The following is a 144,179-nucleotide window of genomic DNA, read 5'->3' on the forward strand; positions in this document are numbered from 1 at the left end:
ATTCCTCTTGATGACATGTGAATAGATTGGCATAGGACGGTGCCACAGCCATACCCTGTATTTGTTTGTCGGCAATGCCTTCAAAGGGGAAGTAATTGTGAGTGAGGGTACAGTTGGTCATGGCAACTATGAACGAGGTTATGGATTTGGGACCTGTTGGGCGATGGTAAAGGTAGTGTTCAAATGCAGTAATACCATAGGCATTGGAGATGCTTCAGCAGTGATGAGCATAGCATTATGTGGTTTAAGGAACATGAACCAAAGTGAGTGGGTGGAAGACTTCAATGACTTCTCTACAGCCTGTGCCATGTGGATCCTTCCCACTGACAACAGCTTTTCTGAATTACACAAGTGGGAACTCTCCCTGCGATAGAGCCTATGTTCCTGTAACCCTTCTGGAATCAACATTCGTTAGTCATTGTCCTTACCCATCTAGCCACTTCCCTGTTCCCAATTCAGAACTACACAGCCCTCTGTTCCACCAGTGCATCCAGTCTTTATACTTCTCTTCTTTTCTGCTACTCCCCTCCCCCCCCCCCCCCCCCCCTCTCTCTCTCTCTCTCTCTCTCTCCCGCCACCATCTAACTTCCTGACTGTGCCAATTATGGTTGCCTGGTCTCGTGAACTTGTGAAGAACTGCATTTCATCACTGAACACAATGTGATGCCATTCATTAGCAGTCCACAAATCCCAGCCACAGTACCACTCCAGACAAAGCCATCCACGTTGTGGCATTAACAGCAACCTTTGCACGAGACGGCATTCGTTTAGTCTGTCTGCTGCTGGTTTCCAACCAATGGCGCAATCTGGCACAGATGTTGCAAGGAGTGCTCTACTTGTTCTCGGATGGCGGGTGCAGATGTGAAGGGATTATGATGCTTAGTGCACAATATGGTGACAACAAATAATATGTTCAGTTGCAGTAATCCCCCACATTTTAATAATTGTTTCCAAATTATTTTTTATTTACATTATCAGAAGGATTTAACCTTAAAAATGTTTATTAGTAATAGAAGCAATTTCAGATTACTCACTTACATAGTCATTCAGAACACAATTAGGGCCTAGGCTCAGATTCTTTACTACAATGACCAGTCTACAATCGTGCTCATGCAAACTACTTTATACTGCATTAATTTGACCTATCAGCTGATACATATTAGACTCCACCACAGTCGGTCAGATATATTCTGTTCAAACTGTACACATGTTTCACTGTAACATTAATCTACATCTGCATGACTAGTCTACAATTCACTTTTAAGTGCCTGCAAGAGGGTTCATCGAACCACTTTCACACTATTTCTCAACTAGCCCAATCTTGAAAAGTATGTGGGAAAAACAAACAAATAAATCTCTCTGTGCAGGCTCTGGTTTCACTTGTTTTGTTATGATGATTTTTTCTCTCCATGTAGATGGGTGTTGACAAAATATTTTCACATTTGGAGGAGAAAGTTGGTGATTGAAATTTTGTGTAAAGGTCTTGCTACACTGAAAAACACCAACATTTAAATTGTTACCACCCCTGTTCCTGTATGATATCTGTAACATTCTCTCCCCTGCAGCACAAAATGAGCTGCCCTTCTTTGAGTTCTTTTGAGATCCTCCATCAATCCTATCTAGTGTGGATCCCATACCACACAGCAATACTCTAGCAAAGGACAGACAAATATAATGTAGGCAGTCTCTTTAGTGGTTTGTTGCATGTTCTAATTGTTCTACGAATAAAATTCAATCTTGGTTTGCCTTTGCATGGCATTATATATATAATCATTTTACGTTACATTGTTCGTAATCATTATCCCTAGGAATTTTTACTCTGATTACAGTTACTTTTTGGTTGACACATTGCAGTGGTCATGGTATGGGGAGAGGGTTGCTGGAATGCAGCCAGCCACACTTCACTAGGTACAAAAACCAGTGACACAGTGAACACCTAGTCTTACGACTGGATGGAAGTCGGCCCCTAACATTAGACTTGCTGAAAGGTCAATTGCAAAGTAATTTTAATTGGAGTGTAGTTGAACTGACAGCATTTAGATTTATGTGATTTACTGTGTAAACAAAATTTAACAGTGTCCTTTTAGACCCTATGTGGATGACCTATCAGTTTTCATGATTTAGAGCCAATTGTCACTTTTTGCACCATATTGATCTCTTGTCCAAATCATTTTGCAATTTGTTTTCGATCACATGATGACTTTACTAGATGGTCAATGAAAGCATCACCCACAAACAATACAAGAGGATTCTCTCCTAAATCATTTAAATAGATTTAGAATAGCAATGAGATATAACACTTCCTTGGGACTGCCCAACTGTGAACTTCCTGACAGAAAATTGTGGATCCAGTCACACAATTGAGATGATTCTCCATGGCTTGCAATTTGATTGGAAGCCACTTGTGAGGAAGCATATGAAAAGCCTTCTGGAAATCCATAAATATGGACTCAATTTCAGATCCTCTGTTGATAGAACTCATTACTTCCTGAGAATAAAGATCTAGTTGTGTTGCACAAGAACAATATTTTCTGTTTAATGATTTTTCCAAATTAATGCTGACTGTGTGTCAATAGATGATACACAATGATCAACAACTCCGTGCATCCCAAAATCTTGCAGCAATTTGACATCAGTGATATGGTCTGTAATTTGGTGGGTAATTATAGTTTCCTTTCTTGAGTACTTGTGTGATCTGTGCAACTTACCAGTTTTTTTGTATGAATCTTTTATTCGGCAAGCAGTTGTGTACAGCTGATAGATAAGGAGTTATTATGTCAGCATAATCTGAAAGAAATCTGACTGGCTTACAGTCTTGATGGAAGATTAAGCGATCCAAGTTGCTTCCCTACAATGAGGATATCTACTTCTAAGTTACTGTACTCACATTAATAGCAGTTTTTGACTTGAAGTCTGAAAAATTTACTTTGTCTTTCTTTGGTGAAGGAATTTCAGAATATTGTGCTTGGCAACCCCATTTTAGTTGCACTGTCATCAGTAAAATTACCATAAGCTGGGATTACTTTGGCCTTTTGTGGGAAACTTTGGCCCACTGGTTGGCAAAAGTTTAAAATTTTTCTCACTACAATTAAATCATTAACATGGAGTAAACAAGGCAGTAGGCATTTACAATGTATGAATAATGCGTTAGAAGGTTGTGAGTTCCATGAAGTAATATTGTGTTGGCAGCACTAGACTCTTAAGCTGATGACAAACCTGGTTAAAAAACAACGAATTCTATACAGATTAAAACTGTGTGCTCGAATGAGACTTGAACTCGGGACCTTTGCCTTTCAAGGGCAAGTGCTCTACCATCTGAGCTACAGAAGCACGACTCATGCCCGATACTCACAGTTTTACTTCTGGCAGAAGTAAAGCTGTGAGTACCGGGTGTGAGTCGTGCTTCGGTAGCTCAGATGGTAGAGCACTTGCCCGCTAAAGGCAAAGGTTCCGAGTTCGAGTCTCGGTCGGGCAGAAGTAAAGCTGTGAGGACCGGGCATGAGTCGTGCTTCGGTAGCTCAGATGGTAGAGCACTTGCCCGCGAAAGGCAAAGGTCCTGAGTTCGAGTCTCGGTCAGGCACACAGTTTTAATCTGCCAGGAAGTTTCATATCAGTGCACACTCTGCTACAGAGTGAAAATCTCATTCTGGAATTCTATACAACTGAAGAATTCTTAGAAACTAATCATCAAAATATATGTTTTACCTAAGTTATGAAGAAAATGGTTTGATATTATATAAGCTAGTTATTTACTGTGATTCTTTTCTTATGTGTGTATTTAATTACTGTATAAAACATTGCTTTACATAATGCTGAAGAAAAGGTGTTTAGTTCCTTTTCTCCCCTTTCTGTAACTATTTGAATATCGTACTGAAACTAAAACCTTATGTAAACTTTGACGAAGCCAATTGTGTGAAAAATACTGAAAGGATAATAAAAACATTCTATTCTATTCTATTCTAAATATTTGACCACTGTTACAGCCCAATAACTTCTGTCTGGAGGGGTCACATCTGTTCAGGTCAAAACACAGTGAGAGCAATTTTGCACTCTACCAGTATTAGGCAATAAGGTGACAAAATGTCAAATGTGTAAAATTCAGTTTAGGTAATACATTTAGCACTTCTATAAAATGCTGAACTTTCTTTGCAAAATATGGGCTTTCTTTAACCCAGGCCAGAGTGACCCTAAAATGAAGATGAAGTGGTTCTAGAACCTAATGGTGATTTTGATAGTTTCTGTGATGTGCAAGATGACTTCCAGCACTGCAAAATGTTGGAAATAAATTAGCAGTCGACCAATAGGCTACAGTTTTACACAACAAAGAAGAATATTCCTGAGCTGTGGTTCGCGTGACTGATTAAGGTGCTAAGGTAAACTATATAGGAAACATGAAGTCATACTGCAAATGGTCAGAACAAAAAGATAAACTATTTTATCCTTGGGAGGATTTGATAAGAATTATCAGTACAATCTGAATAATAACTCACAGTCATCCACAGATACATATTCAAAAAGCTTAGAATACTTACTACACCATCATTATACATACACAAATGTGTATTGTACGTCAGGACCCACATTGCAGATTTTCAGACAAATGCCGACTTTCATAACTACAATACCCATAATAGCACAGCACTCTATACTCAGCGAACAAAAAGAATGAATACACAAAGGCATGGAGGCCATATCAGTGCAAAACTGTACAATGCACTGCCAGTCAACATCAGGCTGTTAGAAGATAATAACAAATTTAAAACAGAATTTAAAAAATTTCTAGGAGAAGAATGTTTTTATTCTGTAAATGACTATGTAAGTCAATAAATTTTTTCTGGTGATATTTGTAAAGACAAAATGGAAAATACTCTATCTGTACCTAATCATTCATTACATTTACATACTTAAAGGATAGCTGTTGTGTGATGTAAATATATACTTAAGCAGTGTTGTGTATATAAGGACTTGCCGTTTAGGGAGGGCAAAACTAAAGCCTTATGAAAAACAGACCTTGCATTTAAAATAACAAGCAGGGATGTATATAGGCTATATTAATTTCATTGTATTATTATTAACTTCATTGTATTATTTTGTTTTGTACTTTTTACATATATATTGTTTGTGTCCCATAAATAAATACAACAAGGCTAACAAAACATGGCTACTTTCAAGAATCAGTGCTTTAGTACTATGTTTAACAAAGCTCATATCCATAATGTACAGCATTTTTAATATAGTATGTGTTCACTTTGGACATAGTTAACATACTGTAATTTGAAATGATCTACAGTTGTATATTTACTGTGTCATTTTCTAAGTAAAGTTCAATATTCCCTATCCTTGCCTTCAAAATTTAGTATTGTATTTGTTCCTCAGGCTTCTGGACATCTACTTTAGAGGTATTAATTGCATTTCTTTTGTCCCAATAATACAGTAGCATTTTCTCATGAAGAAACAACTCCATGGATCAAAGGATTTGGTGGATCAAAGAAGCCCCAAGTGCAGGTAACATTCGCCCACTTTTTTTATGTTACCACCATGACATATTTGATGCATTTTGTTTACTTTCTTTCTTAATTGATGGAAAAATTCTTTGACGATACTAGAAAAACTATTCAAAATTTGATGCTTTTTGTTTACTTTCTTTCTTAACTGATGAAAAAATTCTTTGACAATTCTAGAAAAACTATTCGAAATTTTCTATCTGCTACTGTCTTTTCTTGCCTCATATAAAAGGACAGAGAAGAATTGGGCCAAAGCAACCCAAATTTGCAGTACCATCGCTATCATGCAGTCAAAAAGTATTGAATGTGCCTTGCCATTGGTGTACTTTACATATGATCAGAATCTCTCCAGATTTTCTACCAGATTTTGAGAAAAGATTTCATTGTGAAAATTATTAAAATCAGCTCATATTGAAATTCATGCTAAATTATTAGCTTCTGTAAAGCTTTGTCAATATTAGGAAATTTGTTTTCTTTTAATTCCGGTATGCATTTATCATTGCTTCTGCAAACAATGTTCTGATCTGTTTTGTGTACCATGGGGGATAAGTTCCTTCTCTTTTTAATTTATATGGTATAAATCTCTCAACTGCTACCAATACCATTTTTTGAAGTTGAACTACATCTGGTGTATGTTTAGGCCTACATAGTTTGGAAGGAATGGAGACTGTCTCTTACATGGGCATCAGGCAAATTTTTATCTGATTTTTTAAAATAGATATATTTTAATATACTTTTGATGGATTTGGATGTTGTTAGGTCAGTTTCACTGCAATGACTTTGTGGTTGGGGCTTTGAACATGTATTTTCATTGACATATTGAGGGTAGATTGAGGTCATTACTAACTACAATTTTATGAGTGACACACAAGTTTGTTTAGCCTTTCAGTGAATGGAATGGATCATGTGATTGGTGAAAGGAATATTTTATTAACTAGTTCCAGTTGTCAAGCATAATCTCTAGTCATACTAGCTCACAGGAACATCTTTTTATGTTTGCTACAAGATAAACTACTATTAAAAGCAACAAACACACAGCCACCAACTGTATTTAAGCTATGCTATCCTTACAGAACAGTGTTAAACCCTTTGCAAGAATTTCAGCTGAACTTATCATAAGCTTCAGTACCTGTCTTGATTTTTGCACTCTAAAAAGTTTTTTTTTTTATATATATAAACACATTGGACAGCACTAATCATTTGTCCTACTTTTTTGTGGTTTCTGATTCAGTTTATCTACCCACTGTATCTTTTCATGAGCTAACCATTTAATTTCCTCTGTTCATTAAATTTTTACATCTGCTGAGGAATTTTTACATTTTATTTCAACTTCAGAACTTTTTCTAGACATTTTTGTCAAGCAGGTGCAAATTCTTGTCCCACATTTGCTTTAAATCAGAAGCCTATTGTTCAATTTTTTCATTTATTTTAATTTTACAATCTAATCTGCTTGTGTCTTCCAAACATAAGTCAGCATTACTATAGAGATCACTACCTGACTGTTCTTATATAAGCTCATTAGACAAAATACAAATGTTACCAGACTGTTGACTTCAGAAATTGTTTCCAGAATAGTGTCTTACCGGTACCAGGCACTCACTAAAAATGTACCTCATCACCTTCCTTCACTCCCATACCGTCCATTCTTTTAACACCAGCATACTCCAATCCATATAAATTGAACACATCTTTTGTTGTCTGCAACACATGTGACTTGTTGTCACAGAAAGAATGCAGAATGATAGATGAAAACGAATCCCTGGTAAGGTCTGAAGGGTATTTGCTGGTCCAGTTAAATATGGCATCTGGAAAGTAGCAGATCCAGTTTCTGATTTAGTAAACACAATCATTGTTTTTCTTCACTTAAATATTACAGGTAAAAAACGTCATACCAGTCTAATATTTCTGCTTCTCCTTCACTGCACTGTAAGTCCAAATTAACTGAATATTCTGGAAAGAAGACGTAACTTGACAGTCCAAGAATATTTCAAAACTGGTTGCATTTACATGGGAGTGAAAATTGACTGCGGAATTGGAAAACCGGTACTAGAAATGGATTTACAGAATCGATTATGAAGTGTTTAGATGACCACCCAGAAACGGTATTGGGAAATCAGTGTACAAAACTTGTTTAAGGGAGCCCCATGTAAATTGGGTGATAGTAATGAACTTAATATGACATTTGGATATACTAATCTTCTCACTGTACTTCAGTGTCACTCCCTCACTGTTTCTTATCCATCACTCTCTTTCTGTTGTTGTGACTCGCCAATCACTCAAAGCGCCACCGAGCAGTTATGCGCGTCCTCCATGTTCGGGGCTGTCTGCCAGCCATGCAGCAGCTCCGGCACCTGAGCGGCCAGCCAAGCAGCGGCCGCTAGACTGGGAGTCAGTGCTCATTCGAATGCTAATGTGTACACATGTCTTGCTTGTCAACTTACTCTGTGACTTATAAGTGTTGTGTCATTTTGAAATATATGTGTTAAACTTCACGTTAAAACAATTGGCGATGAGGTAGTGGATTTTTCCTTTTCACCGTTGACCCACAGGGTTCCATGGCTACTGTCAAGCAACTATTGCAAAATCTCCTTGAACAGCAAACACTTCTAACAGCGGCGAATCGCCATTTCGTTGGCTATACCTCCTTTTCCTCCTTATGATGAGATGGCGGAAGACTGGTCTGATTATGAAAAACGTCTTCAACAGCACTTCTTGGCATTTCATGTCATGGACAAACAACCATGTAAGTCTCTGTCCCTTTCTTGGATTTCACCTCAAATGTATTGGATGTTGTCGCAATTGGCTCCTTTGAAGGATCCTGCATCTTTGTCCTTTGCTGAAACGTGCTCACTTCTGTCTGTCTATTTTCAAAAGCAAACGCATGTGGTAGCCTCTCAAAAACAGCTACATCAATCCTATCACACTTGGGCTGCTGAACTTCACGGCCTCAGTCGAAAGTGTCAATTTTTTACTGACGTTCACAAAGAATCCTATGCCGATTCTATGGTACAGGATGTTATTATCCAGTCGGCGCCCGACAAAGAAGTTCGGCAACGTGCCCTTCAGTTGGCAAATATGACTCTAGATGAAGTTCTCTCCATTACACAGTCTTTTGAAATTTCTCGCACTGCTGGGTCGCAAATAGAAGTGTGGGGTGATGTTGGGGAAATACAACCTCTGTGCGCAGTTGACGAAACATATGGTGCGTCCCCGCTGGCCGACGTGGCTGCAGTGTGCTCCCATGCTCAGCCTTGGCCTAACCGTAAACAACTCACTAAGAAACTGCAGCAAAACCCCCAGCAACTTCCTTCATGTCCACGGTGTTTTACGAAACATTCACATGAGGATTGTCCCCAACGTTGCCTGTGTGTCACAATTGCTAAAAGAAAGGTCATGTGTCTTCCGTTTGCAAATCCCACCGCATACATGATGTTCATGAACATGACGCTGATTCTGATTCTGTGTTGTCTGTCAATCGTCCTTCTTCCCTTTCAGGGAAGTTATTCCTCACTGTCCACATCCTTGGTCGAGATGTTCGCATGCAGGTGGATACCAGCTCTACGGCCACTGTAATTAATTCTCAGGCGTATCTTCAGTTGGGTTCTCCACTCCTGTCACCTGTCACTCGGCAATTACAGATGTACAACTAACAGAAGATTTCTCTCTTGGGACAGTTTAATGCTGAGGTATCTTACAAATCTGTCATTTGCACTGTTCCCATATTTGTGGTCGACCAGAGCAACGCAGAAAATCTTTTTGGTTTTGATGCCTTTCACGTTTTTGGGTTCTCCATAGATGACTCTGTCAATATTGTCTCTGAGGCTATTCCTTATGCTCAACTGGATTCCTTGTCGATGACATTTTCGTCCCTTTTTTCTCCTGGGTTAGGCCATGCAAACGACTTTGAAGCTCATATCATGCTTAAACCCACTGTTCCGCCTAAGTTTTTTCGGGATTGGCCCATTCCTGTGGCCCTTCGTGATTGGGTAAAACGGGAGTTGGATCGTCTCACTACTTCACGGGTCTTGCTTCCTGTCACTTCCAGCGACTGGTCCCCTCCTGTCATTGTCGTTGCTAAGCCAAATGGTGATATTCATCTCTGTGGCGATTTCAAAGCCACTGTAAATGCTCAGTGCCTCATTGAAACTTACCCTATGCCCCGTCCTGAAAAACTGTTCACTAAACTTGCTGGAGGCCAGTATTTTTCTAAAATTGACCTGCCAGAAGCTTATCATCAAATTCCTCTCGACACTGCTTCCCAGCAGTTTCTGGTCCTTAACACGCCTTGCGGCCTCTATTAATACCAACGCTTGACGTTCGGGTTTGCTAGCGCCCTTGCTCTCTTTCAGTGATTCTTGGAACAATTATAGCTCCCTGCCCTGGGTGTATCAATTACATGGACATCGTTGTTGTCACTGGCTCCACCACTGAAGAACATTTTCAAAAATCTCTGCACAATTTTTCATGTCTTACAGACTGCCGGTCTTAAGTGTAATCTTCAGAAATCACAATTTTTTCAGGCATCTATCATGTACTTGGGGTTTCAACTCTCTTGGGATGGTATTTGTGTGCTTCAGTAAACTGTTGCTGCAATCGATGCCCTTCCTCGCCCTACATCTGTTAAGGAACTGCAGGCCTTCTTGGGGAAAATAGCATACTATCACAAGTTTTTACCATCTGCGGCTTCGGTGGCCCAGCCGTTGCATCGCCTGTTGCATAAAAACGTGCCTTTTCACTGGTCCGCGTCATGCGATGTGGCTTTCCAGCAATTGAAGACTATGCTGAAACAGGCCCCTTGCCTGGCTACTTATCAACCTGGCCAACATCTTATTTTTGCCATGGACGGCTCTCAATACGGGGTCGGTGCAGTCCGTGTGCACCGTTTTTCTGACAGTTCTGAACAGCCCATTGCTTATGCCTCCAAAACGCTCACGGATGCCCAACGAAAGTATTCTCAGATTGAAAAAGAAGCTTTGGCCATTATTTATGCTCTTCATAAGTTTGGTGTTTTTCTCTATGGATCCAAATTTCAACTTGTTATGGATCACAAACCACTTGTTTCCTTGTTTCATCCATCAACGTCACTTCCCGACAAGGCTGCACACCGCCTCCAGTGTTAGGCCCTTTACTTGTCTCATTTCAATTAACAAGATTCATTTCCGGCCAACTGCTCAACATGCAAATGCTGATGCTCTGTCTCGACTTCCCATGGGTCCTGATCAGGCACTCGATAGGGACGAACTCTTGTGTTTCCACCTGGATGTTGCCGAGCAGTGGGTTGTGGACAGGTTCCCCATCACTGGGGACAGGCTGGCGGCTGCTACGGGTTCTCACCCTACCCTCTCCCGGGTTTTACGCTGTATTCAGAACGGTTGGCCTGATCGGCCATCCACTAAGACTTCTGATCCATTGCGGAACAACTACGCTTTGCGCTACCACCTCACAGCTAGGGATGGTGTAATCCTCCTTTCCACTGACAATGCTTCGCCGCGTGTTGTGGTACCTGCGTCTTTGCATGCTTTGGTCTTGCGCCTCCTTCACCAAGGGCACTGGGGTGTGTCTCTCATGTGCGCCGTCATGGGTACTGACCTGGCATCGACTCTGAAATAGCACACATGGTCGCTACCTGCGGCCCTTGTGCGTCACAGGACACTGCCCCGAAGTCATCTTTGTCACCGTGGCCTTCGCCTGAGAATCCCTGGGAGCGCATTCATGCTGACTTTGAGGGACCCTTTTTAGGTACTTATTGGCTCCTCGTAATTGACGCCTACTCTAACTTTCCTTTCATTGTCTGTTGCAAGTCGCCTACCACCGCAGCAACCACCAGTGCTCTCGCCCGCATTTTTTCTTTGGAAGGCCTCCCCTCTGCTCCTGATAATGGTCTGCAGTTTCGCTCTTCTGAATTTGCAGATTTTTGTTCTCATCACAGCGTTATGCATGTCATGGCCCCGCCGTTCCATCCACAATCCAACAGTGAGGCTGAACAACTGGTACACACATTTAAGGCTCAGATGCGGAAACTTCTGACTTCTTCTTCTGCTGCTGATGATGCACTTTTCCAGTTTCTGGCGTCTTACCGTTTCACCCCCACAGGCGATCACAGCCCGGCTGAACTCTTACATGGCCGACAGCCCCGCATGTTACTTCATCTTCTGCGGCTTTCCACCTCACGGATGCAGGTGCCTTCACTTGGCCGGTTCACTGCCGACAACCTCGTCTGGGTACGGGGATATGGCAGGTGGCTAAAATCGAGCCCGGGCCGCATCTTACGACACCATATCAGATGCCTGTATGACATCCAGACGGACACGGGTGTTGCAGTGGGTCATTCGGAACAGCTTCGGCCTCGTGTGCCGGCAACGCCTGTTCCAAATGCCACTACACCACCTTAGGCTCTACCTGAAGCTCGGGATCTTGGCATCTCAATGCTCACAACGCAGCCCTCTCACCATCATCGCGATGCCAGCACGAGAACGGACGCCACCAGGAGACGTGCCCATGCAGGAACCTGATGACCAACCTCTGTCAGAGCAAATCTACACGCTTCCTCCTCCAACAGATGCCGACACATTGCCCATGTCTGCTGTTATATCAACTGGACTTGCTGCATCGGGCAGATTGGTGCATGGGGCCCCAGCAGATTCGACCCCTACGTCTCCTGTCATCTCAACCCGTTATCATCGAGGACATTTCTGCCCATACGGGAAGCCTCCTCCTCGAGACTTTACAGCTAGTCAAACAATGCATGGACATTAGACATCTCCAGGACACCTCCATCAAGACCAGTGCAACAATTTAAAAGCGGGGAAAAGTGTTGTGATTCGCCGATCATTCAAAGCGCCTCCGCGCAATTACACGCGTCCTCTACGTGCGGAGCTGTCTGCCAGCCATGCAGCAGCTGCGCCACCTAAGCAGCCAGCCGAGCAGCGGCCACTAGACTGGAACTCAGTGCTCATTCAAATGCTAACGTGTACACATGTCTTGCTTGTCAACTTACTCTGTGACTTATATGTGTTGTGTCATTCTGAAATATATGTGTTAAACTTGATGTTAAAACACCTGTAGTTCTGAACTGTTTAACAGCACTTCTCACTTCCCAATTTGGTATAACTTCACTTTCCAGACCAAGAAGACCAGGAAGAAGACCAGAAGTACCATATATGCTGTCACAGTTTATTTTTTGCTTTCCTGATAACTTCTAAAGTGTTCTACATGGCGGGTTCTGCAGAAATACCATAAGGCCTGGCCTGATGTGGTACACGATGTTCCTGAGCTAAAAATTCAGTAAAAAATTTAGATGCAATACACATGTCAACAGCATGCATAGATATGTTTAAGTGAATGATACTGATGAACTGAATTAGAGTTACCAGCACCTGTCTGAACAATAAAGTGCATAAATGGCTCTGAATTAAAATACTGATTCTGCATTGTCACTTTCTCTATGCAGATTTACTACAAATTTCATCTTAGCATACAGTTCCAGAAATGAATGACTTCAACACTTACAGTACAGTCTCTCTATATGTAGAAGCAAGTTTAAGGATTTCACTCAGACCTGAAACTGAATGAACCATGAGCAGTTTGTGAAGTCAGATTGTGTTTGTAGTTATTTGAATGCCCACACAGATTTGCCAAAAAATCACATTCTCTGAACATTCACTATAACTAATTCTTGATGAAAAGGGGTATACTCTTGTCCATAGGATACCTTATCCCAACAGCTGATGATGAACTTTTTACTCACACATGAACTTTCCCTCCCAGTACCTAGGCACACATAAGATCTCGTCTCTACTTGGCAAAATACCACTGGAGCCAATCAGCTTTCTATTTCATTTCACATAAACCAGTACACTCCCATCTTGGACCAGTACCCCTTCTGAAACCAAGTTAGTTGAAATTACATAATAATATGTTTCCAAAAGGTGACTAACAGCAAATTAACACCATATTTAATTGTGTGACAGACTGAAGTAAGCTTTACGTTTCTACTATAGCAAAAAATGGCTTCTTTACAATTAGCATTTTATCTACGAATGTAACTCACATCAAGACTGCACAATCAAATTCATACATGTTCACACACAAAGTAAGTGGCAACTTGAGGAGTTTTCTTCAGTGGGGTTTACTGGGAGATGGACTAGAAAGTACCAAATAATTAACATAAAAATGTTAAAACTGACAAACCATATAATTTGTACACAGAAATAAGATCACCTTTCAATGAATGCTTGTATGAAAAATTTATTCACCTTTTCTTAAGAGCATAGAATCTGTCAATGAAGCATTCATTAAAGTATGCAATGCTGTGTATGAAGTCTTTCTTGATGAGGAGTTCCACTAGTGCTGTTAGCAGCTTTTGACTACTATACAATACTTCTCAGAGAAGTTTTTATCTTCTTTGGCACAAAGATAGCTCTGCCTCAGATGCTGACACTAGTATGGTAAAAATCACTTTCAGGTGTTTCATTATTTCACCAAATGGCTCCTGCAAATTATTTTCACGCTGGAATTCCAGAAACTGAACGGCACTTGTGAGAATTCTAAACTCATCCCTAATGTATTGTATCTAATGCTCCATCCTCAGCTTATTGTATTCAAGGAAAGGACATATTTCACAAGCACTCTACAGCGACTGCAGAAATTAACTCGCATATGTGACAAAATTTTCAGAATTAAATGAAGCTGCAGTTACAAGATGACCTATTGAATCAAAGTGTTCAACAACCTGAATGATAATTCTATCATACACTCCTTTTTTTCAACAGTTTCTGGGATTTCATTTGCCTGTCTCTATCCTTTCACAGATTGCAGCAGCTCTCTGCATGTGGGCATTGTGTCAATGATACTATCCCAGACATGTCTGTATTGCTCTTTTGAAATTTTCTACCCCATGTTGTAGAGTCATTGGGACAACTGCTCATTTTTGTACTTGACTCTACAGTATGTCAACATGTGTAATAATGCAAATGAACACAGACAACCAAAACTGAAATGCTGTGTGCCAATAATCTGATTTCAGGTGGAGCTGTCTTGATTGGATAATTATAGTTGTTTGCCAAGCTGTAAGCTCCATTTGCTCCAGGCATTCTGCAAGTGATTATCTTTTTTCATATATGACTTGTACAGTTCCTGTTTTAAAATACCATCTTGTGTTGGGAACATGAGGAACTTTTCTGTTTACCATGTCAACAATGTCAGTGAATGGAATGGGCATTGTCTTAAAGGAAGATATAAGATGAACATCAACAAAAGCAAAATGAGGATAATGCAATGTAGTTGAATTAAATTGGGTCATGTTGAGGGAATTGGATTAGGAAATGAGACACTTAAGGTAGTAGTTGAGTTCTGCTATTTGGGGAGCAAAATAACTGGTGATGGTTGAAGTAGAGAGGATATAAAATGTAGACTGGCAATGGCAAGGAAAGCGTTTCTGAAGAAGAGAAATTTGTTAACATCTAGTATAGATTTAATTGTCAGAAGGTCATTTATGAAAGTATTTGTGTGGAGTATTTCCATATACGGAAGTCAAACATGGAAAATAAATAGTTTAGATAAGAAGAGAATAGAAGCTTTTGAAATGTGGTGCTCGAGAAGTATGCTGAAGAGTAGATGGGTAGATCACATAATTAATGAAGAGGAACTGAATAAAATTGGGGAGAAGAGAAATTTATGGCACAACTTGACTGGAGGAAGGGATCGGTTGGTAGGACATGTTCTGAGGCATCAAGGGATCACAAATTTAGTATTGGAGGGCTGTGTGGAGGATAAAAATTGATGAATACACTAAGCAGATTCAGCAGGATATAGGTGGATGTAGGTACTTGGAGATAAAGAAGCTTGCACAAGATAGAGTAGCATGGAGAGCTGCATCAAACCAGTCTCTGGACTGAAGACCACAACAAAAACAACAGGTCAATTAGCACTGCTGTTCTTAGTGAGAACTAAGGAAAAAACTAGGACTCTTACTAAGACAGAAAAACAATCTGACATCCTTATTCTGACTCATTGTTTGGGTTAAAATCAGATTCAGCTTATGGGAATAAGGATAAATGAACAAAACAGGCATGTTTAACAGTCTATTTCAGGAGAATATGCACACCTGAACTGTGACCAGTCACAACAGCTGCACCATCATAGTTCTCAAAAATCTGAATTAGCCTCAATGTCTAGTAAAGTGTGCTGGTACTGCGAATGGCTGAAAGCAAGGGAAAACTACAGCCGTAATTTTTCCCGAGGACATGCAGCCTTACTGTATGATTAAATGACACTAAGCAGATTCAGAAGGATGTAGGTTGCAGTAGGTACTGGGAGATGAAGAAGCTAGCACAGGACAGAGTAGCATGGAGAGCTGCATCAAACCAGTCTCAGGACTGAAGACAACAACAGCACTAACAACAAAAACATCTATAAAGTTCCTTTAAGTGATTCTGCTAACTTTTTGCAAGGTGTTCATGAGGAATGAAAAAATGCACAACCTTTATACATGTTTACTCAAGCAAAACATATCTGGAAGCCATGACAAAGTGTGAAATTGCTGAAATATCAGTTGTTTCACCTGTGATAACTGTTACAAAATCGGTGGAAGCAATTTTCTTTCCTACTCAGTCATGATGAACTTCAAACACACAAGAAAGTAAATCATTTTGAATATGTTTAGAAGTACCTTTGAAAACAGCAGCCTTCAAAAGCTAATTGCTAAGTGCATAAAGTTCAGCAGTGGCATTTATAAGACTGCAGAAAATTCCAGGATTTGGTGAGTTAAATTTATACAAAACACAATTTTAAAGAGTACATAACAGTTTTGCAGATCTGATCATTGTATCTTTCAGCTGACTGTATAAGAGCTGTCCTATTGTTGTCTAATATCATGTTTCTGTAAAAGACTATATCTAGCTGTGCAGTTAAAAAAGATTTAGACAGCTTTGTTTTTTTATCTTCTGTGATAAATGCCCAAGATCATCAAATACTCTTAGTGTCAAAGCTGTTTTGCACTCAACATTTTCTTTTACAAACAATGAACACTGATAGCAGTGCAGTTTGTTTGTGATATTACAACCACATACTTAATTTACTTACCCATAAATGTCTGGTCTGAAAATTCTTATATTTTTTTCCATTATTGGACTCCCTAGGTTCTTGATATGGAGCTTATCTCCAAGTGAGACACCTGACTACTCACATATTCAAACTTACATCATCTATACTTACACCACTACTTGATAATTCACATTCAAGTGCCTAGCAGAGGTTCACCAAACCACTTTAACCATTTCTCAACAGCCCCATCTTGAACAGAATGAGGGGAAAGTGAACAACAAAATAGTTGCATGCAAGCTTTGATTTTATTACAATACCCATTTCTACCTTCGTAGTTAGGAGTCAACAAAATATTTTCACAGTCAGAAAATTGGAGGTTGAAATTATGTGAAAAGATCTTGCCACAACAAGAAACACCTTTGTATTAATGCCTGCCACACCAGTTCAAGTATCATATCTGAAACACTCTCTCCCCTACAATACAAAATGTGCTGCCCTTATTTTAACTTTTTTCAGTATTATCCATGGATCCTATCTGGGGAAGATCCCATATTGGGCAGCAATACATTAGCACAAAAGGCAAGTGTAGTGTAGGCAGTCTCCTTAGTGGATTTGTTGCATATCTTCTACATGTTCTGCCAATAAAATGCAGTCTTTGAATCCCCTTTCCCATAATTTCTATGTGCAGGTCCTGATTTAAATTGTCTGTCACTGTACATGGATTCTTTTTAGTACTCATATGGAGAACTTTAACATTATTTATTGCTCAAGCTCAGCTACCACTTCTTGCACCACACAAATACCTTGACTAAACCATTTAGTAATTTGTATTGCCCTTCTGGCGACTTTACTAGATGATAAATGGCAGTGTATCAAATACTACTGTGCTTCAAACAGTAAAATCTGGTCACAGTATTGGTAACTTAACTGCAACAAATAACTTCTGCCTAGTTTTGCTAACTAGACTCTTGTTATTGCAGTTACAGAAATTTAATAGCTCATGGTTATCAGTGACACAAAAGATATTATAATTTACAGAACACTACTGATATAATTTAGAATTGAAATCTACTATTATGTGTCACATTGGTGGAATGACTGAGAAAAAATAAGTGTGCTTCACTGAGGAGAGGAAGCAGAGGCTCTGGCAGATACACGCTGGTGCACTGCTCCAGTGACATAAGATTATTGTTCCCAAAGAGTCAATTATAACAACATTAAACATTTTTAAATTTGGACAATAGCTCTACAAAACACTGAAAATCTAGGTAGTCCCTGGAAGCCATTAGGTAGGCAACCTGCAGATGAGCTCGGGCCTCAGGCTAGCTGATTAATAATGCAGATGTTATGGCAGCTGTGTACCACCTGGCAAAATACCTGAACACATTCCTGGTGAAAATGTGAGAAGTGTGAACACCACATTTGCAATGCCACTCATTTTGTGTGCCTGCTGATTCAACTGTGGCTCCAGGATATGGATATTATGGCCAGTTTCAATGTAGTCACCCACTTTATAAGCATCTCACCTTGGAAATAATTATGTTAAGTTTGAATATTGTTTCACTGAAATTTTTACATTCTACCATCAGCTTATTTCCTGTTCAATGGAAAATGCTATGAGTAAGCTGACAACATGGTGGTGGGAAGTCCATTATCATGTGCCAAGGTGAGCCTATGCATAGAAAACTTTGAAGTAAGGGCAGTAGAATCTGCCAAGTTCCAACCAATGTGATTCTGTCCATATGAGGACAACATGTCTGTGGTGTGGACCCACAGAATAAAAAGCTTTAAAAGTTCTTGGAACATTTAAGTTCTATCTTTCCTAATGTAAAGTTCACAAGGGAACTGAAAAAAAAAGTTTATGCTACCTTTCCTCGACACTTTATTTAAGAGACAAGTGATGAATCCAAAAAATATTTTCTTTGTAGTGTTAAAGACAATCTATGTCTGTGGAAGCCAGGTGTGTACCACATTACATGTGAAAATGGCATATCTAATGTGGGGCAGCCTACACAAAGAGTTGAGAGATGCAAACAGCATCAGGGACACAGCCGATTAAACAACCAAGGAAATCAGCCATTGCAAAGCACTTCCGTGGGGCAAACACAAGGTTTCTTGGATGTCGTAAATATGTCTGCTTGTGTCTGTGCATGTGCGGATGGATATGTGTGTGTGTGTGTGTGTGTGTGTGTGTGTGTGTGTATGTGTGTGTGTGTGTGCGCGAGTGTACACCTGTCCTTTTTTTCCCCTAAGGGAAGTCTTTCCGCTCCTGGGATTGGAATGACTCCTTACCCTCTCCCTTAAAACCCACATCCTTCCGTCTTTCCCTCTCCTTCCTGAAGAAGCAACCATCGGTTGTGTTTTGTTCATGTGCCTGTCTGCCGGCGCTTTCCCGCTTGGTAAGTCTTGGAATCTTTGTTTTTAATATATATAAAATAGAAAGAAACTTCCACATGGGAAAAATATATTAAAAACAAAGATTCCAAGACTTACCAAGCGGGAAAGCTACAATGGGGTGGCCAGGATGATTGGATTTGTGAATTTTAGGAAGAAGGTATAAGGTAGGGGTGCGGGGTGTCGGTGGTGTCAGGAGGTTGATGGAGTCAGGTGAATGGTTTTGTAGGGGGCCTAAGGTTCTGAGGATTCCTTGAAGTCTGCCTGGACATCAAGAATGGGATTACCTTGGCAAACTTTGTATGTAGTGTTGTCTGAAAGTTTGACGCAGTTCAAAATGGTTCAAATGGCTCTGAGCACTATGGGACTTAACATCTATGGTCATCAGTCCCCTAGAACTTAGAACTACTTAAGCCTAACTAACCTGAGGACAACACACAACACCCAGCCATCACGAGGCAGAGAAAATCCCTGACCCCGCCAGGAATCGAAACCGGGAACCCAGGCGCGGGAAGCGAGAACGCTACCGCACGACCATGAGATGCGGGCTTGATGCAGTCCCTCAGGCACATACTTCTGATGATCAAGTACCACGGTCATGGAACCCTTGTCCACCAGAAGAATGACAATGGATCGGTCAGACCTTCAGATCACAGATAGCTGGGCTTCAGCAGTGGTGATGTTGGAAGTAGGATTAAGGTTTTTTAAGAAGGATTGAGAGGCAAGGCTGGAAGTGAGAAATTCCTGGAAGGTTTGGAGAGGGTGATTTTGAGGAAGAGGAGGTGGGTCCCACTGTGACGGAGGATGAAACTGTTCCAGGCGGGGTTCAATTTGGATAGTGTCTTGGGGAGTTGGATCATTAGGAGTAGGATTAGGATCATTTTTCTTCATGGCAAAGTGATATTTCCAGCAGAGAGTAAGAGTGTAGGACAGTAAATCTTTGATGAGGGCTGTTTGGTTGAATCTGGGAGTAGGGCTGAAGGTGAGGCCTTTGGATAGGACAGAGGTTTCAGATTGGGAGAGAGGTTTGGAGGAAAGGCTATCTATTAAATCAGGGTGTTGTGGTTCCAGATTGTATTGATTATAATTCTGAGGTTTTGGGGGAGGGGAGGGGGGTGGGGAATGGAGCTGGAAGTGGGAGATTGAGTAGATGAGAGAGACTGGCTCTGTGTGCAATGAGAGGAGGTTGAGGTTTGCTGTGAAGGTTGTGAAGTGTGAGCGAGTTGGCTTTCCAGAGGTGGGAAACCAGGAGATTGGATAGTTTTTTGAGGTGGAGGGTGGCATGTTGTTCTAATTTGCAGTTGGCCTGCAGGAGACTCTGAACAGCCAGTGTGGATGTGGGAGAGGAAAGATTGAGGACTTTTATTAATGATAGGAGTTGACGGGTGTGTTCATTGGCTGAGTTGCAACACATGCCAAAGAAGCGAAACTGTTTTGGCACAAATGGTCATTTGTGTCTACCTCATTTACATATATAACATGACAGGCTATAATTCATGAAGTACCATTATCAAATGCCTATTAGACCTTCTAAAACCAAAAGTTTTATATTAGGAAATTTAAATTTCATTTATGTGCTCTAGATTCTCAAGCATGAGATCAAAAAGTAGTAGCATAAAATTTTTATATAAATTTTAAATCATCACGTTGTTGTTGATGTGGTCTTCAGTCCTGAGACTGGTTTGATGCAGCTCTCTATGCTACTCTATCCTGTGCAAGCTTCTTCATCTCCCAGTACCTACTGCGACCTACATCCTTCTGAATCTGCTTAGTGTATTCATCTCTTGGTCTCCCTCTATGATTTTTAACCTCCACACTGCTCTCCAATGCTATATTTGTGATCCCTTGATGCCTCAGAACATGTCCTACCAAACGGTCCCTTCTCCTCGTCAATTGTGCCACAAACTCCTCTTCTCCCCAATTCTATTCAATACCTCCTCATTAGTTATGTGATCTACCCATCTAATCTGCATTCTTCTGTAGCGCCACATTTTGAAAGCTTCTATTCTCTTCCTGTCCAAACTATTTGTTTTCCAAGTTTCACTTCCGTACATGGGTACACGCCATACAAATACTTTCAGAAACGACTTCCTGACACTTAAATCTATACTCGATGTTAACAAATTTCTCTTCTTCAGAAACACTTTCCTTGCCATTACTAGTCTACATTTTATCTCCTCTCTACTTCAACCACCATCAGTTATTTTGCTCCCCAGATAGCAGAACTCCTTTACTACTTTAAGTGTCTTATTTGCTAATCTAATTCCCTCAGCATTGCTCGACTTAATTCGACTATATTCCTTCATTCTCGTTTTGCTTTTGTTGATGTTCATCTTATATCCTCCTTTCAAGACACTATCCATTCCATTCAACTGCTCTTCCAAGTCTTTTGTTGTCTCTGACAGAATTACAATGTCATTGGCGAACCTCAAAGTTTTTATTTCTTCTCCATGGATTTTAATACCTACTCTGAATTTTTCTTTTGTTTCCTTTACTGCTTGCTCAACATACAGATTGAACAAGAGGCTACAACTCTGTCTCACTCCCTGACCAACCAGTGCTTCCCTTTCATGTCCCTCGACTCTTACAACTGCCATCTGGTTTCTGTACAAATTGTAAATAGCCTTTCGCTCCCTGTATTTTACCCCTGCCACCTTCAGAATTTGAAAGAGACTATTCCAGTCAACATTGCCAAAAGCTTTCTCTAAGTCTACAAATGCTAAAAATGTAGGTTTGCCTTTCCTTAATCTAGATTCTAAGATATGTCTTAGGGTCAGTATTGCCTTGTGTGTTCCAATATTTCTACAGAACCCAAACTGATCTTCCCCGAGGTCGGCTTCTACCACTTTTTCCATTTTTCTGTAAAGAATTCGTGTTAGTATTTTGCATCTGTGACGTATTAAACTGATTGTTTGGATTTTTCACATCTGTCAGCACCTGCTTTCTTTGGGATTGGAATTATTATATTCTTCTTGAAGTCTGAGGTTATTTCGCCTGTCTCATACATCTTGCTCACCAGATGGTAGAATTTTGTCAGGGCTGGCTCTCCCAAGGCCATCAGTAGTTCTAAGGGAATGTTGTCTACTCCCAGGGCCTTGTTTTGACTGAGGTCTTTCATTGCTCTGTCAAACTCTTCACGCAGTATCGTATCTCCCATTTCATCTTCATCTACACCCTCTTCCATTTCCATAATATTGTCCTCAAGTACACTGCCTTTGTGTAGAGCCTCTATATACTCCTTCTGCCTTTCTGCTTTCCCTTCTTTGCTTAGAACTGGGTTTCCATCTGAGCTCTTGATATTCATACAAGTGGTTCTCTTTTCTCCAAAAGTGTCTTTAATTTTCCTGTAGGCAGTATCTATCTCACCCCTAGTGAGATAAGCCTCTACATCCTTACATTTGTCCTCTAGCCATCCCTGCTTAGATCTCATTTTTGTGACGTTTGTATTCGTTTTTGCCTGCTTCGTTTACTGCATTTATATGTTTTATCCTTTCATCAATTAAATTCAATATTTCTCCTATTACCCAAGGATTTCTACTAGCCCTCAACTTTTTACCTACTAGATCCTCTGCTGTCTTCACTCTAATTAGTAAATCTGTAAATACTGAAGTGGCATAAAATTAGTATTTGCAGATTAGACTAAAACAGCTTTTGGAAAGTTCAACTGGTGAGATGTGTTTTCTCAATACTTAACATCTATATTGGTTAGGTACAGTAATATTAATATTTACATAGCTTCCAATGTTCTAACATTAAAGATTTACAGCTATGAACTTGCAATCAAGAGATTCAGAATGATTAATTTAATCAATTTTAGCATCATCATGAAATAAAATTGTTTTAAAGCACACAGTCAACAGAAATTTTTTTACAAAAGTGTGTCATTAGACTATGGCATACTCATTATGAGAGACTTAGAGACAAGTGTTTCAAAAGCTAAAATCAAACAACAGAAAATCTGGGATGGAATAACAAAAATATAAAAAGGATAGACAGCACTTACCATATAGAGTGACAGACAGGCACATTGGAGTAAGATTGCTAGATATTGTTAGCTTTCAGATTTTCATCAAACATAGACAAAACAAAACACACACACACATTCACAGATGCATAACTAACACTGAAATGCCCAATGTCATCTCCGGGTGCTGGTGCCCAACAGCGACTGTGTTTGAGGTGAGCAGTGATCTGTGGTGGGTGTACAGAAGAGGCATGTGTGTACATGCATGTGGTAGGAGAGGGATAGCAGGGTAGGGGTGGAGGAAGATGCTAGTGTGGTGGTGTGTAGTGATAGGACAGTGAGCTGCAAATTCAGCATATGTCTTAGTGGGTGGAGTCGTGGTTGAAGGGGGGGGGGGGGGCGGTGGAGGGAGGGGGAAGTAAAGTAGTGAAAAGGGCTATGCAGGTGTGGTGGTCAGAGTATGGTAAGATAGGGAGTAGGGAAGAGAATAATCAAATGGAGGACAAGAACTAGCAAAGGTTGAGGACAGAGGGTAATGGAAGCAATGGATATATTGCGTGGAGAGTTCCCGCGTGAGCAGTTCAGAAAAGTTGGTGTTCATGTGAAGGTGGGAAGAATCAAGATTGCACAGGCTGAGAAGCAGTCATTAAAGTGAAGTACATTGTGTTTGGTGGCCTACTCAGCCAATGGGCTCTCTAGCTTTCGCTTGGCGACAGTTTGGCAGTAATCATTCATGCGGGCAAACAGCTTCTTAGTTGTCGTGTTCATGAAGAAATTGGCACTGTTACACCTAAATTAGTATATCACATGACTGCTGTCGCAGGTGGCCCTGCCTCTGATAGAGTAGGAAATGTCTGTGACATGAATGGAGTAAGTGGTAAAGGGAAGAGTTATGAAGCTCTTGCATGCATGTAGATCTAGGGACATAAGCTGTGAGCAAGGGGTTGGGAGCAGTCATGGAATTGAAGAGGACAAAGATATTGTGCAGGTTGGGTGGGTGGCAGAACCACATTGTGAGAGCATGGGGAGGATATTTCTCATTCCAGAGCTCGATGAGATGTAGTTGAAAAGATAGGGGAGAATGTGATTTAGTTGTTCCAGTTATGGATGGTACTGAGTCATGACAGAAGTTCTCCTTTGCAGCCAGACAGTAGGTATATGGGAGATGATAGGTGACTGGGGAGACAAGGCATGGGAGATCTGTTTTTTCACAAGGTGTGGGAAGGGAATTTCAGTCTTCAAAGACCACAGTGAGGCAGTTGGCATATTTGGAGAGGGGCTGCTTGTCACTACAGATATGACAACCATGGATGGCTAGGCTGTATGGAAGGGCCTTCTCGGTATGGAATGGGTGGCAGCTGTTGAAGTGGAAGTATTGTTGCTGGCTGGTAGTTTTGACATGGACAGAGGTGTTGATGTAGCCATCTCTGAAGTGGAGGTCTACACAGAGGAAGCTGGCTTGTTGGGCTGAGGTCATATGAAGCAAATGGGGGAAGAGGTGTTATAATTCTAGGGGAATGTGGATATGTTGTCCTCATCCTCAGTTCAGATCATTATGGTTTTGTCAGTGAATCTGAACCAAGAGAGAGGAATGTAGGATTCTGGGTGGTTAGAAAGGTTTCCTGTAGATGGCTGATGAATAGCTTGGGATAGGATAGTGCTATGTGGATGTCTGTTGATATACAAGAGATTTGTTTCTAGGTGACATTTTCAAAGGAGAAGTACCTGTGGTTGGGGATACAGGTGGTCATGGTGACCGGGGTCACTCTCCATTGGAGTCAGGTTCAACTCCTGGTGACTCACAGTTTTACTCCGGCAGGAAGTTTCAGATCAGTGCACACTCTGCTGCAGAGTGAAAATTTAACCTGGAAACAATCCTCCAGGCTGTGGCTAAGCCACATCTCCACATTTTCCTTTCTTCCAGCAGTGCTAGTTGCATAAGGTACGCAGAAAAATTTCTTTGAAGTTTGGAAATGAAATACTGACAGAAATGAAACTACAAGGGCAGGTTGTGAGTCAAGCTTTGATAGCTCAGTCAGTGGAGTAGTTGTCCACAAAAGGCAAAGGTCCCTAGTTCAAATACCAGTCTAGAAGTTTTAATGTGCCAGGAATTTTCAAACCACCTCACACTCTACAACAGAGTGAAAATTCATTCTGGACTCCAACAATTTGTCTGTATGAAGGAATGGTGACTGCCAAATAATGGCCAAGAGACAGGTGAACCACCCATTTGCTGCCCATACCATCCAACATGTTAGAAGTAGTCACAATCTAGCTACAGTAGCCCATTATAAATAGGTGATTAAAAATGTTATTAGGAAGGCAAAGAGTATGTGGTATGCAAATAGAATACCTAATTCACAGGATAAAATTAAAACCATGTGGTCAGTTGTGAACAAAGTGCCTGGTCAGCAGCACAAGGTTGACGATATAAAGTCAATTCACAGTAAAAATATTTCTGTTACTGATAAATCAGATATATGTACAGTACTTAACAATCATTTTCTGAGCATTGCTGGTGAATTAAATTAAATTTTAGTTTCTATAGGAAATCATATAACTTTCTAGGCAAATGCCTTCCTGAGATTGGTGTCTGAAATAGTCCTCTGTGATACAAAAGAGTGAGATTGAGTTAATAATTAAATCACTGAAGACTAATGACTCTCATGGTTATGATGGAGTACAGTGCTGCATACATTAGCCCTGTATTTAGCCATATTAGTAATTTTTCCTTTAGGAATGGTCAGTTTTCTGAGTGATTAAAGAACTCAGTAGTAAAGCCATTTTATGAAAAGTGAGAAAAGGATGATGTAGATAATTTTAGACCTATTTCTATGCCATCAGTGTTTGAAAAAGTTATATCGAAAAAGCTGAGTATGTAAGGATAATTGATCATTTTATATCACACGATTTGTTATCAAATGTACAGTTCGGCTTTAGTAATCATTTAACAACTGAAAATGCCATATTCTACTTTCTCTGTGAGGTACTGGATGGGCTAAACAAAAGGTTTCGAATGCTTGGCATATTTTTTGATCTAACTAAGGCATTTGATTGTGTTGATCACAAAATATTGCTCCAGAAGTTGGACCATTACAGAATATGGGTAGTAGCTCACAACTGATTCACCTCTTACTTTAGCAACAGGCAGCAAAAAGTTATTATTCACGATGTTGATAATGGCTGTAATTTGGGGTCTGAGTGGGGTACTGTCAAATCAGGGGTGACCCAGGGATCAGTGCTGGGGCCACTCCTGTTCCTTATTTATATAAATGATATGTCCTCTAGTATTATGGGTAACTCTAAAATATTTCTGTTTGCTGATGACACAAGCTTGGTAGTAAAGGATGTTGTGTGCAACATTGGCTTGGTTTCAAATAGTGCAGTACATGACCTAAGTTCATGGCTTTTAGAAAATAAATTAACATTAAATCACAGTTTCTAATGCACAAGTCAACAAAACCTGACGTTTTAAATTCACGGAACAGACATATGATTAGTGAAACTGAACAGTTAAAATTTCTAGGTGTTCAGATATATAGTAAGCTGTCATGGATAGCCCACATTCAGGAACTTGTTCAAAGACTTAATACTGCCAATTTTACTATTCGAAAGGTATCAGAAGTGAGTGACCATTCAACACAAAAATTAGTCTACTTTGCTTATTATCATTCACTTATGTCATATGGTATTATATTTTGGGATAACTCTTCCCATTCTAAAAGGATATTTTTGGCTCAGAAATGGGTGATTCGGCAATATGTGGTTTAAGTTCACGAACCTCTTGTCGACCTCTGTTCACCAGTCTGGATATTTTCACATTGGCCTCTCAATATGTATATTCCTTATTGTCATTTATTGTTACCAATATTAGCTTATTCCAAAGAATAAGCAGCTTTCACTTCGATAATTCTCAGCAGAAATCAAACCTACATTTTGAATGGACTTCTTAACTCTTGTGCAAGAAGGTGTGCATTATACTGCTGCATCCATTTTCAATAAGCTGCCACTTGAATTCTAAAATCTTAGCAGTAATCCACATGCTTTCAAATCAAAACTGAAGAGTTTCCTCATGAGTCAATCCTTCTACTTTGTTGACGAGTTCCTTGAAAAATTAAGCTGATTCTTATTGTATTGCAGATAGAACTTACTTCAACTTATGGACTGACATTTTTCAGGTTTATGAACATTTATTTTTGTCTGTTATTACTTTTATGTTGTAATTTCATGGACTGACACGTTCCATAACCTTGGAGATTTGCTCCTCAATTTGGTCCTATGGAACTTGATATATATATATATATATATATATATATATATATATATATATAAAAACAAAGATTCCAAGACTTACCAAGCGGGAAAGCGCCGGCAGACAGGCACATGAACAAAACACACAAACACACACACAGAATTACAAGCTTTCGCAACTGGCAGTTGCTTCGTCAGGAAAGAGGGAAGGAGAGGGAAAAATGAAAGGATGTGGGTTTTAAGGGAGAGGGTAAGGAGTCATTCCAATCCCGGGAGCGGAAAGACTTCCCTTAGGGGAAAAAAAGGACAGGTGTACACTCGCACACACACACACATATCCATCCGCACATACACAGACACAAGCAGACATATATATGTCTGCTTGTGTCTGTGTTTTTAATATATTGTTTTTAATATATATATATATATATATATATATATATATATATATATATATATATATGTTTAATATATTTTTCCCATGTGGAAGTTTCTTTCTGTTTTATATATATATATATATATATATATATATATATATATATATATATATATATATATATATATATATAAACAGAAAGAAACTTCCACATGGGAAAAATATATTAAAAATAAAGATTCCAAGACTTACCAAGCGGGAAAGCGCCGGCAGACAGGCACATGAACAAAACACACAAACACACACACAGAATTACAAGCTTTCGCAACTGGCAGTTGCTTCGTCAGGAAAGAGGGAAGGAGAGGGAAAAATGAAAGGATGTGGGTTTTAAGGGAGAGGGTAAGGAGTCATTCCAATCCCGGGAGCGGAAAGACTTCCCTTAGGGGAAAAAAAGGACAGGTGTACACTCGCACACACACACACACACACATATCCATCCGCACATACACAGACACAAGCAGACATATTTAAAGGCAAAGAGTTAAGGGCAGAGATGTCAGTCGAGGCGGAAGTACAGAGGCAAAGAAGTTGTTGAAAGACAGGTGAGGTATGAGCGGCGGCAACTTGAAATTAGCGGAGGTTGAGGCCTGGCGGATATCGAGAAGAGAGGATATACTGAAGGGCGAGTTCCCATCTCCGGAGTTCGGATAGGTTGGTGTTGGTGGGAAGTATCCAGATAACTCGGACGGTGTAACACTGTGCCAAGATGTGCTGGCCGTGCATCAAGGCATGTTTAGCCACAGGGTGATCCTCATTACCAACAAACACTGTCTGCCTGTGTCCATTCATGCGAATGGACAGTTTGTTGCTGTCATTCCCACATAGAAAGCATCACAGTGCAGGCAGGTCAGTTGGTAAATCACGTGGGTGCTTTCACATGTGGCTCTCCCTTTGATCGTGTACACCTTCCGCGTTACAGGACTGGAGTAGGTGGTGGTGGGAGGGTGCATAGGACAGGTTTTACACCGGGGGCGGTTGCAAGGGTAGGAGCCAGAGGGTAGGGGAGGTGGTTTGGGGATTTCATAGGGATGAACCAAGAGGTTACGAAGGTTAGGTGGACGGCGGAAAGACACTCTTGGTGGAGTGGGGAGGATTTCATGAAGGATGGATCTCATTTCGGGGCAGGATTTTAGGAAGTCGTATCCCTGCTGGAGAGCCACATTCAAGGTCTGATCCAGTCCCGGGAAGTATTCTGTTACAAGTGGGGCACTTTTGGGGTTCTTCTGTGAGAGGTTCTGGGTTTGAGGGGATGAGGAAGTGGCTCTGGTTATCTGCTTCTGTACCAGGTTGGGAGGGTAGTTGCGGGATGCGAAAGCTGTTTTCAGGTTGTTGGTGTAATGGTCGAGGGATTCAGGACTGGAGCAGATTCGTTTGCCACGAAGGCCTAGGCTGTAGGGAAGGGACCGTTTGATATGGAATGGGTGGCAGCTGTCATAATGGAGGTACTGTTGCTTGTTGGTGGGTTTGATGTGGACGGATGTGTGCAGCTGGCCATTGGACAGATGGAGGTCAACATCTAGGAAAGTGGCATGGGATTTGGAGTAGGACCAGGTGAATCTGATGGAACCAAAGGAGTTGAGGTTGGAGAGGAAATTCTGGAGTTGTTCTTCACTGTGAGTCCAGATCATGAAGATGTCATCAATAAATCTGTACCAAACTTTGGGTTGGCAGGCTTGGGTAACCAAGAAGGCTTCCTCTAAGCAACCCATAAATAGGTTGGCATACGAGGGGGCCATCCTGGTACCCATGGCTGTTCCCTTTAATTGTTGGTATGTCTGGCCTTCAAAAGTGAAGAAGTTGTGGGTCAGGATGAAGCTGGCTAAGGTGACGAGGAAAGAGGTTTTAGGTAGGGTGGCAGGTGATCGGCGTGAAAGGAAGTGCTCCATTGCAGCGAGGCCCTGGACGTGCGGGATATTTGTGTATAGGGAAGTGGCATCAATGGTTACCAGGATGGTTTCTGGGGGTAACAGACTGGGTACGGATTCCAGGCGTTTGAGAAAGTGGTTGGTGTCTTTGATGAAGGATGGGAGACTGCATGTAATGGGTTGAAGGTGTTGATCTACGTAGGCAGAGATACGTTCTGTGGGGGCTTGGTAACCAGCTACAATGGGGCGGCCAGGATGTTTGGGTTTGTGAATTTTAGGAAGTAGGTAGAAGGTAGGAGTGCGAGGTGACGGTGGGGTGAGGAGTTTGATGGAGTCAGGTGAAAGGTTTTGTAGGGGGCCTAAGGTTCTGAGGATTCCTTGAAGCTCCGCCTGGACATCAGGAATGGGATTACTTCGGCAAACTTTGTACGTAGAGTTGTCTGAAAGCTGACGCAGTCCCTCAGCCACATACTCCCGACGATCAAGTACCACAGTCGTGGAACCCTTGTCAGCCGGAAGAATGATGATGGATCGGTCAGCTTTCAGATCACGGATAGCCTGGGATTCGGCTGTGGTGATGTTGGGAGTCTTCATCAAAGACACCAACCACTTTCTCGAACGCCTGGAATCCGTACCCAGTCTGTTACCCCCAGAAACCATCCTGGTAACCATTGATGCCACTTCCCTATACACAAATATCCCGCACGTCCAGGGCCTCGCTGCAATGGAGCACTTCCTTTCACGCCGATCACCTGCCACCCTACCTAAAACCTCTTTCCTCGTCACCTTAGCCAGCTTCATCCTGACCCACAACTTCTTCACTTTTGAAGGCCAGACATACCAACAATTAAAGGGAACAGCCATGGGTACCAGGATGGCCCCCTCATATGCCAACCTATTTATGGGTTGCTTAGAGGAAGCCTTCTTGGTTACCCAAGCCTGCCAACCCAAAGTTTGGTACAGATTTATTGATGACATCTTCATGATCTGGACTCACAGTGAAGAACAACTCCAGAATTTCCTCTCCAACCTCAACTCCTTTGGTTCCATCAGATTCACCTGGTCCTACTCCAAATCCCATGCCACTTTCCTAGATGTTGACCTCCATCTGTCCAATGGCCAGCTGCACACATCCGTCCACATCAAACCCACCAACAAGCAACAGTACCTCCATTATGACAGCTGCCACCCATTCCATATCAAACGGTCCCTTCCCTACAGCCTAGGCCTTCGTGGCAAACGAATCTGCTCCAGTCCTGAATCCCTCGACCATTACACCAACAACCTGAAAACAGCTTTCGCATCCCGCAACTACCCTCCCAACCTGGTACAGAAGCAGATAACCAGAGCCACTTCCTCATCCCCTCAAACCCAGAACCTCTCACAGAAGAACCCCAAAAGTGCCCCACTTGTAACAGAATACTTCCCGGGACTGGATCAGACCTTGAATGTGGCTCTCCAGCAGGGATACGACTTCCTAAAATCCTGCCCCGAAATGAGATCCATCCTTCATGAAATCCTCCCCACTCCACCAAGAGTGTCTTTCCGCCGTCCACCTAACCTTCGTAACCTCTTGGTTCATCCCTATGAAATCCCCAAACCACCTCCCCTACCCTCTGGCTCCTACCCTTGCAACTGCCCCCGGTGTAAAACCTGTCCTATGCACCCTCCCACCACCACCTACTCCAGTCCTGTAACCCGGAAGGTGTACACAATCAAAGGGAGAGCCACATGTGAAAGCACCCATGTGATCTACCAACTGACCTGCCTGCACTGTGATGCTTTCTATGTGGGAATGACCAGCAACAAACTGTCCATTCGCATGAATGGACACAGGCAGACAGTGTTTGTTGGTAATGAGGATCACCCTGTGGCTAAACATGCCTTGATGCACGGCCAGCACATCTTGGCACAGTGTTACACCGTCCGAGTTATCTGGATACTTCCCACCAACACCAACCTATCCGAACTCCGGAGATGGGAACTCGCCCTTCAGTATATCCTCTCTTCTCGATATCCGCCAGGCCTCAACCTCCGCTAATTTCAAGTTGCCGCCGCTCATACCTCACCTGTCTTTCAACAACTTCTTTGCCTCTGTACTTCCGCCTCGACTGACATCTCTGCCCTTAACTCTTTGCCTTTAAATATGTCTGCTTGTGTCTGTGTATGTGCGGATGGATATGTGTGTGTGTGTGTGTGTGCGAGTGTACACCTGTCCTTTTTTTTTCCCTAAGGGAAGTCTTTCCGCTCCCGGGATTGGAATGACTCCTTACCCTCTCCCTTAAAACCCACACCCTTTCATTTTTCCCTCTCCTTCCTTCCTTCCTGACGAAGCAACTGCTAGTTGCGAAAGCTCGTAATTTTGTGTGTGTGTTTGTGTGTTTTGTTCATGTGTCTGTCTGCCGGCGCTTTCCCGCTTGGTAAGTCTTGGAATCTTTATTATATATATATATCTGTCCTTTTTTTCCCCTAAGGGAAGTCTTTCCGCTCCCGGGATTGGAATGACTCCTTACCCTCTCCCTTAAAACCCACATCCTTTCGTCTTTCCCTCTCCTTCCTGAAGAAGCAACCATCGGTTGAGAAAGCTAGCAATTCTGTGTGTGTGTTTGTGTGTTTTGTTCATGTGTCTGTCTGCCGGCGCTTTCCCGCTTGGTAAGTCTTGGAATCTTTGTTTTTAATATATTTTTCCCATGTGGAAGTTTCTTTCTATTTTATATATATATATATATATATATATATATATATATATATATATATATATATATACTTCACTTTAATGGGTACTTTACAGACTGTGCTATCTGAATTCTTCCCATCAACACCAGCTTTTTTTAAATGTGCAGGTGGGAACTCTTCCTGTAACATATCTTTCATTCCCATAACTACCCTGGCCTCAACCTTTGTTACTCCTCTTTATCCACACACCGGTCCTCTTACTTGCTCCCACTCCGGTATTACACACACTTTCTGTCTCCCCCCACAAGCACCACTATTCATCCCTCACACCTCCCCAAGCACAGATCCCAATGCTGCATCTACCAGCCCTGTCCTATCACCATCACAATCCTACAGGCTGCACTAGCATCTCCCCCAACCCTACCCTGTTAAATCCCGCCGTACACCTCATCTGTACTCCACAGTCCACCTTAGCAAAGAGTGACACATGTGATGACAACAATGGCCATGTGTGTTTGAGTTGCACTTGTGAACATGTGTGTTTTTTCTACATCTGATGAAGGTCTTTATTGGAGATCTTAATGTATATTAGCATTATTTTGGACTGTGCTGGTCTGCAGCTCAACATCTGCTCTGTATGATGCATACAAGTTTATGCTTTCAGTATTATTGCAACATATGTATATCTTAATATAATATTAAATGCATTCAGTTTTGGTTACGTTGCCTAAATTTTGAGACACTTCCAATAAGCTAAGTTGGAAGTTATCACCTACAGTCCACAAACAAAGAGTACATGAAAATATGTACGTTTTGTGACACTATTTGCTTGAAAGGTGATTTGCAGCCTTAGCACTCATTCACTATATGTATAGCAGAGGTGTCAGACATAACATCAATAAAGCAAATAAAAATCTAATCAGATTGTCAGGAAATGGGCAAGGGAATATTTTGGTGTTACTGTGGCAGCACACAGTCACAGTCTCATTCCACATATGTAAAATTTCTAGTATTTCCTTTAGTTAGACAAGTACCACAATACAATTATTACAAGCATCTATAATGGTAAACAGATGTTGCAATTTCAGAGAACAGCCACAAAAGGAAATATAATTTCACTACAGTGTTTTTGTATTACTGGGCATATTATGGATAACTTCTGTGAAAACCAATCATGTGTTCTGAGAGATGATACCTATATGTGAAATTTTTTCCACATAGATTACAAACAAACTGACGAACAACACCACACTCATACCGCTGATGTCTGCAGAGATTACGTTTCAGAGAGTATGAACGACCACAGCGAGTGCATAAGAATGGACCTGAAAAACCAGTAAATCAATTATTACGAACTGTTAATAAGTAAGAATACAATTACATATATTAGAATTCAACTGCATCTACAGCTGTAAGACGATGGAAATTAAAAATATCATTTATGGAAATTTCCATTGTATAGTACTTATGTTTACTAGTAATAATAGACAGTAGAAATTTGCACACATATCCTTGTTGTTACTATGGCAGATTTGTACTCTTAGTGTCTTGTAAATTGTAATAGGGATACAGTCTTCAAGGGTGTGGTCTACATAGCTCATCACAAATATCATTTCCACATAGCTTAGGATTATCATTTCTAAAGAGATATAATTGTTTTATGCTAAGCTAGCCACATTTCCTGCAAGAAGGGCATTACTGTCATATGTTTAATAGTGTTTGTGCATTGTACAGAAACTCATTTTGGACTCATGTTGGATGCTTTCTTATCCACATTGTATGAGTTCAATGAAAGAAATGTGTCACCTGTCAGTAATTTCAAATTAGTTTTGTACATGTGTCTACAATTGTATAGGGCTGATTTCAGTGTGTATGGTTTTATGAAGTACTATTAGACTATCATAGTAAACAGATGGAATTGACTGAGAGCTGGGTGGGGGGGGGGGGGGGGGGGGGACTCACTGCAGACAGTGTTGTAAGTTTCAGTGTGCTGCTCTCTGTAGTAGGTGTATTACGGGTAACACAAAAGGTTAACTGATTTTTAATTGATAATACTGATAAGATACTTGAAACCCCTGTTTTAGTTTTATCTGTGGATAAGCTAGTTGTGTTAATCCCATACTCTGTGGTTCAGAAGCACTCATGTCAGGGCTGAGACTGTGGTGAGCAAAGTTCTGCCAGAGTTCAATTTATTATCATTTCTACGTCATTCACTAGCCATGGAAAACACACTGCATCCAGATTACAGTATATTATCACAACAAAATGAATACAATATTGCAATTGAAACTATAATACTAAAATGGATACTATAAACCATATTAAAGCTAAGAATTAGATTACAATATATTTTACAATAATAACAAAGCTATTGTTGTTGTTATGTCCTTCAGTCCAAAGATTGGTTTTTATGCAGCTCTCCATGCTACTTTATTCTGTTCAAGCCTCTTCATCTACAGAGAACTATTGCAACCTACACTCATTTCAACCAGGTTACTGCATTTATCTTTTGTTTCCCCTCTACAGTTTTTTGACATGTAAATACATACACCTACATACACACTCTGCAAGCCACCATACAGTACATTCTAGAGGCTACCCTGCACCACTACTAGTTATTTCCTTTCTTGTTCCATTCACAGATAGAGTGAGCGAAAAATTATTGTGTACATACCTCTATATGAGCCCTAATTTCTCATAACTTATCTTTGTGGTCCTTAGGTGAAATGTATGTTGGTGGCAGTAGAATCATTCTGTAAATCAGCTTCAAATTCCTGTACTATCAATTTTATCAATTGTTTTCCTCCTATCATTTAAAACTGCGTGCTCACACTCCTCAGTATATAGACATGAAAGTCCACAACTAATAAAAGGATGTGATGTAATGAATATGAAGATAAATATTTTAAATAGCAAGTTACATGATTTTCTAACTGAATGATGCTACTACTCTGTGGAAGATTTTATGAAGGACAAAGTGATACTTTAAGCTGGATTCCTAGAATTGAATAAAAATTTAAGATAGTTATAGTAGATTTAAATACTGTAAGTTTGACAAATTTTAAGTAAGCAAATTCATCGCAAAGTATTATTGTAAGTGTGGCAAAATTTTAAATAAGCAGGCTGTAACCTAGACATGTCTCCTGTACATCAGACATATGTTCTGAAATTGTGTACATTATGAGATGAATAAAACACATTTCACACATCACCTTCCCTCTAAGGATTCCCATTTGCATTACTGGAGCATCCCCACAATACTTGTGTGTTGTTTGAACCTACCAGTAACAAATATAGTAGCCCACCACTGATCTAGTTCAATATCTTCCTTCAATCTGACTTGATGCAGATCCTATAAACACCAACAGTACTTGAGAATAGGTCTCACTAGTGTCCTGTACGCAGCCTCCTTTACAAATGAATCAAGTTTACCCATAATTCTCCCAATAAACCAAAGTCAACCATTTTCCTTCTCCAACACAACTGTCACATGCTTGTTCCATTTCATATTGCTTTGCAACATTATGTTCAGATATTTATATGAGATGATAGGACACTACTAATGCTGTGTCCAAACATTAGGGATTTGTTATTTCTCCTTATTTGCGTTAACTTCTATTTTTCTACATTTAGACCCAGCTGTCATTCATCACACCAACTTCCCTCTAATATTAAACTGATGGTTCTTTGATGTTTTGGAATGTATCCTATCAACTGACACCACTTTTAGTCAAATTATGCCACAGTTTTTTCCTCCCCACTTCTATTCAGTACTTCCTCATTAGTTAGGTGATCTACCCATCTAATCTTCAGGTTTTTTTCTGAAGCATAAAATTTACAAGGCTTCTATTCTCTTCTTGTCTGCACTGCATATCGTCCATGTTTCACTACAGTACAAGACTTCTCTCCTGAGAAATACCTTTAGAAAAGACATCGCAACACTTAAATTTATATTCGATGTTAACAAATTTCTATTCCTTAGAAATACTCTTCTTGCTGTTCATAGTTTACATTTTATAGGCTCTCTACATGGGCAGTCACTATTGTTTCACTGCCCAAACAGCAAAACTATCAACTACTTTTACAAATTCCCTCAACATCACCTGATTTAATTTAATACGTTCCATGACCCTTGTTTTGCTTTTGTTAACATTCACCTTACAATCTCATTTTAAGACACTGTTCATTTTGTTCAAATGCCCTCCCACTCCTTTGCTGTCACTGACAGAATTACAATGTCATCGACAAACTTCAAAGTTTTTATTTCTTCTCTCTGAGCTTGATTGCTTTCTCCACAAATTTCTTTGGTTTCCTTTACTGCCTGCTCAATGTACAGGTTGAATAACATCATGAATATGCTAAAACTCTGTTCCACTTCCTTCTCAACCACTGCTTCCCCTTCATGCCATTCACCTCTTAAAACTCACATTTGATTTCTGTATAAGTTGTATATAAACTTTTGCGCCCTTTATATTACCACCCAACACATACAGTATTATACAGCTATAAAATCAATGCTACAATGTAGTGCAGTTGCATAGCAGAACTGCTGCTGTTGCCACGGCACTGAATTGCAGATCAGGTGATAGCCAGAGGAAAATTCTTCCAAACTACAAAGGTCATTCCCTTAAATTATACAAAATTTTAGTTGTAAATTGTTCCATTGGTAATGACTGAATACTCTTAGGTATTGCAGTAAACAATTTTAGGGCCACCATTGAAAAACTGTTTTGGGTTTTAGTTAATTGGCATCTCGGACTGTCTATACCACCTGTATTGTGTGGCTGTGTTCATGAACTTCATTTCTTTTTTTTTCTGTAGGTCTCATGATTTACCTTTGTATTAATGAGGAAGTTGAAAATATATTGTCTTGAGGAAGGCGCAAGGGTGGGAAGGTAATAACCACGTCTCTCGCTTCCTATCACAGTAATTTATTCACAATCAACTGTACAGCACGGGGTACAGGTGGGAACTGATTCCCGGAAGTCAACCTACAAAGAACATCGATCCAAGATACTATACACGTATCATGTTTTGGCGTATCGATCCGTGTGTCGACGCCACAGTCTGAATACTGCCAGAACTCCTAATCTGGAAAAGTAGGTTTATAATGGTAGGTTTTCTCACTTGAGATAATGATCCTGAATGAGATGATCCTCACTGATTTCTTTTGCAACAAAAGCACATTATTGTAGCATACACAGTGGCCACACTGTTAATGTGTCCTGCGAAACTCTTCTAGAACTTGCAGGCCAGTGTACTATGGACAGAGTTGTCAGAGTCCCTATGAGCACAAGGAAGTTCCTTTCACATTGGTGTTCTGTCCTTGGTGAATATTGTGAGTGGTGATCTGAGGGAGTCAGGCAGTAGCTCCAGAAACTGGTCACTCTCAGCTACTCCTACACCCACAAATTGTCACGGAAAGCTTCCCTAAATCAGTACTAGCATGAACCTTAGAACCCCAGATGCTTCTACTACTTTTTATGTAAGGACAATAAATTGTAGAACTCTAGGATCTGGAGACAAGCCATTAGAGTTGAAAGAGGGATTAAATAATGTTGTATTGGAAATAACAGGATTATTAGAAGTGTGATGAAAAACCAAAAAGAAAATAGAATTAAAATGAAGAGTGCAGAGTGCAGAGCTGGGAGAAAATTCAGGTATAGGCTTTATTGCAAACAAGGGAATTAAAAACAATATTACAGATATTGAAGAAATAAGGGACAATAAGACTGATTTTAAACATAAATAAAAGATACGTTGTGAAAATAATTCAGGTCTATGCACCAGCATGTTCACATTCTGATGAGGAGATGGAGTACCTCTATGAAGAGCTACAGAAACTTATAAATGACAGCAAATCCCACTGAAAGACAATGATGAGGGATGCATTTTTTTAGTGAAACACATCAGACATGATACAACAAATTATAGCAGTTATATGTTAGTAGAATTTGCTGATAAAAATGAAATATATGGTGTCGATATACATTCTCAGAAGAAATGAAACAAAAAATTGTTACAGCAGGCAACAAATTAAACTGACTATATTTCATCTAACAAAACAGAAATTGAACAGATTGTGAAAGCCCTAAGCCACCACAGTATTTCAAGTAATCATAGACCCGTAAGAAGCAGATTAATAATACATACAACAGTAGGATATGAGAATTTATATATGGATACCTAGGTAAGTCAGATTTAAGAAATATGAGTTTGCCATCTTGGAAGTGAATGCTATGCAAACATAAATGAAAGGGCAACTTGTGGAAACAGCTAAAGATGTTTCAGGAATGAGAGGAATGAAAGAAAAGAAAATATCAAACTGGGGCAGTCTGCTCTTAAAGAGAAATTGAGAGTTATAAGCAAATGGTCCCAGTGTCATGATAAAATACACTACATTAAACAAAATTATTTGAAAATGTCTTTGAGAGGATATAAGAATATATAGTAAAAACACAGAAAGAGAAAAAAACTTGAAACAATAAGAGTATGAAGAAAATAGCTCAGAAATTTATTTTGGGTAGACACCATACTTTAGCAGTTAAGATGACAAATGGCACAAAAACAAACAGAGAGAAAATTGAACAAGAATTACCAATGTTGTATAGTTTAAGAGAAGAATCAGAAATACTGATAGTCAATAATGAAAATAATGACATTCTGGAAGTAAAACCTGATGATCTGTGAAGCCTTTTGAGGCATGAAGAAAGGAAGTGTGCCTGCTGGGTGATGGTGTGTCAATGGAAAGATTAAAGCTGGAGGAAAATTGGCAAAAAACAACTTACAGAATTGTTTGCAGAATAACTGAGGGATGCTGTTATAATTATTCTGATGCATGTAGCCATTTTTAATAGATATTACCTACAAGCACTACATCTACATCTACATCTACATGACTACTCTGCAATTCACATTTAAGTGCTTGGCAGAGGGTTCATCAAACCACAATCATACTATCTCTCTACTATTCCACTCCCGAACAGCGAGCGGGAAAAACGAACACCTAAACCTTTCTGTTCGAGCTCTGATTTCTATTATTTTATTTTGATGATCATTCCTACCTATGTAGGTTGGGCTCAACAAAATATTTTCGCATTCGGAAGAGAAAGTTGGCGACTGAAATTTCGTAAAAAGGTCTCGCCGCGACGAAAAACGTCTATGCTGTAATGACTTCCATCACAACTCGTGTATCATATCTGCCACACTCTCTCCCCTATAACATGATAATACAAAACGAATTGCCTTTTTTTGCACCCTTTCGATGTTCTCCATCAATCCCACCTGGTAAGGATCCCACACCGCGCAGCAATATTCTAACAGAGGACGAACGAGTGTAGTGTAAGCTGTCTCTTTAGTGGACTTGTTGCATCTTCTAAGTGTCCTGCCAATGAAACGCAACCTTTGGCTCGCCTTCCCAACAATATTATCTATGTGGTCCTTCCAACTGAAGTTGTTCATAATTTTAACACCCAGGTTGAATTGACAGCCTTGAGAATTGTACTATTTATCGAGTAACCGAATTCCAACGGATTTCTTTTGGAACTCATGTGGATCATCTCACACTTTTCGTTATTTAGCGTCAACTGCCACCTGATACTCCATACAGCAATCTTTTCTAAATCGCTTTGCAACTGATACTGGTCTTCGGATGACCTTACTAGACGGTAAATTATAGCATCATCTGCGAACAATCTAAGAGAACTGCTCAGATTGTCACCCAGGTCATTTATATAGATCAGGAACAGCAGAGGTCCCAGGACGCTTCCCTGGGGAACACCTGATATCACTTCAGTTTTACTCGATGATTTGCCGTCTATTACTATGAACTGCGACCTTCCTGACAGGAAATTACGAATCCAGTTGCACAACTAAGACGATACCCCATAGCTCCGCAGCTTGATTAGAAGTCGCTTGTGAGGAATGGTGTCAAAAGCTTTCCAGAAATCTAGAAATACGGAATCAACTTGAGATCCCCTGTCGATAGTGGCCATTACTTCGTGCGAATAAAGAGTTAGCTGCGTTGCACAAGAGCAATGTTTTCTGAAGCCATGCTGATTACGTGTCAATAGATCGTTCCCTTCGAGGTGATTCATAATGTTTGAATACAGTATATGCTCCAAAACCCTACTGCAAACCGACGTCAATGATATAGGTCTGTAGTTAAATGGATTACTCCTACTGCCCTTCTTGAACACTGGTGCGACCTGCGCAATTTTCCAATCTGTAGGTACAGATCTATCGGTGCGCGAGCGGTTGTATATGAGTGCTAAGTAGGGAGCTATAGTATCAGCATAATCTGAAAGGAACCTAATCGGTATACAATCTGGGCCTGAAGACTTGCCCGTATCAAGCGATTTGAGTTGCTTCACAACCCCTAAGGTATCTACTTCTAAGAAACACATGCTGGCAGATGTTCGTGTTTCAAATTCTGGAATATTCCATTCGTCTTCCCTGGTGAAGGAATTTCGGAAAAATGCGTTCAATAACTCTGCTTTAGCGGCACAGTCGTCGATAACAATACCATCGGCACTGCGCAGCGAAGGTATTGACTGCGTCTTGCCGCTTGTGTACTTTACATACGACCAGAATTTCTTTGGATTTTCTACCAAATTTCGAGACAATGTTTCATTGTGTAACCTATTAAAGGCATCTCGCATCGAAGTACGTGCCAAATTTCGCGCGTCTGTTAATTTTAGCCCATCTTCGGGATTTCGCATTCTTCTCAACTTCGCATGCTTTTTCCATTGCTTCTGCAACAGTGTTCAGACCTTTTTTGTGTACCACGGGGGATCCATTCCATCTCTTACCAATTTATGAGGTATGAATATCTCAATTGCTGTTGCTACTATATCTTTGAATTTGAGCCACATCTCGTCTACATTCACATAGTCAGTTCGGAAGGAATGGAAATTGTCTTTTAGGAAGGCTTCTAGTGACACATTATCCGCTTTTTTAAATAAAATTATTTTGCGTTTGTTTCTGATGGATTTGGAAGAAATGATATTGAGCCTAGCTACAATGACCTTGTGATCACTAATCCCTGTATCAGTCATGATGCTCTCTATCAGCTCTGGATTGTTTGTGGGTAAGAGGTCAAGTGTGTTTTCGCAACCATTTACAATTTGCTTGGGTTCGTGGACTAACTGCTCGAAATAATTTTCGGAGAAAGCATTTAGGACAATTTCGGAAGACGTTTTCTGCCTACCACCGGTTTTGAACAAGTATTTTTGCCAACATACCGAGGGTAGGTTGAAGTCCCCACCAACTATAACCGTATGAGTGGGGTATTTATTTGTTACGAGACTCAAACTTTCTCTGAACTGTTCCGCAACTGTATCATCGGAGTCTGGGGGTCGGTAGAAGGAGCCAATTATTAACTTAATTTGGCTGTTAAGTATAACCTCCACCCATACCAATTCGCACGGAGTATCTACTTCGACTTCACTACAAGATAAACCACTACTGACAGACACAAACACTCCACCACCAATTCTGCCTAATCCATCTTTCCTGAACACCGCCTGAGACTTCGTAAAAATTTCTGCAGAACTTATTTCAGGCTTTAGCCAGCTTTCTGTACCTATAACAATATCAGCTTCTGTGCTTTCTATTAGTGCTTGAAGCTCAGGGACTTTTCCAGCGCAACTACAACAATTTACAACTATAATTCCAACTGTTCCTTGATCCAAGCACGTCCTGTAATTGCCAAGCACCCTTTGACATTGCAGCCCATCCCGCACTTTCCCGAGGCCTTCTAACCTAAAAAACCGCCCAGTCCACACCACACAGCCTCCGCTACCTGTGTAGCCGCCAGCTGAGTGTAGTGAACTCCTGACCTATTCAGCGGAACCCGAAACCCCACCACCCTATGGCGCAAGTCAAGGAATCTGCAGCCAATACGGTTGCAAAACCGGCTGAGCCTCTGATTCAGACCCTCCACCCAGCTCTGCACCAAAGGTCCGCAGTCAGTTCTGATCTCATAAGCAAGACCGGCAGCCTTCACCAAATCAGATAGCCGCTGGAATCCAGAGAGAATTTCCTCAGATCCAAAGCGACACACGTCTTTAGTGCCGACATGTGCCACCACCTGCAGCTGGCTGCACCCTGTGCTCTTCATGGCATCTGGAAGGACCCTTTCCACATCAGGAATGACTCCTCCCAGAATGCACACGGAGTGCACACTGGATTTCTTCCCCTCCTTAGCCGCCGTATCCCTAAGGGGCCCCATTACGCACCTAACATTGGAGCTCCCAACTACCAGTAAGCCCACCCTCTGCGATTGCCTGGACCTTGAAGGCTGAGAATGATCCTCTGAAACAGGGCAGGCAGCTGCATCTGGCTCAGCCAGAGACAGTGCCTGAAATCGGTTTGTCAGACGCACCGGGGAGGCTTTCTGATCAGCCTCCGGGGACACCTTTCGCTGCCTGCCACGCCTTGGAACGACCTCCCAATCAACCACAGGCGAGGGCTCAGCCCCACTGCGGGCAGCAACCGGGACAACCACAGCGGCAGACCGATCTGGGGACAGACGGGACGAGGTTGACATCCCCGTGATACCCAAGTCCGGCTCCCCACAGTGGTGCCCATTGGCAACAGCCTCAAGCTTCGCGACCGAAGTCAGTGCCGATTGCAGCTGTGAGCGAAAGGATGCCAAGTCAGCCCTCATCCGAGCGCAACAATCGCAGTCCCTGTCCATTCTAATCGATGTTGAACAACAGTTACTGAAACATGAGACCGTGCCTAGATAACGCAAGCAAAACACAGAAAGAATGTATCAACTAACCTGTACAAATGCCTAACGACTGCGCTACAATCTGCTGAATTTACGATTACAGTAACTAAAACTCGAAATTGCACCTCCTATACGAAACTCACACGCAATTTAAATAAGAATCTACCAAGTAAACACTAAAGCGCGATGCTACAACTGTCAAATACTATAATACGCCCGAAATATATGAATTAAACAATGCAAGTACTCAAAAACACGCAAAGAAATTAATTAAACTATCTAACAAATAAGTAAGTAAGTAAGTAAGTAATATGGATCTGAAGTATAGTTTATATTTGGCTCCTAATAAGTTGACATTAAATATTCAACTTTTATGCTTTTACCTCATTAAATATATATTTTAAGTATATAGGACAACTGCATATCAAATTTATGTATATGCTGTGTTTATTAGTAATTAACATCCTAGTAACATTGTTGACAATTACTTGCAGCTGATGTTGTAATAATATTCAGACAACTGAAGTTGGAGGATGATGGCTTTGAAATTATTTGCATTTAGGTTAGAAAGCAATAAAAACAGCTCTTTTGACACAGAAATAAAAAAAAATATTTTATAGAATTACTTTTCACTGTGAAAATGTTAACAGCTGACAACCAAACCACTTCCATCCCTGTGGAAGCTACAAGGTTCAACAAAATCTGTACAAACAGCCACAGAGGAACATGGCACTGATTCTATTTGAAGGCACTGGAGAAGGTGTTCATTAATGCTACAGTTTTGTTTAGAGTCTAGGACAGCAATAAATTGATAATTGAAAGAGAAGTCAGCAAGCCTATATCATAGAACGAAGAATGTGGAATGTAGAATGTAGTTTATTTGTCTCATAACATACAGTTACAAATGAAAGACTTTTATTCTGGAGAGAAAGGTTATAAAAATTAACATATTTCAGCAGGCATTCTGCATTTTTACACATGAACAATTTAACAAGAACATATATAACATTTATGGTCATTTTGCAGCTTGCAATACAATTTATACAATATATTAACAATTTATTATACAATACATAATCTTTATTGTTTCTTTTCTTTTCAAATTGCCACACTGTCCTGCATGAATTGTTCAATTGAATAATAACATTTTTCCACTAGTGTATAAAATAAGAATCTTTTTAGTGGGTCAAACTCCATGTTTAACTGATTTGTGTTATTAGTTTATTGTAAATTTTTAATCCCAAATGGTGTTTAAGCATAAAGTTTTCAGTTATGAGAGTGAAGTTTGAAACTGTCTTTGTGACGAGTACTGTAATTGTATTTGAAATGAAAATTGTCAAGTGAGTTTTGATTTTTAAAGATGAAAATAAAAATTTTGTAGATATACAGAGAAGGAATGGTTGGTATTTTTAATTTCTTAAATAATGGGCGACATGATGTTCTTTTTTGGACTAAACACATGATTCTTACTGTTCTCTTTTGAAGTGTAAGAAATCTTGAGCTGTTTGTAGAGTTTCCCCAGAAAATTATTCTGTATCAAATTATAGTCTCAATGTAGCTGTGGTAGACTATCTTCCTGGTGTCCATAATGGTGGAACCAGAGAAGACATTCATCACATAAGCCAGGCTGTTTAGTTTGTTTTGTCAAGATTTAGCCCTAGAAATTTTACTTAACTTGCTTCAGTCATTTCCTGATCACTGTGCACTATTTTTATGGGACATACTGATGATGTTTTAGCACTGAACTGCACTAATTGTGTTTTTGTGACATTGAGTTTTAATCCATTTTGCTGAAACCATAATTCAAGGTTTCCCATTATATCTACATCTACATCTACATGGTTACTCTGCAATTCTATTCACACTTAAGTGCCTTGCAGAGGGTTCATCGAACCTTTTCATACTACTTTTCTACCATTCCACTCTTGAATGGTGCATGAGAGAAAGGAACACCTAAATCTTTCTTTTCGAGCTCTGATTTCTCTACTATGATGATCATTTCTCCCTATGTAGGTGGGTGCCAACAAAATATTTTAGCATTCGGAAGAGAAAGTTCGTGATTGAAATTTTATAAATAGATCTCGCTGCAAGGAAAACTGTTTTTGTTTCAGTGACTGCCACCCCAACGTGTGTATCATATCAGTGACACTCTCACCCCTGTTGCGCAATAACATGAAACGAGCTGCCCTTCTTTGCACTTTTTCGATGTCCTCCACCAATCTCACCTGGTGAGGATCCCACACCATGCAGCAATATTCCAGCAGAGGACAGACAAGTGTTACGTGGGCTGTATCTTTAGTGGGTTTGTTGCATCTTCTAGGTGTTCTGGCAACAAATCACAGTCTTTGTTTTGCCTTCCCCACAATATTGTCTATGTGGTCTTTCCAATTTAAGTTGCTCGTAATTATAATTCCAAGTATTTCGTTGAACTGACAGCCCTTAGATTTGTGCGATTTATTGTGTACCCGAAATGTATCAGATTTATTTCAGTATCCATGTGGATTACCTTGCACTTTTCTTTTTTTAGTACCAATTGCCACTTTCTGCGCCGTACAAAAAACTCTCTCTAGATCATTTTGTAATTGGAATTGATAGTCTGATGATTTTAACTAGATGGTAAATTACAGTGTCACCTGCAAACAATCTAAGGAGGCTGCTCAGATTATTACCTAGATCATTTATGTAAATCAGAAATAGCAGATGGCCTATGACACTACCTTGCAGAACACCAGACATCACTTCTGTTCTACTCAATGATTTACCATCTGTCACTACGAACTGTGACCTCTCAAATCATGAATACAGTCACACAACTGAGACAATACTCCATACACACACAATTTGATTAATAGTTGCTTGTGAGGAACAATATCAAAAGCCTTCTGGAAATCTAGGAATATGGTATCGATCTGAGGTCCCTTGTTGACACCACTCATTACTTCATGGGAATAAAGAGCTAGCTGTGTTGCACAAGAATGATATTTTCTGAATCTTTGTTGGTTATGTATCAATAAGTCTTTTTCTTCAAGGTGATTCATAATGTTTGAGTACAGTATATGCTCCAAAATCCTACTGCAAATTGAGGTCAGCAATATTGGTCTGTAATTCAAAGGGTTACTCCTATTTCCTTTATTGAATATTGGTGTGACCTGTGCTAGTTTCCAGTCTTTAGGAACAGATCTTTCATCAAGTGAGTGGTTGTATATGATTGCTAAGATAGGCACTATTGTGTCTGCATACTTGAAAGAAACATGATTGGTATACCATCTGGACAAGAAGACTTGCCTTTCTCAAGTGATTTGAGTTGTTTTGCAACACCTAAGGTATCTACTCTAATGTCCATTAAGGAAAACTGTATTTAGTAACTCTGCTTTAATGGCACCATCAGTGGTAACATTTCCATTGCTATCGTGCAGTGACAGTATTGACTGTTTTTTGCCACTGGTATATTTTACATACAACCAGAATCTCTTTGGGCTTTCTATCATATTTTGAGACAATGTATCATTGGAAAAACTATTAAAAGCATCTCACATTGATGTCCACATTAAATTTCGAGGTTCCATGAGACTTAGCCAGTATTGGTGATTTTGGGTTCTTCTGAATTTGGCATGCTTTTTTCGTTGTTTCTGCAAGAGTGTTCTGACGTGTACCATAGTGGATCAGTCCTGTCTCTTATTAACTTATGCAGTATGAATCTATCTGTTGCTGTCAATACTGTATCTCTGAATTTGAGCCATATCTGGTCTACACTTACATAATTAGCTTGAAAGGAATGGTGAGTCTCTCGTAGGAAGGCATCAAGTGAATTTTTATCTGCTCTTTTAAATAGATATATTTTGAGTTTATTTTTAGTGGTTTTAGTTGATACAGTTTTGAGCCTCACTACAAGGACCTTGGGTTCACTAATCCTGGTATCCATCATCACGCTCTATTAGATCAGGATTATTTATGCCTAAGAGGTCAAGTGTGCTTTTGCAGCCATTTACAATTCATGTGGGCTTATGAACTAATTGTTCAAAGTAATTCTCAGAGAAAGCATTTAGTACAATTTCTGAAGATGTTTTCTGTGTACCACCACCTTTGAACATGTATTTTCGCCAACAAATTGAGGGTACATTGAAGTCTCCACCAATTATAACTGTATGAGTGGGGTACTTATTTGTAATGAGATTCAAGTTTTCTTTGAACTGTTCAGCTATTATAACATCTGAGTCAGGAGGGTGGGGGGGGGGGGGGGGGGGGGGGAGCAGTAGAAGGAGCCAATTATTATTTTGGAACTCACAGGAATTCGCAGGAACTATCTATTTCAACTTCACTACAAGATAAACTACTACCAACAACCACAAACATACCACCACCTACTTCATTTAATCTATCCTTTCTGAACATGGTTTGCACCTCCGAAAAATTTCAGCAGAATTTATCTCTGGCTTTAGCCAGCTCTCTGTGCTTTCTATTAGCACTTGAAGCTCTGGTACTTTTCCAACACAGCTACAACAATTTACAACTACAATACCGACTGTTGCTTGGTCAATTCTCGTCGTTTCTTTGCCCTGTACCCTTTAAGACTGGAGCCCTGTTTTATCTTTCCCAAGACTGTCTAACCTAAAAAACTGCCCAGTCAATACCACACAGCCCCCGTTACCCATGTAGCCGCCTCCTGTGTGTATTGGACACCTGTCCTATTTAGCAGAAACTGAAACCACACCACCCTACGGCACAAGTTGAGGAATCTGCAGCCTACACAGTCGCAGAACCATCTAAGCCTCTGATCCAGACCCTCCCCTCAGCTCTGCACCAAATGTCCACAGTCTGTCCTGTCAACGATGCTGCAGATGGTGAGCTCTGCCTTCATCTCGCTAGCAAGACTGGCAGTCTTCACCACCTCAGACAGCCGCTGGAAACCAGAGAGAATCTCTTCCAATTCATAGCGACACATGTCATTAGTGCTGGCATTAGCAACCACCTGCAGTTGGCTGTACCCTGTACCTTTCATGACATCCGGAAGGACCCTTTCCACATCTTGGATGACTCCCCATGGTATGCACACAGTGTGCACATTGGCTTTCTTCATGTCCTTAGCTACCATATCCCTAATGGGCTCCATCACCTGCCTAACATTGGAGCTCCCAATGACAAGCAGTCCCACCCTCTGTGCTTGTCCAGACATCTCAGGAAGACCAGCCACTGACGAACAGGCAGTATCATGAATTTGTTCTAAACTGTAATTTTCAATTAAAACTGAGGTCATCTGCAAATAAAATTAAGTGAACATCAGTGTTTAAAGGTAAATCATTTATGTACAGCAGAAAGAGGTAAGGCCCTAAAATTGAGCCCTGTACAAACCTTTTTCTAGTCCAAGAATGATTTTTTTCCATTTGAATTTAGAATAACTCTGTGTTTTCTTTCTGACAAATAAGATCTGAACCACTGAAATGCCCTGTCCATGATCCCATACCTCTCTAGCTTGTGTAGAAGTAGTAAGTGATTGACCGAGTCAAAAGCTTTGGTTAAATCACAGAAAATACCTGTGACCTTTTTACCCTTGACTAAAGCATGGTAGCATTTATTGTATTTTTCCCCTTTGGAAATCACAGTGATTTTTTACTATAATATTGTTTCTATAAGAAAGTTTTCAAGACATTTTGCAACAATCCTTTCTATCACCTTAGCAAAAACTGGCAGCAGGGAATATTGTTTTCTATAAGAAAGTTTTCAAGATGTTTTGCAATAATACTTTCCATTACCTTAGCAAACACTGGCAGCAGGGAAATAGGGCAGTAATTTCCCATGTCAACTGGTGAGCCCTTTTTGTACAACAGTCTTATTTCAGCATATTTTTAACACATCTGGGAAATATTCTTCCTCAAATGACTGATTAATAATTTTAGCCAATGGATGAGAAATGATGTTATAAACAGCCTTGACTACAGTGGTTGGAATTTCATCCCACCCAGCAGACTTCTTGTTTTTTTTAAGACACTATAGCATCTTCTACGTCTTTTGGGATAATTCTTTTGAATGTTTTAAGGCTTGCATTTTGTTTTATATTAATTTTATAGGCCACTTTCTCTCACCTGGCTTGAGGCAGAAAAGTTTCATTGAAAACATCTAGGATACAGTTTTGAAATTTTTTTCACTTGACACACACTGTTATCTAGAGGCTAGTTTATAGTTCCCAGTTTGTTAGAAAATATATTTACATTCCCTTTGCTAAATTTCCTTTTAAAACAAGTCTTCACATATTCTGGTTTCCATATTTTTGGAAGCTATATGAGCAGTGCTAAAAGATCTGATATGCCTAAATCTAAATTTGCTTCCATCCTCAAACTGATAATTTGTCAGAATATTGTCAATACATGTTTCAGAATGGCTATTTCTTCTAGTACATTTGGTGAAATTTAAATGAAAAGCATTTTCTGAATTAAGTCCCAAAAATTTACAGTGTCATTATTATTATTTAATACATTTATATTAAAGTCTGCTGTAATTACATTTTTCTCTGTCTTTCTGTAGTCTTTCTAATAAACAATGAAATTTGGATAAAAAGAATTTTGTTCCAGCACTTCCAGGAAGTGTACAGAGATACAATTACAGTATTTAAATCAATTAGCTCCACACCACAACTTTCAAAATTACCTTCCTCATTCAAACAACTGAACTCAGTTCTCTCTTTAAAATTTATTGAGTCATTTAGAAGGATGCAGCAGCCCCCAAGAGATCTGTTAGCTCTACAGGCATCTTTAAAATGTTCGGTTTTGTTTAGAATCCCTATACTTCCTTTTGTCAGCCAATGTTTGTTTAAACATACAATTTTTAAAATTGAACATTCTAAAGTAAAAGTTGAAGTTCATCAATTTTTGAATAACTTGGGTTACAAAAATCTGCGGCTATACCATTTATGTTCCAACACATTAGAAAATGTTTATCAGTGTTTTGAATGCTTTGAAGTAAATCATTTGTTGGAATATACCTATATATTTTATTTTCAGTTGATTCTTTCGTTTTAACATGTGTTCCACACTTTGTCAATCTCCCTGATTATTGATGATTTTACAAACGCCCAAAAACATTTTACTCAGAATCACTGAGCCTAGCATATTTAGATGTATGCCTTCTGTACCCAGACATTTGCTACTTATAAATTTGTTTGGGTTTATAAATACCATGCCAAGTTTATCATGCTGGTTCCTAATTCCATTGTTTATTTTATCTATGTAAGAATCACTCACCAATCTCCTGCACAAAATACCACTTACTAGCAGCCTTGAGTTACTATACAAAGATTTGGCAGTATGAATCAAATTTAGAGATTCACTAATGATTTCAGCGTCACTGCTGTGTCGAACAGAGTTTGTCCCATTGAGCATGAATACACCCTTGAAACTTGATTTCACTTTGACACCATTTTTGTTAGTAGCAATGTTTTTTAAATGGTTGTTTAGTTGATCCAGACTAATGCCTGGATGCACATCAACTTTTGAATTTGGCACAATGATATTTTTAAGTAAGGAGTCTCCTATAATGAGAAATTCTTCTTTTCCATTTACAGAAACCTTACTTTGAGGCTTAATTTTCTTTTTCTTGCAAGTAACACTGCACCACTTGTATTTATTTTCCGAGTTTGTGCTGTTTAACTGCAGGCCTACATAATTACAAATTGATTGAGACACATTTGTGGAATCTTGTGAAACATCACTAAGTTTGCCAAAATTTTTGTTTTTACGTTGGACATGCTCTAAACATGCTATAGATGCATTTGTTACTTTGTCTCTTTGTGAATTGGACTGATGTGGATTATTTATAGACCTATCACTACACGTGGTCTTGAGGTTATGTTTTTGACTTTCACGATTCACACAACTGCATATTTTGAAATTCTTCGTATCAGTATTTTCTTTCTTGAGTAATAATAGTTCTGATTTTTGAGTGTTAATTTTGTTTTGCAAAAATATTGTCAGGAGTCCAAAATGAAATGTTCCAATCCTTTAATGGTAAAAATCAAGACATAATATGTGTTAATGGACATTAATTGGGTCATCTTTGCTTCACTGACGATGCTAAACTGTTATTCTCTATTGCTGATAACTTCACCTGCTAATGAGGTAACTTAATAAAGTCACCTTGAAAATCAATTACAATAAGACTAACATCATACATAATCAATATATTGCAAAGAAAATAGTACAAATTAACAATGAAATCATAGACTTAGTTGATGAGTTTTGTATTTAGGGCACTTGATAACAGCGACTACACAGAGACACCAAAACAACAATTGGATATGGGGATACCACAAGAAAATAACAGAAGAGTACAAATGTCCTGGATTTGTTTGATCAGGGTTTTCAAATTTAAACTCTCAGTGTGTCTGGAAAGGAAAGTTTACTTTGAATGTAAAAAACATCCAAAAACAGAGGATCAGTCATCAAGCAACTGAGAGATGTATGTAGGAAACAAACAAACAGATGAGGGAGAAAACAGTAGTGAATTACTAAATTATGTCTGTAATCAAAACCAAATAGAGGCAGGTATAGAAGGAACAAGTAAGTTTTTTGCATTCCAACAGATAAGAAAAGACTGATATAGAGACCTTATGGAAAGAGGTTGTAGTACAAAAAACATACAAGAGCAACATGGATCTGTGTAGTTGAAGACTATAAGGCACAGAAAAGTTTAGCTCAGGCCTTTTCCCAGCATCACATCAGTTCTTGTTGAAAAAGTTATTAGTTGTGTGTGTGTGTGTGTGTGTGTGTGTGTGTGTGCTGGAAGATATGAGGGAAAATATCAAGATTCCTGATCATTTCTTACAAAGTGTTATTTGAACAGATTTAGAAAAAAAAACATTAAATTTCTTCCAAATATTATGCCCCAAGTTTCCCAATAGTTGCACACAGCACTTTACATTATCAAGAAAATATTAATTAGTGTCTGTGGTGTAAGACATCTCTTCTTCACTAGCTGCACCTTCAGCAACAAAAAAGTCATTACAGTGTGGAGACATAAACCATATACCACAGAAGTTGAATGTAAGCAATCTTAATCTTTTGTAAAGGGTTTCATCTTTCTTTCAGTTGTTAAAATTTTAACAGCCAAATTCAAGATGAAATCCTCTAAAAATTTGTAGAAGCTGTTGACCCATTCTACCAGAAAATAATTAATGTTTTGCATTCAGCATTAGTCTCTGAGTGACAATAAGATTTATAAAGATTTATAAAAGAATAACTGGACCTCATGGCTTCCTGATAACTATTGTTTCTTGGGTAGCTAAATGGGGGAAAAATGCTTTGATGTCCAACAGCAAATTTCACAGAAGACCATAATGCTATCATAAATCTGAACGAGTCTGATTCATTCATACGTACATTGTATTGTGAAGAGCCCATAATTAAAACACCAATAATGCATTTGGAACAACTCAGTGCATATATCAACACAGAGAACAAACTATGAGAAACTGCTTTTGAGGCTATATTAAAAATTAAATATAAATAATCTGCTACTCTCCATTTGTGCTTAAAAAGCTATAAAAGAACATAATCCAATAAAAAATAAGGAGCCACTTAAAAAAAGAAAAACATAATTGCTGCTTTGTCAGTTGTACTAAGTTTCCAACTTCTATTTGTTTAATATTTATGTAAGCCAGATTCATAAATGCCAACAAATAACAGCTGAAGGAAAAATCTTCTAGGATGTTAGGGTGTGTCATGTTCCTCTTCAATTTCTTCTACCCAACTGATGTTTTGACCCCACTGCTGGAGATATTCTTCAGGATCTTCTTGTGTTCATGGTTTGCTGAATAACGCCTAGGACCAGTGTCATGCTCAATTATAAAAGGCAGATTTCCTTTAGTTATGCTGCAGAATTGGGGTTATTGTATAAAATTCTTTTGGTTACTATTGGAGGACCATTGTTACTAAATAGAAAGCAAAATAAGCAGAACATGATAGGTAGCATGTTTATCAAAATATTATTGTCATGCTGCAGAGATGGCTTGCTGGTCACTGAGTTCCTCAAGCACCGTGGCTGTGTATTTACTTTCTTGGTGGTGGGAAGCTACAAAGCAAAAGCCTGTGTCATTTCTATTGAAGTTACATTTATTCTTGGAAGTCTTAATCACTTCTTAGATGTGAAATGTTGGCTTTCTTGGCCAGCACATGAACATTACTGAAATCAGTGTCTTGCCCATAGCATTCGTGATGTTCCAATACCACAGATTTTACACTATGTTTTAACTGGAAACGGTGTCCATGTTCTTTAATATGTTCTTTTACAATCCTTCCCAATTTGTCACAGCCACATGCCACTTCCCAGACTTCTGCAGGTTAGAGGTGTCAGGAATGTCCCTTTTGCATTGAAAAAAAGTCTTTTATTTTGTTCTGACTGAAAATTGTGGTCTGTATACCATTTTTCTGTACAGTACTGCTGAAGAGGAACATGATGTGGTCTAACATCCTAGAATATTTTATCTTCATCAACAATGGCCACAAAAACTTGTAAACTTATACGAAAAAAAATATCATTTTCAAGATAATATTCCAGATAACTGAAACCTTCATCTCGATCTGCTCCCATATTTTGCAAACTATAATGACAAACATGGGAGAAGGTACTTTCCACTGTATGACATTTAGCCCTTCTTCCCTTTTCATTTGCACATTGCATGCAGGAATAATGACTGTTTAAAGTCTATGTACATGCTGTAGTTAGTCTTTGCTGTAGTTGTCTTTGCAGTTCCTGTGGTGGCAAACAGAGAGAGCTGAAACATATTCTAAATTTCTCACTTGATTCTTGTTCTTGAAACATTATAAGTAAGCTTTGGCGTGGTAGCTGACTTCTGCCTTCAAGTGCCTGCCACATCAGAATTTTTGTTCCCATAGCATTCCCTTGTGGGTCAACCAACCTATGACTGTTCATGCTGCCCTTCTTTGTTTATATTCACTACCCCATGTAAGTAGACTGACTGCATTTTCCCAGTATCCTTCCACATTCCCACAAATTGTTAAACCCATTTATTTGAATTGGTAGGCTGTTTCCAACTGTGACTCATTGCTGTTGTAGCCACAGGGTATTCAAATTTTGCAGTTTGTGAAGTGCATGTTATTAAATCCCTGAACATTTAAAGCAACCTACCACTAATTTGCACCACTTTGAAATCCTATCAAAACATGAAAGAATATTTGTAGATTTCTTCAGATAGCACTTCATTATAGATAGCTATAGCATCTGCAAAAATTATGAGGTTACTATTGATGTTATCTACAACATCATTAATATATAATATGAACAGCAAGGCTCCAAATACACACTCCTGGGTATGTCTAAAGTTACTTTTACCTCTGATGTGGATCTTGAAATTTTCCTGGTGTAATGAATACTAGATGATGTTTCAGGAGTGCAGTTGATTGTCATTATCTACCCAGATGAACCATCAAGGAATGAGATTGGCTACCCAGATGAAATATGACACTTGGCAAAAAATTAAAACAAGCTTTACTCCTGAATCATCTTCCATTACTTCTGCTTCTGTCTATGATTCTCCATGCAAGACAGTATGTGACATCCTCCCTAACAAGAAATCACAATCCAGTCACAAATTTCATACTCCAGATGATCAAACTTTTGTTGCCAAACACTGGTATGGCACTGACTCAAATGCTTTTCAGAAGTAAAGAAGTACTGCAGCTAGAAATACTGCAGCTACCTGACTACTTTGATGTATGGCTTTGAGGTTGTCATGTGAGAAATATGCAAGTTGGGTTTCTTATGACCAATGTTTTTGGAATCCATGCTGGTTGACATAGAGGAGATCTTTCTGTTTGAGGTACCTCATTATAATGGAGCTCAGAATATGTTAAACAGTCTACAACAGATGGATATCAGTGATGTTGGATGGTAGTTTTGTGGATTGCTCTGTTTCCCTACATGGGTGTGACTTGGATTTTCTTCCAAATGCTGCGTTGGTCCTCCCCTGCATTTCCACTTTTCATTTGCTACTCTTGTTTTTATTTCCTGTGTCATCCACAAGTGTCTGAACACTAACTTAAGTGCCACTGACAGTCTGACTTTACTAGAATATCTCTGAATTTTCTGAGAGACCTTTAGATAAGATTCTTCTATGGTAGACAAAGCGCTTTTGACAGGCAAACATGTTTCACTTAGTATCCTTCTAACTGGAATCTTATATTTTGTTTTACACCTATAACGCAGAAGTTGCTGTTTCTTAGGATGTTTCTTTACACAGATTGCATAACACTGAGAGCTGCTCCCATCATGAAATGTTGTACCAGGTATATACATATCCAGTGTGTGGTCAACTATTCTTCTAAACTTGTCTGAAATTTACTCTGTGCCTCAGTCCAGAGTTAAATGTTTGAGTGTGTCCTTGACATACAACACTGCTGCATCTTTATCTAATTTACTGAAGACATAAATCTTTTCACTTGTTTTAGTTGCTCTTTGTACTTCGTTAATCATTGTTAAAACTGCCTCATTGTCACTGAGACCAGCTTCAGTCTGAATATCATCAAAGGCATCGAATTTATTTGTTGCCATTAGATCTAATAAATTTCTGTCATGAATAGGCTTCCAAACTATCCGTTCTAAGTAGTTTTCCAAGAAAGCATTAAGTATTATTATACAGGATGCCTTTTCTCCCCCACTGTAACTGTATTTATCCCAGCTGAGTGTCACATGATAAAACCATATCAAACTATGAAATTAAATCTGAGCGTGAGTTTTATGGCCAATAGAATGTTCCAACAATAAGTTTATGCCCATGTTGCTTGAGGCTTTCCCGATGAACATGTTGTATATATGGTTCGCGGGCAAGACGTCGGATGTCATAGTGTAGACTCCACAATATTTCGTCAGCGGAACTGGCCGACACCTTCAGGTGTGACAAACACACTGCTAAGGTAGGACCAGGGCCCTCTTTTTATGCCACTCTTAGGCAGGAAGTGCGCGTTCTTGGAGGCGCCAAATTCGATGGCCAATAGAGACGATATCAACCGATAGCAGTGGATACCTAACAGATCAAAACAAAAATTTCTGTTCTGACACTGACAATGTTGAGTGTTTAAGGAAAAAGTTTAAGGCAATTGTAAAATGCATTTTAGACAGGTACGTGCCGAGTAAAACTGTGAGGGGACGGGAAAAACCCACCGTGGTTCAACAACAAAGTTAGGAAACTACTGCGGAAGCAAAGAGAGCTTCACTCCAAGTTTAAACGTAGCGAAAACCTCTCAGACAAACAGAACCTAAACGATGTCAAAGTTAGTGTAAGGAGGGCTATGCGTGAAGCATTCGGTGAATTCGAAAGTAAAATTCTATGTACCGACTTGACAGAAAATCCTAAGAAGTTCTGGTCTTATGTTAAATCAGTAAGTGGCTCAAAACAGCATATCCAGACACTCCGGGATGATGATGGCTTTGAAACAGAGGATGACATGCATAAAGCTGAAATACTAAACACCTTTTTCCAAAGCTGTTTCACAGAGGAAGACCACACTGATGTTCCTTCTCTAAATCCTCGCACAAACGAAAAAATGGCTGACATCGAAATAAGTGTCCAAGGAATAGAAAAGCAACTGGAATCACTCAACAGAGCAAAGTCCACTGGACCTGATGGGATACCAATTCGATTCTACACAAAGTACGCGAAAGAACTTGCCCCCCTTCTAACAGCCGTGTACCACAAGTCTCTAGAGGAATGGAAGGTTCCAAATGATTGGAAAAGAGTACAGGTAGTCCCAGTCTTCAAAAAAGGGTCGTCGAGCAGATGCGCAAAACTATAGACTCTGACGTCAATCTGTTGTAAAATTTTAGAACATGTTTTTTGCTCGAGTATCATGTCGTTTTTGGAAACCCAGAATCTACTCTGTAGGAATCAACACGGATTCCGGAAAAAGCGATCGTGTGAGACCCAACTCGCTTTATTTGTTCATGAGACCCAAAAATTATTAGATACAGGCTCCCAGGTAGACGCTATTTTCCTAGACTTCCAGAAGGCGTTCGATACAGTTCCGCACTGTCGCCTGATAAACAAAGTAAGAGCCTATGGAATATCAGCCCAGCTGTGTGGCTGGATTGAAGAGTTTTCAGCAAACAGAACACAGCATGTTGTTATCAATGGAGAGACGTCTACAGACGTTAAAGTAACCTGTGGCATGCCACAGGGGAGTGTTATGGGACCATTTCTTTTCACAATATATATAAATGACCTAGTAGATAGTGTCAGAAGTTCCAAGCAGCTTTTCGCGGATGATGCTGTAGTATACAGAGAAGTTGCAGCATTAGAAAATTGTAGCAAAATGCAGGAAGATCTGCAGCGGATAGGCACTTGGTGTAGGGAGTGGCAACTGACCCTTAACATAGACAAATGTAATGTATTGCGAATACATAGAAAGAAGGATCCTTTATTGTATGATTATATGATAGTGGAACAAACACTGGTAGCAGTTACTTCTGTTAAATATCTGGGAGTATGTTTGCGGAACGATTTGAAATGGAATGATCATATAAAATTAATTGTTGGTAAGGCGGGTACCAGGTTGAGATTCATTGGGAGAGTCCTTAGAAAATGTAGTCCATGAACAAGGGAGCTGGCTTACAAAACACTCGTTTGACCTATACTTGAGTATTGCTCATCAGTGTGGGATCCGTACCAGATTGGGTTGACGGAGGAGATAGAGAAGATCCAAAGAAGAGCGGCGCGTTTCGTCACAGGGTTATTTGGTAACTGTGATAGCATTACGGAGATGTTTAGCAAACTCAAGTGGCAGACTCTGCGAGAGAGGTGCTCTGCATCGCGGTGTAGCTTGCTCTCCAGGTTTCGAGAGGGTGCGTTTCTGGATGAGGTATCGAATATACTGCTTCCCCCTACTTATACCTCTCGTGGAGATCACGAATGTAAAATTAGAGAGATTCGAGCGCGAAAAGGGAGGTAATGACAGTGGCATAAAGTGCCCTCCGCCACACACCGTTGGGGGGCTTCCGGAGTATGAATGTAGATGTAGATGTAGATGTAGATGTAGAAATACGTAGCTCGACGAATCTTGTAAACAGAGACATGGGCTTTCAGCTTAGTACAGCTTGGGATCCAGTACTGGCCACATTGAAGTCACTTCGAGCAGAGAGGAATACTATTGGTCATAAGACGGACGACGATTCGCCACAATTCAACATTCTGTTGACAATGGGAGGATAATCAAGGCACCTACGTGGATGCAAATTTTTCTTTGCGGCTTCTGACAGAGTTCGCTGGGGCAGCTGATGGCAGCGCAGAGCAGTGGCGGTGGCCTCCGCGCGTGTGCTGAAGTCTTTGGTTCTTCATTCCGTAGGTGATGTTACTGTCCTTCCAGCTATCGGTTGATATCGTCACTATTGGCCATCGAATTTGGCGCATCCACGCATGTGCACTTCCTGCCTAAGATTGGCATAAATAGTGGGCCCTGGTCCTGCCTTAGCAGTGTGTTCATCGCACCTGAAGATGTCGGCCAGTTGCACTGACAAATTATTGTGGAGTTTTCACTATGACATCCGACATCTCGCCCGAGAACCATATATACAACATGTCCACCGGGAAAGCCTCAAGCAACACATCTGATACCTGTACGGGGAGGAGATGGTAAAAGAAGTTAACAGTTTTGATAAACTACAGAATAAGAAGAGCAGACTGCTATGTGCCCTTACGTTTTTATTAAGATGCCGAGATCACTGAGTTATTCCAATGTTCGCTAAGGTGATGCACTTCATAACCTCTGCAGCCGCTAAAAGGATAAAAAATCGAGCAAGCCACGCACTGGTAACAGAAAGGATTCACCATACTTGGTGAGAACTGGACTTCGTATCCAGAGAGCTCTTGGGACTTCATTTGAAGATATCGTCAAGACTGTCTGCTGATTCTTGGACGTGGGTTGACAGCGCTACGTGGGCGTTCTCAGACTAGAAATGAAAACAAGACGCATCGTGTTAAATTGATAAGTTTCATCACTTCAGAGATCGTTTACCACAAGAAGAGAACAATGAAGTTCGTAGACAAACTGAATACAATCTAGCGGACAAACCTTTGCCTGACGCAGCAGTATTGGTCTTGGAGAAAGAATTGAACTTCGCAGCCACTCTGAGGACACCACCTGTTCTAGACATCATTAGCTCCGTCGAACAAGGCATCCTAAAACTTCCCAGGGAATCTGACGAGGAGATCCGGCGGGTGACTTGCCGTGCTCTGAAACGGGCTCAAGTGCCTAAGAACAATATAACAGCTGCAGAGAGGTCAGTGATTCGATCCCTACAAGAAGATCCTGATATTGTGATTTTACCAGCGGATAAGGGAAAGGCAACTGTTATCCTCTCCACGTCAATGTATCTGAGCAAGATGCACCTGCTTCTGGACGACTCTGCATATCGCACACTAAATAAGGACCCCACAGCAAAAATTCAGCGAAAAACTTTGGAGCTCCTCAAAAACAGCACAATCTCTGATGTGGTTGCTAAGAGACTATGTACACAGGCACCCATACCTCCCAGGCTATACGGATTGCCCAAAAGTCACAAGGATAATGTGCCACTGCGGCCTATTGTGAGTAATATCGGGGCACCGACATATAATTTTGCGAAACACCTGGCAGTGCACCTGAGTCCTTTAGTACGAAAGTGTGAGCATCATATACATAACTCACAAGACTTTATTCATTGGTTCAAGAACTTACGACTCACACCATCAGATATACTCTTGAATTTTGACGTAGTCTCACTTTTTACTCAAGTACCATTGCAGGAATCGTTGTTACTCATTAGAGAGAAGCTGGATGAGGAGCTTTCAGACTTATTCTGACATGTGCTCATCTCAACATACTTTTTATTTAATGGACAATACTTTGAACAGACTGACAGCGTTGTAATGGGTAGTCCCCTGTCACCCATTGTGGCTAATCTTTTCATGGAAGACTTCGAGGAGAGAGCACTCCAGACATCGGATTTGAAACCTACTTGTTTTTGGCGATATGTGGATGACACCTTTGTTATCTGGCCTCATGGCATTGCAATGCTGAATATTTTTCTTGAGCATCTTAACTCGCTTCATCCTGACACCAAGTTCACGATGGAGATGGAGAAAAACAGCGAACTTCCATTCCTGGATGTGGTGGTACGGAGGAAAGAAGATGGCACATTAGGTCATGCAGTGTACTGTAAACCGACGCACACAGACTTATACTTACAGGCCACCAACAGTCACCATCCTTCATAAGGAAGTGGCGTACTGAGGATGTTGGTCCACAGAGCACGAAACATATCAGACTCACACAGCGTATCCAATGAGCTACGCCATCTGCGTACCACTTTCCAACAAAATGGATACTCTGAACGGGAGATTCGCCGTGCCTTACAACTGAATCGGGTTACCCAATGTGAGGAAGTGGAAGAAGGTGAAGAACAAAGGGGAATTGTCATCTTGCCATACATCGGATTTGTCTCTTCAAAAATAGGAAAATTATTGAAGAGGCATAAAGTTAAATGTGTCTTTTGTCCACCGGCAAAACTCAGAGCTCTCTTGGGCTCATCTAAGGACAGCCTTGGCCTAAGAAGATCCGGTGTTTACAAGATTCCTTGTAGCTGCAGCAAGTCGTACATCGGACAAACTTGTCGCACTGTAGAAGAGAGATGCACTGAACACCGCCGCTACACTCGTCTGGAGCAACCAGAAAAGTCTGCAGTGGCCGAGCATTGTCTCAGTACAGGCAGTTCTATGAATTATCAACATACAAAAATTCTCGCATTGATGAGTTTGTACTGGGACAGTGTTATTACGAAAGCAGTGGAAATACGTAGCTCAACGAATCTTGTAAACAGAGACATGGGCTTTCAGCTTAGTACAGCTTGGGATCCAGCACTGGCCATATTGAAGTCACTTTGACCAGAGAGGAGTACTATTGGTCATAAGATGGAAGACGATTTGCCACCAACATAAATATTCTGTTGACAATGGGAGCATAATCAAGGCCCTTACGTGGACATGCATTTTTTGCTTGTGGCTTCCGCTGTGGCGGCCAATGACAGCACAGAGCAGCAGCGGCGGCCTCCGTCCATGCGCTGAAGTCTTTGGTACTTCATCCTGTAGGTGGCATTACTGTCCTTCCAGCTATCGGTTGATATCATCATTATTGGCCATCAAATTTGGCACTTCCATGCATACGCACTTCCTGCCTAAGACTGGCATAAATAGGGGGCCCTGGTCCTGCCTTAGCAGTGTGTTCGTCACACCTGAAGATGTCGGCCAGTTGCGCTGATGAAATATTGTGGAGTATTCACTACGACATCTGACGTCTCGCCCGAGAAACATATATACAAGTTTATGCCCACCCTCGATACTGAGTCTTGCCCGAACACTTACAGGGAACTTCAGTTTCTATTTAAATGGTTTTGTGGCATCGATAGGTCACATTGACCACACAAATTACAATATTTGGAATATTAACTGCTCTGACGAGCCGCCATGTTTAATTCTGCCTGCCTTTGCACTTCATGCAGTGTTCATGTGTATCAGTCTTCAAGGTAAAATATATGTGTATATAGAAAACTTGGGAACTGTTTCTTACGTATATTACAATCCATATCCAGAATCCCAGTCTACTGCAAGGAATACACCACTTCAGTTTCTGTATTCGTTAATATACACTTAAATTTACTTCAACAATATCACTGCTTTCAGTATCAGATTTTAGCCAGTTTTGTGTACATAGTATTATGTGAGTGTCTCTGCTATTTAGGAGAGCTTCAAAGTCTGGTGCTTTGTTGTAAATGCTTTGGCCAATGATAATAAGGATTTTAATAGCCACATCTGTGGGGAACATTCCTTGCAGTATTTAAGTATTATGCTAATGTACTATTATGTCCTACAGCTAGTGTTATCTGGAATGGATGAAGAACCACATTGGTAATTATTCACGATGTATAAGAAGTAACTAAGTTGCATTTCTATTAAAAAAGAACTATTCAGCAGCTATGAAAGAATGCCAAGTTTCCCATGACAAATTCAAAAGAAAAAAATAGAGGAAGCCCATAGTTCTCAAAGACAAATTCACTGGCAAAATACATACTGACAGAACCCAACAGGTTGGGCAACAAATCAGTGATTCAGGAACTGTATCTCACTGTATAATGGTGTCAAGGAAACAAAAATGAATGTGGTGTTGTTAAAAACAGAAGAAGTAGTTGTGAAACGTTAAATTTCACTTTTTTTTTTTTGGGGGGGGGGGGGGGGGGGGAGGTGGAGGGGTTGCGGGGAAAATGGTGTGAAAAATCATTTTTCAAATCTAAGATTTTAAGGGCTTGACAAAACCGAAGTGCTTTAATCCACCATGGTGATGCTTGTAATCACAAGTAAAAGGTGAAATGGTACTGAAGTACTTAGCAAGAATGTAACTGCCACCCAATTACAAATCTGAATGGTATTAAATTCCCATGTTAGAAAAGTTGTAAAAACAACATCAAGGATTTTAATGTCATTTCACATGCTATATTTCCCTAGAATGTACCATTAAATAACAAAGCTAAGGCTATATTAATCCCAGGTCTATGAGTGTATTCTGAACTGAGGCATAACAATGATGAATGGTATACTTTGAGTTAGACAGGTTGAAGGGGGAAAGAGACAGTGGGACCTGGGAACAGCTAACAAGTCATAGTCAGAAGGACAAAACCTCAGAAATCACTTTTCAGATTCCAGCAAGCAATCAGTTTGATTTGTTACCTGAAGTAGAAGAGCCTCAAACAGTTTTTGAGGAAAGTAGGGTGCAGCAGACTCATACTAACAATTGGTAAGGCTAGGTCAGGAGTAAAGTCAAGCAGAAAGAAAAGAGTTCTACTGTTAGGTAGCAGTCACGGGAGAGATGTAGTCCAGTTGGTACAGGATAGGCTAGGAGTTGAGTACCAGGTCACAAGCATTGTGAAACTTAGTGCGAAGCTTAGACAGGTTACAGAAAACCTAGGGGCCTTGTGCAAAGATTTTGATGGTAAGGATCATGTTCTTACAGTAGGAGGCGCAGGAAACAGCATAGCTAGCACTTCAGACTATAGTCTTAGGTGTGACCTCGATGTAATAGGAGCAACAACAGCTCACATTTGTGTGGGGTTTGTGAATGTTTTGCAGCGCCATGACCAGCCCTGGGTTAATATGGCTGCCAACCATGATAACAGAGAGCTGGGTGGGGGGGGGGGGGGGGGGGGGGGGTTACTGTTGGCAGAAACTAAATCTCATATCTGTACTGTGCCTGTTGATGCAATTGGGAGGTGGGGTTACACTAGTCATAGCCTGCACCTGAATAGGAGGGGGAAGGATAGATTAGTTGATCTTCTTGCAGAAAATGTAAGGGGGGGGGGGGGGGGGGGGACATGCACACAAGACAAAATAGCTGTGATTACTGCAGTCAGAGGGAGACATTTTTTAGGTTAGAGTCAGGTTACAGACAGAGAGTATTGAAAGAGATTAAAACAGAACAGTTCCATAAGGTCTGTAGCAGTATCCAAAGAAATAAAATTTGTGTGTTTCATCAGAGCATTAGCGGAATGAAAAATAAGACAGATTAGCTTCTTGTATGCCTAGAAAATGGGGTAAATTCTGAAGGTATAGATGTTTTGCATCTCTCTGAACACCATGTAACCGCAGGGATGGTGAATTTAAATTTAAGGGATTACAGAATAGCATCTTATTTGTGTAGAGTCAACATGGAAAAACGAGAAGATGCTACTTATATAAAAATTGGACACAATGTCAAAAATATTGAAACAAATAGTTTTTGTGTAGATCAGATCCTTGAAACATGTGCTTGAGCGTTGCTACTGCAATATACATCTATAGTAATTGTAACAATCTACAGATTCCCACAAGGTAACTTTCAGCTATTCACGAAAAATCTTGAGGCATTATTGAGCTACCTGTCAGACAAAAAGAAGCATTTAGTGGTTTGTGGTGTTTTTAATGTAGATTTCTTAAAAGATACAGATAGGAAAAATGAGCTAGAATCTTTGTTTGGTTGTTTCAATCTAGTATCTGTTGTAAATTTTCCAACTTATGTGCAGCAGGATAGAAGGTCACTTATTGATAACATTTTCATAGACAGTGCTCAGTCAGAAAGAATTAATGTGTACCCAGTTGTTAATCGGCTATCTGATCATGATGCACAGTGAATGGAAATAACACATACAGCACCTTACATGATTCAGGCAGGTTCATACAAGGCATGGAGGCTTATTAATGCGAACAGGATACAGAGCTTTATGTGCAGCCTAGAAGAGGTAGAATGGGATGGAGGATACACAGAAAACGATGCTGATGCCAAATTCAATTCATTCCATCATAACTTTGTCTCAATGTTTGAGAGTTGCTTTACTGAAATGTTATCCAAAAAAGCCATTACATCAAGTAATCCAAGGATTACTAAGGGAATTAAGATATCATGTAAGAGGAAGAGGGAAATATATGTGGACAGACCAGAATAAGTCAGGATCTGACGTTACTTGCTTAGTACAAAAGATACTGTAATATTTTAAGGAAAGTCATTAAGAAGTCAAAAAGCTTATATGCTCTGACAGAATGTAATAATGCACATAATAACATTAATACTATATGGAATATTGTCAAATGGGAGACGAAGCAGCCTGACAGTGCACAGCATACCATAGCAATAAAGCTAAATGTTGATGTTGTGAGTGATAATTCACAAGTTGCAAGTATTGTTAACAATCACTTTCTAAATGTAATAGCAAAAACAGGGTTAAAGGGTTCAGTTGAAGAAGCAAAAAAATATGTTAAAAATGTCATTCTCCAGGATCTTAGGCCTTAAGAAATAGCACCAATATCCCCCACTGAAATTAAGGGAATTATAAACATACTGACAAACAAGAGCTCATGTGGTGTTGATGGAGTCTCTAACAGAATTTTGTAGTGTTGTTCTAATTTAATGAGTGGAGTGCTTAGTGATATATGTAATGCTTCACTGGCATGGGGAATTTTTCCAGACAGATTGAAATACGCAATTATCAAACCTCTTCATAAGAAAGGGGACAAGAGTGAGTTAAATAATTATAGACCAATCTCATTTATGGAATTGAAGGCTATACACACAGCTGGTTTGAATCATACTTAATGAACAGAAAGCATAAAGTTGTGCTGAACAGCACAAATAATGTTGGGAGGGTGGTAAATTCTGGTGAATGGAGAGTTATCATAAAAGGAGTCCCACAGGGTTCAATTTTAGGTCCTCTGCTGTTCCTTATTCACGTCAATGACCTCCCACTTTACGTTCAGCAAGTGGCACTAGTACTTTTTGCAGATGACACGAGTGTTATAATAAATCCCATTCCAGAAAAAGCAGCTGAAGATATTGTTAAGGATGTCTTTCAAAGAATTATTACGTGGTTCTCAGAAAATGGACTCTCCTTTAATTTTGAAAAAAACTCACTATAGCCAGTTCTGGACACTGAATAGAGTCATACTGACAATTGATGTAGCATATGAACAGGACTCAGTTAACAGGGTAGATTTCTCCAAATATTTGGGTGTTCGTATTGATGACAACTTGAACTGGAAGGAGCATATTACTGCGCTTCTCAAACAACTAAGTTCAGCTTCTTTTGTTCTTCGTATAATTGCTAGTCTTTGTAATAAACAGATCAGCCTCTTAACTTACTTTTCATATTTCCACTCAATAATGTCTTATGGAATAGTTTTCTGAGTTAACTCACCACTTAGACATAAAGTATTGATTGCACAAAAGAGAGCACTGAGAATAATTAGTGGTGTTCACCCAAGGACATCATGTAGGCACCTTTTCAAGGAGTTAGGTATTTAACTGCACCATCAGAGTACATATATTTGCTAATGAAATTCGTTACAAATAATCCATCACAACTCACAAAGAACAGTGATGTTCATATGTACAACACAAGAGGGGAAAATGACCTAAGAATCCATTATTGAAGCTGCCAGTTGCTCAAAATGTTCTACATTATTCAGCAACAAAAATCCTTGATCATTTGCCCAACAACATAAAGTGTCTGGCAGGTAGCAGATCAAGTTTTAAATCTAGCTTAAAATGATTTCTTTTGGACAACTCCATCTACTCCATGGATGAGTTTCTGTTTCAGAAATGGCAAAAAAAATGTAGCTCTAAATGTTGTTGCATGTATAGAACTAAAAATCTCAGTAATATTAGTATTAGCACTATTCCTGTGTGTATATATATCTTGTGATCTGACTTGTTCCACATCATATCGATAAAATAATCAAGAAAATGATCTACGGAACATGACATAACTAAAACTAAACTACAACTGAAGAAGTAGTGAAATTTCGCAGTCAGTCATAATCTGCTGTGAGAATGTAAACTACTGTTGTGACTTTATTGAAAGATTGAGGTATGAAATATAAGCAGAAGAAAAAAAAGTGTGGTGCCACATGACCCTGGGGTAAACTGGTCGAATACTATGCCAGGCCAATTTTTTAGGCCAAAATTTGATAACAAAGGAAACCTACTTTTAAAAAAAGATCAACTAGAAAGTAGACATTACAATCTCCAGATGGACATGCAAAGAATGAAACAAACTTTATTTTAAGAATAGATATATATTTAATAAATCACTTTCTGTTTTACACACATATCCATCTTGTTCAAACCACTCTTTGCTTAGAAAATATATTACCAACAAAAGAAGCTGTTCAGAGAAAAACCATATCTTCAGCAAATTTCAGTAACTCTAAGGGGTAAAATCTTGCAGAGCTCTAGAAGAGAACTGGAAGAGCAATTTCTCTGTGATTATTTGCACGAAATTAATATGAAATCAGCAAGAAAATTTGGCAGTGCTTGAAAAAAATACTACACTCACCCATTAGAACATGTTACTGTATTACAGTACATGATTATATAAAAATATTAGAAATGTTCAGAATGAGAACAAATTATGTGTTACTAGCTTTTTGTGAGAAACTGTTTTAATACTGCATCACCAGTTTTGGAGGGGACTCATCATTTCGTATATTCGCATGCAGGAATTACATTGTAAGGCTAGTAAATAATATCCAGATTTTATGGTAACCACTGCATCTACAAAGCTGTGTGCTCAGTCATGCTGCTAGCTTTCTTGCAGTTGCTTTAGGAGAACCAAACTAGAGCACAATATTAAACTACATCAGTAAGATGCTTGGTTATAAATCTGAATATAATAATATTTAATTTTTAATGAAGACTACTTCTTCAACCAATTTGAACACAATCAAATGTATTAAATGTCTGTAGTAGGTTTCAAAGCAAAAGATTTCCTTCACAGCCATCACTGGTTAAGTAAAGCACTGGGTAAAAATATTTCTGGAATTAAATGTAGGTTTTATGCATTTATTTTGGAATGGATCCCCATTGTAGGAGGGGTTACAGATGACATATTGATGATGTTTGTTTCCATTTTTAAACTTGTTAAATACTCATATTGCACTATTAATAACTCAGCAAAAATGGTACAATAGTATTGATTATAGAATAATGAGTGCATTAACACATTTATCTAAGCTCATATATCAGACAAACACATACATATATACAAAGCACTGACTTACAGCTAACAAAAGTAAAATAACAAAAAAAATTTTTTAAAAAAATATTGCCTTTGGGAGCAGAAAATGAGATATAAAATCACTTTTGTAAAGTTATAATTTTGGAACTGTAGCAACAGTTTTGTTGCAAACTAAAGAATGAACATATAAGTGTACACTTGTAGTTACAATAATGTACAAACTAAACACAAATGGTAAGCACACACACACACACACACACACACACACACACACACACACACACTGCACAACCTTGTTTCTGTTTGTGCAGGACCTAGAACACAGAAAGCAACAACACATGTGTAGGAAACTGTTTATTCATACAGAGCTGACTAATTTTATTGAAACTTCTCAAAATATAAGGGCACAGTACAAGGTTGAAAAACAATATCACATGAAGGCAACATGAGAAATAGCTCCTTAGTGATGTTAGCAATCTCATTTATTTTAGGCCACTGAAGTCTGTCAGCAAATAATTTACTCAAAATACACAAATCCATTTTGTATTCAGGAACATAAAATATTTTAACAATAGCTATAAGACATACAAGAAGTAAGAATTTCTATCTAGAAAAGCTAAAATTTGTGTAACTACTGCCAACAATATTACAATTATTTTCAGACATGGAAATATGCTAAAAATCCAGTAGTTATCAGTTTTATTACGCTAATGAACAAAGAACATATTTGGAGAAAAGAAACATGGGAGGGCAGTAACACACCCCCATCACTGACTAATGGAAAACATAGTAAGATTCACTGCATGATTGAAAAATGTCATCTTATCAATGAACCTGAACAAGGAAGGGGTTTCTTTCCAGAAACAGGGAAGTGGAGGGATGCTGTGCAGTTACTACACCTACGAATACATTTGTCAATAAATATACTCTAAGGTTTATTCCTATATAATGTGTTTTACAACCCTAAGTTAAAGGAGAAAAGTTACATTTTACAGTTCAGAAAAAAGTTTACAGAATCACATGTATTCACTTGTTGCTTCTCTGAGGACTAGTTTAATTACTGTAACTTGTCCCTTGGTATGTTTTGTGATAATATTTTATATGTCCAGACAGATGATGGCTATGCTTAAACTTCCTTCCACACAAGTTACAAGAAAACTGACGAACAACGCCACACTCGAATCGTAGGTGCCTGGAGAGATTGCCTTTTGATGAATAAGAGTGGCCACAGCGGGTGCATGAAAATGGACCTGGAAATTGGCATTCAAATCAGTGAATGTGCATAAGAACAGTATCAACACATAATACTAAATATTATAACAGCACAAATATACTTAAAACAAAAAACAGTAAAGCTACCATCAATCTGAAGGTTGGTTTGAATCCAGCAGTGCTTTCTAGGCATGTTCCAGTTGGAGGCAGTATTCCCTCACCTTACTCTAACCCTCAAACTTATCTACACAGTTACAAGAGAATTACAGTTTACAGTGGTCTCCACAGTCTGGTGTAATTTCGATTTGGAGAATTACAGTTTACAGTGGACTCCACATTTTGATGTAACTAGGAATTTTTCACTCTAGAATCAATTGGAGAATCCTTGACCTTTGAATTTTTAGTGTAATACTTACCCAACTAGCCACATACCTTTGAATATGCCCATTACGTCTAAAAAAAATGGAATCTCTAAAATTATACTAGTACTAAATAAATAACAAAACATGTCTCTGATCTACATCTACATCCATACTTTGCAAGCCACCTGACCGTGTGTGGTGGAGGGTACCTTGAGTACCTCTATCATTTCCCCCTTCTATTCCAGTCTCGTACTGTTTGTGGAAAGAAGGATTGTCGGTATGCTTTCATTCTGTGGCAAACCCCTTACATGTAAATAAAAGCTGAAAAACATTGTAGTTTTTGTAGGTTGCTTAATTCAGCAAGAATGAGCAAAAGGATGAAGGAAGGGGGCTATTCAGAAATTAAGTAGGAAACAAACTTCTCAGTATCTCATGATAAATGGCAGTACAGGATGAGAAGACAATTAAAAATATATGGCTTGATCCTGATAACCACTTGACTTAAACTTAATGCTAATTTCTTCAATTGTTGCCCACCTTCTTTCGACTCCAGCAGCAATTCTAGCATTGGCCATTACTTTCTCAGTCCACAAGAAATTTTGCACTCTGTGATCAGGATGAACTGTTGTGAAACTATCTGACAAACTCAAACTGTAAGGTGGTAGGAGAATTGGAAGCTGAGAGGTGATTCATGCATCAAGCATGGATAAATCAATTGGTGAAACCATTGTCCATGATCATCAACAGTCCTATTCTGGCACACACTTTCAGTCTGTCAAGAAGCTTAACATTCCCAGTTCATCACACTTTCTGTTAGTGGCCTCTTATTTTTCTCTTTCTCCATCACTGCCTTCCTTTGTTTCATCTGTACCTCTCATTCTAGTCCATTCTACAGTTTCACTTACTGGTTCTCCCTGCTACTTCCAGTTCTCGAAGTTTCAAATCTCATTTGTTAATGCCTCTTAATTGTTGATTTCTCCCTCACTCTGTCTTTCTTGTTGCAGGATTTACTATTTAAGCTAGCAGCAGCCCCATGCTTATATTTTTACTCTCTGTCTTAACCGATGAAGGGTCCTTTGCTCCAAAGAGGTAAAGTTTATGATTTTTTTTGGTGGTTATTTGTGTTTCTGCTTGGCACATGGGCAATTGTCTGTCTTTATTTTCCATTCAATTTATACTTATAATAAGATAAGAAATAAGGAAGTCCTCTGTAGAATTGACAAGGAAAGCAAAAAATGACAAAAACTCTCACCGAAAGAAAGAACAAGATGACCTGACATACGTTATGATATAAGGGAATTACTTCTATAATACTACAGAGACAATGCTTGGTATATATTAAAAATATGATGCATATTAAACTTTCTGGCAGATTAAAACTGTGTGCCCGACCGAGACTGGAACTCGGGACCTTTGCAAAGGTCCCGAGTTCGAGTCTCGGTCGAGCACACAGTTTTAATCTGCCAGGAAGTTTCATATCAGCGCACACTCCGCTGCAGAGTGAAAATCTCATTCATGATGCATATTAATTTCTGTCAGACAGTTAAGAAACAAATCAAGAACCTGCTGTGAAAACTCTTCCATGACATTTTAAATTTTGAATGAAATATCATGGTTCACTTAACACAACATCTTAAAAAATAAAACATTCTTTGGTAGTAATTTCTGACTGACTGATCCTAATATATTATCTTCCATATGAATACATCTTATTAAACTGACAATCCTATTTGAAATAAAAATTGTCACTGTGAGTGCATATAGTGCTTATAAACCATGTTTAACATTACTTGCTACTTTGTTTCAATTTCAGAAAGTATTTGTTAGATTAAAATACCTTTCAGTATAGCATATTTAACAACAATAAAATGCATAAAAAGAGAAATAATAAAAATATTGGTGTGCAAAGAAATGCAAACAAACTTAATTGCTGTTGTCATCTTGATCTAGGTGTTGGAAGTCTCCTGATAAGCTCTGTGATAGGACTTGATATGTACTGAGAGATGGTGACTACGCTTAAACTTTCTTCCACAGAGGGTGCAAACAAATTGGCGAACCACACCACATTCAAATCGTTGATGTCTTGATAAATTGCTTTTTGAGCAGTATGAGTGGCCACATCGCGTGCACAGAAAAACACCTGGAAATGATCACTAATGTCAAGATGCATGCTTAACAGCAGTGCACAACAGTATGAGCACACACTGACATCACAAACAGAAACTATAAAATTCTTTGTATAATAAATTGTTTGAACAGATTAAAAAATAGTGATGAGATATTTCTTAAAAGATTTTTGTTTTCTTTCATACAAATGAGTTCAGTATAGAAATTTCTGTGCAGAGATATTTTTATGTACAGTATCACTTTTTTCTACTGCAGCGTAAATGCTACTAGTATGTGTATTGTGAAAGGAGTTCAGCTATTAGCCATGAATCATGAATGTATAAATGAGGGCAAATTATAAGTATTTGTATGTTATGTTTGCATGTTCAGAGGCTACTTTCACAAACACACCAGTTCCCTTCCAGCAAAATAACACAGCGTCAAAAGAGTTCTCTGAATATTTTTCTGTGTCATAGGAGATTTTTATTTATATGAAATTGGAAGTCCTGGATGGAATAAAAATAATGAAAAGCTGAAAACAGACAATAAAACTGAGCTGTTGAGTAGTCATTAGGCACACATCATGATTGGAAAAGTTGCTTAGGCAGTGAATGTATGTTCCTCCTTTGTCCACTCCAAGATACTAACTAAACTAGGAAGAGCTACAACTTTACATCCCACCTTCTCGAATGTGCCTATCCCTGCCCTTCTTGGAGCAACTGTTACTTCAGAGCACCAAATTCAAATTACCAGTGATTGACTGTTCTGTTGGTTTTTGGTAGAATATTTTATATATTATGAAAGAAAAATGCACAACACTGCTGTAATATTCTACAATATTTATTATTTGTTACATTAACTGATTTTTGGCTATTACGTCATCATCGGGCACAAAGATAAGTACTTTTTAAAAGCTACACATTTTCAAATTATTTACAAAACATCTTATCCCCTTCAAAATACTCTCCATTACAGCTAATACATTTGTCCCACCAATGGTTCCGTTGTCCGAAACATTTCTCCTAGTCATCTTTAGAAATGGCTGACAGCTCCTCCCTCATTTTTTTCTTGAAATTTTCAGTGTAGTCATATCAGTATCCTTTCACACCATTTTTCATGTCAGCAAATAAGAAACAATACTCGGAGCCAGGACAGGTGATTAAGTTGCATGGGGCAGTGGAACCACGCCATATTTATCCAAAAACTGTTTAACAGAGATGGCTGTGTATGGAGGTACATTGTTGTGGTGGAAGAACTAGCCTCCTGTGTGTCACAAATTCACTGGACCAAGCTCTAAGATAACCCACTAATCTTTGACAGTTGACCAATTGTCCGGCAATGGTGTGTGAGCACAAGCTCTCAAAGGTTTTGAGTATTTTTTCGATTTGGGCATTTGAAGGACGTCTAGAATGAGGTTTGTGATCAATCGACATGTCGCCATTTTTAAATCGAGCAAATCACTCTTCCCATAGTGTCATCTTTGTAAGCTGTTTCCAACATTAAAATAGTTTCAGCAGCATTTTTACCAAGTAGAAAACAAAATTTCACAGCTACACGTGATTCACTTAAAACTGCCATAGTAAAAAACAAAAGAAGAACAAAACAGTGCTACCAAAAATAATCACTGCAGGTGAACAGAAAAAGCCAGGTTGACAACACAGCAGCACTGAACTGGCAATGAGTTGTGCTATAAATGCCTAGCAGCATAAATTCGTACTACATAATGGTGCAGTGAAATTTTGTTGGATCAAAAACTTTAAACTAGTGCATGTACATAGTATTTCCATTCCCAGAAATAAAAAAAAATGTTAATGTTAGAATTAAGAGTACAACAAGAGGGATTATTTCAGTGGAGATGCAATGTAGGATTATTTAATTAAGGTAAAATATGTGACACTTAAACTAATAAACTATATTCGTTGTCATAAAACTATAGACAAGTTACAACAGATGTACATAGAAGGTAATAATTGAATAGTTATTTTCTTCTATTTACAACTGTTGTAATTTGTCTATCTCATTGCATTCACACTGGAATAATTCCTCTTGTTTTACAGCTGATTCTAAAATTAACATTTTTCATCTATGGAAATGGAAATACTCTCTGTACTTGCACTAGTTTAAAATCTTTGATCTAACGAAGTTTCCATCCACCACATTCTTATCTTTGTGCCTGATGATGGTGTAATAGCCAAAAACTAGTTCCTGTAACAAATAATAAATATTGCAGAATATTAAACCAGCATTGCATATGTTCTGTTCATAAATGAATCCAATAAGCAAGTTGCTTTGCCCCACTCTATACATACAATAAACAAAATAGGCCCAGGAATGGTGTTTTTCATAGAACCCTTTGTAATTAATACCACATTAATTAGATTACTTATGATAAATAAGTATAAACATGAACAGTTTTTTTGCAATACAAATTGAATGTGTATACATATTAAGTAAGACATGTACATAAAACTGAGTTGACTGACACAACTACATAATAAATGAAAATATATGTGGAAATGGTACAACTTTATAGAGTACCATATTCACAGTTGGTACTGAAATATAAATATATGTGTAAAAACCTAAACAGGCCATCTAAAGCCCACTGAAGTAATGACAGGAAATTACAGACACCCAGACTTTTTTGTATGAATGAAACTTTGGGATAATGTAAGGCAGAAATAGTACACATCTCCACAGCTGTTTTTCACTCTTTCATCTATGGCCTATGCTACACTGTAGTTGCCTAACCACCATTGTTGGAAAGTGGCATTTTGCTCTGCACTGTATACTTTAACCACAGCAGCACATGAACAGTTTACAAACTTAGCCATTTGAGAAATACTTAAACCCTTGGCCTGAAAGGCAATGAACATGCACATTTGGACATCAGATAAATCACTCCGTTTCTGCATTATCACAGCAACTGCACTGTGTTCCGTGTCCCCCGGAAACACTTAATACAACCTCCACTGCAAGTGCTGCCACAGTCTGTGAGTGATAATTGCATGTTGATATTGAACATGCCCAGTCGTCACATTAATATTACCAGACCATATATTTGTGATATGCAGTGAAATACACAAAAGCCTAGCAAGCAAACCATTGCTTTTTATTTAAAATATATAATAATCATCATCGTGCAATGTGTATTCAGTATCTATTTCAATATTATGCAAGTTGTCCATGGAACATGAAACTAACTAAATTGTTGCAAGGCAGTAAAATTGAAAGAAATGACTCTTGATTGCAAGGAGTACAATAAGGAACGTGTTTTAAGTTTTACAAACAACTACTACATGGCATTAGTGAGATGTGACATCACTATTGTTCTAAAATTTGTTATTATTAACACACAGGTAGTTCAGAAATTGGGCAAGGAGTTTGTTTACAGTTGGCATTCAAAGAAACATTGCTACAAAATATGGAAATTTCATATAAAGGTATTCATTTTATGGTTTTTTTTTTTTTTTTTTTTGTGGTTATTCTAAAGGTCTAACTCAACATCAATTCCTCCAGTAGCTTTGTTAAACTTTTGATCATCAATCATATTCAGAAGAGACTGTTTACAATTGGTTTTCAGAATTTTGTCTTAGTTCCCAACAGCAAAAAAATTCATTAAAGCTGACCAAAATCAATTGTTGTTCCAAAAACCACTGATGCTGTGTGCAAAATGATTGAAGAGATAAAGCTATCTCTGGGTATATAAAAGGTGTAATATATTTGACTTTGCATAGTTATTTAGCTGTGAGAAAAAAGATTTATCCCTGACAGATTTTCTACAGTTTGAGCACACCTCAAAAAACACAGTCATATCAATTGGTGTGAGGAAACACTCAAAAATAGATTTGACTGGAAAATTTGTGTATATCATCTGTATATGTTATCATAATGATGATCAGAAACTAAGCAGTAATACGTTGTTTCTGTGTTCTGAGATGAATTGAAACCACAAACTGGTTCATTTGCATTGCATTTCTAAGAAAATGGCCACTATTTTCTTTTATTATATTGGTTATGCCATGGCCATAACTTGAAAGGATTAGATAACAATTATTGCTGAACAGTATACAACAATCAGTTTGCCACAAGATGTCAATGAAATTGGTAAAAAGAACTGAAAACCTTGATACATTCTTCAATTCAATAATGACAGCTGTCAAATAACTCATCAAAAAATCGATTATATGACAAAGAAAAATATTCAATTAATGTCTTGTTGTTTGATGTCACCTGATTTGCTGTCTAACAACTACTTTTTGTTCCCTTATCTCAAACAAACAAAAAATGTTTGGAATGCTATTTTCATCACCTTGAGAAGCTCTACCATCCTTCCAAAATTGTGTTCAGTATCAAATATGTTTTCTTTCACTGTTTTGTAAAAATTTAAGAGGCAGTCCTCATACAGATGACATCAGCCATAAAGGAGCTGGTAGTTGTCCCCTTCCATTGGTTAGACAGCCTATGGGTTGGCTACAAATCTTTGTGATCTTTTGTGTGGGTGGACATTTGGTATATTACTGACATCCACAGAGTAGTACAATTATTGCAGTGAAAGTGATACATGTGACAATTTTTTCCTGAAGTGGTAATGGCTATAATGAAGTAGTCTATGCCAATGATAGGACTGCTATATGAGGTTGTCAGTAGAAATGCACGGGGCAAGTCTTACACCTGAGTCATTAACAAGGTATGATGTTTAGAACAGTTATGGCTTAAGTGCAGTCAAAGTCATGACAGAGGATGTTATGCAGCTGTCTCAGAGTACACAGAGCAGTATGAAAAATTTCTGGCACACTGCAGCTGAGGCAAAAACAATTATTTATTCTGATGAAGTGTGCAATAAAAATGTCACATAAAATTGATAACTAAATATCTTGCACATGCCTTTTTAAAGACTTTGGGATTCTTATACTTATATGTCACTGTATTTACTACCTAATAGTATTTGTGGTTAACAGTAAGAGTGAATAAACTATGAAATCTAAAATTCAGAACCACAATACTAGATGTAAAAATAGTTTGAAAAAACTGTCACAAATATAGATGTCAGACACTCACATACACATTCACACAAATGCAACTCACATACACATGTGACTGCAGTCTGAGGCAACTGAGGCCATACTGGCTGAAAGCTATATTTGTTACAGTCTTGTTATTGTGCCTAACTGCGACTCAGCATCTCCACTATATGCAACTTTCCTTTTCAAAATATTGTTACATTCCACCCTGGACTTTCATTGTTTGATTCTGGGAAAAGTGTGATATTCAAAAACAAAATAAGATAATATCTTATTAGTACTCCTCAGTAATTCATGACAGTACTTGAATTCAGAGATGGAAATTCTGATTAATAATATTGTTCATATAAACCAGGTTTTAAATGTTTTCACTATACAGAAGACCATAAGTCATAATTTGTTGTTAATATACTTGGTAGAGCACGTAGTGGTTGCTTCTACCTGTTAATGTATAACTTGACTAGCTCCACATCCCTCAATGCCTTCCTTGATGTTGGGATTAACGGAACATGGTGTGCGAGAGATAGAGGTCACAAATTGTTGGAATGTCTGTCTCATTCTACTCATTTGGCACTGTTCTCTTTCAAGTTACTGCAACCTATAGATAATTTGGTGATTGTAAAGCACTTTCGAGTCCAATGAAGAGATTATGTCGTCTGCAGACAGGTATTTAACTGACACAGAACAGCACTTGGGAAATAGAATCTACTAACTGGTAAAATGTTTGACAAACTGCATTGACCTAAAACGGAGCTGTATTGAAAAATAGGTGCAGCTTTGGCCAAAAAACCACAAACATTTCTTGTCATTCAACAACTCTTTGCTTTGTCTTCATATTTCATGTTAACCAAATCTAGAAATAAAATAGGTTTTATTCACCTTCGAATACACTTACATGTAACTGGTGTCATCACATAAAGTAAGTATATATCAGGAAAAAATGGTACTGAAGTATGCTTCAGTAGCGTGTTACCTAAGTAAAGCTAGAACAAAAGCTTGAAATAATGATTACACATTGTTCACACCACATTGCATTTTTCTATATTAAATTACAAATAAAGTTATTTATTTGCCAAATGTTTCGATCATTATTCTGCGAGCTAGATTTATATGAAACCAAAGTCTCAGAAAGAAATAATTATTGAAACATCTGGCAAAACTTACGTTTTTCTGAATAAGAATGTTTTGCCAGATAATTAAAGTGAACTCAACAGACAAAAACTATTATTCTACAGATTTTGACATCCTGTACACTATTGTTTATATTACATTACTTAAGATAGACACATCACATTATGATATTGTACATTATTATAGGTCCAATTCAGCATTGCATTTACAGGCCATTTATTGAACGCTCTTGAAATTCTTGTGCCATAAAGTATGCCTCATTTTGAATCTGTTTTGCTGGTGTGCTTTTGAAGTTACTCAAGAAACTAAGCTCTGTCATATTCTTAATGATGCAGCTATCACAGTATTCAGACAAGAACCTTCTGTGTACAGTGTATCATGGACTTTTCGAACCATACTTACAGTATGGAGTGACTGTGTGGGGAAACTCAAACAAACAAGAGACAAAACGAGTGTTCGCATTACAAAAAAAGCAATTAGGACCATTTTAAGAAGAAAGACCTCTGAAACATGCAGAAACTGTTTCAAGAATTTAAATATCTTAACTTTTTCATCGTTGTATATATACAAAACAATAATGTAGATCACAAAAGGTAGTGAGGGATTGATTACAAATGCTAGTGTACACACCCACAATACAAGAAAGAAGAATGAAGTACGGAGCATACCCCACTGACTGGCAATGCTAGAAAAAGGACCCCAGTACTTTGGTATCAGACTACTCACAATGACTTTCCAAAGAAACTTAAAGACTATCTCATTGAAAAAGAGTTTTACAGTGTTGCAAAATACTTATGCCATTAAATTTGTATATATTGTTACTCATTATCAGTAATGTAAAAATGTAAGCTAAAGGTGTAGGAAAATAAGTGATAAGAAGTGTTCACACTTTGACATGTCCTATATTACACGTACATTTACTGTACACAATGTAATCTTACAGGAACAAATAAAATTCAATTCAATTTAAAATGCTGAGTAAGCTCTTTTGAGGAATTTGTTAAACATTACCAGAATTTGTTAAACACAACCGGGACAAAATGGTTGTAACCGTTGTGAACTTTTTCCGGTATAGGAGATAGCACCTCAACTGTATGTGCACTCCTCATGTTAGGATGTACTGACGTTTGTAAGGAACGTTTATTGAACTTTTTATTAACATGAACTAGGCTACTGTAATACATGTAAACAAAGGAAACAAAGGAAATACACCTGATAGCCTTTTTTCTTCTGTTCAAAGCCATTGGGATTACTCTGTAGTAGAATATCATAAAGTCAGTTGGGGTACAAAATAAGGCATCACAGGCATACACTAGCAAAGTTCTGTGGGTTGACCTCTAAGTATGCACACTAGATAGATCATATGTGATATGATAGCCTGGAACATAGTTTCATCACTGTAAACTCCCAGCTGAATCTTGATCAATATAGCAATCAAGAAGTTTCTATGAGCACTAGGCTCACAAGGTATACAGGAGAAATTCTGTGAAGTCTGGAATGTAAGAGATGAGATACTAGTGGAAGTAAAGCTGTGAGGGTTGGTCATGAGCCATGGTTGGATAGCTCAGTTGATAGACCACTTGTCTGCTTAAGGCAAAGGTGTCATGTTCAAGTCCCAGTCCAGATTACAGTTTTAATATGCCAGCAAGTTTAAAGAATTATAGCTGATTCACTATGTACATAAGTAACAGTTAAATTAAATACAGTGTCTTCACTTTTGTTTCTACTTAGCTCTAAAAAATTTCTCTCAAATCTTATGATATATGTAGCCATGGCAATTGCTATATTCTGTTGCAGCTCATTTAAAATAACTAATGTTGTGTTGTTTGCATGTAATAACTGCTTTTCAAGGAAGGATTGAAGCAGGTCATTTATACAAGATGTCATCAGGCTAAGAGTCATCAGGCTCATTTTGTCTGGTGTTTTGGAAAATATTTACAGAGTCATTTTTGAAATAAGTAAATGTAATCAACACAAAGAAATATCGTTCACCAAGCATTTAATGAGATAACCAGTATCTTCAGAAAAGTCATTTTTGTATTACACTGAAAAGTTTTTAAAATGATATTTCATTTGCTTATTTGATAGAGTGGTCCCAAATGAGGCTAGTGTGATATTTGGTTTTCCAATATGTGTTTACAGGGAAAGCACAACTTAGAATAACCACCGTTCCGTCAGTGACTGAGTAACATTGCTGCATGGTGGCAGCAGGAAGCAAGTTGGGGGCTGATACAAGACATATCAGGCAAGTTGTGTAAGGAATCCATGAGAATCAAAATGTTACTGATCTTTCAACGTCTGTAGTTCTTATCAACAGATCAAGAACAGGGCATGAAGCAAAATTAACAATACAAAATGATGAAGTTATCACATCCAAACCATTTTTGCTGAACATCTGTTTGCCATGTCTTCCTTGCACAAATTTCCTTGTCTCATAAGCTGACTCATGCTATGCTGACTGTCAGCTAATGCCATGCAACAGCACTACTCAGTCACTGCTGGAATAGTAGTTATAGTTAGTGTTTCACATCTCTGTTGACACATTTTGTTAAACCAAATACACCTGACTAATTTAGGACCACTGTATTGTATGCAGACATAAAATTTAATTTTTATATACATTTCCTTTGTAACAAGAAACAAACAGGCATTTTAAATTGAGACTGGAATAAGCATGAAACAAGTGACAAGCAGTATTTGTTTGGTTTGACCCCACCTTCACACTGCAAAAACAAAAGCACATATCAGTGAAAACACCAGAAGAAATGTACCTAAAGATTCTTGAGAGAGACACAAGGTGCAGGGTGGACCAGAGCAACTTGCTTATTTAAAAATTCAATTTAAAATGTAATGCAGATATGTAATTAAATCTTTGAACAGTATCAAGTACAACATTTAAATTTTGTGTTAACACAGTTTTAAAGATGATATCTGGCAGATGGTGACCATTATTCTCAATACACTGCATTAAACAAACTCAGAAGTTTCATTCAGCTGTTTACTGCATATCAATTGAAATGTTGGTAGTAGCTTAATGGATGTTGTTCTTCAGGTGAGCCAGAGCCCTAGGACAATCATTGTAAATAAGTGATTTTAGTTAGCCACACAAAAATAAATCAGGCATCAGAGCCAGCCAGTGCAGATTGACCGTCTAGATGAGGCATCCTGGGAAGTTTTGCCTCAAAACAACCACTGACACATGCATTGTGTGTACTGTGCCACAATCCTGTTGGAACAATATGTCTCCCATATCCATCTCATTAAGTATTGGCAGGAAAGACTCCTGAATAATGTGGAGAAAATGGTCATAAGTCACCAAAACTGCCCATTTGTTTTATAAGAAAACCAGGGACCAATTATTTCAGCTAGTGATAGTGCACACCAGTTACACATTGTGAATATAGTGGACACTGATGAAGTTGTTTGGGGGATTCAGGGCTCCAGTAACACATGTTCTACTTATTTACAGATCCCAAAAAATGGAAGTAAGCCTCATCAATGAAGAAAACAAGTGTGTCATGAGGAATGCAAAGAAGCACCACACATGCAATTTCTTAAGCAACAAAATACATGTGGAGTAAGTTCCTCCACCACAGACAATTTGTAGGGATTAAATTTTAGTTATTCACGAAGAATTCACCTCACAGAACAGGCAGACAACCCAACAGCAGCTGCATGTTTTCAGGCAGAGCACTAAGAGGATCGCAAAACAGAAAGCTTTACTATGTAAACATTTTGGAGTGACCTTGCTGTTCACGGAAGTCCAGTTTTTTTCCCACATCATCAATTTCCCTGAAGTTGTTTATCCATTAAATAACTGACTGACTGTCGGGAACATGATAATAGGGTACAAGGGCACAATATTGAAATAGATATGGAATGCACTTTACATGATGGTGATAGAGCAAGCATTATTGCCTCATCTTCGTCCAGTCCATGATGCTAATTAAATAAGGCAGAGCTACAACTTTACACCCCACACTTTCGAATACACCTATCCTCTCCTTCCTCAGAGCATCCATCACTTCAAGGCACCAAATTCAAATATGCAAGTTGCTCTGCCCCACCATATATATATACAATAAACAAAATGGGCCCAAGAATTGAATTTTTCATAATACACTTTGTAATTTATGACATATTCATTAGATTACTGATGATAAATAAACACAAAATTGTGCATCTGTTTGCAATATAAACTGATTGTGCATATATATTAAGCAAAGAATGTTACAACAACAATATACATGGAACAGGTACAAATATGCAGAGCACCATATGCACAGTTGGTACTGAAATATAAACACATCTGAGAAAAACAAAACAGGCCACCTAAAGCTCACTGAAGTAATAACAGATAGTTACACAAACACAGACTTTTTGTGTGAATGTAACTTAGGGATAATGAAAGGAAAGTTACCTCCAATCAGTGCATGGTCATAGGATAAGGAAGAGAGCAGTGAAATTAATACAGCCTTTAGTCAGTAAATGAATGATTATATACACTCAATTCAACCTTTATTATAATTCAACATACTTTGAAACAAGAATGTTACAAGCAGAGTGAAATGAAGATGAAATAACAGAGCATTTCAAAACTGCAGCATATGTACAATCATAAATCAAAGGGTTAACTGCTCCTCAATAAGCTTTGTGATAAAATTTTATGTGCACAGAGAGGTGATCCCTCCGCTTAAATCTTCTTCCACACAAGGTGCAAGCAAATTTACGAACAACATTGCATTCAAATCGTTGATGTCTGGAGAGACTGGGTTTTGAACAATAAGAGCGCCCACAGCGAGTGCATAAAAACAAACCTGTAAATGATAATTAAAATCAGTATCATGTTAAATGACACATAATGATGATGACTTTTACAATAAAACAAGTGACACATTATAAGTGGTTTTATCTGTCTGTCAAAAAATGGTTATTACATACTTTTACAATAAAAACAAAGAATGGGCTATTAAATCTTGGTTTGAGCTGTCTTTTTGTGTTTACAGGGACAGCATAACACAAAAAATAACCTCTGTTCCATAACTGACATAACAGAATGTAAGTTCAATGACATGTGCTCCCTGTGTAATTTAATGTAAGTTCTTCCAAGCTTTGTATTAAAAGAAAGTATATAGAACTCTGTCTCTCTGTCTGTCTGTCTGTGTGTCTAAAGCTGAGCTATCTAGTTCTTGTTTATATTCCTATGTATGACTCAGTGCCTCAATTATGCAGTGAGTGCCCATAATTTCTTATATCATTGTTTCTGTTCTTTTAAATGTATGACATCAGTCTCCAGAATATTCCACAGTCTATAAACTTGTCAACTTTTTTTAAATTATAACCAAAATTTCCATTTATGGTACAAAGTATACAATCCAAATCTGACAGTAATCTTAGCATAAGAATTGAGTAACAAAGACATATAGCAGGCTGCAAAAAACAGAGGCCTAGGGAAGTCAACCTTTTGTTCTGTATCTTAATTAATATGCAATAAGTACTTAACTTGAGAAAATCCAGGAATGAATAAAGACAATAAAACAACTGTGCATGGTGGAAGAATCAGTCTGAGCAGTGGGGGTAATGAGGAGGCTGGGGCAGGGATAGTAGAGTGCTCCCCTTCCCTGCACCACTTCCTTCTGACATCCATCAACCATATTGCTTCTTCCGTCATGCTCAATGCACAGTTGCTGTTCACTTTGTGGCGTTGATAGGTCCCATCAACCACATAAAGCATGATCTTTAAAATCTAACAGCTCTGACGAGCTGCCATGTTAATGTTCCTGTCAGCCTATGTAACTTGTACAGTGTACACATGTATCTTTCTTTGTGCTGAAATATATGTTGGTATAGACATTTATAGGGGCAGTTTGTTGCATATACAGTTACTCATTTCCCATGTTTGTGATCCCAAAGTTTCTATGTCTTCCGCGACTTCCGTGCCGGCTGTGTGCAATCAACATGTTTTATGGCTGCCTCACCCAACGTTTTATATATACACCGAGGGCCATTCTTTCTTCATCCTTACTGACCACAAACCACTGGCGGACACCTTCTGTAACCCTCCCGAGTACCCACTCCCTCGGCGTTTCTGCCACTTTGAACTGGTCTCTCAATTTACAACAGACATATGCTACATCAAAGGCACAGAAAATATTCCTGCTGACTCCTTTTTGTGGATCAATACTGTCTCACGCATCATCGATTTATCCGACCTTGCCAGTCTCCAGGCCTCTGAAGAGGTATCTCAAGCTCTCCTCATGGATCCTCAGACAGGGCTTGTGTTTAGCAAAGCCAAGTTCAGACGAAGTGTGGTGCGACTCTTCTACCAGCACTCTGTCACCGTTGCTTCCTCCCATGTTGTGTCGATAAGCCTTCGATGCCTTGCATAACCTTGCCCACCCTGGCGTCTGCACCACCACATGTGTCATCACTGAGCATTTTGTTTGGAAAAATGTTAAGCAGGACTGTCAAACCTGGGCACGCAGCTGCATTTCCTGCCAACGCAACAAAATTGGATGCCGTACCTCTCCCCCTCTTGGCAAGTTTGACATTCCACGAGGATGTTTTCGTCATGTATATATTGACCTTATCAGCCCTCTGCCCCCATCAGAGGGCCACATTATATCCTCTCCACAATCGACCTCATGTCTCATTGGGTGGAAGCTGTCCCTTTAGCCAACATCACAGCAAAAACCGTGGCCAAGGGATTAATCTCATCATGGAATGCTAGGTTCTGTTGTCTGTCCATCATCACCACTGACCAGAGTCGACACTTTGAGTCTGCACTTTTCATGATTCTATGTAACCTTTGCGGTATCAAAAAAATTCATGCAACAGCCTACCACCTGCAAAGCAACGGTTTAGTGGAATGATGGCACCACACCCTTAAAGCAGCACTCAGGTGCCATTACTGCCTCTGGTCCGAGGCGCTTCCTTGGGTGTGTTACTCAGTCTCCGTTCAACCTTCAAACCTGACTTACAGGGAACCATCTCTGAATTTGTTTTCGGCGAGAAAGCGGTTCTACCTGGGGAACTTATCCTGCCTCAAGCACCCGAGGGATATCCCCACCTCCTCAGAGTTTATTAGTAGAATGCGCACCCATTTTAGACACGTACAGCTACACCCACCTGTCAGTCATTCCCCGTCAGACACTTATGTGCCAACTGCACTCAACACATGCTCCCACGTTATGCTCAGGGACAATTCCATTAGACAACCCCTGCAACCCCCATACCTCGACCCCTTTGAAGTACTCTGGATGGGCGAGACGACGTTCAACTTTATTGTTAAAGATTGCCTGCAGACCGTTTCACTACAGAGCCTGACACCTGCTTTCGTGGACTCCGATGCCCCCCTGCCATCCCTGTCGGACCATCCAGCCAAATTTTCCAGTGCTGAGCCTAATAATGAGTTAGCTCATCCCATGGTAGGGTCTTCTCCCTCTGATGATTCGTCACCACAGGTTGCGGGTTTCCCAAGCATGTCATCATCAACCCCATGCACAGGTTTTGATGACGTTTCATCTACTGGATAGACTTGCTTCCGGAATTTCAAGTTGGGCTGCACTATACCACCTGCGCCCATTGACAACGTGTTGATTTTTGCTTTCAATGACCGTGTGCTCATGCTCCTTAGAACACTGCAGACTCAACACTCAATGAGGAACTAGATGTCAAGATAGTGCATAGCTTGTCCCTCCCCCAAGAGTGCGATCCATCCAGAGTTCGTGCGTTCATCTCCTCGGACGGCTCAATCTGCATTAGGGGCTGGCACACTCACATGCCACACCCCTCCCCACACCTCTACTCCTGGACCAGCTGACACATTGTCTGGCCCCGCTGGCTGTCTGATTACAACGTGGACCTGCAGCCCATCACCGCGCCTTTGCATGCTGCCCTGACTGAGCTGGAGCTTCCAGTCATGCGGCTGCTGGCTCGCACTACTCACTCTGACGCCGACACCCACACGACCTCCCCTCAAGCCTCACAGGCTGTACCCCGTACTGGGGGAGGAGGGGGGGGGGGGCTGTGTGGCGTCCGTAGGTCACATCAACCACATAAGCATGATATCTTTGAACTCTAACTGCTCTGACGAGTCACCATGTTAATGTTCCAGTCAGCCTTTGTACCTTGTACAGTGTACACATGTATCTCTCTTTGTGCTGAAATATATGTATGTATAGACATTTATGGGATCAGTTTGTTGCGTATACAGTTATCTGTATTCCCATTTCCCATATCTTGTTTAGCAGCCTTGTTGGTGTGCCTGTTTGAAATTCAAAATATCGTGAGTAGCAATCTATACTTTTCATAATATTGTACTTAACATTAGTCATTATACAGGCTTTAAATAATTACATCAACTTGGTAATTTTTTTGTCAGTTTTAATCCAGCATTTATTTTATATCCAATAGCCATAAAATTATAAAAAGGAAGATAATTGTTCTATGAAATTAAAAAAAAAACATATATTTTAATAATTTTCTTACAAGAAGTTTGCAGGGTTTCCCTTCTCACAGATAAATTCACAATTTCTTTCCGCGAATCAGAAAAGGAAAAGTAAGCAAAACATTCAGAACCAATGTCAAAGAGAGCCACACCAGTTATAAAAGGAATGATTCTCCCTTACTTTGAGTGCTGAGTAACCTGTTTTCTTTCATTTCCACTTTCTTTCTTTTGTTGCTGGTTATTGTCTTCTGCATAGGAGAAAAGGCACCATGGTTCAATGAGTATATGTCTTTGAGTATTTTCTTCAGCCAGTAAAATACTTACTCTGTATTAACTTTCTAAAATTTATTTTATTGTCTTTGTATCATCTAGTTCTACTACAATTATGCAAGCACTATGTACACAATATAATACCTTCAACTGTCTACAATCTGATTCTGATTTGGTTGTTTTGGATGTTATACCTGTATGCCCGAGTCTAGAGGTACTGGTAAAACATTGGCTTAACATATTTAAAAGTTCTCCAACAGATAAATATGTAACATCTGATAATGGTACAAGCACTTCAAGTAAAGTTGAAAATACATTACTCATAAGTAGGAATCAATGAGTATGGTTCACCGATCAGGCATGTTAGCTAAAGACAGAGTATTTCTTTATCTACCATGAACTATCTTCTTGTGGATTCATACCTGAGGCTGTATGGTGTCAGAGGAGTATACAAGCATTCTTATTAAGTTACTGGTGTAGATAGTAGTAGGAATGAGTAGGGTGTTTATTTGCAATGCCAAGCATGTAGTACTTGAAACATGGCAAAGTGGGAATTTCCACTTGCTCAGGTATTACTCCTAGAGTAAATAAATGCTCATTTTTGTTTTTGCAGTTTGTTTTCGAACAACACTTTCCATGTTAATGCCAAAATTACTTCACATACTATGTTTCCTAAAATCTTATTATTCTGAGAGCAATTTACATTTAGCTGATTATTAATTTGTAGTTCATTGTTCTGAAAAATTTATATTTTATAGAGAGTTCAATATTTTAAAATTTATTAATGCCTTGTGCTATAAGACTTTTAGTTTTAATAATAAACTTTTGCTGGAACATGTACTAATACAAAATGATAAATTTCCCGATTATAGAAATGTGGATGATTTTGCCCAATATGTGATAATTTGGGAGTTATTCCTTTTAATGAATTAATTAAGTGTTTAAAATATGATATTGAGTACTTCTTAGATTTCACTCCAAACAGTAGAACAAAATTAAGTAATATATAGAAAGATATATGAATTCCTAATGGGCACAAGGAAATTTTGTTAATTTTATTACATCAGTAGCCAAAATAATGTTAGTGTTATCAGTGTTAAATGAGCCTATTTATGTAATTTTTTACATATTTGTGTAACTGTGATCCAATTTAGAATTTATATAGAATCATGAAACAAGGTTATTGGTAGTGAGTAGTGCTTGGTAGTAAATGGTACATAGAAACAACATTGCTGTGTATGCATGCGTTTTTGTTAGTCAACTCTTCAGAAAATTGTTCAAATGTTCTACCACAATTTCAGTCTTGCCTATGTGCCTGAAGACTGCTCAATGCCTTACTTACATGGTGAGTAATTATATTTATTCCTTTCATTATTTGTATCCAAAGCAGGACTTTCCAGTACAGTGATAGTAAACCAAAAATAACAATATGTATTACCTCATTTTTTCATTATCTGAATTGAGACCTTCATTAACAAGCACAACATAACATGCCATTCAAATTCACCAATGCCTGTGTGATATGTGTATAGACAAACATTCACAGAATATCATAGGTGGGTTTCAATTCAAGAACATACCTTTGATTAATGATGTCAACTTCATATGTTTTCATGGTTAATACACATTTGACACAATATTGAATTTGGAGTAACAGATGGTAAAATGTTTACAATATGGGTGTGTGGTAGAGAAATTGAAAGAGTTACAGCTCTCAATGAGTACAGCATGTTGATACACAAATTAGTTTACTTGTTTTATCATTTTTTCAAGAACACGAATTTTACAATTAGAATGCAAAAATTTATTTAATTTTTCTTTTATTAACATTTTGAGAAGTTGATAATTGATTAATAAGATCTGTGATAACCCTTGACATGTTCAGACAGGGTGTGGCTTCGCTTAAACTTCTTTCCGCACAATGAGCAAACAAACTGACGAATATCACCACAGTCGTACTTCTGATGCCTGACGAGGCTGCCTTTTGTTGAATAAGAGCGTCCACAGCGATTGCATAAAAATGTACCTGGAACCATCATAGAAATAACATGTAAATAACACTTGAAAACCTTGGATCTATTGCAATCTCCCTAATGAGACTTAAACTGAGATGAAAAAGGAACATGATACACATTAGCATGTAAAAGCATTACAATCTCCCATGATGCTTGCTATCTGCTTTTGTTTGTTTATAATGATTTTATTTTAACAGAGAGATCTTTCAACATGTTCATAATTAAAATATATAACACTTCATCAGAAATTACTCATTTAATCAATGATGAAATGATGACGGATTGCTTTGCAAATAAATCATATAAGCTACTGTATTTTATACACACAGAAATCTTGGTCTAGTGAGCTCAGTAACAGGAAATGTGTCTCTTTACATCAGGTCTTCATCTACAATTTGCATGTCACAATCACCAATAGAGAATGTACTTTCTATTGTGACTAGTGTTGCTACAAATATTATTTCATTTTTAGATATACAATTCTAATAGTAACTACTTACATAAACAACATCATGAAGTGAGTTTAATGTATGAATGGTATCAAGGTTCACAAAAGAAGTTTTTGATATTTTGTAAGAATTTTTTATGGGATAAACAGCATCCTCTGTAAAATTCTCACATATACTAAGTCATTTCTCGCTTTATGTAATAATCTCATGAAAATTATAGGTTGGTGTTCAACATATAGAGGAAGCACTGAGCCACACACAGGCACAATAAAAAGGCTGCTGTAAGTTTTGGCTGAAAGTTTTACCTTTCTTCAGAGTCTAGCCACAACAGCCACAGACAGAGGTCATGTGTGTGAGAGTTGTGGTTGTGTGAGTGTGTCTGTGGTTCTTTCAGCGGAAAGCCTTTTGGCCAAAAGCTGAAATGTATAGCAATCTTTTTGTTGTGCTGGTCTGTGACTCAACATCTTCTCTATACAGTGAGTAGCAATATATCCTTTTCATAATATTGTTGTTGTTCCATCATGGACTCTCCACTGTTTTATGTAATAATCTGCTATACTTGATATTCTAGTATGATAGAAATTATACAAACTGTAAACTGAAGTTATAATGTGCTTACCTTTACTTCAAAGAGACATTTCATATTATATCATCTGTCACTAATATGTTTAAATATTTACAATACTACCCTTCTTTGTAGCAGAACAATGCAAAAGATGTATACACATATACATGCAAAGCAACATTGTAACCAGCCAGGACAATGTAGCAGTATATGCATATTTGAGTCTTTGATAATTAGCTTTGAAGAAGGCCACTGTCTGAAAACTTAGTAGAAATTTCAATCTTACTTATGTACCAACTGAATGATCAGCATCTAAACTGTATGGTGAGCATTTAGCTTTACTCCTTCCATTATTTGTATTTCATGCAGAACTACTGAGTATCATATTAGCAAATCAGTTTAGTATAAGCTAATTGCCTGATACTCATTCCATCATACCTTTTTCCTTATCCAAAATGGAGCCTTCATTCACAATCACCACATAACATCATTTTTGACCCCCTGATTCATCATCGCCCGCTTGATACACATGTAAACCAACAATCTCAATATGCAGTTAGTTAACTACAATCAGGAATATCTAATTAATTAGTAAACTTATATTAAAAACAAAGATTCCAAGACCTTCCAAGCGGGAAAGTGCCTGTAAACAGGCACAATAAAATAACACACAAACACACACACAAAATTTCTAGCTTTCGCAACCAACGACTGCTTCTTCAGGAAAGAGGGAAGGAGAGGGAAAGACGAAAGGATGCAGGTTTTAAGGGAGAGGGTAAGGAGTCATTCCAATCCCGGAAGCAGAAAGACTTACCTTAGGGGGAAAAAAGGATAGGTATATACTCGCACACGCACACACACACACACACACACACACACACACACACATATATCCATCCATACATATACAGACACAAGCAGACATATCTGTGTCTGTATATGTATGGATGGATATGTGTGTATGTGTGTGTGTGCGCGCGCGAGTATATACCTATCCTTTTTTTTCCCCCTAAGGTAAGGCTTTCCGCTCCCGGGACTGGAATGATTCCTTACCCTCTCCCTTGAAACCCACATCCTTTCATCTTTCCCTCTCCTTCCCTCTTTCCTGAAGAAGCAACCGTTGGTTGCAAAAGCTAGAAATTTTGTGTGTGTGTTTGTGTGTTATTTTATTGTGCCTGTCTGCCGGCACTTTCCTGCTTGGAATCTTTGTTTTTAATATATTTTTCCCATGTGGAAGTTTCTTTCTATTCTATTTACATCATTAATTAGTAAACTTTATAGACTTACAAGATTAGTATACATGTTTGAGGATTACAGCTGTGGTTGCAACTGTAGATTGTTTAGATGATAGGTGTAGGATGGAAAAAGTAAAACGTTTTAGTTATTGGTGTGTCAGAAAATACAGAAACAGGGATTATTTTATTTTTTAGCATTTTTCAGGAACGCTATGAAGTATAAAACACTTGCTCAAGTATTACACCTAGAGTAAATAAACACTCATTTTTTGCAGAACTTTCACCCACAGCCTTATATTAATATTTCAAAAAGGTGCTGATAATATATCATCAATAGGATCTATGGTAACCCTTGACATGTTCAGACAGTGTGTCACACCGCTTAAACTTCTTTCCACATAATGAACAAATAAATCGACGAATATCATCACAGCCATATTTCTGATGTCTGACGAGACTGCTTTTTGCTGAATATGAGCGTCCACAGCGATTGCATAGGAATATACCTGGAATCAACAATGAAATAACATGTAAATGACACTTAAATATCACTATCCATTCCTGACTCTCTAATGAGACTTTAATCGGGACAAAAATGAAATATTATATTCACTAATATGTAAAAACATACAGTCTTATCTGATATGTCTTTTCATCTTTTCTTTGTTTCTGGAAACATTATCTCAACAGAGGAATCTTTCAATGTGTTGATCATTATGGCACACTTTCTTGAATTTACTAGTTTAATCTGTACTGAAATTCTTATGGCTTGCTCGCCAATGAAATTCTTATGGCTTGCTTTTCAATTAAACTTCATAAGGTACTGAATTTTAAAGCTCAGACACCATTACTTAATAAGTTCAAAAACACTGAATGTGTTCCCACGCATCACATCTTTATATACAATTTGCTTACCACAATAACCAAATGACATTGCATTTGTTACTATGTCAAATATTGTTTGTCACCTTAATGAATTTATAGTTTGCAATCGAAAAAACAACTGCGTCTGTAATCAATATAATGAAGTGAGCTTAATTTTTAACAAAGTATAAAGACTGACAGAATAGGTCACAGATGAACAGCCCGATATCAATGTTCAATGAGCACAATATTTTGACAAATGAGCACATTGCTCTCATTAGGTACGGTGACAAACTGATTGCCTAGTAACTGGCATTTGCACGAGTGTGCATGTGTGTGTTTTTTTGTCTATTTTTGACAAAGGCCTTGCTGGCCAAAAGCTAAATTTCTGACACTTTTTTTGTTGTGCCTTTCTGAGACTCAGCATCTCTGCTATATGGAAAGTAGCAACTATCATTTTCATTATATCATTAAAATTATAGTCGTACAGTATTTCAGTTTTACATTTAAAAGCTCAACAGATTACATTCATTGAATAAGACACTGTCTGTTCTAATGAACACTTACAAGCATATGCAACATTCTAAGAATAACTGTTGATTTGCTACAACTGCATTAATTGCAAATAGAGTTGTGTTACTCCTGACAATGTCCGCTATGTCAACTTATTACGGACAGTACTACATTGATGTTATTACGGTATTACGTAGTGTGCCCAAGGGCACCTATTTGTCAGCAACTGATCTTCCATAGTACTGTTTACATATATGTATATACATCTGTGTTGTGTTATAAGAAACAGAATCTGTTGCTAATTCTGCAATTGCCATAAGATTACATCTTTTATTTATGTTTCACTATTTAACACTGTGATTTCAATAACATTTATAATTGTGGTGTTTAATGCAGCCCCAATGACAAATATTTAGAGCTTTTTAGTTACTATGCCTGCAGTGTCACAAGAACTGAGAGCCTCGGGTTATTTACGTGCCTTGCTCCACGTGAAAGCTTGACACTGGTGTACACTAGGTAGGATAACAGTAGTTATAAAAGCCTATGAAGAAATCTTCTCACTATAAAGAGCATTAATTTCAATCTCTTATAGTTGATGGTCTGGTTTCCATCAGATCACCAAAGTTAAGCACTGTCAGGCTGGGCTGGCACTTGGATGGTGACCATCCAGTCTGTCGAGCACTGTTGGCAATCACGTTGCACTCAGCCCTTGTGAGGCAAACTGAGGAGCTACTTGATTGAGAAGTAGCAGCTCCAGTCTCGTAAACTGACATATAGCCGGGAGAGTGGTGTGCTGACCACATGCCCTCCATATCCACATACAGTGACACCTGTGGGCTGAGGATGACACGGTGGCCGGTCGGTAACATTGGGCCTTCCAAGGCCTGCTCGGATTTAGTTGTTTTATAGTTGATGGGATCTATGTTCTAACAAACTAGAGAAACTTATCTTTAATTGTATACTCACATCCACAACTTAAGAAATAAAGAAGGAAGATTTAGTGATTAATATTCATTGAGAGCACAAGTTTGGATATGGGGAGTAATCATTCATAGACTTTAATTGATTTAGACAAAACATAGAATATCTAAGTCAGAGTCTCAGTGTAAGTCTGATGTGCTAAAGACTGTGCCACACAATTCAGTTGTAACTTAAGAAATCTTCAAGATAGACAAGACAATAATTCCACAGTAATGACACAGTGCACATTCCCACTGTGAAGATTGAAATCTGAATTTCATTAATGATTCAATTATTTCCTGGACATTTTGTCTCAGTTTCACTGGTCAAATGTTGGAGCAGAGCAAAAAGAGAAAAGAAGAAAAAAATTGCAAGGATATGGAATGTGTTAGGCTATACATAGTTCAAATGTAATTTAAGTAAATACAATAAAAAGACAATGCAAATAAGGCATTATTAAAGAACATATATCCAAGTAACAGACAACTGTATTATGTAGGGGAAGGATGAGTAATAAATATAGGAAGCAAATTTAAGATAAAAATTGCTAAAGTATCTCATGGTGGGATGGTACACAATCAAAACAAGAAAGTGTCCTGTTAGCATTGAACAACAGAATTTGTTTTTTAAAGAAAGCAAACTAAGAAACATGAACAATAGAAAACAGATTGTCAGCCAAGGAAACATAATTCTGATCTGAGAGATGTCAGCCATTCAGTTGAGTTCCAGGAAGGTGCAAGAGAAGGCACATAGTTTGTACCGAAAGGCTACACTGCCATAGGCAAGCTCAGAATTGGTGATTGTGGTGCCGTCCTTACTGCAATGGATGTCCTAGTGAAGTTCAGATGCACTGGCTGCAGGAATCTGTTTGTGAAGCAACCTGCAGGACAATGTTGTGTATTATGAGGCTGGGACACTAGGCACCAGCCTTATACTACATCCCTTTTCCCTTTGGAGGTTTGGGGCACAGCAATCCGGATTCACAGATGACGGCAGTGTCGGTGGCGACAGCCCAGAAAGTGTTGCAGTCCTGTTCCCCACAGATGATCTGGGTGGGGCTACAACCAGGGTCAAACACCTCAGAGCAGGTCAAGAAGAGGGCACACAGCGTGATGTGAAGACGCCTATTGCAAAGAAACCCAGCACATTAGAAAAAGATGTCTCGAGGTTGAAGCAGGGAGCTGAGGACTCAGATGCAACAAGGGTGACAGGCACGAAGGAAGATGGTAAACGGACTGCTCGCACATGCAGAAATTTACATTCTGAACAGGTATTTTCCTGAATGTCCTCATTTAAAACAGTATTTTTATTTGAACCACTTGTCTTAAAATAAATTAAATTTGTTTTGTTAATATTGACCCTCAGGTTTTCGTTTTTAAAATGTGTTTGGGCTTTTTCAATGAAATTCTGTACCACTGAATTTAGGTCATCATCACTACGTGCCCAGCAAACCCCAGAGGTGTCATCAGTATACATAGTAATACGATGACTGGTGTCTAATACTTTTGGGAAATCATTCACGTAGCAAATAAACAAGAAGGGGCTCAAGATAGCGCCTTGCGGCACACCAAAATTTACATTTCTTATGTTTGAAATTCTTTTTTCGATTACCTCTCCATTATCATACACAACTTCTGTGCATTATTGTCTATCTTTAAGGTAAGGTTCTATTAAAAGCAACAGCTTCCCACTGGCATCATTATAAACAAGTTTACTTAAAAGAGCGCCATGATGGACTCTGTCAAACGCTTTGTAAAGATCTAAAAACACTCCTGCCGTTTCGTAACACTCATTTATTTTCTCTATCAGACAGTGTACAAACTGTACTGCTGCAGATATGGTGCTCCAACCACTTCTAAAGCCATGTTGGAAATCTCCTGTTAAGTTATTCATATTATAGCGCTCAATTAAGATTTCTAGCATTATTTTTTCAATTAATTTACCAAACACTGAGGTTAAGGCAACTGGTCTGTAGTTCTGTGGTTGTTTTCTTTCCCCATTTTTATAGAAAGCTTTAACTATAGCAAGTTTGTTTCTTCGGAAACACACCTTCTTCAAGTACACAATTTATTAGATGGACTAATGGTCTGGCTAACTCCCCGTTGCATTTTTTCAGTAGAAAAGGAGAAAATTCATCCCATCCAGCTGATCTTTTATTTTTTAGGCTGTCGGTTAGCTGTGTTACGTCCTTGATGGTTACTGTAGGTAGCTTACAAGAGTCCCGTTCCTTTTCCTTATCATATTTAAACTGCCTCTCCTGTTTGATGCAAGTATCATTTTCAATACCAACTATAAACTAATCATTAAATGTATTGCTAACTATATAAAGATCAGAAAAAGTCTCATTATGTATACTTAACTCTATATTATTAATTTTAGTTTTTGAATCAGTGTTCCTCATATCATTAACTACTGCCCAGCATGAGACACAGTCAGAATTTCTGATCAGTTTACTAATATGTTCTACTTTCCTTTTCCTTACTTGCTTGCGATACTCATATTCATATTTTTTATAATCCTTTTTATATGAATCAAGACTGGTTTCTCTGTATATCTTATATGTATACTCCATTCCTTCTTTGAGTCTTTTCGTTTTTTCATCCAGTTTTACATGTTTGACTACAGGAGGTTTATTTTTATTTACATTGATCTTCTTTGCCGGGATAGTAATATCAATATGTCTAGTTAAAATTTTTACAAATACTTCCCATTTGCTGTCAACTCCCCTTTCTCTATAAACTGATTCCCAAGATTCTTGACCCAAAGTTTTCTTTAGGAAGTTGATGATGTATTCAGAAAATAATCTTCTATTCTCATTTTTTTGTTTTGTTTAAGTTTACTAAGACAACCAACCACTAATAATTGTCCTAGATGATCAGATATGTGCCCGTTTACAGTTTGTACCGACACAACATTTTCATAATTGGTCATTACGTGACCTATGGAACTGCTGCTTGACTCAGTCATTCTAGTGGGCACATGACCCAGTAGAGCTTTAATATCATAGGATCGTATGCAATCTTGTAAACCTTTGCATTCCTGGCTGTCGCTTAGTGTGTTTATATTAAAGTCTCCTAACATTATAATATTTACTGTATTTCCACCCTTGCTTAGCTTCCCCAATACACTATCCAGTGCTTCCAGGAAAACCTTGAGATTACCAGAAGGGTCTCGATATATATCTACCACAATAAGTGGGACAGATACAAGTGGGGATAGTGGCCTGGCACTCTGTACCAGGGGGATGTTGAGATGGGGGAGATGCCATCAGAGGAGCACCGAGTTGTGCAGGAAGTGCCAAGTGAGAAGCAAAAGATGTGGCATCCCAGCTGTAGCACATGGGGGTGTCACCCCATAGAAAAATTGAAGCAAATGAGCAGTTTTCTGGTTCAAATGAAGCAACTGATGATCCCACAACTGGGCATCTTGTAGCAGCAAAAGTTCTGGCGCAGAAGGCGCCACTGGAAATGAGCAAATGAAATGACACTGGAAGAACATCAGTCTGATGGGTGTGGAAGCATACAGATGCAAAGGATGTGCTACTTGGCTGAGCACAGAGACTGGGAATAAGGTCTGAAGAAACAGAGCCATGAAAAAGTTATCCTCATCACCAACTAAAGTATGCTGTGATGGGTATGTTTATGCAGATGGGTATGTGTATGCAAAAAACAAGAAGGTGCACAGGTAACATTGAAGAACAAAAGATTATTTTTATTGGAAAGCAAATGAGACCACATGAACAACAGACAACAGATTCTCAATGAAAGAATCATAAGAGATCATCCTTACGTTATACAAGAAATGTCACTTGTTCGATACAGTTCCAGAATGGTGCAAGAGAAGTCACACAGCCTGTCACAATAGGTTACTCTGCCGTAGACGACCATTGGTCGCCGTCATAATCAGTGGTTGCACTAGCACAGTGCTGTTCCTGGTGCACAATATCAGGGACACATTGTGTGACTCTCTGATTTGAAGTTGGCTTCAGAAGCAGATTTGCATGTGGCTTCAGGCTCAAATTCACATTCAGTGTAAGACTACTGGGGAGCTCCAAGAGGTGGTCCTATAAAGGCTGCCCAAATTTTTATGGATACCAGTAAATGGCCAGTGTCACGTGCCTTTATAGATGCAAACTAGTCCTTGATGTGTCTGGTGATCACACCATGCTTGTTACTGCAGCGGGTGTCGCAATGAAGTTCAGCTGCATTGGCTGCAGACGTCTGGCAGGGTGGCATTCTACAGGGCAATGCTGTGTGGCATGTAGCTAGAACATCAAGCACCAGCCTTACACTGCATCCTTCTTCCCTTTGAAAGGAGATGGCAAAGCCATCTAGATGTGTAGACAGTAGCCATGGTGGAGGTGACAGCCAAGGACATGACACTTACAACAAATACGTATATGAATACCATAAATCAGGTTTCCTCGTGTCTATGATAGTGCTCAAAATAAAATTAGCTAAAACTAGTTTCCAAACAGTTTAAGTTTAGTGATGATATTCATTTTCTCTCAGAAATTGATTGACCATATAAAAAGATTTCTCTATTATGTACTCTTTGAGATTTTGGGTAGTTTGTTATTAAGACATCTGATTTGTGGTTGTATGCATTAAACAGCTTAGTGTTGGAGAAATAAGCTCATTTTTGAAGATCTATCAATTCAGCATGCAGACTGTTTTTGGTTCTTCTGTTGTAGTATGATACTTGTTGTTGTCCTTGTAGAGAGATACATTGTTACAGAAGTACGTCAACAAGGAAAAAAATGTATTACAAGAAGTGATAAGGATCCCCTTCTCTCGAAAGAAGTACCTGCAAGAGTATCAGTGATGGACACCATTCATTATTCTGATGGATCTCTTTTGTGCAGTGAAATTTTTTTGCGAGAGGTTAAGCCCCCAATAATATAGTACAATATGTTATTAATGACTGACAGTAGCCAAAGTAAAAGCATTAATGATATCACTTCAGCCACTGAACACATTGTGCAAATATTGGTGAGCTGTCTTTTGAAAAGATGAAGTTTAATTTTATCCATGCTGTCAGCATTTCTTCCATCACTGTATTACTTTCATCAAATAAACCACCTTCAGACATAATCATGATTTTATTTCAACATACAATGCATTTCACAACACAGGGACTCATTTTCAGGTGCTTTGGCAGTCTGCATTCATTTCTTTCAGATTCAGTATCATCCTGGTCCTGGTGCAAATACCTTGTTAATTCTGGTACTGGTATGATTACATTAGTATATTACAAGTGGCACATTGTGAATATACGTTTACAAAACTAAAGACAAGTTGAAAAATAAATTACTAGTTCCTGTAGGGGATAAAATGGTTTTGCAGCGCAGTATGCATAACATGTTTATGAACACAATGTGCCACTTTGTAATATAGCAATGTAATCTTACCAGGGCCAGAACTAACCTAAATTTGAAAAAAAAAGAAAAAAAACTTTGATGTTGACTGTCAAAACATCTGAAGATGAGCCCCCAGGGTTCAAAATGCACTATGCACTGAAATAAATCATAATTGTGACTGAGGGTGGTTGTTATTTATTAAGAGAGAGAGAGAGAGAGAGAGAGAGAGAGAGAGAGAGAGAGAGAGAGAGAGAGAGAGGGAGGGAGAAGTATGTGGGCTGATTTGGGATGTGGGCTGACCCAGGTATTTTGTATCCTCAACCTTTTATATTTGTTGATCTCTTCACTTTCTTCAAGATTTCTTTGTGGTGTATTGAACCTCATATAATGGGTTTTATCTGCACAGTGTTAGAGATCATTTGCAGGGGGGAGTGGGGGGGGGGGTGGGGGTGGGGGGGGGGGGGGGGGGAGTTTAAGATTTCAGTAAAAACTGAATTCACAGTTTGATCAAGACTGTTATCTGACAATTTGTCGCTAACAATAATCAGAGTATCACCTGCAAAATGGATAAATTTATTCTATTTCAGAAGAAAGAGAGAGTTCCTTAATGAAAAACAAGGAATGGCAGTGAGCCTAACACAGAGCCTTGTGGCATACTGCAACTTAATGTTACCACTCAAATGAGGCAGGCTTTTCTGGACGAGCCATTCTGCATTACAGTCTCCTTTAGGTATGACTGAAGTGACAAAGTGACAAAGCACATAAATCATAATATTCTGCCTTTCTCAAAAGGACTTGATAGTTTACACAATTGAAGGCTTTCGAGAGATCACAGAAATACCTATAGGAGACATTTTTTGTTAATGGTTTCCAGAATAAGTCAACAGACAATATTGCTCGTTCAGAAAAGACCAGCATGAAACTCAAACTGACTATTGTTGAGAATACTGTGGAAGCTGAAATGATTGTCAATCATTCTGTGCAATAATTTTTCAAGAATTTTTGAAAAGATAGCTAAAAGGGAGATGGTTTGATAGTTTGTTACATTATTTTTATCACATATTTTGAAGAGTGGTGACATCTCTTACTACAGGCAGCTAAATCTACCAGGGATGATTCCTTCCTATAGAGGTATTCAATATGTTATATAACTTGACTTATATAATTATAACAATATTTTGCTAGAAATATTGTCTGCACTGACTGAGATTTTATTTTTTAATGATTTAATTATTCTTTAAATGTCATTGACTCTAACAGGAAGTGAGGATATCTGTGGGTTTCTGTACAAGAGCCATTACTTTGTCCACAGATCCTTTAAAGCTGGCCTTATCATTTTGAAGAAAATGTTTTTTTCAATATTTCTTCAATCATTTCTTGTTTCTTTACAGTATTGTCCTGTTTGATTTCTACATGTGCCATACTTCCTGTTTGTCTGCCAGTTTCCTTCTTTATCACATTCCAAGTGGTTTTTATTTTATTTTCTGACTTCACAATTTCAGATTTTATGCATATACTTTTAGAGTTATTTATCACCTTCTTTAGGATGTAACAGCAAAATCTGCATTTTTCAAGAGAAAAATAAGTTTACAATGTTCATTAACTTTAATGACATTACTGTACTGTAGATGTATGCAAGTCAGATTTTCCATAATACTCATATTCCCTGATATCATTCATAACATGTTCATCAGCCAACATTATTAGTAGTCAATTTTTTTAATATTGTGGCTGGTTACTGAAACTATGTGTTCCTGAATAATGGACAGCTTTCTGGAAGACTGTAAGTGACTTTAAATCTATGTGAAGACTATTATTTCTAGTATTGATTCCACAAACTAAGATCGTGGTTGAAAAATGAGAAGTATTCTTTATATCAAATTTCATTAAGAAATAAATATATTAGCAGCCAGTTGTTTTTATCTCCAGTTCCTTGAAAAGGCCTCTTCAGGTTTTCACATTCATATTGATATTTGGAAGGCTAACCAGCCATGAGACTGCCACCCATGACAGACAGCTAGTTTTCCAGAATACTTTTGCTACAACCTTATATGTATTACTTTCATATGCACTGTGGCATCGGACTGCTGATGTGCTACACTTTGAAGATTCCACCATCTAATAAAGCCCACCTCTTTATAAAAAAGCAGTGCAGCAGGTACTCATATTGTGTTCACACTTAGCAACTGTTTGTATCAATACATGGATTGTTTCTAAGTTCATATCTATGTTCTCAGCTGTTGTTCACTTGTATGTGGAAGAAGAATAAACTTTGGTTCATTGTGGCCATTTGTTGTTTGTGTCCTATCATTGTGGCCATTTTGTTGTTTGTGACCTACAGTATGATATCTCTGGCAATGAGTGCAATGTTCACTTCCGTGGCCCAGTCTATTTAGTTGTTCCTTCAGTTCTTCTGACCATAGAGGCAGTTGCTCCAATGCAGCAGCAGGCTCTTATGGTTATTATCATGAACTTGTTGGCCACATTGAGTATGCAGGCATCTGTGATGTCGGCGTATCCACTGCCCTCTCCCACTTATGAAGATGCAGCTGAAGACTGGGAGGCTTACATGAAGTGGCTTTGCCAACATTTTCTTGCTTTCGGTGGCACAGATGCAAACATGTGTAGGGCATTGTTCCATTCTTAGATTTCTTCTTGGACCTACCAGTTGTGCCACACAGCCCTGCACCAGGAACATGTATCACTTTCGTTTGATGAAATCTGTAAGGTTTTGTCAAATTATCACTGTAAATGCATGCATTTCACTTCAGTACAAAGACCTATTGGTGTCATATGGCCATCCTCTGTGGCTCCAGTTGCAAATGTCAGTTTGGTACTAATGTTCAGCATCATTTTTATGCTGAGTCTTCAGCCTGTGATGCCACCATTCAGTTGGCACCTGACAAGGAGGTGCTGCACCGCATGGTACAGAGCAAGAATCCACCTTAGGCTGAAATGTTAAATACTGCTCAATTTTTTTGAGAATCTCATGTTGCTGGTGATCAGATTAAGGCTTGCTGCGACATCACTGTGGTGGTGTCTGTCCCTGGTCATCGAGCATCAGTGAGTTCTCAGGGGGAGGACAATGTGGCAGCTGTATAAATGCAGCCTCCATGTCACACTGGACAGTGACAAACCAAACAATAACACCACCACCACCAACAACAACAACAATCACAGCAACTGCAGCCCAACAGTCACTCCATGTCTACTATTGCAAAGTGTGACTACCGAAGTGAGACACCACAGCCAAGCAACTGCATATGACAGCTGCACAGGTGCCTCCCACCTCCACTTGTGACATGCCATCTACGTATCTGGTCATGCCCAGTGATTGCCCTCAGTTCACTCTGGCTCATTGTACTATTTAGTATGCTAGCTACAAGTGTACTGTGTCTTGCCACATGGCTACACCATACATTTTATCCATTGTGAGCTGTTGTCCTGCGAGATCGTTATGTATACTTGTTCTGGAGGTGTTGTCTCATGTTTTTTATGTTGTGAGTTACAACATAATTGGCAACAGTTGGGGCATTTTTTGTATTTGCTGTATTACCATGGACACCGTGCAACAGGCTACCTTACCGAGTGTGTTGACAGAAGTTGTGCTACAGTAATTTCTGCAACTACAGTTAGAGGGACATAAATGTCTGGAAGTTTTGTTGTCCACATCGTTCTCCTGGCAGTTAGCTACAAAGCCACCATTGTTACCCCCTTGTGATAAGATGCCACAAGAGTGCAATGCATAGGAGAAGCCTCAGAGCAGCACTTTGCCACATTCCAGGTAATGAATCCAACTGTGGTACAATGTTTTTCCTGTCGTGGGTCTGCAAACTGGCCCCTCTCATGGAACCAGCACAAATGACCTTTGACAAAATGTATGCTACACTAACTACCTACTTTCAAGGACACTGCCATGTCATTGCATCCCATGTGGAATTTTAGCAGTGTCGTACACAGCTTAATTATTCATACAACACATGGGCAGCTGAACTGCAGGGACTCAGAAGGAAATGCCTTTCTGTGACTCCAGTAACTAAGGCATCACAAGCATAGGAGATGATTAGGGTTGCTACCATTTGGGTGGTTCCATATAAGAAGATGCATCAGAAAGCCCTACAATTGGAAGACCCTACTTTGGGTGATGTTTTAAAATGGGCCCAATCATTCAAAGTTTCTCAGGCCATACCCCACTGATTAGAATTCTGGGGTAAGGTGGCAACCATCATGTCAGACACAGGAGGGGAATCCAACTTTCATAACACAGAAAATGTGGCAACAGTGGAATGCAAACACCGCTGCACTCTGGCTCCATCTTGTAAATAAGAAAACAAGTCTCCACGTCCCCCTCTCCCCCCCCCCCCCCCCCCCAAAGCCAGGAGTCATTTCCATCATACCTGGACTGTTTTTGAACATGTCAGAGAAGACTGCCTCGACAGGTGGGCATTGTGTGAGGCTTGCCAGAAGGAAGGATATCTTGTGTCCATCTGCCATGCTCTAGCCAGACAAATCACCTCAACAGAAACTAATGGACATTAACGTGATTTTGTTGGAGTTTCATTCTACAGTGGTGTCACATAAGAGACTGTTCATCACATTCACTTTGTGTAATAAAAAATTTCAGCTACAGGTGCCAGTGCCTCTGCATTCTTGTTAAACACCCAAACCCATCTCCAGCTGGGAACACTGCCCCTTCAGTCCCCAGTTTGATACTTAGTGGCACATAATAAACACCACCTTCCACCTACAGAACCAGTCACAATCGTGGTGATGTATAAAAATGTTATACCACGCCTTACCTTTACTTACAGTTCACAGCACAGAAATGGAGAATCTATTGTGACCTTAATGCTATTCCAGCTTTTAGAATGTGATCAATGACTCTGTTCACCTGGTCTCAGAGCAAGTACCATTTCAATTGCAAACCATCAGTAAGCAATACCTTAACATTTCCTCTGGGGGTTTGGGAAAAGTGAACAACTTTATGGCAGATATTACATTAAGGAAATCAGTGTACCTTCACTTTTTATGTACATGACCCCTGTCCCTTGTGAGACAAAGTCAAGGAGGAGGCAGACAGATTGACAGCCTTGGATATCATTCAACCATGTCTGCATGTCAATGGTCAACACCTTTGGTTACTGTGAAGAAACCATCGGGGAAACTGCACCTGTATGGGGACTTTAAGATTATTGAGAAGTCCCACTCAGACAACAATATGTATCTCATTTTAAAAAATTGGAGAGCTTTTCTCTGCACTTGTGGGAGGCCAGTATTTTTTGAAAGTTGATCTATGCAAAGCTTACTTACATCTACTGCTGGATGATAACTCACATAAACTAGTGATCATCAACATGCCATATGGATTATATCACTTCAAACACCTAGTTTTCAGGATGGCTAGTGCCCCAGCACTCTTTCAAAGTTCTTCAAGTAACAGCTGCACAATGTTCTGGGCTGCATGAATTACCTAGATGACATTGTGGTGAAGGGAGCCACAATGGAATAACACTTAGGTAACTTGTGGTGGCTGTTCCACATCCTCCAGTCCACATGCCCCAAATGCAGTCTTGAAAAACTCACTTTTTTTCAACAGTCAGTGGAATACGAAGGATACATTGTCTCTCATAACAGTATTAAGCCCGCACAGAAGCTGGCCAAAGTTGTGATTGCACTTCCTCATAGCACATATTACAGAAGCTCCACGGCCTCTTGCGTAAAGTAGCATGCAGGGTTTTAGTAACTGAATATTGAGGTTTTAATGCTATATAATATTTATTATATTAAACTTACAGTTATAAATGATATGTCAAATGAAAGAGCAACTCAAACAGTTTTACCAAGAACCTTGTAAATGTTCAATGTGAGCACCATTTGTCACACAGCACACATTCAGTCTATAGCCGAGTGCTGGATAGGCCACAAGGGGCCTAATGACAGGGCTTGCTTTGTATGGCCTCCACATTCACCCGACCTAATGCCATGCGATTTTTTCATTTGGGGTTTCATCAAGGATCGTCTGTACGTGCCCCCAATACCAGCAGACCTCCCTGAATTAAGAAACTGGATTGCAGCAGCTGTTGCTGCAATCACTGAAGACACACTTATCAATGTTTGGGAAGAACTCGACTATAGACGTGATGTGTGCCATGTGACAAATGGTGCTCACATTGAACATACACTCCTGGAAATGGAAAAAAGAACACATTGACACCGGTGTGTCAGACCCACCATACTTGCTCCGGACACTGCGAGAGGGCTGTACAAGCAATGATCACACGCACGGCACAGCGGACACACCAGGAACAGCGGTGTTGGCCGTCGAATGGCGCTAGCTGCGCAGCATTTGTGCACCGCCGCCGTCAGTGTCAGCCAGTTTGCCGTGGCATACGGAGCTCCAACGCAGTCTTTAACACTGGTAGCATGCCGCGACAGCGTGCACGTGAACCGTATGTGCAGTTGACGGACTTTGAGCGAGGGCGTATAGTGGGCATGCGGGAGGCCGGGTGGACGTACCGCCGAATTGCTCAACACGTGGGGCGTGAGGTCTCCACAGTACATCGATGTTGTCGCCAGTGGTTGGTGGAAGGTGCACGTGCCCGTCGACCTGGGACCGGACCGCAGCGATGGACGGATGCACGCCAAGACCGTAGGATCCTATGCAGTGCCGTAGGGGACCGCACCGCCACTTCCCAGCAAATTAGGGACACTGTTGCTCCTGGGGTATCGGCGAGGACCATTCGCAACTGTCTCCATGAAGCTGGGCTACAGTCCAGCACACCGTTAGGCCGTCTTCCGCTCACGCCCCAACATCGTGCAGCCCGCCTCCAGTGGTGTCGCGACAGGCGTGAATGGAGGGACGAATGGAGACGTGTCGTCTTCAGCGATGAGAGTCGCTTCTGCCTTGGTGCCAATGATGGTCGTGTGCGTGTTTGGCGCCGTGCAGGTGAGCGCCACAATCAGGACTGCATACGACCGAGGCACACAGGGCCAACACCCGGCATCATGGTGTGGGGAGCGATCTCCTACACTGGCCGTAGACCTCTGGTGATCGTCGAGGGGACACTGAATAGTGCACGGTACATCCAAACCGTTATCGAACCCATCATTCTACCATTCCTAGACCGGCAAGGGAACTTGCTGTTCCAACAGGACAATGCACGTCCGCATGTATCCCGTGCCACCCCAACGTGCTCTAGAAGGTGTAAGTCAACTACCCTGGCCAGCAAGATCTCCGGATCTGTCCCCCATTGAGCATGTTTGGGACTGGATGAAGCGTCGTCTCACGCGGTCTGCACGTCCAGCACGAACGCTGGTCCAACTGAGGCGCCAGGTGGAAATGGCATGGCAAGCCGTTCCACAGGACTACATCCAGCATCCCTATGATCGTCTCCATGGGAGAATAGCAGCCTGCATTGCTGCGAAAGGTGGATATACACTGTACTAGTGCCGACATTGTGCATGCTCTGTTGCCTGTGTCTATGTGCTTGTGGTTCTGTCAGTGTGATCATGTGATGAATCTGACCCCAGGAATGTGTCAATAAAGTTTCCCCTTCCTGGGACAATGAATTCACGGTGTTCTTATTTCAATTTCCAGGAGTGTATATAAGGTTATGGTAAAACTGCTTGAGTTGCTTTTTAATTTGACATATCATTTATAACTGTAAGTTTAATATAATAAATATTATAATGTGTTAAAACCCTGATATTCATTTATAAACACCCTGTATTATGGAAAATTTATCCCAGACGTGGAGTGAAAAGCACATGTGTTCAACAGCCTTTAGCATTGGGCACTCTTTCTCACAGATACAATTATGAAATCCACTTCCGCAATAACATCCTACACTCCAACGTGTACATCTGTCCTGTCTCCTGACCCACAGTTTGACCAAGACAAGACCTTGTGCTTTCAGTCAGATGAAGAGACTCAATAGATGGTGGCTGCTTTTCCTGTTATGGGGCGAACCATATAGCCAAGGCCACAGACACCATCTTACAACAGGTGTGGTGGTATATACAACAGGGCAGACAAGACCACGTTCCCTGTCAGGATCCCAGCCCACTGCTGCATTACTTTCACCTCCGCCACCAGATAATCCTGGTAGATGGCGTTATCCTTCTAGCCATAGATCAACAATCTCCCTGGATAGTCCCACCAGAACCTCTGTGGCCAAATGAACACCTAGTCCGAATCAGTGTGAACAACAGTAAGCATCCTTGTCGACCCAGTGGGAGCAGGGTCATGTTGAGTTTGTGGGCCCCTTGCTGGAACCTACCAAGTGATTGCATCGATGCCTGCTCTAACTTTATATATACTGTTAACTGTTATTCCATGAGTGCAGAGGCTACAGTCACAGTGCTCAGTAGAATTTTTGCTACTGTTGGATCTTTCCTCATCCTGGTGTCAGACAACAGCCCACAATTCCCCTCCCAGATTTTTGGCAAGTTGTGCTGCAGAAATGGGGTTCACCTCCTGCTGTCTCCACCTTTCCAACCCCATTCAAATCATGAGGCTAAAACATTCATGTGAACCTTTAAAACACAGATGAAGAACTATGTGACCAATGTCATTACAGATAAGGCGTTAACACTCTTTCTGAGTTCCTACAAGTCGACACCGATATGGGATTAGAGTCCAGTGGAACTCCTCCATTGCCATCAGCCCTGCACAATCCTCCTCTGCTACTGCCATCTGCCCCTGCCTGTGGGGCTGTTTGTGGTGCTGTCTCCAAGTTTACGGCTGGGCAACTGTGTATGGGCTTGGGGCTTCAGATGCCATGAGATGTGGATTTTGGCAGTCATCAGGCAAGAGTGGGAACACCGTGTGTTGACAGTGGCTATGGGGAGTTGGACAATAACACACCATCAAAATAAGCTCTGCCTGTGACAGAGGACCTAGCTGCTTCCACCTCTGGGACCTCCAGAAAACACACGAGTGATGCCACTCGACATTTCTCATCTGCAGGACCCTCCGCTACCTCCTCTCCTACACCCAAGCCGTTCCTGGCCTCTGGTTCTCAGCACTGTTCACCAATCACAGCCATGTCCTCATCTCCCTTTATTTATCGGCTACTGAGATGGGGCAGGTGTCGAAAGAAGATCAGGTTGTGGTACCGGTCATCCCCTCACCTCTGAAACTGCCTTCTGCATCATGTCCTGACATAGACATGGACTGGACTGTACTACCAGTACTGGAGCCACCACGACTCTGACTGCACCACTAGGTAGGGGCCTTCTGCCATACGCTCCATTCTGTGCTGAGCAGGAGCTGGCAAAACTGGAGGAGCCAGCACTTCCAAAGACATCAATCTGGTTCAGAGCACTGCCCAGGCCCTTGGCGAGGTGTGGGTCAGCTCATCGAGATGCAGTTCGCACTTCCTCATGGAATAAGGGATGTGATAAACCACTGGGATACCACCTAGATGTCATGATTTGCACATACAGAGCAACATCTGCCAGGTGGTACCGCAGCAGAGCGATCATGCATGACAGCTGTGCAGGCTCCTCCCAGTGCCATACCATCTTACATTTGTGATCACCACCCAGTGAATGCCCTCAGTTTACTCTCACTCATCATGCTATTTACTATGCTAGCTAGAACTCTCCTGTATCTGTTTTGGCATGTGGCTGTGCTATACACTGTAACCCTACTGGGAAGAGATGGGGAAGTAACAGAAAAACCTAAGCTTTAACACTGATTTTATTTACAGTTATATTTCAGTTACTACATTTTATGTACACTTCATAGTCACTTTTTGTAAGACTGACTACGCTAAGCAGGTGAAACCTGTACCCAAGTTACTGGCCAAGCCTACTGGGTAGAGATGGGGAAATCATAGAAAAACCTAATTTAACATTGATTTTATTTACAGTTATATTTCAGTTACTACATTTTATATACACTTCATAGCCATTTTTTGTCAGACTGACTAAGCTAAGCAGGTGAAATCACTATCCAGGTTACTGGCCAAGCCTCCTCCTACTCATATGCAGTTTTCTCCTCAGATTATAATGTATAATTTGTGTATTTTTACCTCATTTATAACTTATTTATAACTTATTTATAACTGCGAAAACATTCAGTTACTTTATGCAAGATAATGAAATCTATATGATTTATAAAGTAAATATTAGCAATGAAGTTGCCATGATTCATCATTTGGTGACGAAAATGTTCAAGATGTAGAAAGGCATCAACTTTGGATTAAAATGCAAAGCATATTTTTTTTTTTATTTGGAGCATAGACACTTATTACTGCTGATGTTTTCTCTTTGTTTTTATGTTTGACAGTTCCTTGCTTACTACAGTTCTTGCCAAGTCTCATTTAACTAACCGGGTAAAATTAAACAGTTAAATCGAATACTGCTAAACATTGAATCAGTATTATCAAATAATGGAATGTGACTACAACCTTATGGGATGAAGTATATAACTAAATATTCCACAATCATTAAGGCAATTATAAATCAGGAATGTATTACACATTATGCTGTTACTTTTATTTATACCTGATGCAGTCAGTTACTCTTCTGTCAGCAAACTATGAGTATCTGCTATTGATTTTAGTACTCAAATGTCTGTCCTTAGTTAATGATGATTATCATTTTTATTTATAGCTTCAATACTGTCATTGTGAGCACAAAAGAGAGCAGCAGTATATACCGAGGAAAATGCTGACACAGTGCTTTTAAAGTAATTAAACACAACAAAACTATCTACAGAGAGCAAAAATGGAATAATAAATATCCATGAATAAACCCATCATTTAAGATGAAAACTGAAAATTCCCTCCAATAGACAGATTATGTTAAGAATATACACAGTCATTAGTGTTTGCAGGTTTAATCCTACAATCATTAGGAATATCATCAGAAAGAATATTATTTCTGCCAACAGAATTTCTCTAAAACAGTTTTATTTAATCCACTATCGGCAAGTTTTGGCTGTATAGGCATTTTCAAGAAGACAAGTCCACGATTATTTGTTATATGATTTGCAAGAAAGAACTAGGGAATATAATTGTTTAAAATATCTGTATATGCACGCAACATGTTTTTAATGAATGTGAAAAGAATACAGTGTGATATAAAAAAAAGTTCTCCTATTAATCCTTCTTTTATTATTTGTAATGCACTTGTATTGGTTATGCAGCATGCTTATATATACAGATATGTCACATAATTAGATGCCCCAGATGTTGTTTGCAAGTCATATGATATAAACAATATCTACTGCAACTGGCTGTAATAACAGAACTAGCCAAACTAAAATAAAAAAGCAGAATAATAAAATGCACTTAAAGAAATATTAAAACATTTGAAGAAGATATCTCCTGTTGATGTGCAAAAATACTGAAGATGCACTATAAAAGTGATAATTTCAGATATATCATACTGTTAACAGTGTCTAAGAAAGCACTTTTGTTTTCAGTATTATTGGAATGGCCCATAGGGCTCGGGTCATCACACTGCTCTTCCAGCTTTTGTCTACAAATTATCACCTGATTTATTTTAATTCATGGATCCCTAATAAGTCTTCATTTAAGTAAAATATATGTTGATTCTTGTGGCAAAACCTTGAATTGCATCTGCAAGAACCACACAGGCTAAATTCCAAGGTGGTTGCCACATTTATTTTCTAGTGAAACTAGATTGTTCTCATGCACCAAAAGAAACAAATCATCGGCCTATGTGACAATGCCTAAAAAATTACTGACTGCTTTGTAGCCTGCAGCCACTACTACTTGGTTAAATAGTTCCTCAACTGGCCTCACGAGGTTATATGGACCTCGTTCCAGGCCTCCCACCACAGAACTGGCAGTTCAGAGAATCGAATCTGGGCCCTCTGAATGACAATCAGCCATACTGAGCACTCAGCTATGGAGCTGTACAATCATGGGGGATGAAGATGTGGGTAGAAAGAGGGGGTGGAGGACATGATGAAAGAGAGGTGGAGGGGCAGGTGGGCAATGAGGAAGAGGCAGTTGGAAGATGGAGAGGGGGGAAGGTACAGGCAGGGGAGGGGGGCAGGAGATTGAGAGGGGAGGAGGTAGTGAACAGGTGGAAAAGGGAGATGAACAGGAGGGTGAGGAAGTGATGGACAATAGTCAATAGTGGTGGGGGAAGGAGATAGAAAGAGAGAAGGAAGGATACAGAGGGGGAGGAGGAGATAGAAAGAGAGAGGGGGAAGAAGAGGTGGAAAGAAAGGATGAGCAGGAAATTGAAAATGAGAGGGGGAAGAAGAGATGGATAGATAGTTGGAGAAAAGGTGATGGACAGAGGGTAAGGTGGAGATGGAGTGCAACGGGGGGTGGGGCACTGGTCAGAGAGAGAAGAGGTGTAGGGGCAGGTGATTGATGGAGGCAGTAGTGGGCAGATGGAAAAGGAGAGGAGAAGATGAACAGTTGGAGGTGGAGGTGATGGACATAGAGATGGGGGAGGAGATGAACAGGGAGAGGGTAGGACGGATAGAGAAAGGGGGAGGAGGACATGGTCAGATAGACAGGGTCAGGAAGAAAAGGAGGGAGACAAAGGGAGAAGAAGATGGATAGATAGGGGGAGTGAATGTAGTGCACGAGGCATGTGGAAGTTGAAGAGGGGTAGTGGGTAGGTGAAAAAGGAGAAGGGGCAGGAGGGACAGAAAGTGATGGACAGTGAGAGGGAGGGCAGGAGATGGATCGAGGGAAAGGAAGAAAATATGGACAGAGGGAGGTGGAGGATGGAGTGAATAGAGAGAGGAGGGAGGGATATAGAGTGAGGGGAGTAGGTAGTGAATAGAAAGGGTGGGAGGAGGAGATGGATAGAGAAGAGAAGGAGATGGAAGGAGAGAGGGGGAGAATGAGACAGACGGGGAGGACATGATCACAGAGAGAAAGGTGGAGGGGACTGGGGGAGGAGTAAAGTGCAGGTGTTGGATGGATCTGGTAGTGGCCAGATGAAAAAAGAAGACAGAGAGCAGGAGACGGACAGGAGGGAGGCAATGACACAGATAGAAGGATGTTGAGGAGAGAGATAGGAGGAGGAGGAGGATATGGATAGAGAAAGGGGGAAGGTGAGACAAACTGAAAAAGTGGGAGATGATGGGTAGAAAGACGAGATGTTCACAGAGAGCGTGGAGGAAGGGATGGACAAAGGGGGAGAAGCAATCAGAGAGGAAGAAGGAAGGAGGAGACAGATAGAGAGAAGGGGAGGTGTTGGACAAAGGTTGAGGAGAAGATGGACAGAGAGGGAAGAAAAGTTTTAGTTAGGAGGGAAGAGGAATTCGAGTGATGAGAGAGGAAGTGATCGAAAGAGACAGGATGGATGAGGAGATGGGTAGCAGGGGAGGGGGGGAGGAGGGAAGGAGGAGATGAGCAGTGTTAGGGGGAAGTTGATCAACAGCAGTATCATGGAGCACACATTTCCAAATGTATTGAAGAAAAGTACAGTTAAACCTGTGCATAAAAAAGGATCGAAAGAAGAACTATCAAACTTCAGGCCCATATCACTAATACCAGTTTTCAGTAAAATATTTGAAATTGTTTTGTTGACACAACTTATTGATTATTTCACAAAGAATAATTTACTAGCAGAAACACAGCATGGTTCCAGAAAGCATCATAGTACCATTAAGGCAATTACCGAATTTCTGCACAAGGTGTATGATGCCCCCTGGATGAGGGAATGCAGACAGCAGGGATATTTCTAGATCTTACTAAAGCATTTGACACAGTGAACCATGAGCTACTACTAAGCAAACTGGAAACTTAAAATATAAATGCCACATCCATAGAACTACTGATCACTTATCCAACCAATCATAAGCAGTGTACAAAGCTGAGTTATGAAATTAATGGTCAGATCAAACATTTCCAATCCAGCTATGAAACACTAAAACAAGGTGTACCTCAGAGCTCAGTATTGGGCTCTTTCCTTTTCCTGGTCTACATTAATGATTTAGAAGCATCTCTGTACTCCAACTTAGTAAGTTATGCAGATGATACCTCACTTTTGTTGTTTTTCAAACAAACTAATGACTTGGCATTGGCTGCAACTGATGGCTTAAGTCAAATAACTACTTACTTCCATGATCATGGTCTAAATGTCAATATTAGCAAATCCCAGCTATTACCATTTAAAGGGTAAGTGGCATCAAAAAAGTAGACACTGACAAATGTAGATTTTTTGGGATATACCTACACGAAAATCTTAGCTGGGTAGACCATATCAATTTTGTATGTAATAGAATCAGCAGTTCACAGCACTTAATTACCAAACTATCAACATTAGTCTCTGAACAAACATTAAAAACAATATTTGCATATATGAATTATGGAATAGAGGTATGGGGATGTGCTGCTGATAGACACCTCAACAGAATCCTAACACTGCAGAAAAGAGCAATCAGGAGCACGCATTGAGTAGGATACAGAGATTCATGTAGGGAAACCTTTGAACAACATAAATACCTAACAGTATATTCCTTGTATCTGTACAAATTAATAACATTCTTTGCAGACCATGAAAATAATGAAACTAAGTGCTCTGATGTGCATACCCATAACACAAGACAAAAAGATTGCTTCTTCAGAAACAGAACTAAACTAAAGACAACAGATCATAGTCCTTGGATTAATGGCCAGATATGGTTTAACAAACTGCCAAGTGCTTTAAGATGCCACAGAGGTAAAGTATTCAAAAGGGAATTAAAATCATTTTCATCTCTCAAATGGTTGTACTCACTGAATGAATACTCATATTCTTAAATGTTGGCCTAATTCTTCTATCTATACGCTGTACTATTCTGAGGTGATTGTAATATTTGTAACAACATGCTGTAAAATCAAATACCTATACTATGTAACAACTGTATGTTGCATTATGAAGTACTGTACCATATATTGGTAAGTGCATCACTCATAAGTGGCTTCTTGTACATGTGAATTGCAAATTGCTACTGTTTGTACAAAAATTGTATGAAAATGGTATGATGTTTGCAAAAGCCACCAGTTAGTGACTATATGCAAAAAAAGACAATAAATAAAAAAAAGTAGGAGATGGGTAGGGGCTGTGGGAGGAGTTCATGGACAACACAGAGAGGAAGAAGAGGAGATGGTCAGAAAGAAGATGGAAGAAGATAGAGAGAGACAGAGAAGATGGAAAGTGAAAGGGGGAACAACAGAGTCAGAAAGGGTTGGGGGACATGAGGGAGTAGTAGGTAGTATATGTAGGAGGCAGCTGGAATATGGAGAGAAGTAGTGGGAAAGTGGAAAAGGAAGTGAGGAGAAGAGGGAGAGATGTAGCAGGCAGGTGGAATATGGAGAGGTGTAGATGGCATCTGGAATAGAAAGAGGGGGGAGATGGAAAGTGGGGAGGATAATATGTGAAGAGCAAGGGGGAGGAAAAGGTAGGCAGAGAGTTGGGGTTGCAGGCAATTGATACAGAGAGGGAGGTGAGCAGAAGATGGTCAGACAGGGTGTAGAAGGAGCTGCTGTGGAGGCAGATGGAATATAGAGTAGTAGGGGTAGTAGGTAGATAGAATAGAATGTAGGGGATGAGATGATAGACAAAAGGAGTAGTTGGTGATGGACAGAGAGAGAGGGAGAGGGATAGAGGTAGGGGGAAAGGGGTAGATAGGGAGAGGGGGTAGGAAGCAATGGTCAGACAGAGGGGTGAAGAAGAGATGGACAGTGAGAGGGGGAGATGGAGACATGTAGAGAGGAGTGAGGAGGTAATGGTCAGAGAGAGGGCAGATGGCGGAGGAAGCAGGTGGAAGATGGAGAGTGGTAGCGAGCAGATGGAAAATGAAGAAGGAGAAGAAGAGATGGTCAGGAGGGGGTGGAGGGTGTGGACAGAGAGAGGAGAGAGGAAGTGATGGACAAAAAGAGGGAAGGAGATGGTCAGAGGGAGGAGTGGAGATGGTCAGAGGGATGTCATTTACGTCTTGTAATGTCATCAGATGATCAAAACAACTTGCAAAATGATTTAGATAAGATATCTGTATGGTGCAAAAAGTGGCAATTGACCCTGAAAAAAAGAAAAGTGTGAAGTTATTCACATGAGTACTAAAAGAAATCAGATAAATTTCGACTACGCGATAAGTCACACAAATCTGAGGACTGTAAATTTAGCTAAATACTTGGGGATTACAGTTACAAACAACCTACATTGGAACCATCACATAGATAATATTGTGGGTAGAGCAAACCAAAGACTGTGATTCATTGTCAGAACACTTAGAAGGTGCAACAGGTCTACTAAAGAGACTGCTTACACCATGCTTGTCTGCCCTCTTCTGGAGTATTGCTGTACGGTGTGGGGTCCGCATCAGGTGGGACTGACGGATGACATCAAGATTGTAGAAAGAAGGGTAGCTCATTTAGTATTATTGCGAAATAGGGGAGATAGTGTCACAGACATCATATGTGAATTGGAGCAGCAATCATTAAAACAAAGGCATTTTTCGTTTTGATGGGATCTTCTCCTGAAATTCCAATCACCAGTTTTCTCCTCCGATTGTGAAAACATTCTACTGGCACCCACCTACATAGGGAGAAATGATCTTCATGATAAAATAAGAGAAATCAGGCCACGCACAGAAAAATTTAAGTGCTCGTTTTTTCCCGCATGCTGTTTGAGAGTAGAACGGTAGAGAGACATCTTGAAGGTGGTTCATTGAACCCTCTGCCAGGCACTTTATTGTGAATAGCAGAGTGATCACATAGACATAGATATAGATGTAGATAAGGTGAGATTGGTGGGGGGGGGGGGGGGGGGGTTAGGTGGTGGTGTAGGAAGGAGGTGGAAGATGGAGAGGCGTAGTGGGCAAGTGGAGAAGGGAAAGGAAGAGGATGAGATGCATGGGAGTGGAAAAGGGGATGGACAGAGGGACTGGAAGGGGAGAGTCAGGGGCAGGGGGAGGAAGAGACTGAAAGAGGTAGGGGGAGGAGACTATGGATTGGGAGATGCAGGAAGAAGGAGTTGGTAAGAGACAGAGTGGACACGAGATGGACATAAAAAAGGGGGGGGGGGGGATAAATAAGAGGTGGGATCACAAAAGGTAAAGGACAGAGAGAGAGAGATGAGAGGAGGAATGGAAAGATTGAGAGGACATGTACAGATAGATGTTGAAGGTTGGGATGGACAGTGAGGGAGACAGGAGGGAGAAGTTGATAGACACAGAGGGGGAGAAGGAGATGGACAGAAAGAAGGGGTAGGAGAGGATGGACAGAGGGAAGGGGAGAAGGAGATAGAGAGATAGAGGGAGAGAGAGAGTTAGAGGAGGAGGAGGAGGAGGAGGAGGGGTAGAAGGCAAGTGGAGGGTAGAGCAGGGTAGTGGGTGGTTGAAAAAGGAAAGGAGGAGATGGACAGGAAGGCCACGGACAGGGAGAGGGACAGGGGGAAGGGGAGAAAGAGATGATGAGGAAGAGGGAGAGGAGGAGATAGATGGAGAGAGGGGGGAGGAGGAGGAGAGGGAGATGGACAGGGCAGGGAGGAAAACAAGCATGCGTAGGAGCCAGGTGGTAGATGGACAAGGGTAGTGGGCAGCTGTAAAAGAAAAAGGGAGGAAGAGATGGACAGGTGGACAAGATGTGCAGAGGGAGGCGAGAGGAGGTGATGGATATGGAGTTGGGAGTTGAGGTGATGGACAGAGAGAAGTGGAGGAGAAGATGGACAGCGAGAGGGGGAGGATGAGATGGCGAGAGGGAGGGGGAAGTGATGAAGAGAGAGCGGAGAGAATGAGGAGATGGAAAAGGACAAGGGGGAGAAGTGATGGGCACAGGAGGAGACGAGGAGCAGAAGGTGGTTTAGAAAACAAGTGGAATAGTGAGAGGGGTACTGAGGTGCTTGGAAAGTAAAATGTGAAAGAGAAATTGAACAGGAGGGAGAGAAGGCAATGTGCTATATCTAAAAAAAATGAAAACAAGGGTTTATTACAAAAACAGCAGAGACATTTAACAACAAGGGATAACTCTCCTGAATAAAATAATAATAAAATTTCTTAGGGACTAACACACATATGCCTAGAACTCACAGAGAATGAATGAAGTGGGATGTGAAGACTATGTCACTGATAATCCCTAATGATGGAGGCTAAGCATTCAGTGTAGTTGGCCAACAGGTACGTCTTGGGATATCGCTGGAAAGTCAATGGTTCTGCTGTGGCGGCTTCTGACCAGGCTCTGACTGTTGGGCTGCTACAAGCCAGGACATAAATTGGCCCCAGAGCTAACTGCCAACATGGTGGCTTGTGCTGCCCTATATACCCAGGGTGCAGTGTAATTCATGCCAATGCAATTCCACACAGATGACATGGCAGAGGCAATAGGTCTGTGGCATGGACGACCTCTGGTCGCACTTGTCCTGCTGTCCATCATCCTTACAATGACCAACACAGTCTGGAAGTAATACCATGTGCATATGCAAACTGGTGATGCTTTGGTGTTGGAGGGGTTGCCGATCATTTTAGGTGAATGGCAAGTACATGGCACAATAGACAAAGAGAGGAAATGTTTAGAGAGAGAGGAGTGAAGAGATGGACAGAAATGATGGTGAGGAGGTAGAAAGAGAGATGGTGAAGAGAAGATGGACAGAAAGTTGGGAAGATAGTGATAGACCACAGAGAGGGGGAGGAGGATATTCAGGGTGAGAGGGAGGGAAAGATGAACAGAGAGAGAGAGAGAGAGAGAGAGAGAGAGAGAGAGAGAGAGAGAGAGAGAGAGAGTGGAGGGGATTTCTAGAGAGAGGGCAGGAGTTGATGAATAGAGGGAGGGGGAGGAAGAGATGGATAGAAAGAGGGTGATGAATAGAGAGAGGGTGAGGAGGAGATGGATAAAAAGAGAGGGGAGGAGAAAAGAGTCAGAGGGGGGAAGGCAAGAGTTTCATAGGATGTAGGTGGAAGATGGAGAGGAATAGTGGGCAAGTCAAAAAGAAAGATGGGGAAGAGGATATGCACAGGAAGAGGGGGAGATGATGGATAGAGAGATGGACAAATATAGGAATGGGGAGGAGTGGACAGATATAGGGGAAGGAGGTGATAGGGGAAGACGGTCATGATGTAAAGGAGGAGGTGGACAGGGAAATGTGGGAAAAAGCAGAGTGAAAGAAGCATGGTGGAGGAAGAGATGGACAGAGTGCAGAGTGAGGAGAGAGAGAGAGAGAGAGAGAGAGAGAGAGAGAGAGAGAGAGAGAGAGAGGGTGGAGCTGGCCAGAGAGAGGGAGAAAGAGAAAGAGAGAGAGAGAGAGAGAGAGAGAGAGAGAGAAGATAGAGAGAGGAGAAAGGAGGCAGCATGGGAAGCTGTGATAGGGGAAAAAGTGAGGAGGAATAACAGGCAGGTGGAAGATTGGAGATGGGTAGCAGACAGCTGGAAAAATAGAGGGGCAGGAGACGGCAGTGGAGAGGAGGAAATGTGCAGGGGGGAGGACGAAAAGGACAGAGAGATGAGGCAGGAGGCAATGGACACATAGAATGGGGATGAGGAGCTGTTCAGCAAGGAGGAATAAAAGATGGCCATGCATGGAGTGAGGGGTGGTGTAGGAGGTAGATGGAAGTAGGACAGCTGCAGTGGGCAGGTGGAAAAGGAGAACTGGGAGGAGGAGATGAGTAGGAAGGGGAAAAAGATTATGGACAGAGAGAGAGGGCAAGCAGGAGAAGGATAGAGAGAGGGGAGAAGATGTATAGAGAGAGTGGGGAAAGAGGAGAGAGAGGGTGAGGTGGAGATGAAAAGAGAGGAAGAAGACGAGATGGACAGAATGTAAGTAGGAAATGGGGTGACAGAAGGGGAAGGTGGATTTGCTCAGATAGATAGGGTCGGAAAGGAATAGGGGACACTTGGTTGATGGAAGTCGTAATGGTCAGATGGAAGGGAGGTGATGGACACAGAGAGGGAGGAGGAGGAGATGGATAGAGACAGGAGAGAGGGCAGATGAGATGGAAAGAGACAGTGTGGCTGAGGAGATGGGTAGCTTGAGGGGGGAGGAGGAAATGTGTTGAGAGAGGGGGAGGGCTTGATGGACTGAGAGCGAGGAAGAAGAGGCGATGAGCAGAAAAAAGGTGGAAGGTGGAAGGAGCTGGTCAAAGAGATAGAGGAGTAGATGGACAAAGTCAGGGAGAGAATGATATACTCAGAGAGGGAGGGAAGGAGGATACAGTCAGAGAGAGGGGGAAGAGGAGCATATATAGGAGGCAGTTGGAGGGTGGAGAGGTGTGATGGCATGCGGAACAGGAAGATAGGTGAGGGAAGATAGAGAGAGGGGGGGGGTGAAGAGGAGATGTAGCAGGCAGGTGAAAGATGGTGCTGGATTAGAAAGAGTGGGGGAGGTGAACAGTGGGGAGGAGGATATGAGAAGAGAGAGGGGGAGGAGGATATAGAAAGTTGGTGGTGGTGCCAATGGAGGGGGAGAGAGAGAGAGAGAGAGAGAGAGAGAGAGAGAGAGAGAGAGAGAGAGAGAGAGAGAGAGAGGAGGAGGAGGAGGAGGAGGAGGAGGAGGAGCTGGTCAGAGAGAGGGGAAGAGAAGGCGGCTAGAGAGTGGAAAGACATGCTATGGGAAACAGGTGGAATCTGCAGAGTAGGGGTAGTAGGCAGGTGGAATGGGGGATGAGATGAGGGGCAGGAGGGGTATCTGGCAATGGGTAGAGAGAGGGGAGGAGTGATAGAGAGGAGAGGAGAGGAGTGGAGGGGTGGGATAGAGGGAAGGGGTGATAGAGAGGAGAGGAGGGGAGGGGAGTGATGGAGGAGGAGGAGATGAACAGAAAGAGGGGACAGGAAGAGACAGCCAGAGAGAGGAGGGACAAAGAGATGGATTATGAGAAGGGGAAGTGGGAGAAGGAAAAAGAGTGGGTCAGAGGGAGAGTAGGTGGCTGGTGGAATATGGAGAGGGGCAGAGGGCAGATAGAAAATGAAGATGGAGAGGAAGAGACAGAAGAGGCAATGGATAGATGGGGGGGGGGGGAGGATATGCTCAGGGTTGAGGATGGGATGGCCAGGAGAGGGGGGTTAGACAGTATAGGAAGGAGTTGGAACATGGAGAAGCATAGTGGGCAGGTGGAAAAGGGGGAGGGAGAGGATGAGATGGATGGGTGAGGTGATGGACAGAGAGTGGGGCAGGAGGAGATGGAGAGAGAGATGGGGGAAGAGGTGTTGTAAAGATACGAGGTAGTTCTAAGTTTAAACTGGAAACATCTAATTATTTAGTAATGTTACTGAGAAATGTTGTTGTTGTTGTTGTTGTGGTCTTCAGTCCTGAGACTGGTTTGATGCAGCTCTCCATGCTACTCTATCCTGTGCAAGCTTCTTCATCTCTCAGTACCTACTGCAACCTACATCCTTCTGAATCTGTTTAGTGTATTCATCCCTTTCATTAATCTAGCTTTTAAGATAAGTCGTAGGGTCAGTATTGCCTCACGTGTTCTAATATTTCTACAGAATCCAAACTGATTTTCCTCAAGGTTGGCTTCTACCAGTTTTTCCATTTGTCTGTAAAGAATTTGCATTAGTATTTTGCAACTGTGACTTATTAAACTGATAGTTTGGTAATTTTCACATCTGTCAACACCTGCTTTTTTTGGGATGGGAATTATTATATTCTTCTTGAAGTATGAGGGTTTTTCGCCTGTCTCATACATCTCGCTCACCAAATGGTAGAGTTTTGTCAGGACTGGCTCTCCCAAGTCCATCAGTAGCTCTAATGTTATGTTGTGTACTCCTGGGGCCTTGTTTCGACTCAGGTCTTTCAGTGCTCTGTCAAACTTTTCACGCAGTATTGTATCTCCCATTTCATCTTCATCTACATCCTCTTCCATTTCCATAATATTGTCCTCAAGTACGTCACCCTTGAATAGACCCTCTATATACTCTTTCCACCTTTCTCTTCTTTGCTTAGAACTGGGTTTCCATCTGAGCTCTTGATATTCATACAAGTGGTTGTCTTTTCTCCAAAGGTCTCTTTAATTTTCCTGTAGGCAGTATCTATCTTACCCCTAGTGAGATAGCCTCTACATCTTTACATTTGTCCTCTAGTCATTCTTGCTTAGCCACTTTGCACTTCTGTTCGATCTCATTTTTGAGACGTTTGTACTCCTTTTTGCCTGCTTCATTGACTGCATTTTTATATTTTCTCCTTTCATCGATTAAATTCAATATTTCTTCTGTTACCCAAGGATTTCTACTAGCCCTCGTCTTTTTACCTACTTGATCCTCTGCTGCCTTCACTACTTCATCTCTGAAAGCTACCCATTCTTCTCCTACTGTGTTTCCCCCATTCCTGTCAATTGTTCCCTTATGCTCTCCCTGAAACTCTGTAAAACCTCTGGTTTAATCAGTTTATCCAGATCCCATCTCCTTAAATTCCCACCTTTTTGCTGTTTCTTCAGTTTTAATCTACAGTTCATAATCAATAGATTGTGGTCAGAGTCCACATATGCCCCTAGAAATGTCTTACAATTTAAAACCTGATTCCTAAATCTCTGTCTTACCATTATATAATCTATCTGAAACCTGTCAGTATCTCCAGGCTTCTTTCATGTATACAACCTTCTTTTATGACTCTTGAACCAAGTGTTAGCTATGATTAAGTTGTGCTCTGTGCAAAATTCTACCATGTGGCTTGCTCTTTCATTTCTTAGCCCCAATCCATTTCCCTTTTTAATTTTTCTAACCTACCTGCCCGATTAAGGGATCTGACATTCCACGCTCCGATCTGTAGAACGCCAGTTTTCTTTCTCCTGATAACGACATCCTCGTGAGTAGTCCCCACCTGGATATCCGAATGGGGGACTATTTTACCTCCGGAATATTTTACCCAAGAGGACGGCATCATCATTTAATCATACAGTAAAGCTGCTTACCCTCGGGAAAAATTACGGCCGTAGTTTCCCCTTGCTTTCAGCTGTTCGCAGTACCAGCACAGCAAGGCCGTTTTGGTTATTGTTACAAGGCCATTATCAGTCAATCATCCAGACTGTTGCCCTTGCAACTACTGAAAAGGCTGCTGCCCCTCTTCAGGAACCACACGTTTGTCTGGCCACTCAACAGATACCCCTCCGTTGTGGTTGTACCTACAGTACGGCTATCTGTATCGCTGAGGCGCGCAAGCCTCCCCACCAACGGCAAGGTCCATGGTTCACGGAGGGAGGGGGGGGGGGGGGGGGGGGGAGGAGGGTGTTTAAATGTCTATTACAACAAATTTCTGACAAAGTGAATTTTAATTTTGGACAATTATCTGATAAAGTAGATTGAACAAATAAGAAAATGTCTGATACTAGAATGAATCACACAAGGAAAGAACTATCTGACAGAGTATAGTCTAAAGTAATGAACTGTCTGTCAATGTATAAAATACGAAACAAGAACTAAAATTAGAAGTAACATAATGTGTCAAACAGGAAGTAGAAGCTAAATTAACCAACATTTCAAGTATTTTGACGCATTTGACATAGGAATTGCAGGACAAGATCAATAACCAATGCCATTTAGTTTGTGAGGAAGTAAAAGAGCAATTCAAAGAGTTAGATGATTGAAATAACAATGTAGGTCGGTTTGCCATTAGAGAGTTTAACCACCCAGGTTAAAGGGCAAATCTCACATGTGAATGAGTATGTGACTGTTTTAGATCAAAGTAAAGAATTTAGAGAACAGGAAACGGTATCTAATTTGGAGGAATAATTTCACAAATTTGTTAATTCTGCCATATGAGAGAAAGCAAAATTGCTTAACCCTAACATTCTTCCTAAGGAAGGTGCTGAAGAACATTTACTTTGTTAAAGTTTGTTAAACTTTATCTCATTAAACAAGCAAATAACAATACCGTAATGCATTGCTTGCAAGTGTATCTTCATGATGTGGGTAAACCATGATGTCTATTAACTGATAATGGGCCAGGCTTCTTTCATGTATACAACCTTCTTTTATGACTCTTGAACCAAGTGTTAGCTATGATTAAGTTGTGCTCTGTGCAAAATTCTACCATGTGGCTTGCTCTTTCATTTCTTAGCCCCAATCCATATTCACCTACTACATTTCCTTCTCTCCATTTTCCTATTACCGAATTTCAGTCACCCATGACTCTTAAATTTTCGTCTCCCTTCACTATCTGAATAATTTCTTTTATTTCATCTACATTTCTTCAATTTCTTTGTCATCTGCAGAGCTAGTTGGCATATAAACTTGTACTACTGTAGTAGGCGTGGGCTTCGTATCTATCTTGGCCACAATAATGTGTTCACTATGCTGTTTGTAGTAGCTTACCTGCACTCCTATTTTGTTATTCATTATTAAACCTACTCCTGCATTACCCCCATTTGATTTGGTATTTATAACCCTGTACTTGCCTGACCATAAGTCATGTTCCTCCCACCAGTGAACTTCACTAATTCCTACTATATCTAACTTTAACCTATCCATTTCCCTTTTTAAATTTTCTAACCTACTTGCTCGATTCAGGCATCTGACATTCCATGCTCCTATTCGTAGAACGCCAGTTTTCTTTCTCCTGATAACGACTTCCTGCTGAGTAGCCCCCGCCCGGAGATCCGAATGGGGGACTATTTTACCTCCGGAATATTTTACCCAAGAGACGCCATCATCATTTAACCATACAGTAAAGCTGCATGCTCTCGGGAAAAATTACAGCTGTAATTTCCCCTTGCTGTCAGCCATTCACAGTACCACCACAGCAAGGCTGTTTTGGTTAACATTACAAGGCCAGATCAGTCAATCATCCCGACTGTTGCCCCTGCAACTAATGAAAAGGCTGCTGCCCCTCTTCAGGAACCACAAGTTTGACTGGCCTCTCCTGCCACCCGTCCTTTGTCCTTGCTCCTACGATACGGCTATCTGTATTGCTGAGGCACGCAAACTTCCCCACCAACGGCAAGGTCCACAGTTCTTGCGGGGGACTGAGAAATAACAGATATTAATATTTGTTATTTCTTAGTAACATTACAAAATAATTAGATGTTTCCAGTTTAAAGCTACAAGCACTGTATGAGTGACAAATATGTCAAATGAATAATGGATTTGTATTTCACTAGTAACTCCCTTCTATGGCTTGTACCATATTTTCCTTACCAGAATATTGCTTACAAAGTGCACCTCTTTTTAGAGTAGCTACATAAAATACATAATTTAATAATAACTAAAATACTGTAAGAGTACAGAAAATACCGAAAGAGAAAATACCCTGCATGACTGCTAAAATATCATTCAGGATTAAAACATTTTGATTAAATGCAGATGATAGATTTTCCCTCTGTAATTAACATACAATAAAATTGCTAAATGCATAAGTTAATAAATGTGTAATATTCAATGGAAAGCTCTATTTTGTTCTCATGAGAAAAAAAGGACTGATAAGACGAAATATAATTGAAAGACCACAGTTTCATATGTGGCTGAGACTTTATTGATTTAAGTTATTGCAAAACATGAGAATACATTCAAAACAAATTTTCCTGGCACATGTGAAATCAGAGAGCTCAAGGGATATGTTTAGAATAAAAATTTTACTACCCTTATGCTTGGAGAGAATGTAAGACAGCATTGAGATTCTAGTTTAGGTCACAAATGCGCCATACATAAGCTACATGAAGACAATATTTGACTGTGAAGAAGTATAAGGAATTCAGTTTGCCTTAAGATAAATGAAGATAGGCTGGTGGGGAGCACTACAAAAAAGACCACGGGTAATTATATATATATGGCACATGATGCAGAAGATGACAATGTTAAGTAGTAGAAGCTATTCAATTAAGGTTATTTTGGAAGTATGGTGCTATTAATGGATTTGATGATGTGTGTTATGTGAAAGCACATTTGGTTGCTTGATGAGGTTTTTGTAGGAAAATAAGTATAAGAGAAATTTTTATATAACTAGCATGAGTATGAAGCAGAGAACTGCCATACTGTGATGAACAAGTCTCCATAAAGTACTTCACAACTGATAGCATGGAAAGCATGTGCTAGAAGTCTCGAGACAGATCAACCAGTAAAAGGCAACAGACATGTTTCTACAAGCAGTATAGCTCTAAGCAGCAGACATGATGCATAGTTTTGAAGCTTCTAGTGCTCACAGTAAGATTTTGTACAACTTCCATTTGTACCACATTTCCAATGGTTACATCAATCTCATTTTACTTTATGTACCCATCTGACATCTTAATATTTTAAACGTGTTTGTTGTTTTTCCTTAATAATTTTACATGAATTAAAATGTCACAAAAAACACAACATTACTGCTTTAAAAATGCAATAATGACAACTGTAACTAAACATTGTTGAGTTTATAATATAACTGAATAAAAAAGAAATTAACAAGAAATTAATGCAGTAATAATTATGTAGTTTAATACTAATTAGACCAGTTATCAAGATTAAATGTCCTACAGTGTCCTATGAGTATTTATCATATGCTCAGTGAGATGGTGATTATGTTTAAACATTTTGTAACATAGAGGACAAGCAAACTGACGAACAACACCACACTCAAACCGCAGATGCCTGGAGAGAGAGCCTTTAGTTGAATATGAGCGTCCACAGCGACTGCAGTGAAAAGAACCTGTAAATGTGCAATCTGATCAGAATTTGTGTTCCAAAATAGTATAAGGCATATCAGATAATCAATACAACAGTGATTTCTGGATTTACTTGTGAATTACATGTAAAACATCCACAGCATCTGCTTTTGTTGATACTTGTGTTAGCAAAGTAAGACAAAAAAATTAAGACAGATAATATTCAACAAAATAGTGTTAAGAACCATGGTGTCTTATGCTCATTCCAAATAATTTCTTAGATTAATCTTATGTCACAGCTGCAACTAAATGAATCCATAAGTCGATATTTGAAGAACAAATCTAAAATCAAACATTAGACCTTGTAAACGTATTAAATCTTATGCTTCATATCAATACACAAAACTGAAATTATGGGTAGTCAACAATGGTATACAATGCACTATAATAAAATATTGTGACCTAAGAATATGCCATCTGACAACCTAATTTTAATGTCTGTTTGAAACAAAGTTATGTAAGCTAAATGTAATGTTGTAACTGGAATAGTTTTTTAACATTTTATAATATCAATTTAATGTAAAAAGTTTAAAGGCAAATAAAACTACCATATTCTATTCTATTCCATGTGCATTTGTACCAACTTTTGATCTAATTTCACTTTATGTACCCATCAGATGTCTTAATATTTTAAACATATTTGTTGTCTGTTCTTCATAATTTTATATAAATTAAAATGTCAAAAAACCACAACATTAATGCTTTAAAAATGCAATTACAACAACAACCATACTTAAATATTGATGAGTTTGTAATATAACTGAATAAAAAAGGAGTTAACAAGAAATTAATGCAGTAATAATTATGTAGTTTAATAATGAGTAGATCAGTTATCAAGATTAAATGTCCTAGTGTCCTAACGGTATTTATCATATATTCACCAGTACCATCTGAAACAAAAGCAATTAAGAATCTGAGTAAATGATACAAAAGTCATATTCATTAAATGACGTCTGCAGTAGATCTATGTACTTCTATGTAAAACACAGCTGCAAATACTCTGAATAGAATAATTTTAGTACAGTTAGGTTTTAACAAAACCCATTATTACACAAATAATAGTGCTAACTGGCAAAGGTGATTAGGATCAAATGGAGAGTTGTGGTGTCACATTTGCAGTGACTGAAGTGGTACAGTGATTAAGTCAGTGAACTTGTATTTAGGACAAGTGGAATGCAAATTCCAATCTGATCATCCAGATGTAGCTTTTAGTGGTTTCTCTAAATCACTTAAAATAAATGCCAAGACATTTCCTTTAAAAAAGACAGAGTCAATTTCCTTTCCTACCCTTGTGCAATTTATGGCTGTGCTACATTTCTAATGAACTCGTAAGCAGCAAGATGTTAAATCCAAATCTTGAGTTTCATCATGTTTTCAAATCCAAAGCTTCAAATCACAATCAGATGCACTATCATTGTCATCTACACACACTATCTGCACAGTACTGTAAAAATTTAATGTTAAGAATAATCAAGAAATCACAAAAAGCAAGCATACACAGTACTGCATAAAAAAACCAGTTTTTGGTCATCAAGCCATTTTGATGCAAAAATGGCATAACAGTCAAAAGCTGGTTTGTGAAATAATAAATACTGTAGAATGTTATACCAGTGTCGTATGTTTTTAAATTCATAATGTATAAAATGTTCTACCAGCAACAAAGGGAACAGTCAATTAACGCAATCACTGATTTGACCATCTAAACAATCACCCAGTCTACAGTCTCTTTCATAGGTTGGTGGCAATCCTTTGCTGTCCCACTAAATTTCCATACCAGATATTTAATTATAACATATAACTTTGCTCAATGTCTTCCACTTCTACTTGTAGTATTGACAACAATGGTCATTCTTCCTAATATGTAAACTCAAATTTTCCATCATAGTATGTACCTGCAAAATGTTACTCACATGTAAAATCTCACTATTACTATGTAAAAGATGTGCCTACAGTAATAAAAGCAGATTTTGGAATGTAATTAACCACGAAAACAGCATTAAAATGAAGTCACTGTGCCAAAGAGGCTTAGAAATTCTTGTTTATACGCATAAACAGATTTATTTTGTCAATAAAGAAAAGACACCTTAATTATGCTCACATTTACCATGTACATGATTGATAACTGTGCTATATCATTTGATAGTTGTGACTATGCAGAATAAAATACTATAGGAACTACTAGAATATTTTGGAGTTCAAAAAGGCCAGTGTTGGAAGAGCAGTTCTGCTGCGCAGCATGCATTCATAATTTGCTTCTTATCCGTTTGGCAATTTCAGCATCTCCTCGAACATCAGTATCACTTTGCTATAAAGATGTGAACTGGATTTCTATTATATAACCTTCTTTTAACCCCTTTTCCATTTATAGTCTCTGTTATTAATACACGATTTTGCATACAGAAGTTTACACTGTTCAAACTTTAATAATTGAGGAGGCATTAATGATAACCTGACCCAGTAGTTATTATGTGATGTTTTCATCAGTAATGTGAGTAGTCATTCATTCTTGTTTCTTTCATTTTCGGTTGCCTATTACTTCACATAAATAACACGATGGCTGGAAACTTGTCTTTGGAACAAAGAAAATGCTTTTTAAAGTGTTATGGAAATTTTAAAATACAGGAGAAGTGCAGAAATGATAGTGGGCAGAGTTTGATACTGCAACACCATGACATGCAACAGTAGCAAAATTACATGACAAATTTGAGAGGGAAGGAAGTGAGTGTGATTGCAGGGACAATGTGGCAGTAGGAAATCAGTAGCATGTGAAAGACAGGTGGACACAGTTGTATAAGCTTTCACAAGATCCCTAAAGAAGTACATATGGCAAGTTGCTGGTGAGTCAGGTGTAAACAACTCAGGTGTTCACTGCATTTTAAAGCAAGCAAAATGGAAACCTACATTCCCAAGTTGCTTCATGAAATGAATGAGGATGATGAATTTTGTGAATTGATTTGCAGTAATGAACAGGTGACAGATGGTATTGTTTGGTCTAGATTAGATTAGATTAGATTAGATTAATACTTGTTCCATAGATCATGAATACGACACTCCGTAATGATGTGAAACGTGTCAGGTTAATAAAAGATGTCTGTACAAGAAATTACATTACACAAAATATTGCATGACACTAATGATTAAGTTTTTTTTTTTTTTTTAACTTAGTTTATATCTAAAAATTCAGCCAATGAGTAGAAGGAGTTGTCATCTAGAAATTCTTTTAATTTATTTTTAAATGTTAGTTGGCTATCTGTCAGGCTTTTGATGCTGTTTGGTAGGTGCCCAAAGACTTTTGTGGCAGCATAATTTACCCCTTTCTGTGCCAAAGTCAGATTTAACCCTGCATAGTGAAGATCATCCTTTCTCCTGGTGTTATAGGTATGCACACTGCTATTACTTTTGAATTGGGTTGGATTATTATCAACAAATTTCATAAGGGAATATATATACTGTAAGGTTACTGTGAGGATCCCTAGATCCTTAAATAGATGTCTGCAGGATGACCGTGGGTGGGCTCCAGCAATTATTCTGATTACACGTTTTTGTGCAATGAATACTTTTCTACTCAACGATGAATTACCCCAGAATATGATGCCATACGAAAGCAGTGAATGAAAGTAGGCATAGTAAGCTAATTTACTGAGATTCTTATCACCAAAATTTGCAATAACCCTAATAGCATACGTAGCTGAACTCAGATGTTTCAGCAGACCATCAATGTGTTGCTTCCAGTTTAACCTCTCATCAATGGACACACCTAAAAATTTTGAAAATTCTACCTTAGCTACAGACTTCTGTTCAAATTCTATATTTATTACTGGAGTTGTGCCATTTACTGTACGGAACTGTATATACTGTGTTTTATCAAAATTTAAAGAGAGTCCGTTTGCTGAGAACCACTTAATAATTTTGTGAAAAACATCATTTACAATTACATCACTTAGTTCTTGGTTTTTGGATGTTATTACTATACTTGTATCATCAGCAAAAAGAACTAACTTTGCATCTTCATCAATGTGGAATGGTAAGTCATTAATGTATATCAAGAACAGTAAAGGACCTAAGAGCGAACCCTGTGGGACCCCGTGCTTGATAGCACCCCAGTTTGAGGAATCAGCTGTTGTTTTAACATTACATGAACCACTTATTTCAACTTTCTGCATTCTTCCAGTTAAGTATGAATTAAACCATTTGTGCACTGCCCCACTCAAACCATAATGATTTAGCTTATCTAAAAGAACTCCATGATTTAATGACGAGGTAACTGAATGGAACCATCAGTGTGTGTACTGGGCAAGAGATAATCGTCATGTTACAGAAGAATGAGCTGTTAATCTCCTGGGTTATTAGTATGGAGTAGCATGTTCACCTACGAAGTTGTTGGGCCACTCTTTCTTGAAGAAACAATGACAGGTATGAAGTAGCTTACCATGTTGCAAGAATGAACTGTACCAGCTGTTCACCAACTGAACAGAGATGAAGTTCTTTTTTGTCAACAAGACAGTCATAGTCACATCACCATCATGATGTGGGGCAACTGCTGGATGAAACATTTGTTGAGATGTGGACAGGCCAATAAGGAGGTACTGAGCTTTCACCCAGATCTCCAAATTTAATGCTGCTAAACTTCTTTCTGTGGACATTGTCCATGCTACAAAGCCATGTACTCTGCATGACACGAGAGAGGTGACTGTGACTGCCTATGAATCCAGTCCAAAGACAACCATGATACATGAGTCTATTTGTTCTGCAGCATTGCAGATGATGCATTGTTGCCAAAGAGGGCATTTTGAATATCTTGAACAATAAAAACATCATAAGTGATGTTGTGATCATATATGTGACTTAAAAATTCATAGTTTTTGTTATTTTTACATGGTTCAGCAAAGTTCAGAGTAAAACCCTTAGCAGGACGCCCTGTACACCACTGTTTCTATTGGTGTTCATCTCTCTTCTTAGCATTTTCTGTTCATTATTATGTTATTTAGTATACTGATTATTGTTATTTTCATTCATTATAACTTTCAGTCTGTTATTTCCTTTTTCCTTAGTCCTCAATTTTGACTTACTTCTCACTGAGAGAAGGTTATATTTATAATTATAATAATTATTATTACTATTCCTATTTTAGAATTTGAATCCTGAATGTCAATGCACTATTCTGAATTATTTTCTGCAATCTCTCTTCCTTGATCCAAACTTCAGAGCGAAATCTCACCTTTGCTTAGTAAATGTATTGTATGAAACACTTTGGTATTACACCAAGGGTAAAAAAAAAAAAAAAAAAAAAAAAAAAAAAAAAAAAAAAAAAAAAAAAAAAAAAAAATGGACTTATGATGAAAACGCTGCAATCATCAAGAACACTTAACTTATGTAGTCACTTTTAAATAAGTAGCCCACATATTAAGATGTTTTCAAAATTTAACTCCTGCATTTGGTACCTTGCAACAAGAGAGAAGACATTGCATGCAGTTGTTCTCATTTATGGTCATAAGCAAATAAGCATATGGAAATGAGACAGAGGTCAGCGCCAATTTTATTCAGAATTATGGTATGGGTGTGATGCTCTGATAAATTCTGCAAGTTAATTTTCATTTGAACAAAGTAAGAGGGGAATGAGGCAAGAAGAAATGTCTTTTTAAGTAAGCAAGTAAGCTCACTGGACAAAAGACTAGTTATCCCCAGGAAACAGCACTCTAATATCAGGTGACACTACCTTTACTCACAATAATGACCTCAGTCAGCAAGGAAGAGAGACCACAAGTTTCTTCATATATGCCTTATCCACTTGAAGCCACTTGTTGGGGATTATATCTCACAAAGCTTACTTCACTGTTGGGATGGCGATTGCTGCATTTCACCTAATGTTACAGATAGTCCTAGAAATTTTCTGTGGAATTAACATAAGGTGCCTAAGCATGTGCCAGTCTTTTGAAAATGTCTTATTGTTATTTTGAAAGACATTAGTGTACACAGCATCCTCATTATAAAGAAGTGGAAGAAAGGGCAAAACTTGTCACTGAGAATATGGAAATAAATGTGTTCATGCTAACCTGGATGAGTGGCTGCAATTCGTGTGTGAAAAGCACCCCCATCTCTAGCCTGAACTAAACCTTCCACATGCTCTAGATTAAAGACCTCACTGGGCAAATTAAATGTGTCATTTGGCTGTCAGTGTACTCAACACCTCAAATAATTTGAAAAGGAGGTGAAATCAGGACTTATCTGACCACACTGCACACATCGAGACAATTGGTATCCAATTTGTGTGTTGGTTGGTCGACTGAAAATGTGCAACTATGTGGTGCTGTTAGCACGGGCCTTCTGCAAGGTACCCATCTCCAGATGTCAGTTCAGTGCTCACTTAAAGACAGGTTAAGATGGAACTGCATTTAATGACAGTAGATACCACAGAAATTTGAAAACACAACAACTACTTTAAAAGAATGGATAAATGACTGTAATTAAACTAGCTGTTGGCCTTAGTGCTAAATAAATCAAAAAGCACCAACTTTCCAACAGTATATTCTCAATAATACATGTTGGTGTGGAGTGTGATCTAGCTGCATATAAACAGTTTGGATTGTTGAGCTAGTCAGAGTTCACAAATCAAGTTACGAAGTCTTTAAAAAATACAATAGAAAAAAAGCAAAATTCATGAATTTTATGTTTATTTATTTGATGATTAATTTTGGATCGGTGCCCATTTTCAAATTATCCATATAGTCAAAATGGCCCGACAGTGAAAACAATTTATGCTTTCAAGAAAAATATGAATTTATGATTTCAAGCAAGTTTTATTTTTCAACATAATCTTCTCTAATGTAGATGGAAGTCCCAGGGACCCAAATCTGGGGAAGAGGTGGATGTTTCAGCACTTCATAGAACAAATCCCTCAATTTCCCCTTTGCCAAGACACTTTCGTGGGCAGGTGCAGGTGTCCAGATGGAGGATGATTTTTCTTCTTCTTTAAGCCGGGTCTGTTTTCCTGAATGCTTGGGTCCAGTTTTGTTAGAAGTTGAGAGTAGTATTCTACAGTCATGGTTTTACCTTTTTTGAGATAGTCAATCAACAAAATTCCTTTTGCATCCCAAAACACTGATGCCATGGTCTTCACCACTGATGGCACTGTCCTTGCCATGTTTGAAGCTGAAGAAATGGATTCTATCCACTGCATAGACTGCTGTTTGGATTCCAGTGTTTAATGGTAAATCTATGTTTCAGCTACTGTGAAGCATAGGTGCAAAGATTCACTTCTGTTTTTCTTAAAATGCACCAAACACTTTTTGGAAAGTGTTGTGTGATTGATGGTGAGCACCTGGCTTGTGCAAAGCTTTCTCCTGTTCAATTTCTGGTGCAAATCACATGCGCACTACTGCTGCTTCAAATGACTGCCTACAGTCATCTGCTACCTGGAATGACTTGAAATTTTATCTGGCATCTGTTAGCATGTGAACCAACGCAAGAGGAAAAAATCTCAGAAGTAGTGCTGCAATCTCTGTGCGAGGCCAAGAACTTTTCAGACAGCCCTTGTATAACAACCATGTTGAGATAACAAATATTACATATAACAAAGTTCAAATGAACAGTAACAGAGTATACAGATCTGTATGCTCTGTTACTGCTCATTTGTACTTTGTTATATGTATATGTTTGTTATCTTGACATGGTCCTTATATTTTGGGATATATCATTTTGACTATTTGGATGATCTGAAAATGAGTCCTGACCTGAAACTAGTCATCAAGAAAATAAAAGTGAAATTTGTAACTTTGGCTGTTTTTCCACTGTACTGTTAACACACGTTGCTGCCCTGCAATTACTCCATCATGCTGGAAGTTCGTAAGTGTTCATGGCCTCTGAGTCCATATCCAGCATTACGAGACAAAATGTTAGGCACAGCAACATGCCTTAGACCATGGTCTGATACCCACATAACTGAAATCACAAAGGAAGTAGCAACCCCTGTAGGATTTCAAACTGGTTGTCATTGACAAGGGATAACAATCTCTGGTCCTTGTCAGTTAGGATAATTTACAATTACAGTTGTTACACCATGTTACACTGCTGTGAGTGGTATATCATTCCTTGTAAACATGTTGGACCATCTGTGTTGATTCACCAATGAATCAGGTAACTGAATACATGGTGTGCTTATGGGCATGTCCAACCACAATTGCTCCTTTCTGCCTTGTCTCTACACTGATTTCACTTTCTGCACTGATTTCATGCATCTGACTAGCACAGGCACACCTCTTCACTGCTGTGACATACGTCTGTGGTGGAAGATCATACTACTTGGTACCAGTTCTACATCATCTACCTTGTTCCAAACAAAATTATGTGGTCTTTCATGGGTTTAGTAATATTTGCCTGGTGAACTTGTAGAGATAAGGACAGTTGAAAAACACTACTTCGAAACAGATCATCAGTTCACTCTAAAAATATGAAAACTATGCATGCTGTTACTTTACAAAAAGTCAATCACACTCCCTAACATTCCTTCCTTTTTACTCCTTCCCTCTCTTTCCTCGCTGTTTTTTAGTTTCATTAACCCTTTTATATTCCATTTATCTTCCTCTCTTAAAGCAACTTTACTTCTCACAATGTCTCAGTGAACTAAATCTAACACAATCCTTGCTAAAGTACTAGTTTTGATCTCTCAGCCTTTCTCCTCCAACTTTTCTTACCTCACCCTCACACCATATAGGTCTTCCTCCTTTGCAGTTATTCCCAACTAACCCCGCATTTTTCTCTGAAAAAGGAACATTTGATTCCAAAAGCAAGAACTGATATTTTTTTCTTTAAAATACATCTATTGGCAATACTAAGGATTGAAACTCTTGATGGGAAGCACTAGCCACACATTCTTTCTCTTTGTAATTATAACTGTTTTCCAAATTGAATTTTCTGTTTGATAAAATAATTATATCAACAACAAGACAGACCAGTGAAAACTCATATTTGCTAAATAGTTACAGAGAGTTCAACTGCCTCATTCAAATGGAGCTAAATGGAGAGAACTTTTCATACAGATAAGCAATTCTTCATTTTATTCTTGATAAAAAAAAGGACAGACGTTAAGATGCCAACAAATACACAGGAAAACTTCTGAATAGTAAGCCACAAAAATGTTAGTGCATTGACTAAGGTTGCTCAGTCAAAACATGTAGAGATACAACGAGCAAGTATGCTGTGTGACTCGAAAAAGCAACCCCCATATTTGGCATCCAAAGTTGCTATCACAACCGAGTACAGGTTACCCGAACAATTTTATTCACTGACATTAGGTATAATAGTGCCTGCTGTTACAGAAATGTGAAATTTTTACAAGAATCTTTATTTTCAATTCTTTTTATTTCTTACATTTTTTTGTTATAATCTACATGTAGTTTAAAATTGTAGCTTCAAGCTCTTCTTACAGTCAAGGATGGTGAATAATTTAACTTGCTGTCCAGTTTGTTTACTTACTCACATATCAAAAACGAAATAACAATGCACTAAAATAAAACTGATTATTCCAATAGTACAGAAGACAAAATACCAGTTGCACACAAACATTACTAGTTGTTCTAAAATTACAAATCAATTGCTGATATTAAATCTAGATAAAACTCTGTGGGTGACAGTAATGTGCTCCATGAGGTATTCCCTACGCTTGAATTTCTTCCCACACAAAGAACAAGCAAACTGAGGATCAACGCCACACTCAAGTCGCAAATGTCTGGACAGATTTCCTTTTGATGCGTACGTACGGCCACAGCGATGGCAGAAAAATGCACCTGTAAATGTGCACACAGATTAGAATGTGCAGTCAAGTAAAAGAGTGAAGTCATCGAGCTACATCTATATCTACATTCACTTCCATACTCTGCAAACTACTTTCAAGTGTGTAGCATAGAGCACTTTCCTTTCTTCCATGTAGCTCCTTTCATTTATTAACTTATGAAGCACAGGGAGAATGACTGCTTAAAATGCCTCTGAGGACACCGTAATTCATCTTATCTATGCAGTCCCTATGGTAATGATATGTAGAAAGCTGTAGTGCGCTGCTAGAATCCTCACTTCATACTTTTACAGAGAACTTTGTAAGATTTTGCCAGGTAGTTGGCATTTCTAATCAAGATTCTGCCAGTGCTAGTTTCTCAGCATTTTCTCAACAGTCTCCAACGATTCAAACAAACTTGTGATATTAGTACTGCCCTTACATGTATATATTCAGAATCTCCTGTTAGTATTATTTGGTATGTCTCCTATGCACCTGAGCATATACAGTCCTTCTACCTTTCAGTCTTCTGACACATATCTCTCCCCCAAAGGTCTCTCTAATTTTTCTACAGGTGACGGCTATCTTTCCCATAGTCATTCAGGCTTCTACAGTTTTGCACTTTTCCTCTAGTCATTCCTAGTTTGCTTTTATATTTTCTCCTTTTGTCAGTTAAATTCAATAATTAAATTCAAAAATTGACTGTTCTCGTTGTTGTATTAGCACATGTGGTCATCATTCTTTCTTATGTAACCCTATTATCTGTCTTGTTCAAATTGTCATCTGTTTTCTACTTTATGTGTTAATCCATTATCATTTATTTATCTGTATCACCAAGATTAATCAAAAACTTTGCTCCTACATCTTTTCTAGTACTGATTTCCATGAGCGTAGACAGGTCCATGGCCTTTTCCCGATTGTCTTCCGCTGATTTATTTGCAAATTTGACAGATTTTTCTTTTCTACCCTCCACTTATCTTGTTTATATGGGCTCTGATAGCTTGTCTAATTACAACCCTCATTTATGTGTCTTCTGCCACCTCTTGGTGAGTGGATTTTTTTAACCTATCAAATTAAAATATTTTGTCAAAAATTAATTGTTTTCATTGTTAAATTCAATAAATTGTGTGACATTCAAGAATTTTTATTGGGCCTTGTCATTTTGCCTATTGGATCGTCTGTTATCATTCTACAGTTCCTACCGTTCATTTTGATTCCCGAGAGGCATAATCTGTGATTACTAGAAACAGAATAGTAACTAGATACAGGTTAGAGTAGTTTCACTGTCCAATCAGCTATGTATGAGACGTAACGTTTGAGAGACATCAAAATCTGCAGCAACAGGTTTCACATTTAAGAGTTTGTTTACTTGTTTTAATTCTTTTTGTGGTTCAAAGAAACAGGAAGATAGGTTTAGAGATAACTGGATGGTGGTAAATATAAGAAAATACACTCCTGGAAATGGAAAAAAGAACACATTGACACCGGTGTGTCAGACCCACCATACTTGCTCCGGACACTGCGAGAGGGCTGTACAAGCAATGATCACACGCACGGCACAGCGGACACACCAGGAACAGCGGTGTTGGCCGTCGAATGGCGCTAGCTGCGCAGCATTTGTGCACCGCCACCGTCAGTGTCAGCCAGTTTGCCGTGGCATACGGAGTTCCATCGCAGTCTTTAACACTGGTAGCATGCCGCGACAGCGTGCACGTGAACCGTATGTGCAGTTGACGGACTTTAAGCGAGGGCGTATAGTGGGAATGCGGGAGGCCGGGTGGACGTACCGCCGAATTGCTCAACACGTGGGGCGTGAGGTCTCCACAGTACATCGATGTTGTCGCCAGTGGTTGGCGGAAGGTGCACGTGCACGTCGACCTGGGACCGGACCGCAGCGATGCACGGATGCACGCCAAGACTGTAGGATCCTATGCAGTGCCGTAGGGGACCGCACAGCCACTTCCCAGCAAATTAGGGACACTGTTGCTCCTGGGGTATCGGCGAGGACCATTCGCAACTGTCTCCATGAAGCTGGGCTACGGTCCCGCACACCGTTAGGCCGTCTTCCGCTCACGCCCCAACATCGTGCAGCCCGCCTCCAGTGGTGTCGCGACAAGCGTGAATGGAGGGACGAATGGAGACGTGTCGTCTTCAGCGATGAGAGTCGCTTCTGCCTTGGTGCCAATGATGGTCGTATGCGTGTTTGGCGCCGTGCAAGTGAGCGCCACAATCAGGACTGCATACGACCGAGGCACACAGGGCCAACACCCGGCATCATGGTGTGGGGAGCGATCTCCTACACTGGCTGTACACCTCTGGTGATCGTCGAGGGGACACTGAATAGTGCACGGTACATCCAAACCGTCATCGAACCCATCGTTCTACCATTCCTAGACCGGCAAGGGAACTTGCTGTTCCAACAGGACAATGCACATCTGCATGTATCCCGTGCCACACAATGTGCTCTAGAAGGTGTAAGTCAACTACCCTGGCCAGCAAGATCTATGGATCTGTCCCCCATTGAGCATGTTTGGGACTGGATGAAGCGTCATCTCACGCGGTCTGCACGACCAGCACGAACCCTGGTCCAACTGAGGCGCCAGGTGGAAATGGCATGGCAAGCCGTTCCACAGGACTACATCCAGCATCTCTACGATTGTCTCCATGGGAGAATAGCAGCCTGCATTGCTGCGAAAGGTGGATATACACTGTACTAGTGCCGACATTGTGCATGCTCTGTTGCCTGTGTCTATGTGCCTGTGGTTCTGTCAGTGTGATCATGTGATGAATCTGACCCCAGGAATGTGTCAATAAAGTTTCCCCTTCCTGGGACAATGAATTCACGGTGTTCTTATTTCAATTTCCAGGAGTGTATAAGAATACAGTGAGAATCGGTTTTAGAGATGTGTAAGAATGAAGGTTAGAAGCAGTATAATGATGGTACTAGCAGCTTTTAGCACTGAGCAGACATCAGAATCAGGGTTTTACTGTCTCATAACATACAAGTTAAATAATTGATTTAGTGTACAGGGCACTTTATAACCATAACAGAATATACACTGAATACAATATTTATCATCATGTAACTCCAAAATCTGAATTTCATTTTTTATCCTGATCAGATCATCATCAAAAATTTCTTTAATGGAATAACAGCACTTCCTTTTATGAATTCAGTTTTAACCTTTCCAAAATGTGTGCCTTCCACCATGTCGGATATTTTCATTTCTGTATTAAATGTTGTCTCTGCAAAAAGATGAAGGCTACATGTAAGAAGTATAAAATTTTCTTTCTTGTTTCATAACTGTAGTGGAAGTTACAAGAAAGAGTTCAGTATTCTTATTTCTGAAGAGAATTATTTCATATCAGTACAATAGAGTAACATTTAGCATATTTAGGTTTCTTAATAGCAGCTGACGAGATTCTCTTGCCCTTGGATTACATATGTTTCTGATAATTTTTTATTCCCATGTAACAAACATTTCCCCACAAGACAATATGTACCTCATGATTGCCTCCAAGTAGTTATACTATTTTTTGTGTCGGTACCATAAACACTGGCTAAGACTGACACAGCAAATGTCAGTCTATTTAATTCAGTTTTCAGAAAGTCTGTGTGAGAACTATCACAGATTTATGTCCAATTGCATTCACAAGAATTTAAGATGTTTTGCTTTGTTCTGAGCACAATGTGAATAGCATTTACTTTGGACTATTTTGGCTTAAATTGCATCAGCTGCATTTTTTGAATTACTTAATTTTAGGTCATTTAGATAAACATAAACATCTATGTTTGCTAGTGTTTCAGGCATTTCAAGGAATTTCTTCTGCATTTTTATTTTCTATAAATACCGATGTGTCAGAAGCAATAAAACTGAATGATAGTTACATATTTAGGTAAGTTACTTGGTAGAAAATAAACAAGAGTGGGCCTAAGATGGAGCCTTGTGGTACCCAGTTTGAGTAATACATTCCTTTGCTTGATATTATGACAACTTTTTGCTTTCTCTTGGGCCTAAGATGGAGCCTTGTGGTACCCAGTTTGAGTAATACATTCCTTTGCTTGATATTATGACAACTTTTTGCTTTCTCTGTCAGATACAACTTACACTATTGTAAGGCACCACCCATAATCTTGTGTTTTTATACTATTTAAATATAATAGTAACATTTTTGCAAACAAGCAACTTGTCATTTCATTTGCAACTCCCCCCCCCCCCTCCCCTCCCTTTCACACCCAATGTCTTTCAAACATTTTCACCCATGTCAGTTTTCACTATTAACTGTGATAAAGTTCGCACTTGGGTGCTCTTCTCCACCTGGCACCCCAAGTGGTGGCTTGAGTAGTCTAGGCCTTAAACTAACACTGTGTTCGCGTAGTCAAATGCTTTGCACAGGACACAGAAGATTCTCACAGTTTTTTGTGTGGAACTAACTTTATTTACAAATTCATTGATAGCAAAGATTCGTGAAGAATGGTTGCCATGATCATTGAAGATAAGAAAAAGTTACTGGACTGCTGGACAAAAGGCTGAATAAATAAATATATCTTAGGAATCCTTGCAACAGTTATGTTATCAGCGCCTTTATGGTCATTAAAGTAAACTACTGTGAATAAAACCTCTAAAACTGTTGCACACTCATGCACCCAAATTGACCACACAATCACTGCATCTCACATGTACTAAATCAATGGGGAAAGAGCAAAAGTAGCTATAAATGAGTTTAAAACACACGTAAAATGACAAAGGAGCTAAAAGGCAGGCACAGATGATGTCACTCGCTGACCAATTAAAAAAGGAAAACATGGGTGTGCCTGTCGCCCTGTTAACAGATTAAAACCATCTCCCTAAAATCTAGGGGAAAATGTTTGACAAATCACAAAAATTTAAAACTCAAAACCATATTCATTTGAACGTTGCTTAAAATAGGAAACTGATCCATCACCAAATCTGCTTTAGCCCACTGGTTGAAAAATAAAACAAAATCCAATAAAATGTGGCACACAGAGATGCGTCATAGGTATGTGGTCTATGTGAAGGCAAGTAAGAAGGACCTCATCCCATTGACGTGGCTGGAAGGAGGTATTCCATGACAAAATTGTGGGCTTTACTAGACGGAGCTTATTATCTATCACTTCAAGTCACTCATCCTCCCACCAATACAAGACTCTGGATCTCAACAGTGAGGCTATGGCATGTGGGATATGGCATGTTGAAATAGCTGAGGATCATGACATGCCTTCTTGGCCGCTAGATCCATCCTTTCATTCCCCACAACGCCCAAGTGTGCTTGTACCCAGCAGAAAGACATCTCCTCCCCAAGCCGTTGTAGGTGGAGGAGGGCATCCTGGATATTCTGAACTACTTTACCTGCTGGGTACAAATGTTGTAGGAGTGCAGGGCTCTCAGAAAGTTGGAACAGGCAAGAAATTTAGCACTGGACGAATGTCTCATCTCCTCCAGTGCCCGCAAGATCACACGGTCCTTGAGGACATGGTCTGGGAAAATGACAGAGCAATCAACAGAGCCCCCTGTTTAGACCCACCTGTAAAGACAGCTACACAGTCGTGGTGCTCAAATAAAATGACAGGAAATACCACATTAAAAACAGAAGGAGTAGTGCAATCTCTCCAGTGCTGCACTAAATCTAACATGACTCTGGGCCTCTTCAGTAATCTGGGTAGCAGACGGTTAAAACCCCAGATTTGAGGTTGGACTTGTTCCACTCCCAGTGACTCCAGCACATGCCGCACGTGGATCTCAAATGCCCTTGTTGCTAGTAGACAATGGGAGGAAGGGTGTTTCAGAGGGGGATAAGCAACATCATGGAATGCACGTGAATTGGAAGCTGTGGGGAACTTATAAGCTTAATGCACCATGAGGAGTTACAGTGGAATTGTAAGAGGTGGTTCATCAGCCTCAGCAAACAGACTGGGTATGGGGTTGATCATGCAAGCACCTGTGGCCAGCCTAATCCCCTCATGGTGAACAGCATCTATGATCTTCAAATACGAAGGCCTCACTGATCCGCAAACCGTGCAGCCATCATCTAGCCACAAATGCATGAAAGGCCTATAAAACTAGAGCAGACTTACCCTGTCTGCTCCCAAAGACCTGTGGCTAAGGCACTTTATGATGTACAGTGCCTTCAGGGTTCTGGCTTCAAGGTCTCTCAGGTGTGGCAGCAACGATAATTTGGAGTAAAAAATAAGGCCCAGGAACCTCAAGTCTCTAAAATGTCGTAAGATGTGCCTCATATGCAAGGCAGGTACTAAAATGATTAAAAGGAACACACACACACACACACACACACACACACACACACACACACACACACATTCTCTCTCTCTCTCTCTCTTATCTGTAGAGAACTGAAAACCTATATTTGCAGCCCATTCCTATAATGTCAGCACTGTAAATTGGGACTGATGGCTCACTGTTGCAACAGTGGAGGAGGAACACAAAATGGCAGAATCATCTATAAAAATAAAGAGGACTCCTTACTGTATTGGTGATCCTGTTTATGTCTATGGCAAAGAGAGTAACTCTTAAAACACCGCCCTGAGGGACACCATTCTCCTACCCAAACAATCTGACAGCGCGTCACCACCTAGGCCCGTAAAAAACTGCTGAGACAGGAAAGACTGTGTGAAGATGGGGAGGTGCCCACAAAAGCCCTGTTGATGCAGTTGCATGAGAATATAGTGTCTTCAAGTAGTATCGTATGCCTTATTGATATCGAAGAATATGACGATACAGTGATGTTTAAGTAGGAAAGCCTGCTGAGCAGTGCCTCTAGCAGCATCAGGTTGTCAATAGTGAACCGAAAACCACACTGCAATAGATAAAGAGTTGCCTTGTCTCTAACAACCAGACCAGATGATGGTAAACCATTCGCTCCATTGCCTTTCCTACACAGCTAATTAAGGTGATACTCTGATAACTACTGGGATATGTGCTGAGCTTTCCTGGTTTGAGGAGAGGTATGAAAATTGCCTCTCTCCTTGAGTTGGGGAATTGACCTGACTGCCATATCAAATTAAAACAATTGAAGAGGATTTCCTTTGACACAGCTGGCAAATGCTGAAGCATGCAGTACTGGATTTGATCGTGACCAGGTGCAGTATCTTGAGCCTCAGATAGTGCCAGTTCCAGCTCCCATATGGAGAAAGACTCAGAATTGTGGGATCTGAGTCCAACTTGCCTCTCTCTACAGTCGCATCATAGTGGCGAAATGCTGGACCTTGGTTGGCATGGGCAGTAGTTTTCGGAAACTTCTCTGCCAACCTCTGAGTGATGTCTGTGTGTGTTGTTTGGAGACACCCCTGTTTCAGCACTGCTGCTTCCAGTAAACTGTGTTCACCAGAAATCCTCCAGATGGCTCCCCACACCTTTTAGAACAAGTGGAACAATTGATAAAGTCCAGGTACGCTTGCCATGTCTTTTTATTGCTCTCCTTAATTACCCGCCGAGACTTGGCTCCTGTGATGCAAATTGTTACGAGGATGTCTGCTATCAGGTGGCTTTTAAGCCGTATCTGGATCAGTGAAGAGCACCGATATGTCCACCAACGTACAGGTTGCCTGTTAAGATGACCTGAAGACTCTGAGTTCGATAGATTAGTGGCATGATGGATCACTCGTGTGGTGCGGGCCATCAATTCATGAGCACTGTTGCAGTGTTCAGGCACAGCCAGCTGGTTGAACCGCGTCCAGTGAGCCTTGTTGATCATCCATTTTGATGACTTCTCTTCAGGGAGTGCTTCATCCAGTAGGTGAATGCAGAGTGGGAAATAGTCACTACAATGAAGGTCATCAATGACCTCCCACTGAACCCAGTTTTGCAAGGGCTGGAGAGCAGAAAACATCATCTCATAAGCACAGCTTATGAGATGATGTGAGGCTCTCCAAAACCTGACTCTGAGGGCAACTAGAGGTCGAGCACCCCAAGACATCATGGGCACTGAAGTCTCCCAGTAGAAAAAAATGGCTGTGTGAGTTTTTCCACAAGATCTGCAAGAGTCTATTGCACTTGCAATAGGTCAGCGAGCAAACAGTGATGCTCTGACACACATGAAATTCAACAACAGCTGCTTGCAGGTCATTATCCACAGACAGAGGAGAGAAGTGACATATGTTATTGATAAATACAGCAACCTCTCCCTTGGCCCTGCCCCCAGTCAGGCCATCCTTTTGGTGCAGGGTATAGCTCTGTGTACAGGGGTGTCAGTGGCTTTAAAACGTGTTTCCTGTAGCTGTAATTTCACACTGTCTTTCTGCTGGGGAGGGGAGCTCGTAATGGTTGGGGGCAGATGATTGGACATGTCCGACAACAAGGTCCATTAAATCAACAGAAGAATCAAGCAAGACATCAGATAGGATGACATCGACATCATCAGACTATTTACTTTTCAACTCCATCAGTGGTGGATGCTTGGCCTTTACTTTTTATGTGCTGGGTAGTGGTAGTGACAGTGCTGGATGGTGGATCACACTGAACTTTTGGGGGAGTAAGGAGCACTGTGACGTTAGTGACAACAGATTTATCCAATGTTTTCGGAAGAAGTGTAGTCTGTGAAGAAACTGCAACAGCACAAGAACGCTGACAGACGCTGGTACTAGTACTAACACTAGCTGCCACCGTTTGTGTAGCAGCATCTGTTTTCTGTATTGGCTGTTTAACAACTGAAGCAAAAGAGGTTGTACAGTCTTCATGGCCTCGTCATAGGGGATCTGTCTTGTGGTTTTAATTTCCTCTGTCTTCAATTCTTCAAGAAAGACATAGCAGTCCCTACTCCAGACAGAGTGAGGCCCAGAGCAATTCACACACTTTGGAGGAGATGAACATCCAACTCCTTCATAGGCAGCCTTACAACACTTGCCACAAGTGGCTTCTCCCTTACATCCAAGAGTGGTGTACCCAAAGTCCTGGCCTTCAAAACAACACTTTTGTTGGGTAAATAAGGCCAAACAGTTATCAAAGCAAACTCACCTTAATTTTTGCTATTAAAAGTGAGAATCAATAAGTCAGATTTAATCAGATCACCTTCCACCATTTTCATAATGTTCTGCACATCTAAAATGCATTCTTGGGCCCAATCAACTTTCAGGGCTTCTTTGGGGACGTCCACAAGGTCCCTACATGTCACAACACCTTCACTGTAGTTTAACATGGTGTGAAGTTCAGTCCCAATGGCTATGCTACTGGCCTTTCGCAGGTTTGTCACTTGCTGGGAGCTTGATTTTTTCCACCAACAGTAACCCATTTCGTAAATGCTTAACTGATTTCAAAGAACCTGCAATCCTGTCTACAGCCTTTTGTATTCAAAAAGATGAAACTTTTTTGAAACTTCCCTCTTTCCTCTTAAACAATAAGAACACGCTCTGGCCAACAGCACAAGTTCTGTTACTGAAGATACTAGAATTATGTAATATCCCTGAGCCCTGAGAACTGGCTACATGAGCCTTCTTATTTCACTGGTTGTTAGTACCGACCAGTGGCCAAACCATTCTGCTGGGAGGTGGAAGAGAAAACTTTGAAGGATCCACTTTGGTCCCACGAGCACTAGGGGCATAAAAGTCAACCTAGACAGAGCCCTGCATGCTTAGGTTAGTCTTACGCAACTGAGGTGCAGCAGGTTCCCCAGAGGTTGCCTGCTAATGACTGTTCCACCTCAACATCAATTCATGTCAACAGCGCAGCACACATTGAGATGGATGTTTTTACCATCCTTGCAATCTGGGCAGTCAAGCCAAGATCCCCACTCCCTGTGACACACAACGTTTAACTGCCGTACCATACAATGATTGCTGAAACATGCCCAGAGCTTACGGTGACAGAGGACTGGCGGTGCTTACCAGATCCCAGCTCAGGAGCCCCGGGGTCACCAAGCCCATGTTCAGGAAATG

Source organism: Schistocerca gregaria, chromosome 3 (genome assembly GCF_023897955.1).
Source record: "Schistocerca gregaria isolate iqSchGreg1 chromosome 3, iqSchGreg1.2, whole genome shotgun sequence".
Taxonomy (NCBI): domain Eukaryota; kingdom Metazoa; phylum Arthropoda; class Insecta; order Orthoptera; family Acrididae; genus Schistocerca; species Schistocerca gregaria.